Source organism: Balaenoptera borealis (assembly GCF_965194805.1).
Source record: "Balaenoptera borealis genome assembly, chromosome: 14".
Lineage (NCBI taxonomy): Eukaryota > Metazoa > Chordata > Mammalia > Artiodactyla > Balaenopteridae > Balaenoptera > Balaenoptera borealis.
The window spans coordinates 9,990,026-10,134,204 of NC_138875.1; the positions used below are offsets into that span (position 1 = coordinate 9,990,026).

At 33.2% G+C, this 144,179-nt stretch overlaps 1 protein-coding gene across 5 annotated transcripts; it reads left to right on the forward strand.

Moving 5' to 3' along the window:
• The first annotated feature begins 13,023 nt into the window (after positions 1-13,023).
• On the forward strand, positions 13,024-110,889 carry CDH19 (cadherin 19). 5 transcript variants are annotated; one of them, XM_082355194.1, is made up of 13 exons: positions 13,024-23,182; positions 31,852-31,903; positions 50,616-50,915; positions 54,131-54,425; positions 60,981-61,100; positions 63,953-64,117; positions 65,843-66,024; positions 66,778-67,031; positions 80,990-81,111; positions 85,913-86,034; positions 104,303-104,417; positions 106,457-106,708; positions 109,413-110,889. In XM_082355194.1, exons 3-13 carry the CDS (start codon positions 50,721-50,723, stop codon positions 109,901-109,903), a joined length of 2,313 nt encoding a protein of 770 aa, XP_082211320.1. In that variant the 5' UTR covers positions 13,024-23,182; positions 31,852-31,903; positions 50,616-50,720; the 3' UTR covers positions 109,904-110,889. The 5 variants fall into 5 exon arrangements, with proteins under 5 accessions (XP_082211320.1, XP_082211318.1, XP_082211321.1 ...); XM_082355192.1 differs by lacking the exon at positions 31,852-31,903; XM_082355195.1 differs by lacking the exon at positions 31,852-31,903 and having other exon boundaries at positions 109,434-110,889.
• Positions 110,890-144,179: the final 33,290 nt, after the last annotated feature.

Below are 144,179 nucleotides of genomic sequence, written 5' to 3' on the forward strand. Positions count from 1 at the left end.
TGAGACAGATTAACAGGAGAAAAAAAACAGTTTAAATACATATGTACAGCGCTCCATAGGAATATGAGCTCCCGGACAGGTTCGGCAATTGAGGCTTATGTGCCGATGGAAAGAAGGAGAAGGGGTAGGAGTTTGGGACTTCAAAGGGAAGGGAGGCAATTCACATGGAGATGGGAAAACAAATGTTTGGTAAACAAATGTTTGCTGAACCATGCAGAGACAATGGGACACCGAGTGTACACTGGTCTCCAAGCCCTTCTGAGTTCCCCCCACCCCATCCAGCCCACATTCTTTGCAGATATCTCTAGTGATAATGCCCTTCCTAAACTGGCCATTCATCTAAATTCTTTTAGGTAGTTAAAGGGAAGGTAAGAAGAAAGACTTCCTGTGTCTGCTCTTTCTTAAAAATAATCCATATAAAGTAATTCTCATGCCAAAGAGACACATTTTGGGGTGACAAATTTTGCTCCCCTACACTTGACTAGTCTCATTTTAAAGTTTTATTTTTCTAAAATTTTTATCATGCAATTTTTTTTTCACTAAATTAGTAAGAACATAAATCTCTAGTATGAGATTTTTTATTTCATTTATTTAAACAGCCTTCAGTTTGAGTAAACTTTTAGTATTTTTTTAATTTGTGAGGTATTGGAAATATAATTACATCAAGGTAAACATTTGCTAAATTTAGATATCAGGAAAGTGGTATAAAAAAAAAAGATTGGAAACAGAGAGCAGCTTTCTCCCTTCTTTGACAAAATATACACAATGTTGCCATTGTTACTGAAACATAACAAATATTTTCCATACTTATATGCAATAAGTATTTTGCTACATATTCTCTTGTAATGAATTTCTGATACAAATGCAATTTCAATGCATCTCACACGTGAAGGGGAGCAGAATTTTTCACCCTGAAATAAGCATGCTTGGCATAACGATTGTCTTAAGCTGGTTGTTTTTAAAAGACAGCAGACACAGGAGAAGCTCTGAAAACTGAGTAGAAGTTACCCTTTTGTAAGAGGTATTTACACGTGCAAGGGAAATCTCCATTTGTACAGGTGTCTCCCTTACCATAACCAGAGAGGGGTGACCAAATCTCTAGAAACTCTGATCAATGGAGGTGATAGTGACTTAAATCTTCATAACAACCATATCCTACTTACTGTGCTTTCCTGTTAACCTCCCGTAAGCGGCTCCCAGACCTCCAATATCTTTCTTTTGTCTTTAGAGGAAGATGATGTTTAAGGTGATGGTGTGGGCCCTCTCAGAGAGTTACTCAGTTTTCCTGTCTATCTCTCACGTATATAGAAGGTATACATGTTATAAAACTTTTGTTTGTTTTTCTGTTAATCTGTCTTTTTTTTACAGGGGTGTCTCAGCCAAAAACCTACAAGCTTAGAGGGTGTAGAAGAAGAAAAACTTCTCTACCCTTCTGGGTTCTTTGGCTGGTCTAATAATTAAATTGACATAAGACAGATAAATAAGAGAAAAACAAATTTAATTATGAATGCATGGGAGTCCCAAAGATTTGAGACCCAAAGGCCAAGTTGTGCAGGTGAATCTTATATTCTGAGCTAAGGATTGGGATAGGGGCCTGGGGCTTCAAACGGGTGGAGGATAATTTACAAGGCAATTAGAAGAGCAAATGTTTGATTATTAGATGTTTGCCCTGCCAGACAGATAGGTCATTCAGATAAAAAGTTATCTCTAGTAATAGCTCTCTCTCTGAGCCAGGCATCCCTTCTAAATTATTTTAGGAAGTTAAGGGGGAAATAGAAATCTCTTTCTGAGTCTTTTGGGCCTTGATTGTCTTCAGCTTAAAATAATCCACATGCCAAAGTGGCACATTCTGGGGAGGCTTGTTCTGAACCCCTTCAAAGGAAAATTTTTTTCCTCCTTCATACCCTCAGCATGCAAATTTATCATTTAATATCATACATAGATTATTTTTTTAAGTCATAGAATAATTAGATAGCATACTAAAAAATAAGCAATGTCACGAAAACATTTGAGTATAGGAAGTTAGGTAACCCCACAATTAAGAAATTAAGAAGTTTTTTTATTTATGTTGTATTGGAGTATAGTTGATTTACAATGTTATGTTAATTTCTGCTGTACAGCAAAGAGATTCAGTTATACATATAGTTATGTTCTTTTTTAATATTCTTTCCCACTATGGTTTGTCATAGGATCTTGAATATAGTTCTCTGAACTATACAGTAAGACCTTGTTGTTTAAGAAGTTGTTTTAAATTCTAACAACAACAACAAAAAGTTGTTGATAGGTTAATTCTTTGTGTCAACTTGACTGTGCCATGGAGTGCCTAGATTAAATATTATTTCTAGGTATGTTTAGTGGGGGTGTTTTTGGATGAGCTTAGCATTTGAATCTGTGGATTCAGTAAAGTAGATGGCCCTCCCCAATAAGGGTGGGCATCATCCAATTCATTGAGAGTCTGAATGGAACAAAAGGCAGAGAAAGGAGGAATTCACCATTTTTTCTTTCTACCTGCCTTTGGAGCTGGGACACCGGTCTTCTCCTGCCCTTGGACTAGAATTTATACCACTGGCTCGCCTGGTTCACAGGCCTTTGGACTCAGACTGCTGGTCTTGTGGGGCTGAACCCTTAACCTGTGGATTCTGGTGCTATTTCTAGGTAGATAGTGTCAGAATTGAGTTGAATTGTAGAACACCCAGCTGGTGTCCAAAGAATTACTTGGTGGTGTGGGGAGAACCCTCTAACACATGTTGGAATTGGGTCCAGAACCCTAACAGGGGACAAATCTTGTCAATTTACTCTGGGATTTAATTTATTCCAGCCTACTATGCAGTCTTTGTATATATAACCATACCTCTGAGTCACATTACTCCAAAGTGAGAGCCCTTTCAGAGTATCAACCGAGAATCTGGGATAATTATCAGTGTCCATCTTCCCCAGAAGGTTCTGGATTCAAATTTTATTTTTTTCAGCACTAATGAAGTTAACTATAATTCTCTGATGATTTTTCAGTGGCTTTTCTTCTTGGCTTTTTAGCTTCCCTCCCTACACAACTTAAGAATCTCAGATGCCTCAAAGATGTCAAACCTCAAGATAAATTTTCTGAACCTCTCTCCTCTCCATGTTCTTGCCCTTTCAAGACTTACTTGTCTTGGAATCCATCAACTCTAGGGTTTGTCACCATAGGTTGTGAGATTGCTGAAAGCTCTGTCAGTTTCTCTGCCCCCTTGGAAATCACCGCCTGACTGGCTTTTCGGACTCTCTCCTTTTATGCCAAGTATTAGGGAATGCCTTGAAAAAAAGAGGTGTACAAAATGCTGGTGAGCTCACCTCAGTCAGCTTACCTTTTCTCCAGAATCGTGATCCCTCAAGTCCTAGATGCCTTCCATCACGTTTGCTTCTATCTGATATGTTTATTTGGCTTCTACAGTGTTATCAGAAGAGCTACTCCCATCACAGCCCATGTTGCATTAGACTAAAGTAATCATTGCCTGCATTTTTAATAAGAGAGGTATTAGTAATATTGCTATCCTTCAATTGCATTTTGAAGCAAAATTAAATAGAAATAAAAGAATCAAATAATAGTAACTAAATATAATCTCTAGACATAACATCTGCATGTAAACACATTATCAATATCTAATATCTCCAAACTACTAAGATTAATGGAATTAAAGAACAAATACGCAGCCTGGTTTATATCATCCCCAGCAAAGTTCACAAACAAATGGTATGCAGTGAGTTGACATAATGCCAGTTTAGTTACCACCAACACAAAAATTTCTACATGTGCATCAGTAAATATAAGTTATGAAAAGTTAGTAAAACCACTTTCATTAGGTTTTCTGTAAATTTTGTCTGTTTTAGATGATCGTAAATACCAAACATCTATCAATCAGAAAGCCTCTTTGTAACGCCTTATTAAAATGAAGAAAGCCAAATATGTGTATGTGAGGGGGGCTGCAATTTTAACTTTCATTCAATGTCAATTTAATTTCAGTATCCTTCCCACAACAGTTTATGGTTTGTACAAATTACAGCAATGATGGGCTTGCTAGGGTAATCGTGATGATATGTCATTAATTCCCCAGAACATATCATATTTTCTGAACACATGGAGTAGGGAAGGTCACATTGAATTCATCCATTTTACACTACTGAAAATAAGCCATCACCACTAAGCTACCATAATAGAGGAAGAATACAGAGCAAAACTGTGAGTGTACTGTCATTTTGAGTATATTTATGTCTTCTGTAACTCATCACAATTCATTTGCACTTAGATGATAACTTCATAAAATGAAGTTTTATTAAATTTTGATAATTAAAAAAGTAGGAGAAAGAACAAGGAACATTAATTAATAAAGTTTTCTCAGTGTGTTAGAATATCTCTATACTTTCGTAAGAAAAAGACAAAGTGACCACTTGTCCCTTGGGCTTTCAATCCCAACAATAACAGGTTTCCTTGCTATTACTGTAGGACTGCTAAGATTCTCTGCTGGTCAGAGTTTAAATAGCACACACATTAGGAATCCCTAATATATTGCAACTCAGAAATTTAGTAGGTCTTTGTTAGCTTAAACATAGGTCTAGTCTAAGCTCAATAAAGAGAGTTTGTAATGGAATATTTACATTAAAATATCCCAAGGACATGAGTGAATGTATTGTAGTTCTCACGAGGGGTCATTAGTGTGTCCCTGATTCCCCTAGTGATTAAGCAGCAAAATCCTTGCTTAGATTTCCTGCTCAGGATTGAGGTGTGTGACCTTGGGATTACACTATTTCTCTCATCAGAAATTTCAGTCTTGGCCTCCAAGGTAATCCTTCCTAACTCAACTTCAGACTTCAAGGAGTTCCAAAAATGGCAATGAATAAATGGCAACAGGAGACCGATTTCAGGTATGAGTGATGTTGCTTAAAGCTGTACCTCTCAGTGACTCTGCTGTGATGAAGTTCGTGTCATTGTGGCCCCTAATGTTCCTTTTGATGTTGTAGGTTTTCGCTTGTCATTATTTATTCTGAAGTCTTAATATGAGAAAGCAGATAGTTAATTCAGCACTCCTCTGCCATTAATCCATGTAGTACCACCATGGATGACTGTTTTTGAGGATGTAAGGTTTTTGCTGGATCATGGGTGCTGTGGACATGAACAATCCTTGGGCTCCTATTTTGTGATGACCAAGTTTTAGTTTTGTGCTCAGGTTGTGCTGTCTCAGCTTCAGCATTTCTTTTGACACTTAACCAAGGGAAATCTACCATTTACAGATAGAGACTTTTGTGCTGATGTCTCTTTGAGCACCAAGGAGAGCTCCATGATGATGCAGGGGTGAAGGAAAGTGTCAGCTGAACCACATAAGCCAACCAGGCCTGGGCAGAAAAAAAGAAATGATTGAATGGAGTAGGGTGTTGTCAGAAAATAGAGTGACACAGGTAGAAATACAATGTATCTCAGAAGACCCTAGGTGGTAGACCCTAGGTCCTAGTTTTGAGTTGTTGGTCAGGTATGGAGGATCAAGCTCTGGAGGGTATGGCTAAAGCAAATCAGTGCTGGCTTTAGGTTTTTTAGATGTTACCAAAGAAGCTTTTAGTAAAGGGCTAAATAGTCATTGTGAGATAATACCTTTCTGGGTACTAAACCCATGTCCCATGAATTACAAGTTTTCCACTTTGACTGCTGGGACACAATATATTCCTGGCCCTTGTGAGTCCTGTGCTCCTTGTGGATGACTATTTCTCTGGCATCAGGTAGTTTCCACTCACATATACTCTTATTGGTCCTTAGCTAGAGATGTATGAGACCCTCCAGTCATAAAATTGGGACAAACCTATCCAAGAGCAAGACATATCATTCTTTGGATAGGAAACACAAAATATTATCCGGAAAGTAATTTATCTTTAAAACCTGCTTTTCAATGTATATTTATTTCCAATTCTTTCATGTTCATTTTAGGTTAATTCATTCTCATTTGCTTTCTGAAATATATGAATACATACATTTAAGTTTTGAATAATATTATTTCCTTCTTCGTATTGCACACAATATATGCATTTAAATTTTCAGTATATTTCATGTATCTAAATTAAATTGGTAAATAAAGCAACAAGAGATAGTCCAGAACTATACATTTCTAAACCTCTTAACTTTTTATAACATGGAATATCAATAAATGGTGTCCAGTATTTTATGTTATGTGTTGTTTATATGAATCTTAATTCCATATTCACACTCTAATATGTCTGTATCAATTTGCATATGAATGACCCCTTTGGGAGACTTATGTCTTTGTTTTAGTTGCATAAATTTAGAGTATACGTTTCTATATTATTTTTAGTATCCAGTTTTTTATTTCTTGATTATACTCCTCAATTGTTTATCTTCCATTAAACATTCCATCTTATTCTTAAAAATAGTCTATTAAAATATTGTACAGGCATGCATGTTTAAAGTTCAACCTAAGGGCAAAGAGAATAGTGCTAATTGTTCAAATATTTAACTCCTAGTCTTTTTTAAAAAAAAGTAACCATCTTATCCCTAGCATGATACACAAATGTAATTCTTTTTATAAAATCTTCATGTTCAAAGCCACTTAAATTTAGAATGTGAATCTCTTTGTAAACAGAGCATTTGAAAGATAAATTAGCTTTTATGGTAAACTTTTTTGTTTATTTAAGAAGCTGGATTAAATGGACTAATGATACAATTTCTTATCTAATTAAGAAATAATGCATAGACTTCCTCATGAGCGAGATGTTACATCTCATCCTTCAGCCTGGAGCAATGGCTCTTAACCAGCAGTGATTCTGTCCTGCAGAGGACATTTGCAGTGTTTGGAGACATTCTGGTTTTCACAACTGGGGAAGAGAGGGTGCGAAGGCGCCTGAGGTAGTGGCCCGAGGCACTGGTAGGCATTTGACAATAATGCCCAGGACAGCCCTCACAACAGAAAATAATCCAGTTCCAAATGACAATGGTGCCAAGTTTGAGAACCCTGGCTTACAGCAAATAACTCTAAGTTTCCAGTCAGTTAGATGTATGATACTAAGTGACTAAGATAACTACTGTTTGCATGGAATTTACAGTTTAATAAATGCTTTTAATATCCATTAATTTATGAATTTATTTTAGGCTTCTGAAGTAAATACTGATCTTTTTTTAAAGTATTTTACTTGAAGTATAGTTGATTTACAGTGTTATATTAGTTTCAGGTGTGCAAAATAGAGATTTGATATTTTTACAGATTATACTCCATTTAATGTTATTATAAAATAAGTTGGCTCTATTCCTTGTGTTGTACATTACATCCTTGCATCTTATTTATTTTATACCTAGTGGTTTATACCTCTCAAGACCATTCCCCTCTCTTGCCCCACTTCCTAGCCCTCTCCCCACTGGTAACCACTAGTTTGTTCTCTGTATCTATGAGTCTGTTTCTGTTTTGTTACATTCATTCGTTTTAATTTTTAGATTTCCCATATAAGTGAAAACATACAGTATTTGTCTTTCTTTGTCTGACTTATATGCACCCCAATATTCATAGAAGCATTACTTCCAATAGCCAAAATATGGAAGTAACCTAAGTGTCTATCAACAGATGAATGGATAAAGAAGATGTGATATATAGATATATATAGATATAGATATACAATGGGATACTACTCAGCTATAAAAAAAAATGAAAATTTTTCCATTTGCAAAAATATGGATGGACCCAGAGGGTATTATGTTTAGTGAATATCATATTGGTCTTTGACACTAAAGAAATATTATGAAAATGTATGGTAGTAAATACTTAGTTTGAAAAGAAAGAAATCCTTGAATAACACAAACTATAAAAATCAACTGAAGAAAAAAAATGAATAATTGGTATAGTGCTATTTCTATTACAGAAGTTTAATTCTTAGTTTACTTCCAGGAACAAAAATTCTAGTACCATATAATTTCACAGGCAAATTCTAATAGTCAATACCGAAATAAGTTATTTCTTCAAAACTTTTTTGCTGAATTTTGAAAAGGAGGGAAGACTTCTCTACTATTTCATCTGATCATTACTATACTATTGTTACAATTCAGTTGACCTTTTTTGGACATTTTTTCAACATTAAAAAAAATTCTCTTTGAACTTCTTTCTTTTTCTTTTTTAAATAGAGAGCAGTCTAAATCTTTTAAATACATTTGTGTCCTATTTAATCATTAGAAAGCATCTAGATATAGGATTTTAGTGAGTCAAATAAGTTAACTACCAAGCTTAAACTCACAACTTGGTCAAACCTAAAACAACGTAATGAAATTAAACAAATGATGAAAACATATTTAAATAAATATGTTTTTTGTGATCAATATTTTCACCATGCTTATTCTCATGTATTTGTGTTATAGCCCTTCAGCAGCTGGCTTGATTTACAATTATATTAGAGTTCTTGTGTGAAAAACATGGTAAGAAATTCTCTAACTTTCCAATTTTTATTATAATTGACAACAATAGTGTTAAAGATAAATATTGAAATCCAAAACTGTAAATCTCTGGTTTAAGATCAAATAGCTAGCTGCGGAAAATCCTGTACTAAAAAGTTATTTTATTATACAACCTGAAACAACAATGATGGCAATATTAATAAAAATACAAACAAGATGAACAATCCAGCCTTCCTGGTTAGTGAAAATTTCATCTCCTTGGCAGCATTTGGAAAAATCTAAGTAATCTTCAGACTATTGTATTGGTTTCTGGTAATAGGCAAAGTCATCTTTTTAACCGCCCGTTTGTAGAAAGTGATTTGATGTCACCCAATACAACTATTTTAATATGTGTTCAATTTTAATCATTCTCTGAAAGAACTCTTTTTAGAATTCTGCCTTTCACATACATCCATCATGGTTGGAGTTGGAATGAAAAAAATAAAGATACACAGCAAATTCAGGAAGTAAATTTAAGAAAGTACTGTGAATGTACCTATTGACATGTGGATCTAACTAGAATCAAATAAAGCAGAGGCCAGCTTGGTTTTTGAGAAAGTTGTAATGCCAAAATATCCACCACCACCACTCTCAAACCAGCATAACTTGTGACTGCTTAAGACTTAAAGGGTCCCTTTGGTCTCCAGGTGTCTAGAGTCAGGAAATGGGCTGAGAAAGCTGCTTAGCCCTGGTAAGGATATATTCTCCAATCTAATTCAGACATGGTCAGGGAGAATAAAGGATAAAAAGAAACTGCCAGAATGTGATGTCAAAATTTACAGAGCAAAATTAATTGGCTATTTCTTCCTAGGGCGCAGAGTTAAGACCTAACCCTGGAGTGTTTCCCATGCTGGGGTAAGGGCTCTTGCCGTGCTTTCCTGGGAGAGTTCAGAACTGCTACCTATCGGTCACTGCTCTGTGTGTTTTGTATTCTTTCCAAATTCAAGAGCATATTGTGGGCTCTGTACCTATTCTATCATTGCACATTGTTTGAGTTTTGAGAAAACTTGTCTTTCTAATACGTAGGTCTCTAGACCAAGAGGAATCACATTTGGACATGATAAAAAAAAAAAAAAAATAGATATCACTCAGAATTTTTGGAAGGTGGGCTGGAACATAATAACTGGATGGGACTTTTGCATTGTTCCCCAGAGGACTGAATGAGTGTGTCTGCATGTGGTAAGGAGAGGAACCCAATATTTGGACAAATAGATGCCCCGTGGTAGTCCCTCTTATACTGCTGGCTCTCCTTCTAGGAACCTATTATGATTTCACTGCCCCGCTCCATCGAAGGCCCATAAAACATGAGCAGAAGTGACATTTGTCAGGTCCAGGTGGAAATTTAAAGAACCATCAGTCTTTCATTATCAGACCCTGACAACATGCATCAATTCAATATAGTGTCTGCCCTGATAACTTGAGTTCTGGAGCAAATATACACGAAGTGGAGTCCCAGCTACCTTCTATAAAATGTAGGTTTCAGAGAAAGAATCATTTATTTTTTTAAGCCACTAAGATTTTACAGTTTTTTTAAACCACAGCCTGAGTTAGTCTATCCTGACAGATACAACCATTTACAGAAAATTATCCACTTAACACAGGAAAACAGTGCATATTTTTATCCAACATAACCATGTTAATTAATTTAGGCGTTAGTCATAGTCTAATAATGATTTTTTATCCAAAACATACCTCTTTAATTATAATCACATGTAGAATAAACTGTTAACATAGGACCCATTTTTGTAGTCCATGTTAAGGAAGATATAGTCATAGTGAGGGGAAATTTTTGTTATAAAAAGAGGCAAACCATAGTGCACCGTGGACTCAGATACAAACCAGCATTCCTGGTCCTCTGCGTGCCAGTGCAACTTTGAAAAAAATGTTGAAGTAATACATTTTGCATACTTCTTTCCCCCGGTGACAAAGTTGTTTTTACTCACAGAAACTACCTAGATAGTGCATTTCCCATTTAAGTGTGCTTCCCAGTGAGAAGCAATCAGTGAAGCAATTGTTATCTTGTTGCAAAAATACCTCCCAAGAGAGTACAGAAGAAAAAAATACAGCTTGCATCAGCTATCAATTTATCGGTGAAGAAAACAACTACTATTCATTGGTTTAGGTTAGAAATACTTTTGCTACAGATTTCCTTAACATGAGAACGTTCTTCTTGGGATTTCTAAAAGATGTATTGAAATGGAAAAAAGAAAGTGTTCGAACATAAATCAGTCTCTACAAGTAAGTTGCTTCCTCGGAACTGAATTTATTATTTATAATATATAGTGAAAGCAAAAACTTACTAAGACACATCAAAACAGTTATGAGCAATGAAGTTAAATTTAGTTTATCAGAGACTACCAGCCTTTTAATTAAAATGATTTTATATGTTTCTCCAGTAACATCCTATGCCAAATGATATTTGAATTGACCAGATATTTAACATTAAAAACTCTTCAGATGCCCTTGGATTTAGTATATTTTTATAATGGTTATGTGGGAATGAAGTTGAGATCCAGTAACATTACATAAATTCACTCATATATACGTAATTATATCTCAAATTTCAGTGTTTGTATAAACTAACCATCAGTTGTATTTGAACATGAATGAAAAATGTGCTACAGTTATTTATTTTCTTCTCCATACCTTTGAAGTAATGTTCTGGAGAATGATTTTATATTTGGTTTTGGATATTCACATTCCCTGTAATGTTAATATGGAAATACAGGAAAACAAGCCCATAATGTTAGCCTGAGAGCGCATTATGTTGGATTGTCCTATAATGTTTCCCACTGGGAATGCACACAAGGTCCGATGCCAGCCTTATAAAGAGCAGTGTCATAGCTGGTTACACAGAACTGCCTTTATCATGTCTTATAAGCTTTCATACTTTTCATTGTTTATTGGATATCCTAAATGCCACTAGAGCAATTTCATTCCAACTAAGTCAAGTGCTTCTTATTTACTTGCACAGTTCAGGTGCAAACATCTAAACTAATGATTTAAGACATTCATTCTCATATGCAGAAACTTTGGTTTGTATACCTTTCTGAAGTTCACTGTAATCATTTTAATATGAAGTGTAAGTTAAGTTGATAAAAGTACCATTGACTGTAGAGAAATGCTTTTGACAATTCTCACTATCAAACAAAATGACAATAAATAAATTGCAGCACAGGCAAAAACTTGGAAATAACGGAGCTGCATCAGAAGTGAAAGAAGCATATGATGGCCTATTTAGGAAAGTCTAAGTGTTTGTCTTTCTAAGATTCAAGGAAAATTTCAAGATTTTTAGATTCTTTATCATTTCAAAATTTTAATTCCATAGTAAAATTTTCCTTTAAGTAAAGACATATTCATAGCGTATGCATCTTTTATCTTAGTCTTAAAGCAGGCTTATGAGGAAACAGCCTTTACTGCCTATTTCTCTCATGCTTCAGCAGAAAAGGAGTGTCAATCCAGTTGACACAATAGAGTTTTGGATGGAAAGTGATGATCAGTAGCAGCAGAATAAAGACAATAATGGTGGGGGTGTCCCGCTCTCCTGGAGGAGCTTTCAGATGAAGATACATGTAAAATAGAAAATGATGGGAACGCTTCCTGGTTACCCTATTTTAGTCCATGCTATCCATATAATTAGTCAGATGGTGATCAAGTAGGTGACTTGATTTTACAAACATCTACCAAAAATAATATTTGGCATTTGATATTGAGTTTGTGAGTCTCTATACATTTGTAATAGGGGGAAAAAAAGTCTTTCTGCAAACCACTTCAGTATGGTAATTGTGATAGCCATGAACATTTCCATATGATCCTCTGCTGTGAGGAGCATGGTTGAGTGGCAGCCCCCGCTAATACCCCTCTAGACTCTGGATCCACCACCGTGTTAGTGCCACATTCGTGATTCCCTGAGGCTGCTCCCAGCCAATGATTGACCATGACAGAGCTACTAGTACAGGCCTATTTCTATGAAACTCTATTTCAAAGGATGTTTTGAGTCAAAGACTGCCCATGAGCTCAACCAAAAATTTATCAGAATAGTGCTGTAGTCTTAAATCTCTCCTATTCCATCCCCCTTCCTTTCCACTTCCTTTTCACAGGCATCAGGCTTGCATTGTGGTCTGAATGTTTTCCTTAGTTACTTCTGATTCTTCATGTTCATCATTCCCAGGCACTTCCCCCAATAAACTATTGCACATCTAATCCCATCTTGCCATCTGCCCCTTGGAAGGTGGAAACCAATACATTATGCATATCATCAGCAAACATATGATAGGTGACTCTTTTCTTGACTTCTCATTAGCTATTGTTGATTCCAAACAATGCTAGCATAGATCAAAATGGTTGCTTTATTCACCATAAAATGCTTCAGTATACACAGTGTGACCTAAATGTATGTTAGACCTAAATGTAATGTATGTTAGATAATCCTCTGGTATCTTGGATAAAAGCATCCATTATTATCCCAATAAGGATGAATCTGTGGGGCTAATCATCCTAACAGAGAAAATCCACCATCACTAAGAAAACAAAGTATTGAGAGATTAACATACATATCTGTAAGAATTTCTTTGGGGCTTTACAAGAAAACATTTAATTCATTTTTTTTTTTTCTATATTAGTCTTGCCAAATTGTATTGTGTGAATAATGCAAGAACTTTACAAATATAACTTAAGGTAAAATAAACATACATTTCCTCCATATGTCTTCATTCAATCATAAAAACAAATATAAGATAGATCATATAAATTGTTAAATGAATAAAATCAGTTTATAGGAAGCATGCTTTGGGCAGAGAAAAACATTATATATATTAATATTTGCTATTGCCATATTGAAAAGTCTTACGTTAGCATATGGTCCCCTCTTTTTACATTTTAATGCAAAATATACTTACAATATTTTTTGTTTGTTTGTTTGTCATGACATCTTTCATTTCTGTCTCAATCTGACACTCTCATTCTTTGATAGTGTCATGATAGAATGCAGATAAAAAAATATAGAACATGTATAGCTGATTCACTTTGTTATAAAGCAGAAACTAACACACCATTGTAAAGCAATTATACTCCAATAAAGATGTTTAAAAAAGTGCCTATTTATTATCATTTTGTTATTATTCCACAATTCACATATATTACTAGTATCTGTATACAGATTTATCTTCTATCTGATAATTTAGTAAAGAGGATCATTTGAAAGCAAACCACCTGTGTCGTCCACTCACTCTTGTCAACTCAAGCACATTTGTCACTCCTTAATCACCCTCTACAAAGTCCCCAAATGTAGTAGTCAAGATTACAGGGCCTGGTATTGTACTTCATGAGCTTGAATTCTTATTCTATCATTTACTCTCTGTACAATTTGAAGAAGTTACTTGACCTCTCTGGCCTATAGTCTATTCAACCCTGACATGGGAAAACCATCTACCTACTGAGGCTGTTATGAGGATTAATTAAAATAATTGTATGGGAGGAACGTGCAAGAGTAGTTGAGGTAAAATAAATATTAGTCTATATCTTCCATATCTATAGGCTTATATTATGTAGTATATAAATATAAGGAGGTTTCAAGTGTTAGGCTTCCAGTAACTTAACCCAAGAATTAATGGTTGGGCAAAGTCTCCTGCAAATAACAATTATAAATTCTAAAATTGGAATATATATAGAATATAAAGCTATAATATATGTGTGTGTCCAATTTTGTTATTGTTTGTACATAAGCTACTTAAAGCATGTGAATGTGTATGTGTTAAAGGTTTAAAATTCATTAAGACATTTGGTACAATGCAGAGCTCTTTAATAGATGCCATGATTCCTGTAGGGAAAGGCAGTAGTGGGAATTTTGATTTGTTTGTTTTTGTCTATTTCTAGCCCAGTACATCGTACATAGTAACACTCAGTAAACATTCTGTGAAAGAATGAATGCTGTATGTTCGCTTGCATTCCTAAATGTAGACAGTGTGAGAGACTGGAAACTGTGTCATTTCTGGCATCAGACGACAGAAGCTTGAGATCTGGCTGCAAAACATTCTAACTGCATGGCATTCTCTGAACTTTAGTTTCCTCACGCCTTATATGAGGATGAAAATAATAGCAACCAGCATATATCATGATGCCTGACAACTCCATATCACCCGAAAGAGTCACAGCATCCTTTATCCTACTGCTGCTGGAAGGGATGCCCTGGAGAATTACCATTTGTTGCGTCCAACACCATCTACTTCCTTTGCCGTAGAAACTGGACAGAGGTTGTGAATCCAAAAAGTAAGGGAGTATAGGATCATTGCTGACGTACATAGACTACTTTGTCCCCTTAGAAGTTTTTTTTTTTAATTTAATTTAATTTATTTATTTTTATACAGCAGGCTCTTATTAGTTATCTATTTTATACATATTAGTGTATATACGTCAATCCCAATCTCCCAATTTATCCCACCACCACCCCCCGCCACTTTCCCCCCTTGGTGTCCATACGTTTGTTCTCTACAGCTGTGTCTCTATTTCTGCCTTGCAAACCAGTTCATCTGCACCATTTTTCTAGATTCCACATATATGCGTTAATATATGGTATTTGTTTTTCTCTTTCTGACTTACTTCACTCTGTATGACAGTCTCTAGGTCCATCCACGTCTCTACAAATGACCCAGTTTCATTCCTTTTTATGGCTGAGTAATATTCCATTATATATATGTACCACATCTTCTTTATCCTTTTGTCTGTCAATGAACATTTAGGTGCTTCCATGACCTGGCTATTGTCCCCTTAGAAGTTTCAACAGGAAGAGAATAGGCATTTACTAGTAGAAGTTGAAAATCTGTCACTAAGAATTTGTGTTGACAATCAGCCATAAATAAGATAAATTATAAATAAACAGAAACTCTGAGTGAAAGAAAGCCATACACAGAGAGAGGAGATTAATAACGTAATTTGATATTAATTGGAAAAGGAACACAGAGAAAGTAGCCAAGTCATTTCTGGAGAACTAAAGTGAAAACTATGAACTCCCACCACTGCCATCACCAGATCTATTATAACCCTGCCATGGCTCGTCTCCTTTTGTTTCCGTGAAAGTCTATTTGAATATAACTACAATGAATCTCTTTTCCTTACAACCAGAGTTGCCTGATCAATTATTACCTGCTTCATAAGTTTGCTATAATCCAGAAAACAGATCTGATTTTTACAACAGCTCTTAACATGTCATACCCTTTTTTCCATCATGACCCCTGACATTGTAATCTCAACACATAAACTAGATTGGTTCTTTAAAATGTAAATAAGATGACATTGTCTTTCATTTAAAACTGTCCAATTCTTCCCAACTCACTCCTTGTAAAAGCCAAATAACGTAAAGTTGTCAGCAAGACCTTATAAAATCTGCCCCCATGTGCACAAGTCTCACACACACACACACACACACATACACACATCATCATCATCTTCTGCTTTCTACCTCTCTGCACTCCAGCCATGAAGGATGCCGTGATGTTCCTTGAGCATTTTTGCCTAATAGTTTTGTGTGACCTAAGCTGTTCTTCAGCTTGATAACTTCAGGGCTCACTCCCTCATCTTAGTCATGTATTTACCCACTATCTCCTCAGTTGGACCTTTTCTGAATCTTCTGTATAAAATTTTGTGCTTCCTACCCCGTGACAATACTAACTACCCCCCTTACCTCCTCTATTTTTCTACTTAACACTTTTGTTTATCTAATATACTATATATTTTACTAATTTACCTTGTCTACTCACTATGCCCTAAACTAGGACATGAACTTCATCTAGATAGAGACTTTTTTTCTGGAACATTCCTGAGTGTACCTCCAACACTAAGACAGGGGCCTGAGAAACAGTAGATGCTCAAAAATTTCTTGGGAAGGACAAGAAAGGAATCAATTAAGGAAGAAAGGACATAGTTTAAGTGCTTATATGCTTAGTTTTATTGCTTTACAAGTGGTGGCTACTATAATACTACTAAATTAGATTGCCCATCATGTTTTTAAGAGAAGTGTTTCTTTTAAAAATTGTATGTTTTCTTCAGTAAAGAGGGAGTGTGTTATAGTGAGTATAATATAGGCTTTGGCATAAAAAATCCTCTGACTCTTCAGGACCTTGCTTTGCTATTTGTCTCACATTTACTCAAATGTAAAGCGGGCCAACAACTACTTGGCAGAAATGCAGTGAGTATTAAATAGTTTCTATCATAGCACAGCCGTTCCATATGTACCATAAAATGAAATAACTGAAACTTTCCATTTCTTCTGCAAAACAACACTCTGAACCTGCCGTAATACTCACTGATTATGAGCACACTTTTTCTCCCAACCATGTAGATATATTCTTCCAAAAAGCCAGCTATGTTAGTTTGCAAAACTATTTATATGAGGTTTTCTAATTTTTGAAAACATAGATTTACAAAATATAACAAATGAAATATGTCTGAAAAGTAGAAGCCATTATTTTTCTATTAAATCTAAGATATATGTTCTAGAAATGCTTATTAAAAGTAAGATGTTTTAAAAGCTATTGAAGGGTATGAATAAAAGCATTTTTTTAAATAGATAGGAAAAAAATCATTGAAACCAAATAGGAAACATTTATATCCACACAAAAGCCTGTACACGGATGTTTATGACAGCTTTATTCATAATTGCTAACACTTGGAAGCAATCAAGATATCCTTCAGTAGGTGAAAGGATAAACTGTAGAATATTATTCAGGGATTAAACAAGTGAGTTATCAAGCCATGAAGAAAACATAGAGGAAACTTAAATCCCTATTGTAAGGAAAAGAAGCCAATCTGAAAAGGCTACATATTGTATGATACCAAATATATGACATTTTGTAAAACTTTAGGTAAAACTATAGAGACAATAAAAAAGATCAGTAGTTGCCAGGAGTTAACGGGGAGGGTAGAATGAATAGGCAGAATACAGAGGATTTTTAGGGCCATGAAATTACTCTGTATCTGTAACGGTGGATACATGTCCAAACATTTGTCCAGATTCATAGAATGTACAGCACCAATAGTAAATCTTAATGTAAACTATGGACTTTGGGTGATAATTATGTATCCCTGTAGGTTCATCAGTTATAACAAATGTTCCACTTTGATGGGGGATGTTGACAGTAGAAGAGGCTCTGCATGTGTGGGGCAGGGGGAATATGGGAACTATGTGTACTTTCTACCATAATTCACTGATAACCTAAAACATCCCTTAAAAATAGTTTATTAAACTGTATGCCTTCACATGTTTCTTTAAATTCCTTCTTTATTCTTAAACAAACTGGAAAACATAGACATGTGTTGAATGTGTTTTATAGAAAAATATGCAGAGACTCATTCCGAGGATAATATCTCAAAGAAAATGCCTTGGCACCCTAGGGCAAAATATATGTATAAAATTAACCTGAATGTATATATTTTAGGTAAATATAAAATATTTAAGCTATCTTTAAAAAAGCTAACATTTTATTCAACCATATTAATTCATTGACCCACCGACAGGCAAGATAATGTAGAACAAGATGATTGCTGCTGTGTAGATTTTTGTATATTTATGTGTGCTTATTTATCTATTGATCAAATGCATGTAATTTAATTTTTAAGTAAACTATGCTCTAAATATGAACTAAAAATCACTACACCACATGAATATAAATCAGAAGTTGGTAAACTTTTCCTGTAAATGGCCAGGGTAAATATTTTATTTTATTTATTTTTATATTTTTGAAATTTATTTATTTTTGGCTGCATTGGGTCTTCATTGCTGCACACGGGCTTTCTCTAGTTGCGCCGAGCGGGGTCTACTCTTCTTTGCAGTGCGCAGGCTTCTCATTGTGGTGGCCTCTCTTGTTGCGGAGCACTGGCTCTAGGTGCACAGGCTTCGGTAGTTGTGGCATGTAGGCTCAGTAGCTGTGGCCCACGAGCTTAGTTGCTCCGGCATGTGGGATCTTCCCAGACCAGGGATCGAACCCGTGTCCCCTGCATTGGCAGGCAGATTCCCAACCACTGCGCCACCAGGGAAGTCCCAGGGTAAATAGCTTAGATTTTATAGGTCAAGAGTCTCTGTTGCAACTACTCAACTCTGCCCTTAGAGCGTGAAAACAGCCACAGACAATTTAGACAATATGTAAATAAATGAGAATGATTGTGTTTCAATAAAACTTTTTTTGTTTATAAAAACAGAAAGCTGGGTGTATTTGGCAATTGGCTTCTTAGTTTGCAGATCCTGATGTGGAGAAAGATTGTCCTTTAATTAATATTAAAACACTACTAGTTTCCAGTGACTAATTTTCATTAATTTAAATATATGCCACTTAAACAGGATTTTTCTTTATATAGATATATGCAAAATCTTTCATAAAATGCAGAAATGTCTTAGAGGTACCATTATATTTCAGGGAACTTAAACAATAGTCAGGACATGTTGTACAGTACAGTTCAGTCTGCAAACAGCTGTTATGTTCTAAAATTCTCTCATGATCAGCTCTTGATTAAATAACAGGTGTTTCACATCTCATCACAAAGTCAGTGGAGGTTAACATTCCTCTCTTCCAAAGTGATTTTATTGGATTTTCTTTTTTTTTTAATTTCATTTTGTTAAGCATCTTGTTTTATGCTTAAAAATGATGTGTGGTTTACATTTTCAAGAGATGGTTGGTTAGAGTCTTATTTGTCTTTATGTAACTATAACCTTGAACACAATGTCTTGCAAAAGGAAAAATGATAGATGACTGATAGGTAGACAGATGGATAGATAGGTAGCTGAAGAGCCAGGGGTCAAGAGGGATAATTCTACCTTTCTGGGGTTGTACTTCTGAATTCCATTATTATAAATTGTTTATGTATTACCAGTTACTAAAATACATTTTTTATAGAATGGGACTTTTGTTATTTATGTATTATTCAATGTCAATTTCCTGTATCATGGGGTTTGTGTAGTTTAACCAAACAAAATTATTCCTTAGATGCAGAGCTCCAGAGTAAGTTCTGCCCACAGAAAATAAAAAAATAACAAAACAGCAAATAAAAGAAGAAAATATAGATATATGAACAGATACATTTTAATTAGAGCAAATCAATGGCTACTGCAACTAGACTTCAAAAGGTAAATCTTCTAAAACCCTACAAAATGTTGCCATATTCAATAGAATGTTTCTTTACTAGGAGCCAAGTTTTCTGAGTTTAACAAAAAAGGATTCTGCCATTGTTTGAAATATATGGATTAACTAGTGTTTTATTGTCATTTTTATTATTATTCATTTTATTTTATCTTCTATTTATCATTGTGATATATGCTCACAATTTAAAAAAAAGAAAAGAAAAGAAAATACATTAAATTGGACCATTAGAAAAGAATACCATCTAAAAGTCATTCACAGCAAAAATTATTTTTATTTTCAGCTTTTTAAAAAGCTTTTTACATACATGTCTATGGTGAATACTGTTGATTGCCAACTAGATTCAACAATCTAACCTTGATTTGGTGACATTAATCTATTTACCAGGTAGTTCTTACTCCCAGGTGCAGGAATGGCTTAATGGTTCTAAGCTTTTCTCTTTGGCATAATTTGTTCAGATATGGACAAATGATTATATTAGCCAATAAGGTGAAAGTGGAGTATTTGGACACTCTTGGGGAAAAAAATTACTTATTCTTAAGCACCAGAGGAGAGCAAACAGACCTAGAAAACTGATTGCAGTGTGAAACCACTGGATCCAACTAACCCTAAGCCTACTTCATTTTTCTATGTATGTTCCACATTTCTCCAAGGTTTAATCCATTTTTTAAACTTTAACTTGTATTGTTGTTTCTATGGCAGCCAAAAGAATCCTAATGGGTAGTGTGACATACAGTTAATACATTTTTCAATTATTTCTATCTTAATACATTATGAGTCTTTCCAAAACCATTCATGAATATAATTTTATTATAATACTAATATATTATTATAATAAATAATAAATAATAGTATGCTCCAGGACTGTGATGATCAGGTTGTAGACCTTAAATTCTACCATCCAGACCACAGTTGATTAGAGCCTTTATATCTAATTAAAGTCACCTTGATCATCTATGCCGTGACTGGAGGTAGACCTAAACTTTCTGAATGAAGTTTTATCTCAAGGGATGGGTCAGAACTTGAATAACATTTGGCTTTTGTCCTCTGCCTGCTGTTAGATCTGAACTTCATTAGCTGGTCCAGGCTGCAGCTAGTCAATGGATTTACATTCCTTAATTATCTTCTTTTAAAAAAGAAACTGATGGCTCATCAGAGCATCGATGAATTGTAACATTTTAATTTAAATCTCTATTTAGATTGACTCAATTCAATCCTGGCTTGAACGCTTCTAAAACTTCATGCTCTTTTCATCAGCCTGCTGGCAGATGACATTTGTAGAATTCCCCCAGATTGCATGCGAAAGCTGACGATTGTTTACTAGAATGTTTCTGTGTAGTTATGAAACCGCGTCTGTGTCACAGGAATTGTCCACCCTCCCTTACGTTTGTTCTATGGTATGGAGACCTCCAATAACCCGTAGTGTAATGGCTTTGGCTCTCCTGTGGATAGTGCTGTACTTAATTCTGAGACTCTCCATTCTTATACAGTCATGTTCTGTGCACTACTTCTTTTCCCTCCCACTCCTGAAAAAGGCTTTTCTCCTGATATGAAGAAAATGCACCAGAAGTAATCCCTAAGCTTATTTGATGACTAAGCTTATTTGAGCTTATTTGAGTCCCATCAATCCAGCCAAGTCTACATTCTTGGTTTTGGCATACCTGTGGAGACTTGCTGGATTCCAGCCTATCTGTCCCCCAGGGAGGACAAGCATTTTTTCGTAATTTATAGTACTTTGTGCTATATTAAAATCAAATCTAGTTGGTCACTTTACATAGGTGTTTTATGACAGATCTTCCCTTAATGAAATCAAGAATTGCTGTTAATGGTATTCTACATAAAATATATAGTTTCAAACTGTACCTTCTTTAGAAAGTTGAATACTGTCTCAGTGGATTTTCTGCAGTCCTGATTGTCCTTTTAGTGTAGAAAATGCTGATCCACACTTGTTCTCTTTGGCCTTAAGATAAGCCCTCAGGACATCTTGTGGAACCAGGCTATCAGGTTGAAAAAGTGTAATTGCAGTTCAGAGTGGATCTGGATACTGTATCAAGGCAGAAAACAATACCCCATAAAATGTTATGTTCTTACCCAAACACTAGAACATGGATGAATCTAGAGGACATTATGCAAGTGAAATGAGGCATTCACAGAAGGATATATTGCATGAGTCCACCTATATGAGGTGTCTTAATTTGTCAAACTCAGAAGCAGAGGGTAGAATGGCAGTTGATGGGGCCTGGGGGCAGGTGGGAATGGGGAGCCGTTGTTCAATGGGTATGAAGTTTCCGTTATACAAGATGAGAAAGTTCTAGAGATCTGCTGTACAATGTTGTGCTGCTAGTTTACAAGACTGTACTACGCACTTTACAATTTGTCAAGAGGGTAACTCTCATGTTAAGTGTTCTTACCACAGTTAAAATTTAAAAAATAGCTCGTGGGGAAAAACTTATTTAACTTATTCTTGTTTGGTTTTGCCGCATGGTACAGAGGTATCTAACATCTATTTATTTAGCAAATGGTAACAAATGAAATTTGGTTTTTATGAATTGAAAAATGGAGTAAGCATGAATCAGACGTCACGTAATCTATTTAGTTCTCACTAATGTTGGTTGTAATCTTTTTCCTACTTTCCTTCCACTGTTATGATAAAAAATACAATGAACATGTATATACTCCTGATATTGCAGGACTCAAGTATATTTCTGAAATTTGAAGCTGTCTCCTCACAATAATTGCATATGTAAACCATAAAATTATTAAATTTTATATACATCAATCATAGTGTTAGACACTGTTCACATTTTTTTAACCTCTCTCTGATTTGGTTAAAAGATGATTTTTAACTAAAAACAGCTTGAGTAAACAGTATGGAGTATAATATTATGTATTTCATAATAAATAATAACTATAAAAAATTCTAATTATAAATTTAATACAATAACTATATTTAGGTAATGCATAAACCAAGGAAAAGAAGAGGATTATAATTTAGACATTGCCCTCTCTTTCTGTATTTTACTTTATTCCTGAATAGAAAGACTGAATCAAGGAGCAGCCAGAAGGCATAGACTCACAGTTAAAAAGCTTTTCTCTTTGTAGTAACTTCTGTGCCCGTTTTAAATTGATCATTTGTTTCATCAGCTAATCCCCAAGTAGAGGGCATGTCCTTTCCACTTGCAGAATTCTCTTACATAAGTTGAATTCCCTCCTTATCACCTCAAGCCAATAAGTACTTTATTTTCTTTTTGGTTGTTGTTAGGAAAAAGGGCAAAAAAAATCAGCTCATGCTTCTTGCTGGAGCTGTCTGCATTTTAATCCCAGACTATGAACGGACATCAGAGTGCCCTTATGATATTTTGCACAAAGGCTCAGTGTTCATGGCTCTACTCAGAGAACCCAAAATAGCATTCAGTAAGCAGTGACATACTGAGGGTCTTGGTACTAAAAGCACAAGCGTCTGTAACTCAGAGCAATGTGGCACATATAAGGTTTGATGAGAAGCCTGTGAAACAAAATCGGGACAAACTCTCCTACTATTCCTCATGTGTTTCATGTGAATTTTGAATTTGTTTCTGCAGAGCTTATTGAACTTGAAGACACACAGGTAAGAATGTGATAATCAGGCATGTATTGATTATATAAATTAACTTAATGAAAATAGGGCCAAAAAGTACTTGAAAAACTCTGCTAATTTGCACTTCATAAGGAAAAATTTCTAAAAATTTTAAAACTTGACATGTGCATTGAACATTTTCTAAAACAAAAATCAATTTGCCATCTCTACAATTCAGATTGAGGAAAATAAAAGTTGCTTATATCTAGAAAATTTAAAACAAGTTTCTTGGGAGTAATGTAGCATTACTGCATCTTTTTCTTTCTCCAGGATTTTGTTTCTTAAGTTTTTTTGTAGTTACCTCTCTACTGTCAGATGCTATGAGCAATAAAGTTATCAACCTTAAAGATATGAGAAAAATATTTATTTATAGAGTAAATATTTTTAAAATAATGAATTATTTATTTCTTAGTAAATGATATTCAGTATGGAGCTTTTCACGTATCTGAATAAAACTATATGTTTCTCTGAGGGACAATCTATTATTAAAGTTGGCATATAATTATTTTATTTTCTTCCTCTTTGCCGGGTTTTTTTGGCTATCAAACTTTCTATTGACTTTCAAAATTTCTTAGCGTGAAAAAGCTTAAGTAATTAAGAATGTTACAAAAATACTACTAAAAAAAGTAAACTATTGAGCATATTATGAATACAAACACATATTAATTTGTAATCTCTTATATCTATTACATGTACACATATTAATTTGTAATCTATTATATCTATTATATGAAATAAGAAGGCTAATTCATCAAATATGAAATACACAAAACTATAAATTAAGCAATGCAAACTGTGAAAGGCATTTATTATTGTTTCAATTCTAATTCATTACAAATAATTTTAATAGGGTTACTAATTTTAATAGGGTTACTAATTTTAATAAAATATTTCAAGGCAAATTTGCCAAAGGGATTTAGTAAATCAGTAACTAGCATATGAAATAACACCTGAAGAGGTTAACAACAAAGATACATAAATAGAATGGCAAATTTTTCTTTAGATTATATAAATTTATAGTTTAGCTCTATAAGTTTATTTTTTAATTAATATACCTGGAGAGAAAACATTATTTATTTAAAATATTTGCAACTTTATATAATTATAATATATAACATATAAAATTTATATATTAATATATATTTATATTTTGGATGTATTTGCAATATGAAGTAATGTAATAAAATAATATACATTTATATAATATTGTTTATTTCAAATTCTAAATACTTTAAATGTCTAAATATCACTAGCATGCAAATATATATTCTTATAATTTTTAATTTGAAAATATTTAAATTTCAATATAATCTGAACATTTCTGTTTACCAAATTTTGTAACCAGTGAAAATATTTCCAAAAAGGAATAAACATTACAAAATTAGAAGTCTAGAATTTTTTAATCTTTTAAAATAGCCAGTTTGTGAAATCTAGAAATCATTTGACCTCTTATTCTTTATATGTGTTTTCTACTTTACCAAACAGTGTTTAACACTGACTGAAATGAATCAGATTATTCTGTAAATTATATCTTCCTTCTACGTTTTCAATTTTTTTTTTTTTTTTTTTTTTTTTTTTTTGGCTGCACTGCATGGCATGTGGGATCTTAGTTCCCCCACCAGGGACCGAACCCATATCCCCTGCAGTGGAAGCACAGAGTCTTAACCACCGGACCTCCAGGGAAGGACTATGGTTTCAATTTTAGTATTTTCTTTACTTGTGCCCTTTTATGCTTAAACACACACACGCTTTCACACAATTTGTAGAAGTCTTAAAGCAAATATTACCTAAGTATATATATATATATATATTTTTTTTTTTTTTTTGAGATACGAATGTGTACTTTTTTTCTCATTTTATGTCCCTATTCAAATTTTTTTTTTTTAAAGGGAAGCCCTTTAATTAATTAATTTATTTATTTTTTATTTTTAGCTGTGTTGGGTCTTCGTTTCTGTGCGAGGGCTTCGTCTAGTTGTGGCAAGTGGGGGCCACTCTTCATCGCGGTGCGCGGGCCTCTCATTATCGCGGCCTCTCTTGCTGCGGAGCACAGGCTTCAGACGCGCAGGCTCAGTAATTGTGGGTCACGGGCGTAGTTGCTCCGCGGCATGTGGGATCCTCCCAGACCAGGGCTCGAACCCGTGTCCCCTGCATTGGCAGGCAGATTCTCAACCACTGCGCTACCAGGGAAGCCCCCTAAGTATATTTTTTGTTTTATTTTGTTTCCCCCTTTGAAATATTTCTAAGGTACTTATCTCCAGGAAATTTTAAAAAATAATTCAATTAAATTATCATAAGTTGAAGATGTTTTAAAATGATGTGCACAAATTCCTCCCATGCATTCTTAAGAAACCTGACCCATCTTTCAGAAATATGTCATAATGTAGTACATATAATTTGATAAATAATAATCAGTAACTAAATATAAATTGGTAGTAAATTTTTTGCCAGTCATGCTCTTAACATGTACCCTTTAAATATTATGTTATATTTAAAGTGTTATAGTATAGTATTTAACATGTTATTGAGTACTAATGCAATAGGAATAAATGTATTACACAGTTTAAAAGAACATATTGATCTTTTCATATACCTTTATTTAGATTGGGATTTATTGCTACTGACCTAATATTTGAGAACAATGCTGATGAATATGGGAAAATGGAACTTTTATATTTTGTTGTCATGATGACTTTCTTTGATAACCACGATCTTCGAATACCTGTATCTTTGCTTTGGCATAACAGATGAAGGATGAAGCATAAACAAATAGGGAACTTAATAAAGCATATGAATCCTTTCTTTCTTGCCGTGCTGGTGACAGCTCACAAATTTGAGAAATGAATGAAGTACTTTTTCCATAGTGACCAGAAACATGTTTGACCCTTTTTTTAAAGACCTATACCACTAGAGAGTTTTGTTGCCACCACTCAATTAAAAGGATTCAGCTAAAATGCTCTAAAACCCACCTTTTCACAACTTACAGCAAATCAATTTCTTTTTGAAATGTTGCATGCCCTCTTGAATATTCTGATGTGATTCAGTAAGACAATTCTTGTCTCACATTAAAAACGCCTCTAGAATTAGTAAAGTAGAAATGTTTTTGTCAGAAATTTGTCACATTAATTAGTACTCAATAAAAGACATTCAGAATCATCAAAAAATGTCTTAAAGCAAAACATAATTTTTCAGGGACTCTGCTTTGGCATATGAAGTCAAGTTTGAAATGTTATTATAGAACAGTGACTTACCAACATACAATATCAGTACATTTACATTTTATCTGTTCCTTCCTTCTAAGAACTTACATGATAAATGAATTTTGTAAATTAGCAGGATAATATATTAAAGTGGGAGTAATTTTGGCACATTAGTTATGGCTAAAAATAACCTAGGTAATTTTCTCTAAGTGCAAAATTTAGAAATGTCGTTCCTGTGGAAATGAGAAAATTATATATAAATCATGGGAACGGAAAATGCCACCATTTTTCTGCCTTTAAATTGGATTAAAGCTAAATTGTTTTTGAGAGTTTGCCATCTTTTATTTTTAAAAATCTCAATTGGAGTATCTATGACCTCCTTTTATAAAAAAATTTATTTTATTGAAGTATAGTTGATTTACAATGTTGCATTAATTTCTACTGTACAGCCAAGTGATTCACTCTTTTTCATATTATTTTCCTTTATGGTTTATCACAGGATATTGAATATAGTTCTCTGTGCTATACAGTAGGACCTTGTTGTTTAGCCATTCTCTATATAATAGTTTGCATCTGCTAATCCCAAATTCCCAATCCATCCCTCCCCCACCAATCCTCCCCCTTGGCAACAAGTCTGCTCTCTATATCTCTGAGTCTGTTTCTGTTTTGTAGATAAGTTCATTTGTGTCATATTTTAGATGCCACATATAAGTGATATCATATGGTTTTTGTATGACCTCCTTTGATAAAGAGATAATACCACCAAATTCAGACACAGATATAAAATATAACTAGAACACTAAAAAAGATAAAAAGAAAAAGATAGGGATGAATCTTCTGTTTGAAATTTTAATGGTATTTTTTGTCATTAAGCAAATACTTCTTGACAGTTCTTGGAGTTGCTCTTGAATTAGTAAAGCAAAATATGACTCTTTCCCCAAAGTGTTAGATGAAAAATAAAAGGGCCACACTGTAATTTTTTAATTGCATGTAAATCCCCTTCTTCTAATTTGGACTTTTGTCTTGTGGCTTTTTAAAGCATCGGTTTCTCTTTGGTTATTTTCTGTCCTTAACCAGTGTCTACTGACTATGCCAATTCTATAGGCATATCAGAATTTGACTCCAAAGTTATTGGTTAATAATAAATAAGCATATGTGTTTCTATACATGCATACACATATATACATATACACACATATGTGTGTCTATATATTTATCTATGGTCAAATTTTAAATTTACATATATACTCATTTAATAATTTTAAGCCCACACAAATTATTTGTTAAAATACTGTGCCATGTTAGAGTGTAGATTTAATAAAGTCACTTATATGAAATTTAAACTGGTTTTTTAAATTAAAGTATAGTTTCTGTGCAATATTACATAAGTTACAGGTGTACAATATAGCGATTCACAACTTTTAAAGGTTATACTCCATTTATAGTTATTATAAAATATTGGCTATATTCTCCATGTTGTACAATATATCCTTAGAGCTTATTTTATGCCTAACAGTTTGTACCTTTTAATCTCCTGCCCCTATATTTTCCCTCCCCCCTTCCCTCTCCCCAGTGGTAACTACTAGTTTGTTCTCTATATCTGTGAGTCTGCTTCTTTTTTGTTAATTTCACTAGTTGTGTATATTTTTTAGGTTTCACATATAAGTGATATCATACAGTAATTGTCTTTCTCTGCCTGACTTATTTCACTTAGCATAATGTGCTCCAAGTCCATCCATGTTGCTGCAAATTTAAATTGTTTTAAAGGTATGAAACAGTGCTGTCATTGTGTGTGTATACACGTGTGCATATATGTATATTACATATATACATAGGAATTTTTTAAACCAACGTTTAAAACACACAGTTCTTAACTCATAAGAATAATCTTCATGAGGTATGTGACATTGTATTTTAATGATACCACTAAGCTTTTGTTTTGTAGGGAAAAAAGGACAAGCAATACATGTTTAAGGCTATATGTATAGAAGTTAAATATTACAATTCTTAGTAAGATATTAATTAGCTTCTTTCTACATATTACAAAACAAAATAATTATAAGGGTTGCCAGATTTTTTAAAAAATTAGGTAAGGAGTTATTTCATGTGAGAACATCATCCCTTTCCACAGAATATATGAACTCTCCCTACCCGTTGACAGGTTGGAGTGTCTCATATTCCACATAACTTAAAGTTTTAGGAAAAACAGAGACATTTATTCCCTCAATAATTCAGTCATTCAGCTTCTACATTAAGATTATACTGAATGAGGGACTTCCCTGGCAGTCCAGTGGTTAAGACTGTGCCTTCCAATGTAGGGGGTGTGGGTTCAATCCCTGGTTGGGGAGCTAAGATCCCACATGTCTTGCAGCCAAAAAACCAAAACAGAAGCAATATTGTAACAAATTCAATAAAGACTTTAAAAATAGTCCACATAAAAAAAATCTTAAAAAAATAAAGTTATACTGAATGCTTCTACATTAAGCACTAAAAGAAAGCATCTTTATCCTCCCTGGTATCAATTACAAAGGAATAAAAAATTTAAGTAAGATATCCTATCTTACTTTTTAACTCAATTTTGTGTCTCAAATGAGCTATATTCATGATGATTTTCCTTCCTTAAGTCTATATATTTTTAACCCATCCCATCTCTTGGAGGTACATTTACTGTTTTATATATTTTAAAACATCTATTACTTATCTCGAAGGCGTGTTTGTTTTAAAATATTTTGTACTAAAATAGTGATATATTCTCACTTCCTTTAAAAACATGTCCTTTGAAATGTACGTTCCATATTAGGACCCAAAATTTCTTATAATTTTAATCCAACTTTTTGTGAGTAAATACTGTAATAGTAAGCTCTTTATAAACTTTTTTTTTTTCAGTTTTGAAGTTGATTTGAGTAAGTATTAACTTAACACATGGAATATTCTGAGAGATTATTTGAAGTTCCTGAATTTATTTTTTAACTCTAAAGTCATAGCGAAGCATAGAGAAACAGTGGTAATTACATTATTATTATTTACTTATGTATTATCGTTCTTAATAATAAACAGAATTTATTGAGTGGTTACTTTGGTGCTTGGTTTATTTTTTTCTTTGCAGCATCTTTGCTTATTATTGCTCATTTAATTGTCCTACAATGGGCTCTCAAACACTGTAATTTCTATCTTAAAAAATTCTTCATTAACTCTAAGCCCCCTAGGGCAGAGACATATCTCTGCTTTCCCTCTATTTGCAACTACTCTGAGAGACACATCTACTCTTGGGACTCAATTCTTGACCTTTAGTCACTCTTCAATCCACTCTTTTCTAATTCTTGAGAATCACTTGTAAAACTTCTCTTGAGCTATTCATCAAGATGCACCAGTTTTTGTTTTTAATTAATGAATGGTATAAGAAACAAAATCTGGACACTTAGGGTGCATATTAGTGCTGGTGATAGGTAAATTTTTGCTGATATTGTTATGGTCTCTTTTAGTGACACTTTAGGAAAGATATCTATTTTTCATGCTCATTTGTTAATACTGATTTTTCTAATTAAATACAACTCACTATCAAACTCTACTTTCCTGATAGCATATAGTTTTTCCACTACAAAACTATGCACTGTCATTGTCATAATTCTGTCCAACCTCTTTAAACATTTGACTGAGCGTAGATGTCAAAAATTACTCAACTAGCTTCAACAATTAGGTTTCCAAATTTTTTACACAATAAACAAATGCATTGCACCAGAATTTTCTAAATGTCAGTTTATTCCTGTAGGATAGAGTTTCAGGCCTGAGTTTAGTAGATTAAATGGTCTGAAATCTTTAACACTCCTGAAAGATATTTTCTAATTTCAAAATATCATTCCAATTTATTTTGCTGGTATGAGAAGCAACTAATAACAAGAAATTGTGGATTAGGAATTTAGAGGTTGTAAGAGATTAGTGCATATCTCTGAAAGACTTAAGAGGTAGAATTGACCATAGATGAAGCCTGAATATATATGAGAGGTAAAGTGAAGAAAACATTTAAGGAGAATTTTTATTCACCTGAGAGTTTCTGAGTGGAACCTGGTTTCATTCAGTGAAAGAAACAACATAGTGATGATGTGGAATGGGGGATAAAAGAAAATTATTTCTGTGTGAGACATGGACATTGAAATGCCTCTTGGAAAATAGGTTTGTAGATCAGGAAAGTGATATATATGGACTATTGAGAGTGCTTTGTGATGCTTCAGTATATAAATATTAATTGAAGCTGTAAAACCAGGAGATAAACATGAATCGAATGGACAAAAAATTCCTTAAGAATGGAACTCCATAATTTAAGAAATAGGACAGTAAAATGAAATAGAGATTCCTCAGACAAAAGAGAACCAAAAACATGTATGGACTTTTGCAAACCAAAAAAGGGAGATTTTTTAAAAGGATGTGTGGTTATGGTGCAGGCAACAATGTGCCATGCCACTGTGAAGTTAATTTTAAAAAAATAAGTAAAAGTATTTATTAAATGTATAGAAAGAAATAAAGGGGATCCCTTTTGACCTCAATGGATTGGTTGCACTGTACAGTAGTATTGGCGGAAAAAGCCAGACTGCATTTTTCTGTAGACTGAATGAGAGACCGTGAAGACAGTAGATGGACATTTATCCTGTAATAGTATTTCCCCTCCATTTTCTTTGAGATTTACTTGTGGATGCTGTGCCTTTTGAATTAACCCTCTAATTTCCTGATCTTTTCTATCTAAGTTTCTAGATCTATGCATTGTTATTCTACTTCCTAAGAGATTTTCTCAAATTTATCTTTTAACCACCCTCCACCTTTTAAAAAACTAGTCATTAAATTGGACTTCACTAGATTTTTTTTGGCAATGACTCAGGTGATTGATTTAGATATCCCCAACTATCATTACAGCTTTGTACTTGAGGATATATGTTTCTTTATTAAACAAAGTTGATAGGCAAGTAGATAGATTTCAGTTTACAAGTTCATGGAATCAACTTTTCTAAATCTATATTTAGATGTGACAATGGCACTATAAGGTGATGGTTTTAGCCTTCTGATTTTATCTCTAAAGTGTCTTAGGTCTTGTCACTATTTATAGTACGTTTCTACTTCAAAACCTGACTTTTCACATAATAGAAACTGCATATATTAGCTTTGGGTATATAAACGTGATATCATTTGTATACAGTCTGCAGCAAATATTTCCTATTTTTTGTTGCCCTGTCTTGAAAGGAGTTCTTTCCTCTATGATTTAAACAACATTAATGTTGACAGTTACTCCTTTGATTTTTTTATTCCTGTGGTAATGGGGACTTACTAGTGATTCTCTTATGCACCCTAAGGATGGATTAACTAGAGGGTTACAAAGAAGTCTGTGATGTTACAAAGAGGGTTACAAAGAAATCTATTATGCCATGTTTATGGCATAATAATAACTACTTTTATTGCACATTTAATATGTTCCAGATGCAGTTCCAGTTCTTTTTAAATGACTTATCTCAACATACATAGAAGTCAGGTATGTTATCTCATTTTGCAATTGGAGAAACTCAATCTGAGAGTGTTTAAGCACCCTGATTAGTACCATGCAACTCTTGTATCTATATATGTACAAATCTTCACATTTTATACAGATTTTCCTTAATAGTTAGCATTAATTTAATATTAAATGAAGACTTAAATAAGTAATATAATTAAGAAAAAGAACCAGATGGATATTATATGGTTTATTTGATTTAATTCTTTACTTCATGTCATACCTTTATCTACTATTATGTATTCTGAACCTTTATTATTTATAATAACCATCCATTCTAGATATCATTTGGCAACCAGAAAGTTACTACTACATTATCAGGGCTTTACGGTAAAAGTCAGTCTGAGAACTAGAGCAGATTATTCTCTTGAAGAGAAGGGAAGCAGGATAAAGTGGGGGCTGTGGATTTGGAACATCCAACATGGCCATGTGGTGCTCCCCTACCTTGCAGAACAGTCTCCAAATGGGTGTTTATGTAACATAGGGCATACACAAGACCATCAACTGAGCTGTGGGAAAATATAAGAAATTCTATTTGTATTGATGTTATATCTCATTCTCTTGCATTTCAATTTTCAGTATGATTTATAAAATATCTATATAGTGGTAAAAGTTGTAGAAGTAAATGATTAGTATATAAATATACAACAAATATTGGAGTCCACCTTCAGCATTTTTTTCTGATAGGAGTATAAAATATGAAAGTTCAGAAACCACTGCTCTAAAAATAAACCTTGGCCAATATCTGCACACATATTTCATTTCCAAAATAGCATCCATATTCCAGAATCCTGCAACCACATTGGTTAAATGTACCCACTCAGAAAGAAACAAGCTCTCTGGATTTAACGCCAATCCCACCAATTATTACATGGCTAAGCAAAGCTAGTTAACCTACCTATGTTCATTGTCTGCATTTATAGAATAGCAACATTAAAAGAAAATATACCATAGAATTGTTGTAAGACAAATTAATTAAAAAATGGCATACTCTTTGTATAGTTATAATCATGGAGTAAGCCCTCAATACTTGTTAGACAAGATGATGATGATGATGATGATGGTGATGATAATGATAATGATAATGATGATGGTAGTGTCCTCAGACTATTTGCCTTAGAATCACCTATAGTGCTTGTTAAAAATACCTAACTGGTGAATCAGAAGCTATGGAGTGGAAAATCTACAATTTATCCAGAGTAGAATAAGATGTGTAAATCATTTCCCACAAATAGAGGGATGGAACTAACCAAGTTACTGTTTACTTTATACATTTAAGGATCAAGGGATTCTCTTCATACATAGTAAAAATTTTAAAGTAGAAAAAATGTAATCAGCTCCAACATAAAATAATAACAGTATTGTCACGTGTTCAGAGTTTAAACTAATAATTATTACTACTATTGTCAAAAATGTGTTTTTGCTGAAATGCTTTTAATATTTCACCCAGTTCCTCTGAATCTGATACTATATGATTCTGTGATACTATTTTATGAATTTTAAAATTTTGCATTGATTCTATACACACACATACACACACAGACATACACACAGAAGCAAAATACAGGGTATATGACTTTAAACTTTTTTTCATTCACTATGATTTGGGTCTTTAAAAAATCATTTTTATATTATGCCTTTTTCAATAACAGAATCATATTTTCCACACCATTTAGCAGTGGTGCTTACTAAGTATTGCTTTTGATAGTAGAATAAATTTATAGATATTGTAGTTGTAAAGAAGATGTACTGAAAACAATTGATAATTGGAGAAAGGAACACTTTTTGGATATATTTGACTAGGCTTTATTGAGCTACTAATACAACATCAGCAAAAATTGTCAAATAGAGTACAACTGTGTCTTTCTTTACAGTACTATAATAAGAAGTGGCTAAAAAGATTTTCAACAAGTGAAAACCAAAATAATATCTTTATAATGGAAATTGAGGACAAAATAAATAACTGTAACAAATTCTTCAGAGAGTAGAATATATTGTTCATAAGAAGAAAAATATTTTTTTTCCTTTGTCTTGTCTTTATAGTAATATATATGTTCAATTCGACAGATATTATTTATGTGATGAAAATAATTAACTGATAATGTTTTATAATCATGCAAAACAATGTTTTAGGTGAAAAATGCCTAAAACAATAACTTTGCATGATTCTAAGATTGTGGAATTTTTGGCTCAAAATATATGTTAACTGATGGTTTTGTAAAACTGCTATGATTTATTTCATGGTTCATGAAATCTTCAAAAGTGTAACTTATTCATCAATTGTTGTTTAAAATTTTTACTTTTCTAAATTTGTCTTTTAGTTTTTCTTAGCATTGAAAATCATTCTTTGTTAGTTATATACTATCTGAAAGCTGTGAATTCATTAAGATTAGATAATAAAGGAAACCTGGAATATATGTTATATTTTCTAATCAATATTTCAGTGGTTTATCTGCATGAATTACACTTTAGTTTTCACCCTGTATAAATTCCATACACACACACACACACACACACACACACACACACACACACACAGCTGGAGCCTGGAAATAAACACAATGTTCTATTTGTTTAGACACAATTTGTGTGTGTGTGTGCATAATGCAACTTTGATTAGTTCTAGTCATAAAAATGAAAAATCAATTAAAGTCAATGAATTGTAAAGAGAGTGTCTACTTGGGACCAATTAACAAGTCCACTCTCAAACAACCTAAGATAGTGATCCAAATCACGAGATTTCCTCAATTTATATAGATAAGATATTCCAATACCCAACCAGGACTGTCTAGAGAAGAAATAGTAGAATAATTTTGCATATGATATTACCTGGAAAATATCATATGCTATATATCCTATATGTTATATATATTTTAATGTATATTCCATATAAAATATTTATACTACCTACACTACAACATATTGTCATGTATAATATTTTATATAATACATATTTACATTACATATTACTTTCTATATATATTGTATATATAGACATATATATACAAAGTTGTTTGCATATATTAGTGATGCAAGAATGCCTCAATATTACTGAATCTATTTATTCTGCGAATTATCAAATCAGACTAAAAGAAAGAAACCATGTGGTAATCTCAATTCATAATCTCAATTTTAAAAAGATGCATATTCATAACAAAATTTCTTTGAAAAGTAGAAATGGAAAGTAACTTATTTAGCCTACTAAGATATATATAACAAACTCGACAATATATAGCCACTTAATGTTTAAGCACTAACAGCTTTCCCATGTGAAGATGGGGAAAAAAGTGAGAATTTTGGAATTTTGTGTCTGTGTGTACGCATGCATGTTACATACTTTTAAATTATTTGTTATTTGGCATTGTTGAAATAGATGAGCCTTTGTCTGCTGCCCATTGCATCCGGTGTGGCCCTAATTTTTTAAATTTTCCTCTCCTGCACTCAACTTAAGCATGTGGTTACAGGCTCTGGGATTGAAATTGGAAGTGGAAATCTATAGGACTGAACATACAAGTGTCCATTCATAATAATTCTACTCATTCTTCTTGAACCAAATAAGCTGAATTGAATCCATCAGTAAGGTAATCATTAGGAGGTTATGATTCAGGAGTTGGGTTAGTGCTCAGAGGAAGTGTGGTTAGAAAGGAAGAAATAGAATTATTATTACTCATACTGAACAAAAGAACAATTAAAACTAATAGGAGAGTTCAAAAACTATGCTAGATTCAAAAGAAGAAAAATATCATCAGTCAAAAAAGTTTAAATGTTAAATTGGTGTAATCTAAATGGCAAAAGAAACTCTAAAGTATTAAGGAATGACTATCATATAAATGGTCAAAGTCGTAATGGAAAAATATAAAAGAAAAACCATATTGAAATATTTTTAAAAACCTGAATAAATGATGAGATGCTTAAAAATGGAGAAAATATTCAACATGGTAAAGATAGAGACAAACTTTTCCTTAATGAATCTATAAAATCAAGGAAATTTCAACCACATATTCAGATTTTTTCATATAACTTTAGAAGCTAATTTTAAAATGTATACAAAATGCTAAAGAACCATTTGAAGAAAAAAATACTAGTACTAGTAGATCTAGATAGATATAATATAGTAATACATATAAATATAATATTTAAAACAGTGTCATTAGTCTACACAGAAAAGAGAGCCTTTAACTTAGTCCATAACAAATGTGACATTATAAATTTATTAGGAAATTATGGGTTATCCAAAATAATCTTCTGAGAATTACCATTTATATGATCAAAGGTAAAGTTGATTCCTTAACTCAAATAAAACAGAAATAAAAATTTCCATGTGAATTTATGAAAAGTACTAAGTGTGAGACACAAAATAGGAAATTTTTTCAGAAACATAGAGTAGAAAATGTTTACAATGTTTGAGTAGGAAAGGATTTCTTTAAAATACCATAGAAATGAAAACCTGATAATTTAGACTCTTTTAAAAATTCTAAAATTTTCTGCATGAGAAAAGGCACCATAAAGAAAGTGAAAAACATCCCTAAACTGGAAGAAATTTTAAATGTATGTGCCTCATCAGCAATTTAAAAATTTTTTTTAGCTTCTGTAAATAATGCCTAAAAATCAGTTAGAAAAAGACAAGCAATTAAAAATTAGCAAAAATAAATGAGGTCGGGACGTCCCTGCTGGCGCAGTGGTTAAGAATCCACCTGCCAAAGCAGGGGACACAGGCTCAAGGCCTGGTCTGGGAAGATCCCACATGCTGCGGAGCAACTAAGCCCTTGCGCCACAACTACTGAGCCTGCGCTCTAGAGCCCGCGAGCCACAACTACTGAACCCTCGTGCCACAACTACTGAAGCCCGTGTGCCTAGAGCCTGTGCTCCAGAACAAGAGAAGCCACCGCAGTGAGAAGCACGCACACCACAACAAAGAGTAACCCCAGCTCGCCGCAACTAGAGAAAGCCCACGTGCAGCAACGAAGACCCAACACAGCCGAAAATAAATTTTAAAAATAAATAAATAAACAAATAAATAAATGAGGTCATTCACAGAGGGAAAAAAAGGACTTAATGATTATTATGAAAAAAATGTTTAGTTTCACTAATTAGGGATATAGAAATTAAATTTTAAAATCATAACATTTAACTTCCTAATTCACGTGTTAACAAAATTGCATGATATTTATAATTACATATCAATAATGATATTGGCAAACTAGAACACTTAGACATTACTAGCTGAAATAGAGCTACACATAATTGGGAAATGCATTTGAAAATACCTGGTGAATAAAAATTTAAAATGACCTTATAATTCATAAATTTAACTTCTTGGTGTTTTTTTCTGGAGAAATTCACGAACATGGATGCAAGGTAACAGGTACAAAGCATTTTATTAAACACTGATGGTAAATGAATGAAGAGAAAACAACTCACAGCTCCCTCAGTATGCAATGGATATATAATTGAGATTTCTTCATATATCAATATAATCCAAATCAGTTGAAATTAATGGACTAGGTCTACATATATCAATATAGATAGGTCTAAGTCATTGATTAAATATTCAATAGCAAAACTCTACATAATATATTATTCATGCATATTTTTGAACGCTGAATATATTTTATTTGTAAACATCTATAGAGTAAGTTTTTTTTAATCTATAGAAATAAATCTCTTCATATTCAAGATAATAGTTATCATTTTGATGGAAAGGGAGGAAGATACATGTGGTTTGAAGATTCAGGTATATCTATGATTTTTTAACTATTTAAAATAACAAAATATAATAAAAGGTTAATATTTGAAAAGTTTTATAACACTCAGTGTGCTTAAGTAAAAATACTTATCAAAGTAGACTAATAAGTAATCACTGCATTTTGGATGGAATTCCAATTGTTTTTAATATGTTTCTGTGTATAAAATGTTTAATTACATATAAGCACTTTAATTACATATAAACATTATATATAACATAAACAATAAATTATATACACATTGTTTTCAACAATAAAACAAAATATATACATTGTTTCAGTGTGTGTGTGTGTATAACAGATTGTTCATATTGATTGAGTGTTGGGACTTGATATAAAATATATATTTGAGAATAGTTCATGTATTTGTGCACTTGCTTTTTGAAAATTTTAGACCTGCCACTACTATTTTATGTATGTGTGAATGTAGACTTACCTTTAGATGTATATTTCTTTTGGTATATACTACTCTCAATTACCTTTCATCTTTGTAATCATACATAAGTAAAATCAACAGTAAAGCATTTCTTTATTTACAGTAAAAATTAAACATCTACTTTTCTTTATTCCAACTATTAAGTGCTGTTGTTTTAAATGTTAAATAACACTACAGACTAAAAACAGCTAACATAAAAATATTTTATGCTTGCCACCTCAAGTCATGGGAATGCTACCAGATTGAATGTCTATCTATCTATATTCAAGCATAACTCCAAACAAAAAAATTAATACCTTAACTAATTACCTGAGAAAGAAAAGAAATAGGTTATGCCCCTCAGAGGGGGGAAAAAAAGGATTAAAATCGGTTATTTTCCAGGAAATTCATTATCCCAGCTAACCTTAATTTTAAAAGTTGTTCATTATAACTCTGATGAACTGAAGATTTCTTTCAAGTTTTTATTTTTAGTGTCGTATCCAAAACTGATTTTAGTATTTCATAGATTGTTGACATGCATGTAAAATATCCTGGTATTAAATGCTTGAGAAATGTACCCAAAATTGAATGTACCCAACAAATGGGGAAATCACAAAGAAAAATAAAATTCAAGATAAAAGATTTTAACCATTTGCTTTAAAAATACTGCAGAAATGGCAGAAGAAATAATTCAGTACCTAATATTGTGGAGAAAATATCCCAGAAAAATCAGGACTGGATTGAACTAGAGAAACCAAGACTTGACATATACACAAGAAAAAGTTAACTGAATTATACAGGCTACGGAGATTTGTAGCCTATTAACCTATGCTTCATATCTTAACTTGAGAATACTTAACTTGGGCAGCTGTTTGAAATAATGTTTTTGAAGTTAATATGCAAATGTACTTGTCCTTGGGCACATCATATTTCTCCCCAACTCTGACCCTATTCGACTTCTTGTATTCTTTCAGGTTAGGCATTTTTATCTCTTCTATTACTCTGACAAGTCTTTATTCCAGCTATTATCTATAGCTGGGCTTTGTGATCCCCTTTCTCTCATTAGTTTATATAAGCTCACTTTGATCTTTCTTCTCTTTTTAAGTGGAAGTTAATAATTAGTATCTCCTTGAATTACAAGGAAGATTAACAGGAAAATACATGGAGGACCTACCATGGTGTCAAGAATAAATTTGGTGATTTTATCAGGGTGCTAGGCTATGAACCAAGTTCTCAGCAATCTCATACCACAAACACTTAAGAGTCAGTGGGGATGCAGTCCCTCAGTGACTCAAGCTTGATTGAGACTCCACCATTTCATAACTACAGCATCTGGTTGTCTAAAAAAAGAAAGGTAAAGACAAAAGAATTATTCACAGTTCTTTTACTGCTTCTGTTCTGAAAAAATAGGCATATAACTTTTACTTATATTTCATTAACAAAATTAATCTCATAACCCTGCCCAGTTGTAGTAGGGTTATTGGTAAACCATGATATGTCTACCATAGTGGTCGAAAGATTTTAGTTGCTTTTTTACTCTCTTATTTCATATCCCAGTCACGGTCATTTCAGCTTACTAATTATCCAGAAGTTAGAGATAGTTAATGAAATCCTACAGAATTAAAGCTAGGCTTTTCTTAGAGCAGTGGGGTGGAAGGGAAGATACCATGATAACAATTACAGGTTTTGCTGAGTCTGGAATCACCAAGTGCCCACTTGGAATCTTCGCCTGTAATTTTTGCAGGTATCTCAACCTCAGTATTTCCAAACCTACCTTTGACATCCCCTACACAGGAAATCTCTCTTGAAATCCCATTAGCCATCAAGTTTTGTCAATTCCGTTTCCATATTATTCATTGCTGCTCTTACTCATATTATCCCTTTCTGGGCACCGTAATTAATCTGAGTGCTGGGATGCAGTAGAACCTTCAAGTGGGCAATAAATTGTCACAATAGATGGGAGAAACAGAACAACCATTTCAAAGTCCTGGAATTGCAGATGCTTTTTTAGCCCTGATTAGAAAATTCAAATTATTTCATTGAAAACTAACATCATATTAACTAATGTTTAAAATAAAAATAAGTACAAATGAAATATGAAGGTAGACATTGAGATGGGAAATGTAGGTGATACAGAGTCCGCAAGATATTTCAGCTAGAACAGTTTGAGAACTTAACATTTTTCTATTGCTTCTGCATTTAAGTAAGTAGAGAAGGTTTTAAATAGATTCACACAAATATAGAGTACCTCTTTTTGAAATGAATGTTGAGGCAGGGTCTACAACATAGAAAAAGTAAACTTCAAGGTGCAGTCCAAAACCTTCCCCCAACCACCTATGTTACTACTCTATAAAGAATTATAAAGATGCTTATGGAATAAGGGGGGCTGTTAAGAGGCATTCATTTTCTTTTTCTTTCACAAATAATTAGTCAAATTAAAATAGAAAAAGGAAAATAATCTCTAACTACTTCCTCTGTGATAATATTACCACTCACAGCCCCAAGAGTCTCATTTTACTATTAGTTTCACACTGAGGTTTTGTAAAATTTGCTTTCTTCAAACATTGAGATCCCAATATAAGAAGTTAGACATGCTTCTTTAAATTGATATAGAGAAACATTTTATCTTATTTTTTAAGTAGTATTTTAGAAACCATGATTTTCAGAATTTTTTTTTTTTGAGCTTTGGAACTTCCTGAGCATTGCAAAATGTGTCTTTTGATATATTATTTTGGCCAAGCCTACTCAATGGTTTTCTGAAGACAAAGACATTATATTAATTGCCATCTGCTTTTCTCTATGAGAAGCTGGCTTAGTTGAGCCTAGTTTCAGCCTTCCACAAGCCTTTCAGAATACATTACATTTTTATAAGTTTTCACAGATTGAATAATTATCTGTATGTAACCAAGAAGAGGTCATAGAAAAGACAGTTTCTAATTAGATTCAGTTACAAACTGTGTAAGTGCATAGATTATAATATTTTTCATCCCTTAAGTCATGATTAGTCTTCTTTGAAAACATAATTGTTTTGAGTCACACTGGGATCATTTTCAGCCTGTATATGTCCATGCAATATCACATATTTCTTCAAGCATGACAATGTTTATTTGTCATAGTCACTTAGCATGCTTGGAAAAAATATAATGACATTCAAATCCTTTGAAAATACATGCAGAACACATACATTAGGGACAATGTATCCTACACTATGTTTGCAATAGTCATATATAAAATTTTTATATGTGCATGAAGTTTGCAGAAATCACAGTAGCTGACTACTTCAAAGTTTAGAAATAAAGAAATCATTAGATCTTTACTACCCAGGTATAGGTAACTATTCTTATAGAGCTAGTTTAAAATACTTACATAACACATATAGCACAGGGAACTCTGCTCAATATTATGTAACAACCTAAATGGGAAAATAATTTGAAAAATATATATATATGTATAACTGAATCACTTTGCAGTACACCTGAAATTATCACAACATTGTTAATCAACTATACTCCAATATAAAATAAAAAGTTTAAAAAAAGAATAAAATTTTAATGTCATGGAAAAAATTTTTTAAAATAAAATAAATAAATAAAATACATAGCACATGCTATGTGTCAGATAATATTCTGGGTACATCAACTCATATAATCAAGATAACAACCTGAAGGGATAGGCCCTATTATCATCCTCATTTTTCATGTGACAAAACTGAGGCACCCAGAGGTTAAGCCAATTGCCCAAAGTCACACAGCTATTGGTTGGTAGGGCTGGTCTAGTAATAGTCATCCTTGCCCCACAGGTGGTGCTCTTCACTCCGTCAAGCAGCCTTTAGAACATTTCATTTCAACATATTTGGGAGAATAACCTCAGTCAGGAAATAGTAAACTCTTGATCTTCATTACGGTGCTACATAACCTTAATCTATGTAAAATAGTTATATAATTCATTATAAAACTCTGTGTATATATGTATTAATGAAATAAATATTAAAACTAAAAAATAGAAATACATATTAATTTTACTACATTTATAATTCCTCAATTCACAGATGATTTCTATCTGCATTTGAGGGCATAGTCTTCCAGGCTTTCTTCTCTGAATTTGTCTACACTTATTGTCAAATTAATGGAATCATTTTCTGTGTATTTAATTTCTTTATTTCACCTAACAAAGTGTTGCAGCATATTTCTGTTTCATTAAATGACTTTACAGCACAACATTTACAGCAACATAATGGCTGAATAACATTATGTTAACATGAATTTTGAAATTTGTTTTTATTCAATTGTTTCTTTGTCAACTCTGAGAGCAATTTTGTATATCTTCTCCAAATGGTATATAGGGTATTCAGTGATTTTCCAGTGTTTTAAAATTATATAATGATAGAAAAATATAGACAAATACATATTGGTTTACCTCCAGAAATAATATATTAGAATACCTTTTGAAGTGTTAGAATTAAAGCACTGTTTTATATGTCCATGTTATATATTTTCACAAGAACATTAAGAGAAAAAGATTTCAAAAAAAGAAAGTATTTTCACAGCAGTCACACAAGAAAATAAGTGTGAGAAATAGCCTATGGACATGCAATGGCTAAATTAAAATTAGGTTACAAAAATAGTAAAGACATAATTAAGTTCTATACATATTAATTGCATTGGCAACATGTAGTGAGGAATATAGTCCAAAAGGAGTTTAGGCAAATCTTCAGCACAGAAGCATACCAAGATTTAGCCTTGAAATTATAAGAATAAATCATAGTTTGGTAGCTTGTGGAAGGGGAATAAAAGGTAGAATATGAGACTTTTAAAAATGAGATTTTGCCAGTGTGTATTTCATCAACTGGAATCTGTCTCTTCTCATTCTAGAATATTTTGCATGGTCAGGTTCAATCTTGTCAACACATAAGCACTCCAAATATGGGGCTCGTTAATCCACAGCCCTCCCCACTACTCCAGAACAGAGTTCACAACAGCCAGACCAGGAATGGAACGACTCCATATTTTAGGACACTACACACATAGTGAATGGGGAAGGCTGTAAGTTCAAAGAGGGCTTAGGAGATTCTCATACAGGTGTTCTGACACTATATTGCTTCATGTGTGGCATACACTTTTAATTCCACAATAAATACTCAAAATGTAAGTCTAATGAGAGTTTATAAATGGGACAAAGAAAAGGTCTTTAACATTCTAGATCTATTAATAAAGAACTAGCACATGGTTAATTATAATTTTTGGTTCAAAAATTGTCTTTCTTCCTTCTCACTTATATCTGCAAGCTATATCCACTCATTTCTTGTTATATTCTTATTAGCAGTTCTGAGAAAGCCATTTAAAAGCCTTTATTTATAATGTCACTCTAAGAGACTGCCAAGTTTCCCTTGATTTTTGAGATCACAAATAGGATTAAGTTTCTATATTTATCCCATCCACATTTCCCCAGCTCCAACTTTTATCTCCCCACACACAGCCACCAAATCCATCATTCTGACTTATTCTTTCCCTTTTTTTTTTTTGTGACCCCAAGAATCTTTAGAGTAAGAGGGAAAATGATGGTCCAAAAGGAGATAATAGAAAACATTTTATTATGTCTAGTTTCAAGACTGGTCCAAATGTTAATATGCAATTTATAGATCTTTATTCAACTTCAATAATGTGAACTATCAGTGACAGATGTCATGCACAGTGTTAGATATCTATGCATTTTCTTTCTTCCATTCAGTAAAGCACAATGTATATTGTACACTCCATGCCCTTAAAATTAGATTTCCATTCCTACCTCTATTTGGTACTATGCAGGTCACTTAAAATTTCTGAATAGACATTTCTTCATATGTGAATGTAAAGTATTACATGAAATATACTTTTCTATACTAAAATCATGTGATTCTACTTGGATATAATATGTTGATGCTTACAGTAATGTTACTCAAATATTATTATAATTATTTTATTATGTAATATTGTGTTAGTATCCATGCCATTTTATTTTTATACATCATGTAGTTTGAAATATACTATAATCTACATTTTATTTAATATTTACAAATATGCCTAGATACTGGCAATGATATGATATCCAAACACACTAACATGAGACAGTGTTAGCGCATTTTTTTCATATTGAAATATTATGCAGATTCGTATCCACGTATTCACCTGACTGTAAAATATAACCAAGATTGCAGATGTAGGTCACTGGCGATTTCTCTAGGGCCCATTTCAGACATACTAACTGATAACAGTTTTCCTTATTAGCCTGAACTCAGCCCTGAATATTTCTCAGACTGGCACTGCTGACAGCTGTCAACACTCTTCAATCAGAAGTGGACTATTATTTGAAACGTTTTTCCCTTCCCCTGAAATGTATGACCATTATAGAATATTTGGAATATACAAGAGTGTAAACGAAGTCACAATAGTTCATCATTCGGGCATGCTTACTGCCACCGTTTCATTCCTCTATTTTTATATTGAGGTTCAAATGAAAGGGTATTCGTATCTGTTTTGTTATGATATAGGAATATGAAATAGTGATAGTTTAACTTTAAATATTTCAATCATACACTTAAACTGAAAAAAAATAACATATGGTAGAAAAATCACCCAGGTTTAATGAATATTATGATTTGACACCTTTAGATTGCTTTAGAGGGAGGAAAATGTGACAGACGCTTCTCAACTTCAAACTTTAAACCAGTTTCTCTTTCTCCTATCATGTTAATTACCATAATAAATTTTGTGTGTTGTTTTTCTTTTCCTAGGCTTATTTTACAAAATCAATTTATGAGAATAGTCTCACATGGCATCACCTTACAACTTTGAAACATTTTTATCTTGTATCATATGGTGCCCTAATTTGAACTTTTTTTTAATACATTTTTTCTAGTTAATCCAATTGATCTTTGCCTCTAAGTGGACAAATTTTTCTAGGTGTAAAGCAGTAAAAAAGAAGCTCTTAGTTTATAGATTAAGCTAACTTCTAAATATACTAAATTTGGACAAATTATCTCCACAATGATTGTCCAAATTTTCAACTTCATTAACATTGTGTAGGAGTTCTATTTTCTGTATATTTTCATCAATGGCTGGTACTAAAATATTTAATAATTTTGGTCCATCATAGTGATTTAAAAAATGCAAAATAAATCATTTTTATTTTTGTTGTTGTTGAATATATATATATATATACATTTTTTTAAGATTAATTGATTGATTGATTGATTGCTATGTTGGGTCTTCGTTTCTGTGCTAGGGCTTTCTGTAGTTGCGGCAAGCAGGGGCCACTCTTCATCGCGGTGTGCGGGCCTCTCATGATTGTGGCCTCTCTTGTTGCGGACAGAGCACAAGCTCCAGACGCGCAGGCTCAGTAGTTGTGGCTCACGGGCCTAGTTGCTCCGCGGCATGTGGGATCTTCCCAGACCAGGGCGCGAACCCGTGTCCCCTGCGTTAGCAGGCAGATTCTCAACCACTGCGCCACCAGGGAAGCCCCAATATATGTGTTTTAAACACAAGTGAAGAATAAAAAAATAGCTGTGCAAATACTTATTAGCCAATTTCAAGGATATTAATTACCAGTATGACCACAAAGAAACTTTTATAACTAACAAAATTAGCAATATTTTCTCTTTATCATCTAATAACCAACTTATATTAAATATTACAGATTCATAAAAATGTTAAGATAAAAATAGGCTTATACAAATCAAGATCTAGATAATGTCTCCGTTTTACACTTGTTCTTGTGTCTTAAACATCTTTTAATCTACTATAATATCTTCTTTAAAACCCTTCACTTTTTTTCTCAAACTACTGACATGAAGAAACTATATCAGTTTTTTGATAGACAAATGCTATTTAAAATTCATTGTGTATACGATCTCACACATAGTGTGATAAATGCAGACTCAGTGTCAGTATATCTGGAGTAGCTCAAGACTCAGCATTTTTAATAACATGCTGCTGTTCCACAGATCACAAGGTGGGTAGAAAATCCATAGAAAGGTTAACAATTTGGATTTGTTTGGTTATTTTGGTTTCATTTTTTGGACATATTTTTACTTCTGTAAGACCATCATCACAATCAAGATAATGAACATAGCCATCACCCCCAAATTTTCTCTTGTGACCCTTGGTAGTACCTTCTTCCTATTCCTCTCCATCTCTATTCTCTCTCAAGAACTTATCTGTTTTCTGTCCCTGTAATAGTTTTGAATTTTCTAGAATTATATATAAATGGAAACATGCAATCTGAATTATTTTTTGTCAAGCTTCTTTCACTCAGCATAACTATTGGAGATGTTACTTTGTGCATCAATAGTTCATTTCTTTTTACTACTGAGCATTATTACACCACATGGACATACCACACTTTGTTAATACATTAACTTGTTGGTGGGTATTTGATTTGTATCCAGTTTTGGCTATTATAAATAAAGTTGCTTTAAACATTCTTGTAAACATCTTTGTATGGACAAATAATTTTATTTCTCTGGGGCAAATATCTGAGAACAGAATGACTGTATCATACGGTCAGCGTATGTTTAAGTTTTAAACAAACTGCGCATCTGTTTTCTACAATGGTTGTGCCGGGTTCCATTCCCACCAGCAGTGCATGAAAAGAAACTATATTCCATTTGGTGCAGCAATCTATAGTCTTAATTATTTTATGTTGATTGATGGTACTTTTAACATTTTTTATACGTCAGTGATTTTTTTTGTCCTATTGGTGTTTCAATAGAGGAAACCAGTGTTACCTACTCCACGATTATAACTGTCTACTTCTCCTTAGCACTGTTGATATTTGTTTCATGTATTCTAAAGCTCTGGTATTAACTTCAGTCACATAGGACTGTTAGGCCTTTTTGATTAATTTACTTTTTTATCTTTATAAATGCACTTGTTATGTCAGGTAATACTTCTTGTCTTGAGGTCTTGTTTCTGAGATATTAATACAGCATTTCAGCTAACTTACAATTATTATTTTATGGTATATCTTTTCTCATCCTTGTCCTTACAACCTATCTGTGTATTTATAATTAAATTATTTCTTTAGTACATAGTTGGGTTAAGTTTTTAAATCCAAAACTGACAAACAGTGCATATTATTTGTTGTGTTTTATTAATCTCTTTTTAATGCAATGATTCATTTGGTTAAATTTGCTATACACTCTTGAGTTCACTTCTTTCCCCTTATTCTCCTGTTTATTATTGTACTAATAAAAGGTAATTTTTAGAATCTTATTTTCCCTTTCTTAGTCACTTAATATGGCCCTTTGTTTGTTTTCAGTGATTGCTCTAGTGATTTTGATGTGCATCCTTCACTTCTCACAGCAGTCTACTTGAATACTTGCTATATCACTTTATCTATAATGTAAGAAGTTGACCACCAGATAGTTTAATTTCCCACATCCCGTTATTTGCGCCATTATATTCTACATGTTATATATCCCATAATATTGTTATTAATTTATAAATAGTGAATTATTTTCAAAATATTAATAAAAACAAAAATAGCCTTTTATATTTATCTATATATTTAATATTGCCTTCTAAATTCATTACTTTATATTGGTTCATATGTCCTTCATTCTGAAGAGTTTCTACTTAATATTTTTATAGTGCAACTGTGCTGTTGATTAATTCTTCTAATTTGCTTTATATTACTCTTGTTTTGAAGGATATGTAATTACATGTTAAAAGTTTTTGTCTCAGAACTTTATGTATGTCATTCTATTGCCATCAGTCTTACATTATTTCTGATGAACATTTAATGGATATTCTTATTATTTCCCTTTTTTCTCTGGTGAGTTTTTAATATTTTCTCTTTATATTTTATTTTTAGTAATTTTACAATAACATGATTTTTGTTTGTTTTGTTTTATTCTTGCTTAGTGTTTGTTGAGTGTCTTTTTGGGTGGGATATTGTTCTGCACATTTGAAAAACCATTGGCCACTATTATTTTCTCTTCTTTCTTTTTGGGACTTCAGTTATATATATATGTTATACTATTTGAGATTGTCCCATAATTATTGAAATTCTCTCTATTTTTAAAAATTATTTTTTCTACTGTCTATGTTATCTTTCTACTTTAATTTGAATCATTTCCATAAAACAATCTTTAAACCAATGACATTTTCTTCTGTAATGTTCAATCTTTTGATAAAACCATTTTGGATTTCAGATATTATATCATTCAATTCTAGGAGTTTCATTTTTTGAGTTTTTCTTTTTCTGCTGTGTTTCATCATATGGTCACTGAAATATTTGATTTAGACAATTGTCATCAATAACTGGTAAAACTTTAAAAGAAAGGGTGACTAGGAAATTCATAATAAATGATTCAAATGACAGTACATGAATCTACTAATGAATCTTAGGAACAAGAACAACAACTTCAGGACAGGAAACAAAACATGACAAAACTAAGTATTTTGTGCCTCCAGATATCATGGAATATGAAATATACAGCATCAGCTATGAGTATTGTTGACAAATATTTTAAATTGCATCTAATCAAGACTCTACTAATTTAAAGGGAATAAAGAACTATATTAAACCACACTATGGGCATGCAGTCAGAAAAATCCATAATGTGGGAAACTCTATAGGATCAATGACCTTGTTTGTTCAAGACATAAATGGAAAGAAAAATTAAATTTAGAGTCATGAATCTTGTGGATTAACTGAGACTTAACGAATGTCTCAACAAACTGCATTGTGGACATAGCTGAATATTGACTCAAAGATGTTTAAAGAATTTTAATTTGAGCATTGGTTGGATATTTGATTATATTGAAGACTTACTCTTAATTTTTAGTATTCAATTTTGATCTTTAAAAACGTCCTATAGCATTTGTGCCCAAGTGTGTTTGTGTGCGTGTGTGTGTGTGTAATGAATGGTTAAAATGATAATGACATTTGAAATTTGTTTTAATATCAGGAAGTGGATATGTATATAGATTAAACAAGACTGACCATGTTTTGATAATTTTGAACCTAACAAGACTGACCATGTTTTGATAATTTTGAACCTAAGTAATGGTATATAGGTGTTCATTATACTATTCTCTCTCTGTTTAGATGTATGAAGATACCGTAATATAAAGTTAACATAGATGTTATTTACCCAACATTTTAAGCATAATTCATATCACTGTTAGTGATAGTTTTACAAATGTATACAAAATATCTTCTCATGAAGAAAACTGTACTTGTTTCAAATGTTTTCATTATTCACTAGCTATCAAAATATATATTTTAGCTATTTCTAAGCAACAGACATAAGAATTTCAAATATTTAACATAAGGGTGAAATTCATCTTTAATTTTCACCTCAGCTGAATTACTTCATGACTTTCATTAAGTAAACTTATAACAAAGAATACATCTGCTTGAAGGAATTACAGAGGGACTGCAGGATCCCCGTTTATGACAATGTGTTCTTTCTTAATTAGGTGTTTTTAACAACTCTTCCTAACAAGAGCCAAAGACCTAAAAAAACCTGTCAGGGACAATCAAAAATATGTGGAGAAAATTCAAAACAAGGTCATATGAAAAACTCCTAACAGAAAGAGATTCTATGACTTTTCTGCTGATTATGGCATTGTAGATTGGACAAAATTATTTTTCTTCATTAATCCCAAACAAACAAATCCAATTTGGTTATACGGAGGCGCTATATAGATGTGGAAATTGCAAAGTTATTCAGTTTCATATAAGGGTGAGAATTACCAATCATTTCATGGAGAGCTGGTATGATCAATATCAGGTAAATGGAAAATTTTAAATGGAAAAGTCAGTAGCTTGAGTTTTTTGTCTTAATATTTAAATACTAAAAGATACCTTTCATCTACATTTTATGTATTATAAACATTCAGCCATTTTACCCAAGCACTGTAATTTTTCATTTATTATTTTAAAATAGCTTTATTTCTTTGTTAAGATGAAAAACATTCTTTCATATCTTTTGCAATATAAAAATATCTTAACAGATTTCTATTCACATGATGTTTTATAACAGTATAAATCAGTGTAAATGTTTAAATCCCCCAGGTTTTAAGCTGAATTTTCATTTCGTCTATTTAATTAGCTATGTAAAATACCATAACGTGGGAAAGTGGATGACAAAGCGTATCTATTGAAAAAAGAGGAAAAATGTCAAATTTTTCCCTGGCTTGATGGTTGATTTAATTGGATAGTTTGAATTTTACTGAGATAGAAAGGAAGAAGTAAGCAGGTTAAATTTTTAAAAATATCTCAGTGTCAGTTATCAATCAAGGAGATTGCTAGAGCAACTTTTCAACCTTCAGGCAAATTTATGACTACAGTGACTGAGCAGAAATTTGTAATTGTACCATTCAAATTATTGTTGAGTTACAAAACATAATTAAGTAGCTTAACTGGAAGATGAGTGTATATTTCTGTTCCATTTTTACAGATGCAAAAGTTGTATCCTGTTTTTAACAATTACGTGAGAAAATGTTATTTTTTAAATGTCGAGAATTTTGTTTTGTTTTTTGTTCTCTAGGAATATGAAAGATACCTAAGAGTTAAAAATATTACAAGGGAACATAAGATTTTTGTTTGCAACATACTGTTCCTCTGAAGAGTACCAGTTGGAATCAAGATCAGAATGAATTTCTGCTTATTGCTGCCTTTTACGTTGGGAATTCCTCTCCTATTGCCTTGCCTTATAGCAACAGAAAACTCTAAAACAGAGGAAGTTAAGCACCCAGCGGGATCTCATTTGAGAGTGAGGCGGGGCTGGATGTGGAACCAGTTTTTTGTACCAGAAGAAATGAATAAGACTAGACATCACATTGGCCAGGTACTGATTTTCTGAAAGTGCTACAGGAAATAACCTTGTAAATCTGATCGAAAGAGTGAAGGAGGCTTTGGTATTTGATGAATTCTCCGTTTTTCTTAGTGGAACCATTAGAAAGCTTCAAACACCAGCATAATTGATTGTTATATTTGCAAGCACCTAAGATAGTCGCAAAAACTTGAAGAAGAGGGAAAGCTCTGGTTTTTAAATTTCACTTTAACCTCATACAAAATTGCAGCATTTATCAACATCTGGAAATGTGATGGTGTTATTTTTGGTAATGGATCAAAGCCACCACACGGAGAACAGTAATGTTTACCAACGGTATTTAGCCTGATTTTCCATTATGCTAAGTAGGTGTTGATTTACCCCTCATTAATTTTTAATGAAGCAGATTAATACCAAATCCTTTTACAGTTATGTAGCTTCAAGAGCCTACACACTTCATTTGATTAGTGAAGTTGAAGTAAAACAAATAATTATTTCATTTTCTTATAAGAATACATTTTAAGAAAATTTCCTTAATGAGACAAAACATTTCCTATTTATGTTTTTGGGTTTTATTATTATTTGATTTTCTTCAAACAGAGGTAGTTATAATATCATGTCCTTCTCTGTAAAGCTCTTTCTCTGGATGAATGAACTGAAATAAGTTTAACCACTAATTAACTGACACTAAAATTTAATTGGACCCAAAGGGTGAAGCACTCAAAATTTATTAACTCTCTTTTTCTAGCCCTTTTAGGAGAGCTGCAGTGTTAGTGTGTTATCTGGATTCCATGAGTTCATCTGTCCCATCAGCCAAATAAATGAGTACATTCAACCAAAGGCTTAGATTAGGGTTTTAGGCAAACAGATTTCAATCGTGTGTGTGTGTGTGTGTGTATGCATGCGCGCGTGCCTGCCTGCTATAAGTAATATTTCTCATCCCTTTTTATTTTCTAAGATGACTCCAGGTAAAGCACAGGCAGAACGGTGTGAGGTCCGTTGTTAAGTGTCTGCTAGTTACCTGAGTCTCTAGCCATATTTACAGTGGACTCCACAGACCCCCATAGGCTCTCCCACCACTGAATAAGGAGAATGCTACTATTGGCAGGCAAATGTTAGTGGTAAGGCTCTACAGGGAAGTGCATCAATGCAGTCAGAACAGGGACCAGTCACTGAATAACTCACATTTTCTGCTCCCTACACATATCTCCCATTTCCTCCTTTCATATAGCGGTTTGTTTTGCTTCTTTTTCATTCTGTAAAAATATTTATGAAAATATTCTAACAGATATTTTTTCCTCTAAACAACCTCATTAAGCTTAAACCACATACAGGTAACTGGTTTAAAAGAGAGTAATAATGAATACTTACATGCTTGTAATAACAGAGCTGGTAAAAATAAAATGTAGTTGATGTGTCCAAAATAACTTTCTTTTTGATCTGTTTGTTAAAAGAGATTAAATTTGGAAAGCACAATTAGGTAAAAATTTAGTCATATTGATTTGCCAAATTGATAGTAACTTTGTAATTGAAAAAAATTTTTGAATGGAAGTACAGAAAATTTTATAACACTAGAATCCACAAAATTGAAATGTGTTGAACTTATGCATTTTGTGACAACAAGAGGAAGATGTTCAACTTTTTTTAAATTAAATATGGGTCCTTAAAAAGATCAAGCTCACTGATCGATGAAAATTAACATGAATATACTTGAAATACATTTATTCATGACTGAATTTGACTAGTCTTCATTCTAACATTCAAATTTTCAAACTACATTGGAATAATATTTGGAAACCAGGGGCTACGCATTGCTTTCATTTGGTATACTTATTGGAGAATACATTTGTTTTCCACAATTTCTTATCACTGGGGCATGGGGATTTCACTTTTACGAGTAATGAAGGACTTTCAAATTTTAAAAGCTGTAACTCTTTTATTATCTTTTTATTATCTCCAATTTGGTTCTTTCATTGTAGAGCAGTGATGTTCAACACATTATTAAAATTATTAAAATTCGTTGTATTAGATATCTTTAGATATTCTCGACAATCATATAGAAAAATTATTAATTAGTCCAGAATAATATATTGTACTTTGAGCTATCAGAAAAATTATGGAATTAAGGTTGTATATTTTGGCTAACTTTGTAAATTTTCAGAGAAGCTCTTACTTTGAAGAAGGGAATATTCATAAATGGTGAATCAAGAAAACCATGGATTCACAATGATTAAGAGATTATTCTCTAATGCTTCCTTTCTTTATGTAAAAATAAGTTAGATATGAAAAATCATACAATGTTACCTATATCATAACATCTTTTTTATATATAAAATTCAAAATTCCATTCACACTATGAATAATGAACAAATTTACTTTGCTCTTAAATAAATAAAATAGTGAGGACAAAAGAAGTACATTTGAGAACTGAGTGACCTATGTTGGAAAGGAAGAGTTAGAGCTAATTTGGCTAAAACTCAAGGACTAAAAGACCATGTTACGTACTGGTTTGCAAGGGAGGATCTGAGATCAAACAGGCCTTTTGGTGTAAATCATAATTCTACCCCAAAACCATGTGACTCTGTGAAAGTTTTTAAAATTTTCAGTCTCACTTTCCTTCTCTATTGAAAGAATTTATTATATAAATAATGTGTATTTTACAATGAATGCTTGAGGATTAATTGAGAAGACTAATATAAAGCAATTTGTAGATTTTATGGATGATTGAGATTATTATCATCTTCTCAACATGCTCCCTAATTTTCTTACTAATATTTCCATGTTTTCTATGTGTTTTTAGCCTAGAGATAGAACATCACTTTTTAAATTTATTTTAGATCATTAGCTCTCTGTCTCTAGGCCCTGATCTAATATAAATATTTGAGAGTATGGTTTTAGTGACTAAAAGTGTAATCATATAGAGTAAACACGAACCAACTTTTCTGTGCATAATGTATAAAAGGGGCTTTGTTTTTCAATCATTATAGTTTCTAATTAGAATCATCTGTTTAGAGTAATGAAATTTGATAGCGCTTTACGTTGAAAATTCAAAGACTTCTCTGCCTGGTGATAGATTTTAATCTTAAACTTAACATTTTACCTCACTTAATATAATATGGGAATTATATGGAATTCTTAACTTAGGGAATAATTAACAGACATGAAGATGCAATGATTAAAATTTGTCTTAACATGTTTGGAAAGTAAATTATCTCTCTTTGCACTTGCAGCTAAGATCTGATTTAGACAATGGGAACAACTCTTTCCAGTACAAGCTTTTGGGAGCTGGAGCTGGAAGTATTTTTGTCATTGATGAAAGAACAGGTGACATATATGCTGTACAGAAGCTTGATAGAGAGGAACGGTCCCTCTACACTCTAAGAGCCCAGGTAATAGACATCACTACTGGAAGGGCTATGGAACCTGAGTCTGAGTTTGTCATCAGAGTGTCGGATATCAATGACAATGAACCAAAATTCCTAGATGAACCTTATGAGGCCATTGTACCAGAGATGTCTCCAGAAGGTATTGCATATTAATTTATGTCAAAGATGTACCTATTAACAATGAAAACAGATTTAAAATTTCGAGCATATGTTTTGGAAGTGAATTATTTACCGTTCTACATGGGTACTTCCTTCTGCAAATGTGTTAAGTAAAATATTTGAAAAATTAGACTAATGATTAAAATCTTGTAAATAATCATACTATATATTAAGTAATTTGTCTTGTTAAAGTATAATTTCAGTCTTCAATAGAAAGAAAAGTTTATTTGAGTATACATAAAATTCTTTAGCTTGTTCACTTATTGGTTTCTTCAATAAAAGAATTTACTTTCCAAAACAAACTATTCTTTTGTATCTCAAAAAATACATAAGATCATCCTGAAAGAGTCACACATAAAAATAGGAGAAACAATTTATAAGACTAGAATCCTAGATGCATCCAAACAACAGAACATGAAAACTAAAAACAAAACAAGATGGTTGAAGACCTCTGTTTAGCCATATCCATTTTTAAGTTCTTTTCAAACCCAATGTCACTTTAATAAATATTTTAAATATAATACTTGTAGAAAAGAATGCTTTCCATGAGATGTAATAATTGACTGCCTTGGAAATCAGACATATCTTTCCAATAGGGGGAAAATTATGGTATGGTTATACAAAATTTGTCCACTCATTCTTTGTCAGAAAAGTTTAATAATACAACAGATAGTAAAATTTAATTAACAAAATTTACTTAAGTATGATAAACTTCAATGTGATTTAATAATTGTCATTTTTAAATTATGCTAATGTGCTTTAAAACTGCCTTACCTAAACATTTGATTCATTAGCCAGGAAGTCTAAAAATGTATATTCCATTATATATTTTCCTGATTCTTCATTTTTTTTAACATTCCAGGTAACAATTTAAAGACCTATTTCTACATGTATTCAGAACATAGGTTTTTAACAACAGCCTAAGCAAATTTAGCTGTGTAGCATGTATCAAGACCAACTGTCCTTAGATATAATTGACACATTAATATTGTCCTATTTGATAGTTAGGCAGTGATATATTTCTTCTTTTTTAAAATAAATTTATTTATTTATTTATTTTTGGCTGCACTGAGTCTTCTTTGCTGTGCACAGGCTTTCTCTAGCTGTGACAAGCGGGGACCATTCTTCACTGGGGTGTGCAGGTTTCTCATTGCGGTGGCTTTTCTTGTTGCGGAGCATGGGCTCTAGGCGCACGGGCTTCCGTAGTTGTGGCACACAGCCTCAGTAGTTGTGGCTTGTAGGCTCTAGAGCACAGGCTCAGTAGTTGTGGCACACGGGCTTAGTTGCTCCGTGGCATGTGGGATCTTCCCGGACCAGGGCTTGAACCCGTGTCCCCTGCACTGGCAGGCGATTCTTAACCACTGCGCCACAGGGAAGCCCGGCAGTGATATTTCTTTTTCCCCTTTCCATTCTTCTCCTCCTCCTCCTCCTTTCTCTCCTCCTCTTCCTCCTTCTTCTTCAACTAGCATATGTTATGGTCCTCACATGTTCTAGGAACTTTTTGTAAGACTGGGGATTCAGTTGTAAAGGAAATATATGAAGTAATGGCTAGTATGGAACTTATATTTTAGTTATAGCACACGAACAGTAAATAACTATTTTAAATAAGCCAGGTAATATTTGACATTGTATGTTATTAAAAAGTGTTAAGTATGGGTAAAGTATGATGATGATTAATTGACTGGAGGAAGCGGGGACATTTAGGAAGTGACATTTGAAGGAAATGATACAAAGAGGCCAGCCATGCCATGTTCTGGGAAAAAAAATTTCCATTGCAGGGTAAGGAGAATTGCATATATCAATATTGGAGTTATTGGCATATTGCTGGCATGGAGGACATGACAAAGGATGAGATCCCCTTGGTAGAGAATTTAGGTAGAGAAAAGGCAAACATACAGGGTGACCGAACTGTTAGAACTTAGTTGACTGCTGAATTAGAATCAATGAGATTGGTCAGTCATGTAAGAAAAGAAAGACACGAGGAGAGACGTTGCACAAGAAGAGATCCTGCAACTGTGTGGAAGCTGCTTTGAGATTGAATAAAATCAATGTGATTTTTTTTTCTCAAGCATTTGGTACAAGTTTACATGCTGCATCACCTATATAAAATAAGTTTTTGCAATATGATATGTCTGATAAAGTGGGCATAGTCAAATATCGTCTTAAATTTATTTTTATAAAGTCCTTTGCAAAAACTAACTTTAAGATTCTAGAAAGCTATCTAGAAAGACACAACTGATTTAAATTTTGCATGTTTGAAGAAAATCTCTCAAGGGTAATATAGGCAAACAATATCAACTATCAATGTAATGGATAGAATGCAGAATTGATATATTACAACATATTATGTTGTAAGTTTATTATCGGGACAAGTAAACTAAGAAATTACTTTTATTAAAATCTGATTCTGAGATAATAATTTTTTAGAATTAAACTTTTGTTCACTTAACAGGGTAGATACCAACTGATTTAAGAGATCTTCAGACTGCAAGAGTCCAATCATTGGCTCTTTGCATTTCCAAATAGTTTGTCCATCTGTGATCAAGCTATGCTGACTCAACTCAGAGACTCACAATGACCTTTGGATCCTTCAGTCACCAAGAGAAGGCTTTTCCCACTCTCTGGTCTACATTCCTTGCTAATTCAATTTCATGAATCCAGTCAATTTAAATTTTTAAGAGTTGCCATCAGTTACTCAATTCTAATTACAGGATGGTGTCTTAAGGTGGAATAATAGGAGTTAAGGGTGAGAGGATTCAGTATACACATATTCGTTCTGGGTTATTGGCCCTTCCCTTTACACATAATCATTGTGATCATTTTGCATTGTCACCGGTGTTCTAAAGTAGGGCAATCAGATTTCCAGTTCTACCTATGACAGCCCTACTAAACCCTATTTTTTTTTTTTTCTGGCATCTTGTCCTAGAAGTATTTGTCCCTGATTTTTAATTTTTTTTAAATTTTATTAGTACCTGCATTACAACAAGCCAGATATAATTTGGTAGACATCTACTTTTTTTACTTGCAGCTTCTTTCATGGTGTGTGAGAAAAAGTGTGTGAGACATGTGGGCAGTGAATAAAGTTGTTTTAAGACATGGTTAAATCTGAAAGAGGGCTAGTTATAACCCAGTACACTATATGATAAAACACAGTTAAGCTAAGAAACCTATTAAATAATGTAAATACATATGAAGAATATCCTTCTGATGATATATTTCAGTTTAAAATAGTCTGCATAAGATATCTTTCATTAATGTACATATAGACCATTTATCCTTTAGAAATACATTTATTTCTAATCTAATTTAGAGAGAATTTAATTTTTATCCATTAATGTAATAAACCCAACTTTGTCAGTGTTAGTGAGAGCACAGTAAAATGAATAAAGAGAGACTAGACCGGTTAGATTATATATGTGACATGTACCATGCTTCATACATTGATCGAGTCAGTAATGCACATTAAAGATGATACTCAACAACTAAGTGTCTGTTGCCTGTATTTAACTGGTAACACAAGGAAGGGGGGACTATGAAACAATTATTGATTATTTCCATGAAAGACACATTATTGGCCTCATAGTGATTTTGTCAACTTTGTATGCACTATAGTATAGCATACCTAACTGCGAGTGAATGAACAATTCCTCTTACACAAGTCCTCATGGAAAACATAAATATACAAAATATTATCAAATATTTTTGTATTTCTTAATTGCTTTGATGTTTATTTATTATTACTATTTATTTACGTTTGACTATATTTTGAAGATTTCTACAGTATTTAAATTACAGATTAGGAAAGTATATCTCTCTATTGACTTTTTTAGAAAAACCATTTAGAAAATATTTAGAGGGTTTAAAGTTGCTTAATCTGTATTTAATGAATTGTCAATAAAACTGAAACAGGAAAAAAGGAAAGACTGAAACAACTGAAGAAAATAAAATCAGATAATCAGAGTGATGTAAGAATTGAACATTACTAAAATCCTTCTGAATTTTATAGACGACATTTACAAATTATGAGTAAGAATAAAGCAAGACTTTATGCAATGAATTTTTTGGAAATTCTGCTGCATATTTGTATCATCTTAATTTATTTTACATTTCTTTTTTCCGTGGTTAGTTTACAGTAAGATTCACAGACACATGATTTCACACACACACACGCATGCACACACACACTCACTCACTCACAAACATAAAAAGTGAATCACTGTTTAGTCATCAATGGTTCATCATCAAGCAGTGTTTGAAACATTGTAGAATTATGCCAGTTCCATACGATTGCTACTTTTATTTTGAAAGTGCAGTGAGTCTTATAAGGGAGAACAATAATTATTTTCCTAGAAATTGAGCTCCCTAACAAATTCACATGAGAGAGTTATTCTGAATATTTATAATATCATATTTTTATCCACTAAATTTTCTGAGTTTGACTTTTTTGGATTTACCCCACACACAAAGAAATTATTTTTTGTGACATTAATATATTACATTAAGTTTTCCATTTAGTAGAGAAAAAGGTCATGACATATTAGGACATTGAAGAGGTATGTTTGGGTTAGAAGTAAATGAACCATCGATTAAAATGTGCTTTAAAATAAACTGAACTGGGAAAAATAACCTAACTCCATAGCTCGTCTCTAGAAATGAAGTATGGGGTGGTCTATGAGTCAGTGCATTTTCTTGGTCTTCCTGATTCTCATTTGTACAGTACTAAGTTAAGAAATCTAAAGTTTTAATACTAAGAATTTCTCTTGGTCAACAACTAACAGTACAATGATTTTGACTATTGTTCCTGAAGCCAAATACAGGTGGTCTAGTTCTGCAAACTAGAGACAGGAAACCCTTATAGAAATAAATGGAATGGAGACATCATGAGGAAATGTAGGGGAAGGAAATGGATGAGTGCATAGAAGCGTAGTTAAAAGAACAAGACTTGCCTATTACAAACTGATAGAAATGGTCTCTAAGAAGCCTTTTGTTGGAATAATTCTTTACGATTCCTACAGGGATGTATCTATTCATTTATTTATTATTTGTATTATTGTGATATAATTGACATATAATATTGTGTAAGTTTAAGGTGTACAATGTGCTGATTTCATACATCTATATATTGCAATGTGGTTACCACTATAGCCTTAGCTATCATTTCCATCATGTCACATGATTATCATTTCCATGGTGAAAACATTTCAGATCTAGTCTCTTAGCAACTTTGAAGTATATAATACAGTATTGCTGACTATAATCACTATAAGGTACATAAACTCCCCAAAACTTATTCATATTCTAACTGTAAGTTTGTACCCTTTGACAAACAGCCCAATTCCCCTACAACCCAGACCCTGGTAACCAGCAATCCACTGTCTCTGTAAGTTCTGCTTTTTTTTTTTTTTTCGATTCCTCATATAATTCATTGCATACTCTGCCTTTGACCTAGCATAATGCCCTCAAGGTCCATCCATGTTGTCTCTAATGGCAGGAATGTATTTAAAACACATGAAACTAATGAGTGTCTACATGTTGAGTGGAGAACAGTATAAAACAAGTGTTAAATAACTAACATAACAATTCTAAAACAAAACAGCAAATACTATCAATACATGCAATTGAGGACCACAGTAAAAGTTTCAACATTTTTATTAATGAAGCATAGAATGGCTTCATATTAGAATGTGTCAGTTTATAAAATTAGGTTGTAATGAAAAACTTCATAATGCTAATTTCACATAAAATCACAAGCCTATTTGATTTAGTGCCATTTGTGTTGCCATTCTTATTGACATAGAACATAGTGTTTCAAAAGATGTGGATTTCCAACAAGACCCATAATGCTAGATTACATGTTTACATAAAAATAATTTAAAAGCTCATTAAAGAAATATTTTTAATTTTACCATTAATTTTAAACATACAAATACTTATCTCCCATGAGTTTTATTGATTGTTACTGAATTTTAATGAGAATACTTACCTTATCAATCTGGTAGATTTTGTTCTGCACTTAAAAAAAATTCTTTAAAGAAAGTAGGCATTTTACAGAAGGGGATGAAGCCAGCCAAATAATTATGCTCATCTTCAGCTTGACACTATGTCGAGATCATTTCAATAATCTTTATGAATATTTTACTAATATTCTGTAATTTTTTGAGGTACAGGTCACAACATAGTTTTTTGAAGGAAACGGTTTCTAATTTCCCTTTGATTCCTCTGCTAATAACGCATCTTTAAATGATCCTTAGTTACGTATTGTAATGGGTTGTTTAATAGTTATATTTCATTAGATCATGGATTCACATATTTAAAACTCTATACGGTATATGGAAATTAGGGTTGTTTTGTATAAGGTTATATTTTCTTGTCTATACAGAAAGATACTTGTTTTATAATTCAGAACAGGGAGGACTAGTCTTTTATTGCTTATCATCATCTTGCTTGCTAAAGAAAGAATACCTTACAGAACTGGAATCCATTTTTCAAAAAGACCATCGGCTTAATTTCTTGTAACTATGTATTTTCTCTTCAGGAACATTTGTCATCCAGGTGACAGCAAGTGATGCTGATGATCCTTCAAGTGGCAATAATGCTCGTCTCCTGTACAGCTTACGACAAGGCCAACCGTATTTCTCCATTGAACCAACAACAGGTATTCCTGGAAGAAACAAAGTGCAATTCAACATGATTCTAAGGCAAACGTCAGAGCAAAAGTTCTCTGCCTGCAAACATGTTGTAAAGTAGACCTGATGTTTCAATAAATAAATGGGTTGTAATGTTTTTTCATTAAATTTTAAAAATTTAATTATTTTTAATCTTTTAGCTGGTTTTTCTAAGGTTGGGAGATTGGATTTTTCACATCCATACCACAAATGATTTGTGTATGGGATATAAAACATACTTAAGGATTATTACAAATTAATTACAGAACTACAGACAACCCAATCTAAATATATGGGGAAAAGACATTTACAAGCAATTGACAAAAAATTGACAAACAAAAAGCCTGCAAGCATATTAAAATTGCTCAACCTCATTAGTCACCATGGAAATGCAAATTAAAATCACAGAGTTCTACCTGTACACCCAGCCAGAATGAGATTAAGCTGAGTTTATGGCTGGGTGTAGGAACTTAAAAAAAAATAGTTCTGTATTTTATGTCTTTTTGATTCACATGAATACAACATTTGCTTTTTCTGTCCTTACTTCTCCAATTTCTGTTAATCAATTGAATACTTTATAAAATAAATTTTAAAATTGCTCTTATTTATTTACATCTATTAAACAGTTAAGAATTATGTGACATTGATTCATTTAACAAATATTGATTGCTTTGGTCACTACAAAGATTAAACCCATATAAATGAGCTTACAGTCTCTAAAGATGAGAAAAAAAAATACCTGACTAACCAACCAAGAATGTGGCAAGTTCCAAAAGCAATAAAATTCTGTGATTGTTAATGAGACAAATATTATTTCCATCTTGATGACATGAAAAGCTTTAAAAAATTAAAGCATGTGTTGGGTCTTTAAGCATTTGTTATTGATTCATTCATTTAGCAAGTATTAAATAGGTCAGCCTTTATCAATCAAGTTTCTTTTGAGAATCAGATTCTGAAAAGTATGATTTGAGTGACTATATTCTTAATTCTCCCCAGGATAATACCTAGTTTCTATTATTCTGAATGTACAGGTTTAAGTTATTTTAATACATGCAGTGGATGCCTTAAGACATTAGGTTTTAATTCCCTTACACAATTTTGGTTGAGAAGGGTTGAATATGCAACAGGCATTATACAGTATACTAGGTTTACAGCAGGACACCATTGCAACATTAAAAAAATAATAATAAAAGGAAAGCAACAGGGACTCTTTTCTCTTGGAACTTACAAATAAATATTAAACATTTGCATATTAATAAATACATTAAGTTTGTGAATATTATGAAGTGAAATAAACAAGGTTCAATAGAAGAAAGTAAGAACTCCTTCATAGTGTGTGGCCAAGGCGGAATACACTGAAACCAGAAGGCTGAGCTGAGCACGTGACCAAGGTGAGGAGAGCATGGAAGGCGTTCTAGGTTATGGGAAGAATGTATAGGAAATTCCTGAGAAAGGAGAGCGTTTAAGCTCTGAGACTAACTAGACACCAGTGTGAAAGAGCACAGAGGAGGAGAATAGAAAATGGGCTATCGGTGTAGTAGATGTGTGCTAGGTGACACTGGATCTTCACGACCATTTTGAGCACTGTCTTTTCCTCCAGCGCTCACTGACTTCTTAAACATATTGAGCAAATTAGCTAAAGCAATTAATTGCATTAATGGAGGAGCAGTAGAGCCGGCAGCAAGACAGTTGGAAGCCAAAGCACAGAAGTGGTAAGTTTTCGAGGGTGTAAGAGGATCTAGGAATATACATCCTTTATCCATTCTGAAGGTAAGAAGACGTGTTGAAAATAAAGTCAGCAAAGTTAATTGAAGCCTCCATACATGGGAAGTGAAGGCCTCTGTGTTCATCTCTCTCGCTGACTAATCTCTACACCTTTGGATATATAATTCCAAAACTCTAATACTATTCTCCTTTGCTAATAGGAAACACAATTCTCTGTTGAGTCACACACAGGGAGATATTAGGAGCGTCTGTTTCATATATTCCATGGTTTCCATACTGATTCATATAATAGAGTATAATTGTGAAACACTTCAGTCCACAATTAAAATCTCATCATAATGTGGTCCAATTTGTCCTTTTTAAAATTTTTTTACAGGTATCACAATTTTTTAATTAATACTTTTTCCCCAGACATATTTGAAGATTAGCCATTCTCCTTCTTATATTTGTATTATGTGTTCCCCAGATCTTTAGGATTACAGCTCTTCTATTTACCACCTTAAATTTTTCCTAGGTTTTTTTCAGTGATGATTAACTTCTTACTAAATAATTTTATAGAAAGTGGACACTTATTACAACATTTCCATGGTCCAATATGGATATGAATATCTCTGTTGGTGGATTATGAATAACTGTGAGTCAAAAATCAGCTCTTCTTCATATATTATGACTCAAAATAGATTTAACATCACAGGTGCACAATATTTTTGCATACATTTGGTATTATAGTTTTACATATATCCATAATAAACTAACTTCTTCTAAGTTTAGGGGAAAAGTTAATTGTAGAGCCCTAATATTATGTTAGGGAAGAAAGCGGAAAATAAGTTGAGGTAAAAATAAGACATTCTTCTTCTCTCCCTGTGGTTTATCTTAACATAGTATTTTATTAAGATTCCACTACTATTAGTATTGTGATGACCACTCTAAACTTTAGGCAGAGGTGGTGATTGACTTATTATTGTTGTATTTTTTTCTCCAGGGCAGCATCTAGCACATTGTAGTGGTTCAAAATGTGTCAAAAGAATGATTTTATGTTTGAATTCTTAAGAAATTAACTAGGAAGATGCCATGGTTAATAATGAAATAATAATTATAGTTTATTATGTCTTTAAAGGAGTCATAAGAATATCTTCTAAAATGGATAGAGAACTGCAAGATGAGTATTGGGTGATTATTCAAGCCAAAGACATGATTGGTCTGCCTGGAGCACTGTCTGCAACAACAAGTGTATTAATCAAACTTTCTGATGTTAATGACAATAAGCCTATATTTAAAGGCAGTAAGTAAAAAGGATTCTAATAAATAATTTTTGAAAGTATGGGAAATAGCACAAACTAAGTCTTGATTTAGCAAAGTGTTTAAAGCATCTGCTTTCAGATTTAGGGTAGTGTCACTCTTTCCTCCGGATTAACTTGTTGGCAATTTTTAATTTGTACAATCAAATAAACGGTTCTTTTAATTTTCCCACAACGAAAGAGACACGGTAGCACAGTTAAACTGTTACTTCCTGAAAACAGCAAAATATTACCAACTTTAAAGTAACATTTCTCCCACTTAAAAAAAGGAAAATCTCACAAAGCAGTCTGTGGAATGACTTGCTCTATGCTCCTAAGGAAGTCAAGAATCCCTTTAAAGAAAAATTATACTGAACATGCTCCTTTTTTTAATTCTAAAAAGATTTATTCTTTAGGATATTAACACATGTGATTATTTTGTACATTTTAGCATAAATTACAAATCACATATGAATGACTAGTTCTTTGTAAGTTTTATGCAAGTTACTTCTGAAAAGTAAAGAGAAAAAAACTTAGTTATTTATATTTATATCTATGTATTTCTAATATAACTACCATTATTTTCTTGTGACCAAAACAATGGGGTCATCTGACTTCATCTTTATCTCTCTTTTTCTTTTTTTTAAAATTTATTTTATTGAGATATAGTCGATTTACAGTGTTGTGTTAATTTCTACTGTACAGCAAAGTGATTGAGTTATACATATATATAATTATTTTTGATATTCTTTTCCTTTATGGTTTATCAGAGGATATTGAATATAGTTCCCTGTACTATTCAGTAGGACATTGTTGTTTATCCATTCTATATATAATAGTTTGCATCAGCTAGCCTCAAACTCCCAATCCATCCCTCCCCCACCCCCATCCTCCTGACAACAGACTTGTGTTCTCTATGTCTCTGAGTCTGTTTCTGTTTCATAGATAAGTTCATTTGTGTCACATTTTAAATTCCACATGTAAGTGATATCATATGGTATTTGTCTTTCTCTTTCTGAGTTACTTCAGTTAGCATGATAATCTCTAGGTTCATCCATGTTGCTGCAAATGGCATTATTTCATTCTTTTTTATGGTTGCATAATATTCCATATCTTTCTTTTCCATTTCCACTAATGGAATGGAATTAATGCAATCCAGGCTCAGATTCTCAAAGTCAAACTGTTACCCTTAGAACTCAACTATTTGTTTTTGGACTCTACCGTCTTTAATTCATACTTATATTGGGTTGGCCAAAAAGTTCGTTCAGGTTTTTTTGTAACATCTTACGGAAAAACCCAAACGAACCTTTTGGCCAACTCAATATTTATTGGTTATTTTAGGTATCAGAGAATGCTTGAGTGAAATTGAAAAACTCTTTTTATTAAATTTAATTTGGCACAGTGGAAGGATACAATAAAAATAAACCTATGAATATTAAGAAGGTATGCATATGAATAGAAATTTGGAAATTATATGTACTGGTGAAAGGACTTCCCTAAGATATATTTAAGAGAAAATAATAGGTACTCAAAAAGATATGAGGGAAATGTTCAGATTGCAAAAAAATAAAGGGAGAGAGAGAGCAAGAGAGAGAGGTATTTAGAATAAGTAATTGGTGAAAAGGGTGGGTATGGTTTTTCCGACAGCCCATAATAAAGGGAGGGTGCTATATTTGGGAGTTTTTTATGTTAATTATCTGTGCAAAATATCCTGAATTTTGTTTTTAAAGGTTTATACCGCTTGACTGTCTCTGAATCTGCATCTGTTGGGATGTCGATTGGAAAAATCATGGCATATGATAATGACATTGGAGAGAATGCAGAAATGGATTACAGCATAGAAGATGATTCAAAAACGTTCGATGTCATTACTAATAATGAGACCCAAGAAGGAATAATTATATTAAAAAAGGTAGATGCATTAATATTATTTGTTTTGCATAATAATGCAAAATCAAATCAGAAATACATATATATTTTGTGTAACCAGTTAGTTTTTGCTTTGTTAAGTAAGTAAAATAAGACCCTGTGATTTAGTTTAGGGAGCAAAAGAAAAGATATATGTGCTTTTATAAAAAATTCTGAGATATTTCATTTTTTAGAATATTAACATATATGATTATTACCTACATTTTAGTATTAATTACAAATAATAATATACAAATAGCTAATTATCAGTTTTATGCAAGATACTTCTGAAAAAATAAAGAAAAAAGCTCAGTTATTTATATTTTATATCCATATATTTCAAATATAATTGATGAGAGAGTTAATTATTACCGAGATCTTTTGAATTATATTGTAGAGTAGTTTTTTAAAAAGATTTTAATATACAGGAGAAACTTTTTGAAATTATCTTAAATAACAGGAAACTAATTCTCAACTCCATAAGATATTTATACTCAGAAAAGTACACTTTTAATCCTAAATAAAAAATATAATTATTAACCCAAAACATTTTATAATAGACGTAAATAACAAAATACACATAGGGATTTGCTACGCAACTACTTAATGATAATATCAGAGGGATCCAAGAACATAAATAGTAAAACCTAACTGGAAAGCAACTGAGACTTAAATTAACAACAAAAACTTTTTTTTTCCTAAGTAATTCCTCGGGTCACTGATACCAGTTTTCTGTGTACACTGCATTTCTTTGTAGAAAGTAGACTTTGAGCACCAGAACCACTATCGTATTAGAGCAAAAGTTAAAAACCGCCGAGTTGATGAGCAGCTCAGGAAATACCATACTGAAGCTTCCACCACTTTCATCAAGATCCAGGTGGAAGATGTTGATGAACCTCCTGTTTTCCTCCTCCCGTATTACATATTTGAAATCTTTGAAGGAAGCCCGTACGGATCATTTGTAGGCACAGTCTCTGCCACAGATCCAGATCAGAGGAAATCTCCTATCAGGTATGTCTGGAAGGCCAGCTTTGCATTAGTAAATGAGGGAACACAGATTAGCTTGAAAATAAAATTTCATATAAATGTAACAGGGATATATCTAGATCTGTATTTCTCTCTAAGGTACTTATAAAATTTGCAACAGTTGAAACAAGTTGAAACAGGAAGCCTCACTATTGGTTAAGATGCAGTGAAATAAGCACTTGAAAACATGTGCAAGAAAGAGGCAATCACCAACTAAAATTAGATGCAGTCAACTCTATTAATTGGGGTAAGAAGGTGAGGGAAAAGAAACCCCTGGTTATGCCAAATCAGAACAGAAACAAAGCTGATCACAATGTGGTTCATCTAAACACTGTTTAATTAAAATGATATTCAAAAATTAACTAAGCTTTTATAGGGTACCGCTAAAAGAGTAAAAATGAACTAAGTCCAATCAATTAGAAATAAATTTCTGTGTTGCAATTAAACAATATTTACCATCTATTAAATTAGTCTGTTATATTCAGGAAGTATATTTTCTTTCTGTTTTTTTGTATTCGCATCATAGTTATGGTTAAAAATAAAAGCAAAACCTGTTACATGTTTCCTTCCACCACCTTCCCTTCATCCATTTTCTGTACTTTACAGTCCAGGGGCTTACACAAACTTCCATATATTTATTAAGGTGCTGAGTACTGCTTTGCTCTTTGGAAGGGCTACTGACACAAAGAAGAGCTTCTTTAAATTAATGAGACAGACGATGCTCCCACTTTTCCACTGTAATTCCTAACCATAAAATGCTGCCTTCTAATATGTAGATATAGTTCCTATTTATTAGCAGTAAATTTAATAATGAATATAAGTATATATGTAGTATATATATGTGTGTGTATATACAAGTCAGTAAATTAATTGTTTAGATTTTAAAGAGTATATTAACCTGTTTGTTTTTCTGACAATACTAAAGAATACATAATTTTTAAAAATGCTTTCATGATTAAAGCTTTCATTATATTATGCTTTATAATAATAAAATTGTAGAAACAATTTAAATATCTAATCTCAGTGGTGTAAATAAGGCAATGAATGATGAATGCTTTCTAATGATGCTTATGAACATAAAGACATGGCATGATTCTTTAAAAATAATACAAAATCATTAGAGTCATATGTTTACTACAAGTAAAATATTATGTAAAATAAATGAGAAAAATAAGTGAGCACACCCAAATATTAACAGAGGTTGTGTTTTTTTAAAAATTTTATTTTATTTATTTTTTTATACAGCAGGTCCCTATTAGTCATCAATTTTATACACATCAGTGTATACATGTCAATCCCAATCACCCAGTTCAGCACACCACCAACCCCAACCCCCGTGGCTTTCCCCCCTTGGTGTCCATACGTTTGTTCTTTACGTCTGTGTCTCAATTTCTGCCCTGCAAACCGGTTCATCTGTACCGTTTTTCTAGGTTCCACATACATGCATTAATATACGATATTTGTTTTTCTCTTTCTGACTTACTTCACTCTTTATGACAGTCTCTACATCCATCCACGTCTCTACAAATGACCCAGTTTCGTTCCTTTTTATGGTCGAGTAATATTCCATTGTATATATGTACCACAACTTCTTTATCCATTCGTCTGTCGAAGGGCATTTAGGTTGCTTCCATGACCTGGCTATTGGAAATAGTGCTGCAATGAACATTAGGGTGCATGTGTCTTTTTGAATTATGGTTTTCTCTGGGTATATGCCCAGTAGTGGGATTGCTGGGTCATATGGTAATTCTATTTTTATTTTTTAAGGAACCTCCTTACTGTTCTCCATAGTGGCTGTATCAATTTACATTCCCACCAACAGTGCAAGAGGGTTCCCTTTTCTCCACACCCTCTCCAGCATTTGTTGTTTGTAGGTTTTCTGATGATGCCCATTCTAACTGGTGTGAGGTGATACCTCATTGTAGTTTTGATTTGCATTTCTCTAATAATTAGTGATGTTGAGCAGATTTTCATGTGCTTCTTGGCCATCTGTATGTCTTCTTTGGAGAAATGTCTATTTAGGTCTTCTGCCCATTTTTGGAATGGGTTGTTTGTTTTTTTAATATTGAGCTGCATGAGCTGTTTATATATTTTAGAGATTAATCCTTTGTCTGTTGATTCATTTGCAAATATTTTCTCCCATTCTGAGGGTTGTCTTTTCCTCTTGTTTATGGTTTCCTTTGCTGTGCAAAAGCTTTGAAGTTTCATTAGGTCCCATTTGTTTATTTTTGTTTTTATTTCCATTACTCTAGGAGGTGGATCAAAAAAGACCTTGCTGTGATTTATGTCAAAGAGTGTTCTTCCTATGTTTTCCTCTAAGAGTTTTATAGTGCCTGGTCTTACATTTAGATCTCTAATCCATTTTGAGTTTATTTTTGTGTATGGTGTTAGGGAGTGTTCTAATTTCATTCTTTTACATGTAGCTGTCCAGTTTTCCCAGCAACACTTATTGAAGAGACTGTCTTTTCTCCAGTGTATTTCCTTCCCTCCTTTGTCATAGATTAGTTGACCATAGGTGCGTGGGTATGTCTCTGGGCTTTCTATCTTGTTCCACTGATCTATGTTTCTGTTTTTGTGCCAGTACCATATTGTCTTGATTACTGTAGCTTTGTAGTATAGTCTGAAGTTAGGGAGTCTGATTCCTCCAGTTCCATTTTCTTCCCTCAAGACTGCTTTGGCTATTCGGGGTCTTTTGTGTCTCCATACAAATTTTAAGATTTTTTGTTCTAGTTCCATAAAAATGCCATTGATAGGGATAACATTGAATCTGTAGATTGCTTTGGGTAGTATAGTCATTTTCACAATATTGATTCTTCCAATCCAAGAACATGATATATCTCTCCATCTGTTGGTATCATCTTTAATTTCTTTCATCAGTGTCTTATAGTTTTCTGCATACAGGTCTTTTGTCTCCCTAGGTAGGTTTATTCCTAGGTATTTGATTCTTTTTGTTGCAATGGTAAATGGGAGTGTTTCCTTATTTTCTCTTTCAGATTTTTCATCATTAGTGTGTAGGAATGCAAGAAATTTCTGTACATTAATTTTGTATCCTGCAACTTTACCAAATTCATTGATTAGCTTTAGTAGTTTTCTGGTGGCATCTTTAGGATTCTCTATGTATAGTATCATGTCATCTGCAAACAGTGACAGTTTTACTTCTTCTTTTCCAATTTGTATTCTTTTTATTTCTTTTTCTTGTCTGATTGCCATGGCTAGAACTTCCAAAACTATGTTGAGTAATAGTGGTGAGAGTGGACATCCTTGTCTTGTTCCTGATCTTAGAGGAAATGGTTTAAGTTTTTCACCATTGAGAATGACGTTTGCTGTGGGTTTGTCATATATGGCCTTTATTATGTTGAGGTAGGTTCCCTCTATGCCCACTTTCTGGAGAGTTTTTATCATAAATGGGTGTTGAATTTTGTCAAAAGCTTTTTCTGCATCTATTGAGATGATCATATGGTTTTTATTCTTCAGTTTGTTACTATGGTTTATCACATTGATTGATTTGCATATATTGAAGAATCCTTGCATCCCTGGGATAAATCCCACTTGACCATGGTGTATGATCCTTTCAATGTGTTGTTGGATTCTGTTTGCTAGTATTTTGTTGAGGATTTTTGCATCTATATTCATCAGTGATATTGGTCTGTAATTTTCATTTTTTGTAGTATCTTTGTCTTGTTTTGGTATCAGGGTGATGGTGGCCTCATAGAATGAGTTTGGGAGTGTTCTTTCGTCCGCAATTGTTTGGAAGAGTTTGAGAAGGATGGGTGTTAGCTCATCTCTAAATGTTTGATAGAATTCACCTGTGAAGCCATCTGGTCCTGGACTTTTGTTTGTTGGAAGATTTTTAATCACAGTTTCAATTTCATTACTTGTGATTGGTCTGTTCATATTTTCTGTTTCTTCCTGGTTCACTCTTGGAAGGTTATACCTTTCTAAGAATTTGTCCATTTCTTCCAGGTTGTCCATTTTATTGGCATAGAGTTGCTTGTAGTAGTCTCTTAAGATGCTTTGTATTTCTGTGGTGCCTGTTGTAACTTCTCCTTTTTCATGTCTAATTTTATTGATTTGAGTCCTCTCCCTCTTTTTCTTGATGAGTCTGGCTAATGGTTTATCAATTTTGTTTATCTTCTCAAAGAACCAGCTTTTAGTTTTATTGATCTTTGCTATTGTTTTCTTTGTTTCTATTTCATTTATTTCTGCTCTGATCTTTATGATTTCTGTCCTTCTGCTAACTTTGGGTTTTGTTTGTTCTTCTTTCTCTAGTTCCTTTAGGTGTAAGGTTAGATTGTTTACTTGAGACTTTTCTCATTTCTTGAGGTAGGCTTGTAAAGCTATAAACTTCCCTCTTAGAACTGCTTTTGCTGCAACCCATAGATTTTGGATCGTTGTGTTTTCATTGTCATTTGTCTCTAGGTATTTTTTGATTTCCTCTTTGATTTCTTCAGTGATCTCTTGGTTATTTAGTAGCATATTGTTTAGCCTCCATGTGTTTGTGTTTTTCACGTTTTTTTCTCTGTAATTCATTTCTAATCTCATAGCGTTGTGGTCAGAAAAGATGCTTGATATGATTTCAGTTTTCTTAAATTTACTGTGGCTTGATTTGTGACCCAAGATGTGATCTATCCTGGAGAATGTTCCATGTGCACTTGAGAAGAAAGTGTAATCTGCTGTTCTTGGATGGAATGTCCTATAATTATCAATTAAATCTATCTGGTCTATTGTGTCATTTAAAGCTTCTGTTTCCTTATTTATTTTCATTTTGGATGATCTGTCCATTGGTGTAAGTGAGGTGTTAAAGTCCCCCACTAGTATTGTGTTACTCTCGATTTCCTCTTTTATAGCTGTTAGCAGCTGCCTTATGTATTGAGTTGCTCCTATGTTGGGTTCATAAATATTTACAATTGTTATATCTTCTTCTTGGATTGATCCCTTGATCATTATGTAGTGTCCTTCCTTGTCTCTTGTAACATTCTTTATTTTAAAGTCTATTTTATCTGATATGAGCATTGCTACTCCAGCTTTCTTTTGTTTTTTGGGTTTTTTTCTATGTAACCAATTTTATTTATTTATTTATTTATTTATTTATTTATTTATTTATTTATTTATTTATTTATTTTAACATCTTTATTGGAGTAAAATTTCTTTACAGTAGGGTGTCAGCCTCTGCTGTATAATAAAGTGAATCAGTCACACATATACATATGTCCCCATATCTCTTCTCTCTTGCATCTCCCTCCCTCCCACACTCCCTATCCCACTGCTCTAGATGGTCACAAAGCACCGAGCTGATCTCCCTGTGCTATGCAGCTGCCTCCCACTAGCTATCTATTTTACGTCTGGTAGTGTATACATGTCCATGCCACTCTCTCACTTTGTCCCAGCTTACTCTTCCCCCACCCCGTATCCTCAAGTCCATTGTCTAGTAGGTCTGCATCTTTATTCCCGTCTTGACCCTAGGTTCTTCTAGCCATTTTTTTTTCTCTTTACTTTGTTTTTTTAGATTCCATATATATGTGTTAGCATACGGTATTTGGTCTTCTTTTTCTGACTTACTTCACTCTGTATGACAGTCTCTAGGTCCATCCACCTCACTAGAAATAACTCAGTTTTGTTCCTTTTTATGGCTGAGTAATATTCCATTGTATATATGTGCCACATCTTCTTTATCCATTCATCTGTTGATGGAAACTTAGGTTGCTTCCATGTCCTGGCTATTGTAAATAGAGCTGCAATGGACATTTCGGTACATGACTCTTTTTGAATTATGGTTTTCTCAGGGTATATGCCCAGTAGTGGGATTTCTGGGTCATATGATAGTTCTATTTTTAGTTTTCTAAGCAACCTCCATATTGTTCTCCATAGTGGCTCTATCAATTTACATTTCCACCAGCAGTGCAAGAGTGTTCCCTTTTCTCCACACCCTCTCCAGCATTTAACATTTGTAGATATTTTGATGATGGCCATTCCGACCGGTATGAGAGGATATCTCATTGTAGGTTTGATTTGCATTTCTCTAATGATTAATGATGTTGAGCATCCTTTCACGTGTTTGTTGGCAATCTGTATGTCTTCTTTGGAGAAATGTCTATTTAGGTCTTCTGCCTGTTTTTGGATTGGGTCTTTTGTTTTTTTGATATTGAGCTGTATGAGTTGCCTGTGTGTTTTGGAGATTAATCCTTTGTCAGCTGCTTCATTTGCAAATATTTTCTCCCATTCTGAGTGTTTTCTTTTTGTCTTGTTTATGGTTTCTTTTGCTGTGCAAAAGCTTTTAAATTTCTTTAGGTCCCATTTGTTTATTTTTGTTTTTATTTCCATTTCTCTAGGAGCTGGGTCAAAAAGGATCTTACTGTGATTTATGTCATAGAGTGTTCTTCCTATGTTTTCCTCTAAGAGTTTGATGGTGTCTGCCTTACATTTAGGTGTTTAATCCATTTTGAGTTTATTTTTGTGTATAGTGTTAGGGAGTGTTCTAATTTCATTCTTTTACATGTAACTGTCCAGTTTTCCCAGCACCACTTATTGAAGAGGCTGTCTTTTCTCCACTGTATATGCTTGCCTCCTTTATCAAAGATAAGGTGACCATATTTGCATGCGTTTATCTGTGGGCTTTCTATCCTGTTCCATTGATCTATATCTCTGTTTTTGTGCCAGTTCCATACTGTCTTGATTACTCTAGCTTCATAGTATAGTCTGAAGCCAGGGAGGCTGATTCCTCCAGCTCTGTTTTTCTTCCTCAAGATTGCTTTGGCTATTCGGGATCTTTTGTGTTTCCATACAAATTGTGAAATTTTTTGTTCTAGTTCTGTGAAAAATGCCAGTGGTAGTTTGATAGGGATTGCATTGAATCTGTAGATTGCTTTGGGTAGTAGAGTCATTTTCACAATGTTGATTCTTCCAATCCAAGAACATGGTATATCTCTCCATCTATTTGTATCATCTTTAATTTCTTTCATCCGTGTCTTATAATTTTCTGCATACAGGTCTTTTGTCTCCTTAGGTAGGTAGGTTCATTCCTAGATATTTTATTCTTTTTGTTGCAATGGTAAATGGGAGTGTTTTCTTAATTTCACTTTCAGATTTTTCATCATTAGTGTATAGGAATGCAAGTGATTTCTGTGCATTAATTTTGTATCCTGCTACTTTACCAAATTCATTGATTAGCTCTAGTATTTTACTGGAGCTCTAGTAGTATCTTTAGGATTGTCTATTTATTGTATCATGTCATCTGCAAACAGTGACAGCTTTACTTCTTCTTTTCCACTTTGGATTCCTTTTATTTCTTTTTCTTCTCTGATTGCTGTGGCTAAAACTTCCAAAACTATGCTGAGTAATAGTGGTGAGAGTGGGCAGCCTTGTCTTGTTCCTGATCTTAGTGGAAATGGTTTCAGTTTTTCACTATTGAGGACGTTGTTGGCTGTGGGTTTGTCATGTATGGCCTTTATTATGTTGAGGAAAGTTCCCTCTATGCCTACTTTCTGGAGGGTTTTTGTCACACATCGGTGCTGAATTTTGTCAAAAGCTTTTTCTGCATCTATTCAGATGTTCATATCGTTTTTCTCCTTCAGTTTGTTAATATGGTGAATCATGTTGATTGATTTGAGTATATTGAAGAATCCTTGCATTCCTGGGGTAAACCCCACTTGATCATAGTGTATGATCCTTTTAATGTGCTGTTGGATTCTGTTTGCTAGTATTTTGTTGACGATTTTTGCATCTATGTTCATCAGTGATATTGGCCTGTAGTTTTCTTTCTTTGTGACATCTTTGGTTTTGTTATCAGAGTGATGGTGGCCTCATAGAATGAGTTTGGGAGTGTTCCTCCCTCTGCTATATTTTGGAAGAGTTTGAGAAGGATAGGCATTAGCTCTTCTCTAAATGTTTGATAGAATTTGCCTGTGAAGCCATCTGGTCCTGGGCTTTTGTTTGTTGGAAGATTTTTAATCACAGTTTCAATTTCATTACTTGTGATTGGTCTGTTCATATTTTCTATTTCTTCCTGGTTCAGTCTTGGAAGGTTGTGCATTTCTAAGAATTTGTCCATTTCTTCCAGGTTGTCCATTTTATTGGCATATAGTTGCTTGTAGTAATCTCTCATGATCCTTTGTACTTTTGCAGTGTCAGTTGTTTCTTCTCCCTTTTCATTTCTAATTCTATTGATTTGAGTCTTCTCCCTTTTTTTCTTGATGAGTCTGGCTAATGGTTTATCAATTTTTTTTATCTTCTCAAAGTACCAGCTTTTAGTTTTATTGATCTTTACTATTGTTTCCTTCATTTCTTTTTCATTTGTTTCTGATCTGATCTTTATGATTTCTTTCCTTCTACTAACTTTGGGGTTTTTTGTTCTTCTTTCTCTAATTGCTTTAGGTGTAAGGTTAGGTTGTTTATTTGAGATGTTTCTTGTTTCTTAAGGTAGAATTGTACTGCTATAAACTTCCCTCTTAGAACTGCTTTTGCTGCATTCCATAGGTTTTGTGTCGTTGTGTTTTCATTGTTATTTGTTTCTAGGTATTTTTTGATTTCCTCTTTGATTTCTTCAGTGATCTCTTGCTTATTAAGTAGTGTGTTGTTTAGCCTCCATGTGTTTGTATTTCTCACAGATTTTTTCCTGTAATTGATGTCTTGTCTCATAGCGTTGTGGTTGGAAAAGATACTTGATACGATTTCAATTTTCTTAAATTTAACAAGACTTGATTTGTGACCCAAGATATGATCTATCCTGGAGAATCTTCCATGAGCACTTGAGAAGAATGTGTATTCTGTTGTTTTTGGATGGAATGTCCTATAATTATCCATTAAGTCCATGTTGTTTAATGTATCATTTAAAGCTTGTGTTTCCTTATTTATTTTCATTTTGGATGATCTGTCCATTGCTGAAAGTGGGGTGTTAAAGTCCCCTACTATGATTGTGTTACTGACGATTTCCCCTTTTATGGATGTTAGTATTTGCCTTATGTATTGAGGTGCTCCTATGTTGGGTGCATAAATATTTACAGTTGTTGTATCTTCTTCTTGGATTGATCCCTTGATCATTATGTAGTGTCCTTCTTTGTCTCTTGTAATAGTCTTTAATTTAAAGTCTATTTTGTCTGATATGAGAATTGCTACTCCAGCTTTCTTTTGATTTCCATTTGCATGGAATATCTTTTTCCATCTCCTCACTTTCAGTCTGTATGTGTGCCTAGGTCTGAAGTGGGTCTCTTGTAGACAGTATATATACAGCTCTTGTTTTTGTATCCATTCAGCCAGTCTGTGTCCTTTGTTTGGAGCATTTAATCCATTTACATTTAAAATAATTATGGATGTATGTTCCTATTACCATTTTCTTAATTGTTTTGGGTTTGTTATTGTAGATCTTTTCCTTCTCTTGTGTTTCCTAACTAGAGAAGTTCCTTTAATCATTGTTGTAAAGCTGGTTTGGTGGTGCTGAATTCTCTTAGCTTTTGCTTGTCTGTAAAGCTTTTGATTTCTCCATCGAATCTGAATGAGATCCTTGCTGGGTAGAGTAATCTTGGTTGTACGTTCTTCCCTTTCATCACTTTAAGTATATCATGCCACTCCCTTCTGGCTTGTAGAGTTTCTGCTGAGAAATCAGCTGTTAACCTTATGGGAGTTCCCTTATATGTTATTTGTCATTTTTCCCTTGCTGCTTTCAATAATTTTTCTTTGTCTTTAATTTTTTCCAATTTGATTACTATGTGTCTTGGTGTGTTTCTCTTTGGGTTTATCCTGTGTGGGACTCTCTGCGCTTCCTGGACTTGGGTGGCGATTTCCTTTCCCATGTTAGGGAAGTTTTTGACTATAATCTCTTCAAATATTTTCTCTGGTCCTTTCTCTCTCTCTTCTCCTTCTGGGACCCCTATAATGCGAATGTTGTTGCATTTAATGTTGTCCCAGAGGTCTCTTAGGCTGTCTTCATTTCTTTTCATTATTTTTTTCTTTATTCTGATCTGCAGCAGTGAATTCTACCTTTCTGTCTTCCAGGTCACTTATCCATTTTTCTGCCTCAGTTATTCTGCTCTTGATTCCTTCTAGTGTAGTTTTCTTTTCAGTTATTGTATTGTTCATCTCTGTTTGTTTGTTCTTTAATTCTTCTAGGTCTTTGTTAAACATTTCTTGCATTTTCTCGATCTTTGCCTCCATTCTTTTTCCGAGGTCCTGGATCATCTTCACTATCATTATTCTGAATTCTTTTTCTGGAAGTTTGCCTATCTCCACTTCATTTAGTTGTTTTTCTGGGCTTTTATCTTGTTCTTTCATCTGGTACATAGCCCTCTGCCTTTTCATCTTGTCTATCTTTCTCTGAATGTGGTTTTTTTCCACAGGCTGCAGGACTGTAGTTCTTCTTGCTTCTGCTGTCTGCCCTCTGGTGGATGAGGCTATCTAAGAGGCTTGTGCAAGTTTCCTGATGGGGGGGACTGGTGGTGCGTAGAGCTGACTGTTGCTCTCCAGAGGTTGTGTTTTATAGTATCACTACTGGTGGTTACTTATTTTTTTCTACCAAAAATATTTTAGCTAATAATTTCATCTTTATACTGAAATTAATTACTTTTATTTTTTTAAATGTCAACTATGTCAACTTTACTTATTTATTTAAATTAAAAAAATTTTTTTCTGCCACACCACTTGGCTTGTGGGATCTTAGTTCCCAATTAGGGATTGAACCCAGGCCCTCCACAGTGAGAGTATGGAGTCCTAACCACTGGACCACCAGGGAATACCCACAAAATTAATTACTCTTAAAAACAGTTTGTGAGAGCCTACAAAAAGAATATCTTTCAAAGTCTTTTATGGACGTTCATTTAGAGTGCCTTTTAAATAATATTATGTTTAAATAATAGGTTCACAGATTTCTTTCCATGTGGTATAGTTTGATGTAGCAAATGTTCAAAATATATCATGGAAACAAAATCAAATGTATATTAAAAAACCACAAGAACACATTTCAGGAGGTTTCCCCCTTTTTTTGGAAGCAAAAGATCCAGAAAATACTAAATAATTTCAATTTGAGTTTTAATTTGATAATATCTCTTCCTTAATATTCACCCCATGGCAAGATATATAGAAAAGAAAGGGAATGATAATGCAGTATATTTTCCCCTCAGGGATGTTCCATTGCTTGGGAAAAAGAGATTAACACATAGTAAGCAGGGTAAAGTATACCTACTTCCAATAACTTATATTACTCAGCTTTTCCTCGTGAATATCACCTGGTGTTTCTGTGAAGCATAGACATTCCCAGGCTCATTTCCAGCAAGTCTTGGGTGGGATAAATCAACTGGTTTAACAAAATATTCTTGTCATTGTCAAGAGCAGAAAAACTTGAGAAGTAAGTTTGCCTTGGTATAAATTGCTATAATAAGCTATATGGTAACTGCTTAAGAAAACTGGGGGCAGGTATGAAGGAAGAATGCAGTATGTAGACCTGAAAGTGAGATGATACAGTTGCTTTAAGGAGCCTAATGTACTGGGAATTAGAGCTTAGAAATGGTCTGTAATAAAAACTCCATCATACAATTATGAGAAACTTCACAAGAAATTTTCCTTATGATTTTCATTTTATCCCCATTCTCTGTATTACCATATTGTTTAGATTCCAGATATAGGGCATATATTCTTTTGCCACTACTGTGGATGATTCATTCTTTGGACATTATTAAATTTTCCTTTCTAACTAAACCTGTAGTCAAATTTTATAAGATTTTATAAATATGAGAAAGAATATAGTCTTTTCTGTTAGAAAAAGAAGAGCAAGTTAAATTCAAGCAAGCAAAAAAAAAAAAAAAAAGAAAAAAAGAAGAAAGTAAAAAACATTAGAGCAGGAGCAGTGAAATTGAAAATAGAGAAATACAGTGAAATGAAAAGCTGATTCTTCCAAAACACTGGTACAAGTGATCAATCTAACCAGACAACCAAGAGGGAAAGAACAGAATAGACAAAAATTACCATTATCAGAAATGAAAGAGGGCACATAACTATTGAACCCATAGATATTAAACAATATTATAAGGAAATACTATGAACAACTCTACACCTATGAATTCAGACCAATTCCTTGAAATTCCTTGAAAGAAACTACCAATATTCACATAAAAGGACAAATAATCTGAGTAATCAGGTTTGCGAGAAACAGCCCAGCTCAGGAGCCAGAAGCAGGTTTGTATTTAGTTCAAGAATGACAGAGATATCTTTCACCAGTGGAAGAGGCTGTCTTTAAACATCTTTCACCTGTGCATTAAAAAAGTACTTTAAAATTCTTGAAAGATCTGGTGGAGTTGCACCTACTCGGGAATCTCTAGGCTTTGTATATGGGCTTGGCTATTAAGTGCCTCCGTTTTTCTTCTGGGAAGTGGGAATAGTAGAGGCGTACGAAGATTAAGAACCCGATATAAAGGCATCCTTATATGTACGGAAGAATCATTTGTTTCTATCATTCTGTCAAGAGCTCTTAGCAGTGAGAAAACATTACATAGCCACATTCTATTCACTCAGCATTTTAAGAGGAATGAAGAGTCTTTAAAAAAGGAACTGTGAAGCAAACCACAGATTAAAACTATATTTTAAGCTTTTTAGTTCAAGCTCTTTCTAATATGTATGACACACTTCTTTCCTCTCTTAAATGGTGTGTATTCACTATTATTTAAAATGTTACTGATGACTCAGGGTCATAATTTTTTAAAACTTTTATAAGGAAATAATCTCAAACTTTTGGTTGGTTTTATTTGGAATGGTGTATTATAGAAACAGGATATTCTGTACCCTTACTATAAAATATTAAACTACTGTTTCGTTTTGTCAACAAATCTAAGTAGGAAATGTGACCACTTGTGGATATGTAAGCAAATTGCTTATAAAGGTTTAAAAATGAGTAGAGCTAAAACTGAATTCTTTTAAAGCTTAATTCTTTGTAGTTTCTGTTTTAATTTCCCCCTCAACACCAACGTACAAATTAGTGTGATATTTTTAGAGAACTGTCAATTCAAGATTAAAATATTCTCATCTTTTGCCACATAATTATGGCAAACCTCATTGATGTCTTATCAAAATCTTTAGGAATATATATGCAATGAGAAGGCATCACTGAACCCTAGTTATTACTCTTCTTTAATTTTTATTATTAATCATTTGCAAGCAGATAAGACATGCTGAGTACTTCAAAGTCTTCTTTCATTGTGGAATTTGAGATTATTTTCTGGGCTTTTGCCTGAGAGAATTTTATTATCTGGCTTCTTTCCATTCATGATCTAATAATAGCACATTACACCTACTATCCTTACTTCCTCACTTTTAGGAGATATGTGTATATACTTATATATGTATACACACACATATATACATATATAAATATATGTAATAAATATATACTTTATTTTTATTAGATATTATCTAATTATTTCCTTTAAACAAACAAAAACAAACATTTCTCATATGTCAGCAATCAAGTAATTATAATATGATGCACAGATTTAGAAAGTAACTATGTGGTGTAGCAAGGAGACTCGGCAGCCTAAACTGAGAATTTGTTTTACATTGCTTCAAAGGAAAAAAAAGGTTCACAAGTTTTAATTTTTACCCCCATTTATTTGTACTTCTCTTCATTTTGCAAAAGACATTTTGCCATTCCTTTTTAACCAAGTCATTCACTTATGAAAATTCTCTTCTCGGAATGAGAATGAGTGACATGTGTCTAGATTTCACACGTGTCAATTGAAATCTAGAACTGTTTTAGGTTTTTGGTGTGTTTTTTTTTTTTTTTCTGTCTCCATTGAGCTGAATCTTAAATGTAGAATTTACCTTTCTGAAAATTGTTCAGCATTGTATTAGCTGTGTAGAGTGTGGATCTGATAATATCTTATTGCTTAAAAAGAGTGTTATACACTCTTTAAAGAGTATTATATGGGGAAAATAATAAAATTAAGGAATTATTTGTGTGTGTGCAGGTATTCTATTACCAGAAGCAAAGTGTTCAGTATTGATGACAATGGTACAGTCTTCACAACTAACCCTCTTGATCGAGAGATTAGTGCTTGGTATAACCTAAGTGTTACAGCCACAGAAAAATGTAAGTACTCATTTGGGAACCATATATTGGTTCCCCATATTTTTTAAACCATTCAGTAATCTCTAAACATAGAGACAAAAGCTAAAGTGTTGCTGAAATTAGAATTAAATGGTATTTTATATGTCAGTTCATACATGTGTATTTAATTTATCATTTTAAATTCAAAATGTCTGTGCATTCCTACTACAGCTTATTTATATACTTACCACTAAATATCTTCATTTTTATTATGGCAATAAATAATGTTTAATGCAAGAAATAAATCATGGAAAATTCAGAAAAACACAAGAAATAAACAAAAAAAAGTTGAAATTCTAAGAACTTTTAATTATATAATTATATGTTCTTACCATATTTTTCATGAATGCATTTTTAAATCAATTTTTAAAAATTGAATATAAATTTTGTAAGTTTTTTCAAACTGGGCATATAAAATGTTGCCCAGCAAAATGTGTTCAAATTAAACTCATTGTGTCAGCAGTGCTGATAGTCACATCTTTAATAATCAGTAGTGACCAGTTTTTTTTTCACAGATAGGCAGATGATTCCATTTTCAGGTTGCAAAACATAGATAAAATCATCCCAGTTTACCACTTAGAGTGTGTCTTCAGAATTCTCAGTCAGAATTAGGTCAACCATATCCATTCAGGCTCAAAAGAATAGATAGAACACAATGGAAAGGATTATCAAAATCCTCCCTATTACTTAGTCAATGGTTTAAATATAATACAGTAAAGGATTCAATTTGTGAGTTTTCAATGTTTTAGATTGCATCCTTTCAAAACTGATTTTGCATAGAATTTTATTAATCATGTTTACTTTCTTGGCTTGTTCTTTGAAAGTCTTTGAACATATATCTCACTCCTCACCTTATTGAACAGTAGGCTGATGAGACGGTGGAGTAGAAAGCATCTCTTGCATATTTTTTGTCATACATTGAATAGCTCTTTGGAAACTGCAGAAGGACTGGGTCTGGGTTTTGAATTTTCTGTTTAACTAAACGATAAATGATGGGGAGCAAATGTTGCAGGGGAGTAAATGCCTGCTGCACAGAAGAAACGCCAAGGCCTTTGGTGTCAGAAAACACAAAGATGTTTGTCTAAAAGCAAGAAACTTTTATTCATTGGATATTTCTGAGAACAAATTATTTATATCATTACTTACAAGACTGCTGAGAAAAGAATTCAAATCAGTTCAAAGGAAGACTGGACATCTTTGAAAAATGTGTTTCTACGTAAAGTAGCCTTCAACTATTAAAAGAGCATGTTTTAATGAATTTATGTAAACAATTAGCCACTGGAATCTTATTTTATATATAAGGGGAATTTTTTGTAAGACTATATCATAAACTTCTGTTAAATTAGAAGTACTACAATTTAAGTTATTAAAAAGCAGAGTCTTTAAAATGTGTTATTTGTATTGTTAGACACAAATATTGTATTAAAACAAAATTATAAATAAAAGAAGATTAAAAATATGGCTAAGGAAAAAATGCCTGTGAAAGGCAAAATGAATATAAACTGAATATATTTATATTACATGGAATTTATTACTGAGAAGTTAAAAACTGTTCTAGAAATAAGTGATTAGAAATGTTATCGAGTATAGCAATTACACAATTCATGCTGATATGCTTCTGGTGCTGTAAAATCAGTTTCCTCAAAATAAAAAAATTCTTTTAGATAAAGAGAGATTTGATATTCCCATTGTTATTTTTATCATTAAGTTGAAAAGTTACAGGATGGGGAATAAAATTCCAAAATAAAATATAATCAGATAAATATTCTCAAAAACCCACAAAGTTAATTATCATTTAACTCATCTTTGAAGATATATTTTTGAAAATGTTTGTTTCATTTTAAGGGAAACTGCTTAGAAAAAACTTATGTAACACTGAGTAACCAATTTTCATGTATTTTTTCCTCTGTCTCTTGATTCATTTTTAATCCACATTATTAAACTCATTTTAGAACAATTTTGGAGAAAATAATTGTAAGTGCCAATTTCTCATTACCATAATATTGATATCAAAACTAATTGACCATTTAAGTCACTTAAGACATAGTAATATAAACAAACCACCTAAACAGTGGAAAGCAAGGCTTCACATAAAATTGTTACAAAAAGTACTTGCTGCATGTGTTAACTACCTGGAAGCTTGTGACATAACAATTATGCTGATTACAGGAAAGAGATGTTCCATTTTCACATATGTTTTCCCAGCAAATGAAGTTCACTGTGCTTAGTCTTTTTCCTGGAAAGCAGCCCACATTAAGCACCAAGCTATTTATCAGCATGCCAACAAAGTGAATAAAATGACTAACTACTTTAAAATGAAGCTCTGAAGATATGTGTATGCTTTTTATAGTCATGCCAAAGGTTTAATTTGAACTTAATTTTAAATAGATTTTTCAGAAAAACAGATAAAATTTTTAAATGAATTTTTTACTAATTTTCCTTAAATTTATTTGTAACTGATATACTTTTTCCATTTTACTACTTAAGCAGAATGTTGTTCTATAGTGATATATATTTAAACCATAAAAAATGTTAGACTTAAGTTTTGAATAATTTCATCTTGAAATATCTAGAAATATCTTTTCATATTTAATGTTTCTTAATCAATTTTATCCTGAATGTAACACACTAGAGAAGAGTCTCAAAATGATAATTCTTAACGGTTTATGTATTTTCTAAAGGCCATGGGTTTCTTTTGTATGCCATAAAACTTGCAAATTTTAATTTTAATTAATTGAAAGCTGCAATTTCTATCATAATTGCCACTGTTATTTATTAGTTAAAAACAATTACAACCAAAAATTTTATCCCAACCTGGAAAACCTCTTCACGAGGTGAAATAGAGAGAAACAGTTTTATAATTAAAAATCATTAAACCAGAATTTGATGTGCATCACAGTAAATTGATAAGAAATTGTCAAATCAGAAAGAAATCTCAGCCTTTTACATAGCCGAGCAGATATAACCCACTGCAGACGTGTTCTCAAGATAAACCATTACTGGCCTTAAAGTAGGAGAACTTCACATCACCCTGTGCCACACAGTTTATCCTAAAATCACTAGGTAGTTGGAGTGACCATCTGTGTTTGTTTGCTAACTGAAACCTAAACTTTTATACGTTTATGACAAGAGGTAGTTTTACATCTTAGGGTCAAGGCCTTTGCTGAAGTTAGGCTCCTACCCTCCCACAGAAACTGGGATAAAAAAGTGCTATCTTCGTTGGTGGTTTTATTTCAAGGAACTGGCTCCCAGGACTGGAGAAAGACAGGCCTGGGTTGTAAAGTTGGCAAGAGGTTTATCTCAATTTTAAAAGGTTTACATACATTTAAAAGAGATAGAAAAATAGTTTACAGGCTTTTCTAAAGTAAATGCTCTAAGAAGAGGAAGGAAGGAAAGACTTTTCCCTAGTTTTCAACAGGGAGAGTTAAGCCTCTTTTTTTAAAAAATTTGTATTTGCCCTTACAAATTACAATTGCAAATATAATGCTTTGTGATTTTAGAAAAAAGAGCATGTAAGATTATAAATAAAAACACTGAGACAAACAAAAGAAACTCCCTCTCCCCACTCTTCAATGTATGTACCTTCCCACGGCTTTTTAAAATAAACAAGAAAGATTTAAAATAATGATATACAAATATACAATACCTTATGCTGCAAATTGTTTTTTAGCACTTCACAAAACATCATGTATATCACTTCTGGTTAGTAGATAAATAAAATAATAGTATTTAATGTTTATTGCTTATTTATATGTTAAGTGATCTTCTAAATGTCTCATATGTATTAATTCATTTAATCTTTATAACAGCTCTGTAAGCTAGTTACTAGTATCATTTCCATTTTACAGAAAACCAACTGAGACAAACAGTGGTAAGCATTTTTGTCAAATTGAGAACCAAGATTAAAATACATTTTTAAAACTCATGATATTACTACATGTGTTACATTGATGCATTCATTTTTAATAAGCATGCACAATTTCATAGTTTGGTGGTAATTTATTTCCCCAATCCCTTTTGGGTTATTTCCAGTTGTTTGGTTGGGATGCAAACAATTCTGGAATAAATAAATTGGATCACATACTCTTATATATTGGTGCCTTGGACTGTAGCATGGGTTTCCCAAACTAATAACTGGGTCAAAGATAGGTGTAGTTTAGCCTTTACCATCCATTGCCAGATTAGGTTCTAAAAGAGGCTAACATCCCACTATTTTTCACCCTTCCACCATCACTGGCTCTGTGTGTCATATTTAACACATGGACTAAATCATCATTCTCCTCATTTCTGGTGAGCGAGCGCCTTTGTGAAAGTTATGATAGAGCAACACATCTCAACTGCAGGCATTTTTGCCTTCTAGTACATTTGACCATGTCTGAAGACAATTTAGATCATCACAACTAGAGTGGAGGGTGCTACTGGCATTCAGTTAGTAGAGGCCAGGGATAATACAAATATGTTCAATAGTTCCTGGATTTAAAAACAAAAGTGTTCATGTACTTGACTATCTCCTTTACTTTTACTACTTTTCCTTATCAGCTCCTACAATCCATGGCAGATACAAGGCACTGGATTAATATTGGTTGAGCTGAGTGTGTTGAGAACATTTTTTCTAGGCTGTATTGTTGATAAATAGATGAATTATATAGCTATCCTGTCCTCAGCTTTTATTCAAGTAAAATAAAAATGTACCACGTAGCCTCTAATGCAATTTTCATGACCATTTTTCCCCTAAAGACAGCATTAGCATTCTTTATTTTCATTCTGTTTATTCAATTTGCAGACAGTATAGAACAGATTTCTGCAGTCCCTGTGTATGTGCAAGTTCTCAATATCAATGATCATGCTCCTGAGTTCTCCGAATACTATGAGACTTACGTTTGTGAAAATGCAGTCTCTGGTCAGGTAAGAATCCATAATAAATTGCCGATGTCGAAACATTGCCTTGTATTATATAGAATAACTTTTGCTATGTATTCCTCCCACTTTAAAATGATAAAAACAAGCGTTATTTAGCTATATTAATTCCATGCTTTAATGCTGTAAATTCTGTATAATTTAAATTTCTTTATTTTATTTTATTTTAAACATTTTATTTTTATTTTTATATATTTATTTATTTATGGCTGTGTTGGGTCTTCGCTTCTGTGTGAGGGCTTTCTCTAGTTGTGGCAAGCGGGGGCTACTCTTCATCGCGGTGCGCGGGCCTCTCACTATTGCGGCCTCTCTTGTTGCGGACGGAGCACAGGCTCCAGACGCGCAGGCTCAGTAATTGTGGCTCACGGGCCCAGCTGCTCCGCGGCATGTGGGATCGTCCCAGACCAGGGCTCGAACCCGTGTCCCCTGCATTGGCAGGCAGATTCTCAACCACTGCGCCACCAGGGAAGCCCTCTTTCTTTTAAAAAAATATGTAAACTTCACATTTTCTACTTCCAAATTCCTCAAATGTTTGAAAAATCTGCTAACACTCAGGATTCAAGAGTAAATCCTTTGTACTTTGTCAGTTCAATAAAGAAAAATTTTTTGTGAGTCCATAGAATAAATAATTTTAATTAATTTTTATTTTTCCATTCATCATGAAGATAAAGATAAAATGATATATAAAATATATCAGACATCAACACAAATGAAACTCAATTTCAAATTGAGTTACTAAGTATGTAAAGACTTATGAGAGCATACTCATTTTGAAATAAATTATCATTACTTCACAATTTTTTTCACACATTTTCTCACGTGGAGCTTACCTTTTTTCATTTGTAAAATGTAGAGTTTAAATTAGATTCTTCTTTGAGTGTCTCAGTTCCGGTACACAATAACTTTACATTTTTTTAAGTATCCTATTAAATGTCATAAAACATTTTAAAAACTTATAAACTAGTTTTCAAAATACCAAATAAGTATATATACTATAAAAGCAATTATTCTAAGTAGGCTTGAATTTATCAATAAAGCTAGTTGGAGACAATTTGGATTTTACAAAAGTGAAAATTATAATTTTTTACCAATAAACAGTAGTAGGCAACATTATACTTTATTTTCAATTTCCTAATATGGTAAAAATTTAGGCATATCTTAAGAAATAAATATACCTTAATTGTTATGAATTATTCAGCTGTAAAATATTGGAAATCATCAATGGGTCTTAAAATGTCTTGTGAAATTTATTCAGCTAAGTTTATGCTAGAATACATTTTATTCTGGAAAGAATTCTCAAATCTTGCCTATAAGTATTTCCTAAATATTTTTGAAAATGATAAAAAATGATTAGAAATATACAAATGAATTTAAACTTAAAATATCTATTTTAAATGGATTTGTACCCAGGGTTTTTGATAAAGTGAAAGGTGAACATAAAACTGTCAGAGACTCTCCACAATGCAGCACACTGTCCTCTAGATCCAAAAGCAAACTGATTTAGAAACTTGTGAACATACAATATAGGATAGAAAGATTCAAAAACAGAATGCAAGTGAACTGGGACCCATCGCTTCTATAAACACTGGGCTTAAACATCTCTTTAAACTTGGTGTTACAAATAGATCTATGCCTAAAAATTTGATATATCTAAGTTTCTCAAGCATTTCAAACATACCTGGTTACCTGGACACATCAACAAATAGGCAACTTTTAAAAAAATCACTTAAATAGTTAATGTAAATCTAATAAATGATACTTTAAATGTAGTAAATCAGTTTCCTTAAAAGTCACATAATTTGGGGAATAATCAATTTATCTTACAATTTTCTAAACTATACATATTTACATATATCAGGTAAATTATATTTTTACAATTATTATAAGTAGTACTATATTTTATAGTTATATATGTCAAATTTAAAGTATAAAACTAGTGTGGTATGTTGTTTTACATACTTTATGTAAATATGAATGTATTCAGAGTACCCCATTGATGGGACAATGTAGACTCAAACTTAAAAAAAATAGGCTTAATTTACTTCATACACTATACATTTCTTTCTGTAAATGTTCTGGGTGGTAAGTCCACTTACCCAACAAAATTGCATGTTCAGTGGTCTTGACCAGGCTGAGTCGGGCAGAAGATTTGGAAATGCAACATGATTTACACAATAAAAGACTTAGCCCAGAGCTCTAGCCCATGGTGATAAGTGCTTCTAGAATAATGCTACCTATGTCCAATGACTACACTGGACCTTTTATCCTAACTCCTCAATTGTTGTTTATAATAACAATCATAATTTAAAATGTTTATAATAACCTTTTGCAACTTTTGTGTCGTGTGGCAAGATGGAGATATACATTCCTAGTAGGAGCTAGCTCCCTTCACTATTGCATTAGAATCCATTCATGTCTTTACTGACTCAGTGGACCTTTCATTCTTTTCACAGACCCTAACTCTTAAGCAAGAACTCAGAAGTCAGTACATTTATAATATAGCGGAATAATCACCTTTTTTGAGAAATGAGTGTTTGTTTTTTCTACTCACTGCTCACTGACAGTGAAAGCATGATCATAAGAGTCTTTGGACATTAAGTACAGAGGAAATAATAGCAGAGGGCAGAGCAGATGAAATTTCCTACAGCACAGTTTTCTGACTTCAATGTTAAAAAAAACTTCAATGGTTTTTCCAAAACCAGCACATAAAAGTGCAAAACTCCCTGGACTCATATTTAACACTGTCTTTGATTTGGTCACAATTTTATCTACCTTGATTTGAAAAAAAAAAAATCTTGTTCATACTCTGAACTGCTTGTTTTTTAAAACATAGATAACACTTTCTACTTTGTAGTTTTGTTCATACCAACTCTCCTTTCTGAAATGTCTTTATCTAATTCTGTTTAAATTTTAACTATATTGCAAAACTGAACTCAAATTTACCATAAGTAATCTAACCAATTTTAAACAAATAAATAATGTTTACAATGTCCCACACATGATTCTAGCAAACACTATAGCATTAACCCATTTAATTCTCAAGAAATATATGAGGAAAATATATTACATGCCTCATTTTCCAGGTGAAGAAACTGAGGCCCAGAGAAGTTACTTCCTAAGAAAAAACAGAGATATTTTATCCCAAGTGCTGGCATCAGAATCCATGCATTTTACCATCATATTTTGCTCCCTATCTATACCTAGTTTGAATAGATCTTATACATTTGTCAAACAAGTTGTCTCTAGTTTTACATGTTTTCTAGATTATATTTGTGATAAATGAGCAAGTTTATTTTGATATTCTTGATAATAATAATTAGTTGAATAAATGAACAGAGCATGAAGACTATGTTTCTCGAAACAATGATAGGGTATTTTTCTCTACAATTCTCTGTAGATATACATTTGAATTTATTAGCCGATATGTGATATTTAAAACCTTGAGAGTGATAAGATCCCTTGAGGAGAGAGAGTAGACAGAGAAAAGACTAAATCTAAAGACTGAGACCCAGATACTCCATAGTAAGTATTGGGAGTTGCAAGGAGCAAACCAGGAGAGTGTGGGACCCTAGAAACCAAATAAAGAAAGTGCTCCAAGGAGGAGGGAGTTATTACCTTTTTAATTTACTGCTTACAGGTCAGGTAAAAGCAGAAAAGAAAAGGTCCATTCGAATTCAACAATTTGGGACTTACTAGAATATTTGTAGGTAAGAAAGTATATGATGTCACCCAGGAAGAAAATATAAAGTGAGAATATGAAATATAGGGCATATGAGAATGCCCTATAAAGTGAGAATATGAAACATAGGGCATATGAGAATATGAAACACAGGGCAGAGCCTTTGGGAACAGCAATATTTAAGGATTTGGTAAAGGAAGAGAAGCCTGAGAAAGATACTAAGTAGGTGTGACCAGTGAGGTAAAAAGGAAACAAAAAGATTTTTGACGTGGACATGCATAGAGGTGATAGTTTTTGAAGGAAGAAGTGTCAATAGCCTCCATTCCCACTATTTCAGGGGAAAAAACAGCTCTCACAGTTCACCATTTGATCATTTACTTTAAAAAAAATGTATTTTATAAACAATTCACAGCTATATAAAGAGACAGTGCAAAACAACTTTATTAAAATGTGGCAAACCAAAATTGCACCGGACGCTTGTTAAGGATGCCAAGGAAGATGTTATTCAAGATTATTACAAAAGGTCAAGACTATTGCAATAGGGGAGAGAGAACTTAAATCCATTGAAACCAAAAGCAGGAGAGTTTTTAAGCACTGGTGTGAGCTAGTGAAAACGTCCTGGAGGGCACATCAGCGGAGAGGTTGGTCAATGAGATTAGACCATCTACGTTTGCTGATTGACTCTTGTAGAAGTTAGGCTCCCGATCTCCCATAGTGACTGGGAGATAGGGGCCCTGTCTTTCTTGATGATTACATTTCAGAGGAATGGTTTCCAGGTCCTTGAGAAAGACCATCCGGCATTATAAAATGGGAAAAGGCTAGGAGAAGATTTATCTCTATTCCAAAGGGACAGAGAAAGAATCTGTGATTAGAAATTTTCTAGTGTAATTGTTCTAAGAAAATGTACATCAGAAGTCTCTAGTCAGGAAGAAATTTGTCTGAAACTGAGTCAAGCTGAGGGGAATGTTATGGCCCTCCTGATCAAATGTTAATAAAATGCAAACATGGCAAATACATATTTGTCAATATATAATACTTTGAGAAGTTTTAAAAAATCTTTTACAGCTCATATTTTTGTTGGAGAATAGCTATCTTCTTTGTTCCATGATTGCAGAGCATTTAATCTTTAGATTTATAAAAAGCAAATAGCATAATCAATCTACTTAAAAAGAAATATTCTACTGCATCCTTTTCCTTCCAGTTACATTTGGATACATTCTGTCTTCACCAATTTTCAGGATAAACCAAATAGATTTTGCTGCCAACATTTTATAATAGATGAAAAAACATTGTCACATTTATTTTTAGCAAAACAGAACAGCCCAGATTCTCATTAAAAAATATTCTGTAAGGAAGTCCTTCCTATTGAATGACTAAAAGGATGATTACTATATTTTCTTTTTATCCTTAGAATCATATTGTTCGCTCATTGATTCTTGATTTTGAGAATATTCATGTGTTCTATCTTCATCTGAGGACTCACAGTCTAAAGCTTTGCTTACATGATCAATTTCACCATCTTCTTGAGTCTATAGTGCTGGTTTCTGCTTTTGGTATTCATCTTCTAATTCACCTAAGAACTGTGAAATATCTTCCTCTGTCCATTTTATTTTCTTTGTCATTATGGATGTAAAATTTTAAATTTGAATTTTCTACTGTTTTTGATGAAAAACAATATCAGACTAAAAAGGTAGTGTATCATTGCTTTTATATCTTTTTTGAAAGATGATGCAATACTTTGAGCAATACATTTAAAAAGAAGAGAATGATGCAATGGGAAAATTTATTTTATTGCTGCATCAACCTTCTAGACCATTCATCATACAAGTTTTATATAAGTTTTAAAAAGCACATTGAGAAAACTTTATGAGTAATGATGAAATTTGTAGGATGATGAAATAGGCATAAAAAGAATTATATCACTAAGTTCTTATAATGTATCCTAGATTTATAAAAGTATCCAGTGTGACCATTCAGTAATTGAAGATAGGGTTAATTTATTTATTTAAAGATAAATTGATACTTCTTTATTATTTGGACACTTCTAAGAATTAAAAAAAATGAAATACCAATGTTTAGAAATAAGTATAACTGCTCAAAAAGTAACTCAAATACTAATTTTTGGTGCAATGAACTCTAAAACTATACTGAGAGTTAAACTCTGCTGTGGAAGAAAAATGGCCATTGGATGCAGTGGCATAGAGTTCTCTTGTGACTTGCTAAGAGTTTAAATGTAAACCAACATTGAAAATCTATGAAATTCTATATTTTTATAATTTTACAGATGTGTATATTATGCTTCAAAAAGTTTAGGTAACTTTTTCAACGTCATATAGCTTATAAGTGATTAAGCAGGAATTATCATTTGTATCTATCTCCAAGTATGATGCTAATTTTAACTATGCCCTGCTAATCATAAAGACTAGCTATCCTTAGATTACTTGCTCAATCCAAAGAAAAATAGGAAAAAGGTTTTTCTCTTTCTGTACTCATAAGTAATTACATTTATAATTTTAAGGACAAAAATTAAAATAAGGTCAATACAACTGATCCTCATCTCCTTCCCGGAATGTGTACTGCTCAAATTCAGAATAAGTCACATTGATCAGCCCTATATTACAATCAGTTTCCTTTAAGGAGGAAGGCCAGAAATCATCAAATAGTTCTTAGAGGGCTCATAGATGTCACTATCAAACCTAGGAGTTTTCCCCAGGTCTATATGTACCTGAAAGAATGGTACATAGCATGGCTACCTATAATCTTCTTCCACTCAAATTCAAATGGATTCCAAAAATTCCCAGTGGCACTGCTGCATACACTATGATTTATGAATTGAAATCAGTTCAATGGACGGACAATTTGAGTTCTGCCAACATATGCAACGTTACCGTACGTACTTTCTTTCTAGCACATGGCAATGACCTTATTTTAATAACATGGAAAAAGAAAAAAATAATATGGGCATTAGGGCTATCATGACTCCTGGATTGTCACGGTTTCTCCCATGTTTCCTCAGATGTTACATGTGGAATCAGACTAACTTAGACTCAGATTTCTGGTCTGAAATTTACTGGGTAGGCTTCCTTCAAGTACAATTAAAACAAAGCACCAAATATTAATACATACCTCCCAGAGTACCAATACAAATTTTCAGAAGTGCTGTTAATTTCTTACTCATTCCTAAAAGTTTGATAGTAATGTGTGAACGTTAAAACTTAATGGATTAAGCTCTCAAAAAATATTTGCTTTAAAAGATAATAAAGCATATCTTTTGTAACTGAATGGTTTTCATGTAGAAACCATAATTATTTTAAGTTTTATATCTATATAAATAAGTTTCATAAAAATATTACAAAGGGTAGTAAAAGTTACTTGTTTATCATAATCTTGACAACAAAACCAAATGGTGCTGATAAGTGAAATATTGTTAAGAGCATTCTGTTTAAAATTTTTCAGAGGAAATTTTTTTTTTATTAAAAATAAAGAATAAATGATCAATAAAATAAGGAAGTGGCTACACCATCAAAACACAAAATGAGAACTATACATGTCACATAGTGTAAATTCTGGCTTAAGCCAAGAGAAGATGAAGAAACAGCATATACTTCCCCAGATGGCAAACAGGAAATTTGGGTGGTGAAAGCAGAGAGGAAAGAATCTCACCTTTCGATTGCAGATGAGAAAGGGAATGTAATGAGAAAGAGGAACCTTTTGCGATACACCTCTCAGCCTGAGGTTTCCCAAAGTTAATTGCTAAAAGAATGAAGAATAAAATATAGAGAATATGTAATTTAGAAAATATTGGAGTAAGAAACATAAAACTTCTTAATAGTAAAATCTGAGGGGAGACTTTGTGCCAAGGACAATAGACTTGGTGTGAATTTGTTTATACTAAGAATCCCAAAGTGAAGTTCACTTTTTTCTCCCACACATTCTCCTTCCCCACACCACACACACAAAGAGAAGTCCTCTTTGATGTTCAAAAAACCTAGAGCCATGCTAGTTTAAAAAATAAATATATGTGCGCTTGCGTGGGTACACATACATACACTCAAGTAAAAACAAAAGAAAAGAATGTAAGCAATCTACATCACAGATTTATAAATGGGCGATGTTAAGAAAAATAGATCTTCAGAATTTGTATCCATTTCTGTGTACTTTAGACACAACCTATTAGTCTTTGATTGCTTTCATCGTTTTTGGTACAGCAATATGTTCTAGGCTCTGCCACTTACCAATTTATTGCTTCCTAGCTGCACATTCATCCTTCACTACCTGCTTAAAAAGAACTGGCACTGTGAAACTATGATAATGGATTGGCCCATTAGAGCATCTTTTATCGAGAGTGCAAGCTTGAGTCTTGTCAATAAAGGGCACTGAATGCACATTGCAGGAGGAAAGGGCTCCTCTTCCTGGTTCTATGTGTGTAGCATTTTTGCTTTTCCCTTTCTCATGCTGCATGGTTGACCAGCTAACTGGATGTGTGGAAATATATGTATTGCTTTGCCTAGCCACAAGCACAGTTCCCAAAGTCCTAAATGTACACTCCCTTGGTGACTGTAGGACTCCAGCCCAGGCCAGAGGAGGTCTTACATCCCTGCCAGTGTCGTCACTGTGTGCTCCAGGCCTTGCACCTGCAGTGGTCTCCCAACTCCCTCTGCATTTCCAACCACCAGCCCACTTGTACCCTGGAGGATTATCCATGTTTGCCTGGAGAATGTGGACTGGTTCTAGCCCAGTGAATTCCTTTGCCCTGCGTGCAAGATGCTGCAACCACACCTCCTCCAAGGACAACTGAAGCTTGTCTCCCTTCCACATTTGTCTGTCCTTAGATGATTTCACTGAGCCTCAGAGTACCCTTTGGAGTTCTCATTACATCTTTATAGTTACTCCCCTATTATAGCTTAATAACTCTTTATATTAAACTTCCTTCATTTTAATTATTGTCTCTCTCAATTGGAACCAGACTGATACATAGGCTCATTTTATATTTCCTGTTCAAGATCTCAAATCCGTTATTTTTCCAAGATTCTGTGATATTTTTAGTGGAGAATTATAGAAAATGTAGATGCAATATCAGTAAATAAAATTGGGATATCTATCCATGTAAATCAAGGAAAACCCTGCTCTCTCTTTCTCTTACCCTACTATCTTAGCTTTCTTCTCTCTCTCTCTTATTTTTAATAATATTGAAGACCACTGTAAGAAAAACTCCATCTCATTTTGTTATTTCTTTGCAAGTTTCTTTTTTTTCTTCAGTTATGTACAATTAATATATTTTAGAGAAAGATAGGTATGATAATTTTCAGAGGTCCTCTTTAATTAGAACATTTATAAATATTTAGAGGTAAAAATTTTTTTTTCAAATTGCAAAAGATAATCCCACTTATATTTCAGCACTAGTTGGGATAGTTCTGCCATAAATGTGTGTACATATATACGTATACAGCTATGGCAAATAATGTGGGCTTTTTGACCAAAATACTTCATCTAAATGTCTAATAGAGACTTGAATCCTAGGACTAGTTACAAGACTCTCTATTCTTAAATGTAATAGAATTAATATGAAAACTATTATAAGGTGATGATACCCAAAAGATAAAAAATCAATTTTACATATCACACACTCTCAGAAACTTAAAAGACAAAGGATGAAGAAGCAAATTCTATTTAAAAAATAAAATGGTTGAAAACAGTGTCAAATTTAGTAAATGTTTTCCATTACAAGTAAATATATTCACAAATCCTATACATTTTTGGTATATCAATAAATTTTAATTAAAAATAAAGGCAAAAGATAGAGGGAAAATAATTATTTGCAAAAACTGAAAAAAAAAGTGCTTCTGTTATTAACATATAAGAGGGCATGCTGATTGATAAGAAATCATCTTATTAAAAGCTGGTTCCTTGATACTGATGTAGTAACTGTCTTTTGGAAATACTATGAATAAATTTGTCAATAAATAAATATCCAGGTACTTTGTATCCATTACAGATGACATGTTAATGATTGTCAATGTGAATGTTTTCCCTAGAATATAGTGGTCCTATTGAAGTTTATCCAAATCATTTTCTATAATATGTATTACTATAAATTAATCTATTTTTATCAAAACCACATTCTACTGTATAGTCTTTTATAATAGAATCTACTACTAATATTCATAGGAAGTGAACATTTTTAATAAATTGATTTATAGAAAACATGTTTGTAAATTACTTATGACTATAGAAATACCAAGTGAGTATATAAAAATGAGTATAAAATATAATTTAATCATATAGATAATTTTACTTAATTTAGGAAAAACAAACAAAATGAAAGATGTTTTGGAATACCAATTACCTAATAAATCAGCTTAAAACCAATAAAAGAAAAGCAGTCTTTCTAATTAGCTCCTAGATTATTAGAACAACCAGACTAATGAGTCTTGAAGTAGCACAATTTGAAACAATTAGATTCCAGAACAATCAGTGTCACCCTACAAAAGCAACATTTTCCCTTACCTTTATTTTGACATCAAGATTATCAAATTTTTAAAACTTGGGTTCAAAAACAATTAGGGGAAAATGCTTTGAATTGTGAAACTTGTTTTTTAAAGCTTATAATGTGACTATGTGTATAAGAATTCATGAGATTTTCCATGAGCTTTGCTGGTTCATTTTTTACAGTGCAGATCTATGAATAAGTAGGAAGGGCAAAAGTATCGCATTTTAAAATTATTAAAAATTTTCCAAACAAATTTCAACAAATATATCTATATCTTAAAACCATGTTCTATTATATATACAATATTTTCTTGATTATTTCAAATCGGGATTTGATTGTTTTACAAACATTGGTAATTTGTTAATGATGAATTTATTTTGAGATACTGAAGATTGCTTAACTGTGCTAGAACATCAGAAAACTAAACAACAAGCCATTTTCTTTCCAGCTAATTATCATTCTTGGCATCAAAGTGACCACAGAGTCAAAAAAACAAAAAAAAAGTATTTATTAACTCAGGCTTCTCTAGTTTTTTTTTTTTTCTTTTGAGTGGCATTGTCTACTACACTTTTAATTTAGTCTTAAGCAATACATGTACACAGCTTTCCAATGATAACTGTGTGTATTTGTGTAAATTTGATGGATTTGCTTCTCTTAGCATTTGAGAAAAAATGGAAAGGATAGCAAAAAAATTTTTCTTCCCTTTATTCTCTACCTGTTGTCCTTTGTTTTTTATTTGTTCTATCTTGTTTTGTTTCATGTTTTTGAGAGACAAAGTGGTCCTTTAGAGAGGATTGCAATGAACGTTTGTTTTCTAGTGTTAATTTGGGGCATGGTATGGGCTGATTGGTATTTTTTATTGTCTAAAAATCAGTTATGTAATTCAAATATGTTTCCCCTCCTGTGGGAATGAAACATCAAAAACGACAGTTAAGCAGCAATAATAGAAAGATTGCCTGGCGTAATAGCAAGAGAACTTGACTAAACTCATCCACACTAACTGAATTAAACGATAATGTAACCATGCTGAATACCAGTCTCCTCATATGAAAAAGAATGATACAAGTTTTGCTCTACAAAAGGGTTTAGTAAAGATAAAATACTTTAAAAATACTATTAAATGAGAAAATTGGTAAAATTGAACTTTATTCAAAGTAATTTTGTAAATACTAACAGCAACAAACAGTTAAGAGTAGTGTCATACATTACAAGTTCTTAACATGGGGCCCATACCTTCTAAAGAGATTCTGATGAGCTATGAGTCGTCTGTGTGCACTGGATAGTGCATAGAAACAACACTGTCACTGTGTTTGCAGATGAGGGTGGAAGCAGGTTAATGTCTCTCATTCAATGCTTAAAAGAAACCATTACTGGGCTTCCCTGGTGGCGCAGTGGTTGAGAGTCTGCCTGCCAATGCAGGGGACACGGGTTCGAGCCCTGGTTTGGGAAGATCCCACATGCCGCGGAGCAACTAGGCCCGTGAGCCACAACTACTGAGCCTGCGCGTCTGGAGCCTGTGCTCCGCAACAAGAGAGGCCGCGATAGTGAGAGGCCCGCGCCCCGCGATGAAGAGTGGCCCCCGCTTGCCACAACTAGAGAAAGCCCTTGCACAGAAACGAAGACCCAACACAGCCAAAATAAATTAATTAATTAATTAATTAATTTTAAAAAAGAACTATAAAAAAAAAAGAAACCATTACTTATAAAATAAAAATTGAAAGTTACAAAAACCAATATAAACATATTATTGATGTTGTTTTTTTTTTTCTTTTTAATAAATTTATTTGTTTCTTTTTGGCTGCGTTGGGTCTTCGTTGCTGTGTGCAGGCTTTCTCTAGCTGCGGCAAGCGAGGGCTACTCTTCCTTGAGCGGGCTTCTCATTGTGGTGGCTTCTCTTGCTGCGGAGCATGGGCTCTAGGCGTGCAGGCTTCAGTAGTTGTGGCACATGGGCTCAGTAGTTGTGCCTCGCAGGCTCAGTAGTTGTGGTGCACGGGCTTAGTTGCTCCACGGCATGTGGGATCTTCCCGGACCAGGGCTCAAACCTGTGTCCCCTGCAGGCGGATTCTTAACCACTGTGCCACCAGGGAAGCCCTGGTTTTTTCTTTATTGGAGTTTTTGTGGTCAGATTCTTGATTTATTTTGATTGGTTTGAAACAGATTAAGTTTTTTAAAATCTCTGGAACAATAATTCGATAAATTGCATTTGTCATTTTTCTTTCTGTAAGTTAATATTTGTTTATTTGTTTACCAAATTATTTTATTTCAAAACTATTGTTTGAAAGACAATGAAATGATACCTTTGAGTATGCAAATCAAGAAAAAGAAAGGATAATTAGATAAACAGGAGTAAAAATTAAATCCCTATTTTATAATATGATATTTGTGTGTTCTAATAATTTGAAAATCTGGATGATATGAGCAGTATTGGGGAGAAGATACACAAATACATTTAAATTCTCAAGTCTTTTCAGCAAATTTTGCTGTTGCAAATGGGTATTCATAGGGAGGAAATGGAAAACTCCACCTTAACCTCACACCTTATACAAAGATTATTTCAAAATGTATCATATATTTAAATGTCAACCTAAAGCAACAAAACTTTTAGAGGCAGAGGAGAAAAAATTCTCTTTTATGGCTAGGCAAAGAGTTCTTAAATATGTCACCAAAAGCCCAATCCATAAGAGAAAACATATTCAGTATTTTTAGGAGAATAACAAAACAATATTTTAAAACCTATTAATATTTTCCTTAGATATAGTGATATAATATACACATAGTGTAAAAATATGTGTAAACTTTTCATTTGATGCTAAGAAGTCCTTTGACAAAAACTTAAATTTTGGATTACAAATAAAATGAGTCAAAATGCACACATAAATAGTAAGAATGAAATAACGTACTCAAATCAATAGTCAAAATCTCACTTAATACTGAAACACACATGGTAGCATAATTTAAAACAGTAATGAGAAAGGAATTCCTGCTTTCCACACTATCAATGCATAGTGTTCTGAAGCTTAGGTCCACACAATAATATATAAAATACATACAAAACAGAGTTACTGAAAAGAAGAAAATTTATTTGAGAAGATAAGATTATCGAGTAAAATACTGACAGATAAATATGATAGAATTTTAAATTTTCTTAAATCCACATTTAAAAATATTTTAAAAAGAGGAGAGGTTGCTATCCAACAGGCATAAGGTTTCCGTTAAGCTGGGTGAATAAGCTCTAGAAATCTGCGTGAGACATTGTCTCTATAGTTAACGATACTTAAAAATGTGTTAAGAGGGTCGATCTCATGTTAAGTGCTCTTATCACAATTAAAGATTTTAGTATGTCAAAAAGAAACTGATGAAATTAATTTTAATGTTTATTTGACACAATATATACAGAATATTGTGATTTTCACATGTAATGAATTAAAAATCAAAAGGGAAATATTTTATATGTTTTCTCATACTATGAAAATCACTCCCATCCCATTTCCCACAGGCTCAAACAGCTGGACAAAATGACAAGTGAAAAGGTCTCCTATATCTATCTGCTTTGGGTAGATAATAATATTCATTATAGAAAATCAAAATACCAGAATAGCTGCACTGTATTCTGGAGAAAATCAGACATTTCCTTAATGACCTATGTGGGTAAACAGAAGTTTTATTTCTGTTCTTAATGTGTAAATGGCCAGGATGGGGAGGAGAGGAAGGAGAAAATTTTTCATTGGTTTGCAAAATATGAATATAATAAATGAGCTGACATTAGGGCAATTTGTCTTTTCTGTTTGGCGTAAATAGTTATTTTTCAAATTAATGATTCCCATTATCTTGACTTATACCAAATCTCTTTTCCAGAAGTAAAGTGTAATAGCAGTGATTTTTAGATTCTTTCATACCAATACACTGTCTAATGTAAAGACATTTACATTGTCCCCATGTAAAAGTATTCTTTTGCCTAAATTTCTGTGATCCCACAGTGTGCTCCCTGGTTTCTCCTCATCTTCCTTCCTCTCTCGTGTCCTGTACTTTTCATTTTTTTCAGACTCACTCTTCCTGCTATCCTCCACAAATATGTCGTAAATACAGTTCATATTCAAGTGACTTCTAGATCTTTATGCCAGTACTTTCTCTTGTATTTTAAGCTCTATGTCCAACTAATTAGAGAAAATGCCTACTCAAGTGTCCTATGGTTACACCAGATTTGTTCCCAAGCCCGCCTTTTTTTTACAGTGTCCCCAGCAAAATTACTACAATTCACCAAGTCGTGCAAGAAAGACAAATGGATATTATCGTTAATTCTTTCTAGGCTTTTATTCTTTATATCCAATCAGTCATTAAGTTCAGTTGATTCCATCTCCTAAATTTCTACAAGTTAATGGCAAAACATTGCAGTATCTATGCCTTTTAAATACATCTAATAAAATTTTGTGAAAACTTATTTTTTTAAAACAGAGTAGCTCTGCCTCTGTCTAGGACCAAAATATTAGAATATCGTGAGCATCTCAACATTTTTCCCCTAAAAACATTCTAAACAAAGAGAAAAAACAGACTACAGCATCAATTTTCTTGTGGCTCTATTATTTTATTAATTAGCACTTTGACCTTTTGAACAGGTGTTCAACAACCTTTTTGAATTCTATAGATTTATTTTGTCAAACAGATCTGATTTGGAATCTGATTTGGAAGTACTATAAGAAGTGACAGTCTTGTTCATATTTGTTGACAACAATTTCTTGACAGGAGAAAGAATTTGCATTTATAGCTTGATATAAGGAACAAATAACTAGAGTAACTAGATAAGCAAGCAATTTCAATAAGATTTTTAAAAATCCTTCCACATATTCATTTACTGCAACTCCTACTTTTTGTTTAATATAGCTTGCATTGAGAGAAATTATTTATTAAGCACATTTCAAGGAATTAATAATTTACATCAATTGATGCTCAGTACCTGTGTATTGATTTATAGTTTATAATTCAATTTATAGTTCATAATAATTCAAAAATGTGTTCCTCAACTAACCTTGGAAGTAGGTTTCACTGATATCTGCCATTAGAGGTAAGGAAACAGACTCAATTGAGTTGTTTGCTCCAAATCACAGTATATAACACTTGCTTATTGACTAGCTTTCAAAAAATTGCATGTTTAACAAAGGCCATACCTATAGTTTGTGGAGAAATGAGTATTGGACTGATTTTTAAAATCAGGCTGTTTAATCTGGGAATGACATTTTAGTAAGCTGGTCCATGGGTGCTTCTTTAAAAAAAAAAGCCATAATGAAAGGTAATTAATAGAAGGAAAATGATTATATATCTTCCTTGATTATCTTTAAATATCTTACAATTTTATTTGTCAATTATATCCAAATGAAGTTGAAAAAAGGCTCTGGGGGGCACATATATTACTCATATTTCACACCAGCTGTTGCATCAGCTTACATTCAAATTCTGACCCAGCAATTTTCCCTACCTAAGATATATAACTGACTTGAAGCTTAATATAAGAAAATATAAAGTTGAGACAATGATAAGGTTTATTCCACAAGATTGTTGCAAAGATCAGCTATGGTAATATATAAAACAAACCCCGACCAATAGGTAAGTTCTCAGTGAAAGGTGGTTATTGTTAGGTTCTCTATGCTTACAAAGTATATTCCCATTGTAGACTTCAAAGTAGTATAGACAGGAAATCACATGTATTGTGTCAGAGGGAAATTGGACAAAATTCTGCCCAGAGAGCAAAGAGAAATGAAAAAGCTACAGTTTCAGAATTTGTCATAACACAGCTGTTCTTTGTATGAGCTTTGCATTTTGATTTCTTTGCTTCTCTCATAAATGTATAAGGCCAGAGATAGGCTCCAGGTAAGTAGATATAAGTATATAGTTTAGAAATCTAACCAATGCAACAAATAGGGATTTTTCTTAGAATTTTATTTTAAAATTAAAATGAAAAACTTTCCATTGTTATATTAAAATGAAAAATCAATATCCTCACTCAAGATTTGAGGGTATATTAATGTTGACCCCTTTTTAGAGATTTGCATTTTCAAGAAAAATATACGTGTTCAAGGTTGGTTCAATAGAATTAATGATACCCGCTATGTGACTGATTCTATTATGTCTGTGGGTTCCTAGTTTTGTAAAGTGGTGGAACCCAATAAAACATATGGAAACCCAGTTTACAAAGCAATTTATAAGTGGAGGTATGTTCATTGAAAAGGGCCAGAGAAACCTGTACATATTACATTTACCTATACATATGTATAGGGTAGTTTGGTTTTAAAAGTATTTAAAAATATATACAAAGTCAAAATCTCTCTAGTGTTCTTGAGTCTTCATACAGGAAAGGAAAACATTTTCAACATTTAGTCAGAGGCATGTGTCTAAAACAGAAAGTCAGGTAGTAAGATAAATTATTTCTTGTCTAAAAATCAAGGCTGCATATGCCAACAAGATAAATGTGATTTTTTTTACAATTTGCTATCAATCTTAATTGAGCAAATATATATATAACGAGATTACTCACAGTATTCAGGACACCATCCTATGCAAATCCCAACAAGACAATGTTTTCCCGAAGAAAACACATAAAAATGTGTACTGCTTATATGACAAGCACTTTGACAAGCTAAGACATTGAATCCTAAAAATGAATCCTAAAAGTTAAGTATTAGTATCTCCATTTTTTTAAAAAAAATGTTATTGGAGTATAGTTGATTTACAATGTTGTGTTAGTTTCAGGTGTACAGCAAAGTGAATCGTCTGGCGGTCCACTGGTTAAGAATCCGTGCTTCCAGTGCAGGGGGCACGGGTTCGATCCCTGGTTAGGGAACTAAGATCCCACATGCAAGCCGTGTGATGCGGCCAAAAAAATTAAAAAGTTAAAAAAAAAAAAGGTATCTCCAGTTTTTAAGCTTAGAAAATTAAGTGGTAAAGACAGAATTCAGAGTATCAGACTTCCAAGCCCTTGCCCTTCGCCCTGGCTATACAGAATCTTATAATAACCCAAAATAAAATCATTATCCTCATACGATGCACATTTATTATTGTAGGCATGGATTGAATAAAAATGTTTTCTTTTATTAGATTATTTAATTAACACTACATGATTATGATTTAATTAGGAATGTGTTATGAGGGAAAAGATAAATCAATGTAGAGAAATAATGTACAAATTGCATTAGTTTCACAAGGTTCTTCATGCATGTGGGGAGATACCCTTTGAAGTGTAACATTATAAATTATGGGTCTGTCATCTTGTAACTAAGGATATTTTTGTTTGACACATTGGTAAAAGCACTTTAATTCTAGAAAATTCAAAACAATAACTTCTATAGTCAATTTACTTTAATTTCCAGAATTAATCACAATCTCATTATTTGATCTTGACAGCACATCTCTTTTTTGACAATAATTAACTACTTGACTGACACTTTCATGTCTTGAAAGCAAAGAACTAATTGTGATTTGTTCATAGTTGCATTATTTCACTTTTTTATGATCTGAGATAGAGGGATTTATTTGACGTGGAACACTTTTCCTATAATCTTTGTGGGTCAAGGAAATCATGTACATTGCCCCTAAGCTTTAAATGCATTACTTCCTCAAATCAATTTAAAAACTCATTACTTTAGCAAATACTCTAGTAAGACAATAAGCTTACCACAGTTATGCTGTCAATATAAGCAGGAAATATATAACTTCAGCAAATCATAATGGTTGGTATTCAGATAAGAAAGGGAGAAGGAAAAAAGGAAGGAAGGGAGAAATCCAGGCAGGAAGGATGGGAGGATGTTTTCTAACGAACTTAGCTTATGGAAATCTTCTCATCTGTTAACAAGAGTTTATTTATTATGTAATATTAAAATGTTCTTTTGAAAGGAGCAAGTAAACATATTTTTAACCTGAAAAAATATTTTCGTATTCTCCACCAGTTTGAGATATCCTCTGCAATATCCATAAAGATTTTGGTAAAGCAATTTTAGTAAAAGCTAATAATAATTTAAAATAATAATAAGAATATAATAATGATAATGATCATTTTTTTGAATAATAATATAAAGAAACTTATCCCTATTTTTTTCTAGGTGATTCAGACCATCAGTGCAGTAGATAGAGATGAATCCATAGAAGATCACCACTTTTACTTTAATGTATCTGTGGTAGAAAATAACTCAAGTTTTACAATCATAGATAATCAAGGTAATGCTATTCACTCATAATAACTTTCTATCCATTCTTCTTCGAGAATCTTGTTTAATTTTAAGGAAATGTGTAGCATTACTTTTTATACTATACCTGCAATATGATAATGTTGAGAAATAAAGCAAGGAGTGGCAATGGAAATGGGAAACAAAATTCAAAGTAGTGTCCTGGAAATATCAGCCCCATTTCCCACTGGATTTCTTTAAATTAGAAGCACTTTTTCAAGTCATCATTGGCTATAGGCCCCTGTAAAGTCTGAATGACCTTGCAAATATAATTGCAGTTCTGACACCATGGTTCCTTTCATGTCTTCACATAACTCAAACTTCAACCTATGTCTGGGGAAGAAAATGATATATAATCATGTTAGCTTGATTGATTGAAAGATATTTGGAGTCATTAATTAGGAGCTATAAGTATTTGGAATTGGTTTAAGACTATTCTTTTTCCTTCAAAACGAAATGATTATATCAGCCTGAGAACAAAATGTTCTAAAGGATTTTGTACGGACGGACAGAATTCCTTTTCCTTCCACATAGAAGGGGAATAACTTTTTACAAAGCCACTCTGTTCTTTTTTCCTTCACTTCAGTAAAATATTTTTTTTGTCATTACATGGATTTCTATTCTAATTTTGCTTCATATCTCAAAGATATGAAACACCGTAGGATTCATTACTCAAGCATCTATAACCAAACACCTGCAGCTGTCCTTCCTTACAACTAAGTTTAAGCTCCATATAAGGGAGGATCTGTTATGGGAGAATAAATGCAGACACATTTTCTCTTTTGCCTTTGTCAAATTCCCCAGTGAAAGAAACTCAAATAGGTTCAGGATTTTTAAAAAATGCAAATATCAATATAAAAAATAAGCTGTAGGTTAGATTTGTTTATGTAAATATAAAATAAGTTAGTGGGACAAAATAAATATATTGAAACATAAAGAGAATAATTGATTTGGTTTAATGTTTGCGGTTACAAGTAATTTAATGAAATACATACCAAAAATATATAAACTCTCTCACCTCTTCAACCTGCCTAGTGAATAAAATCACAGGAGTTTTATAGACTTCAAGAGCATGATGGAGAATTAGTTTTTAAAAGGTGATTTGGGAAAAGTCATAAGTAGGCATACATTTCAAAAGACTTCCATTTATTTGCATTTGCCTATTTCAAAGGCTTCCATTTATATGTTTCCATTTATTTGTTTGTGTCTTCTAAAATTTGTTTGATTGCCACAGAAAGTATTTCAGGGAATGCCAATACCAAAAAACAAAGTCAAGTCGGGGGGAAATACTAGTACTGAGACACAATAAGCTGCACTGGAAAAGACTATTTAGAATATTTTGGGATTGAGGGAAAAGCAATTTCAAATGTGTTGAAGTATATATTGTTTATTTTTGTTAATTTTTTGAATGTTCTGTCTAGGTGAATTAATCAGTACTACCAAGGTTTAATGATTCTCTGAAATTTAAGTAGAAAATGGGCTAATAATGTCAAAGTGAAATGAAACATTCTAATAGAATCTTTTACACCAAGTAAAATTAATTCTTTTGTCTTATTAGCAAATACATTATTTGAGATCACTTGCTGTGATAGGGAGATGACTTGAAAATCTTGTGTATTTATAGTATCTGTGAAAATAATGAGCTTCTATTAGAAAAAGCACTGTCATGAGTATTTAACCCAAATGAAACTGATACTGTCATTATAAATATAATGCTAGTACCCCCTATTTACTATTGATATCTAATTAAAATGCTGTTTTCTTTTCTGTGTTCCACATGTACATTCCGTATAATTATCAAAAAACATTTTGGAACTGATTCATATACTTTATCTAATTTTTAAATTGGGATTTAGGCAATGTCAAAATCAATAATGACTTTTTGAGTTGATCTCTTGTCTTTTTCATAAGAAATTTGCTCTTCCCTATTTGAACTTATTTGATCTCTACACTGCTGCCTCTAGTACATTTAACTGGTATGAATTTCCTTTGTATTATTGAAAAAATCATGCACATGGATTTTTGTTTTAGATAACACAGCTGTAATTTTGACGAATAGAACTGGTTTCAGCCTTCAAGAAGAGCCTGTCTTCTACGTATCCATCCTAATTGCTGACAATGGAATCCCATCACTTACAAGCACAAACACCCTTACCATACATGTCTGTGCCTGTGGTGACAGTGGTAGCACACAGGCCTGCAGTAATAAGGATCTTATGCTTTCCATGGGATTCAAGACAGAAGTCATAATTGCTATTCTGATATGCATTATGATAATATGTGGTAAGTTGTGTGAACTGAGCATATCTTCATTTATTGACAGTAACCTGATAAATATAGAAAAGAGTTAATTCCATTATAATGGTATGTGTGGGCTTGTGTGTGTGTCTGCATTTAATTGCCCTTCTTAATGTGTTGCAATTCTAAAATCAAGTGGAGTGAATGAAAAATAGAGTAAACATGCACTTCAGGTTGAAAATCGATGATCCTTGAATTCTGACTATATGAGTACACCTGTGCACATCCTTTTAAGAGTGTTTTGAACACACACACATTGCAACATATGTAGTAATATAAAAATTAGTAATAATAATGGTGAGATTCCATTGAGTGCTTATTATACTCCAGGAGGCTGTCCTAAGTACTTTACAGAAATTATGCAGTTTGATCCTCAGGATAACCTTAAGAAGTGGCAACTATTATCACCTTCATTGTATAGATGAAGAAAGTGAAATTCCAAGAGTTATATGGCTTACAAAGGGTCATGCAGCTAGTAAATGAAGCGCTAAGATTACATAACCACAACACACCTCTATCCAACCTGATACTGCAGCTCACTGGAGCCTAGGAGCACTGAGGAAGTAAATGTTAAGATGAAAAAATGTAAAAGAGAGGGTCTTACTTAAAGTGCTAAACACAGAAGAAATAGTAAAATAGCTCCACCTGTTTTTGTTTGTTTTTGTTGCTGCTGTTGTTTTCACGAGGAGATGAGTTATACTCATTTTACAGATGAGGCAAATGAGGCCCCAGATGTTTTAGCCAGGCTTTCAACTACAAATCATGCATCTAGCATAACTTTTTCCCTTTCTTTAACATACCAGTATATATAATCTAAACCCTTCTCTTGCTTTCCCTCATAACTTCATATCAGAGCCAACACAACTTTACTGAGTGTTGACAGCAATGGTATCAGCCATGGACTCTGGAATCCCAAACTCACTGCTCAAAGGGACATACAAAATGTTTCAGGATTTGCTTTGCCTTCACTCTTCTCGTCTTTCTCAAAGCTTTCCTCTTTTACCATTCAAAGTTACCCTTCATTTCTACCTAGCTTCAGTTTTTCAAAATTATTTTTAATGATCTTTGATCATAAAACTGAATTTAGAGCTACGTAGCTAGATATCAGAAGCAAGAAGTAGTAAAAACAGTACAATCTTTGCCGGATGCAAGTAGTAAATTATTCACTGGTACAGAAGTAAACCTAGTCCCGAAACCCTGCAAGTAAAAACCAAGGGCAGCCTCACAGTCAAGGGCACAAGTAATACTGAGAAGGTGGGAAATCAGGGTAAACCAGCAGTCAGCAGTTTCCTGTGAAAGTTTCATGAATACGCTCTTCAATTTTCATAGATTGAAAAATTATTTATTAGATCCCTTTCTATTTCAACCATATATCTCTGCTGTATTAAAGTACAGTGCCTGGATTCAAACACGATGGCCTTATTTCAAGAACACTATTTCAATTTATTTAAATGTGAGACTTATATAAAATATTGCCTAATGTATTTCTCTTTGTGATAATATTAATCACATTACTTCCTGTTTGTTTCAATTCTTATAGATGAAATGCTGAACAGCTACATAAGATCCAAGATTGTGTAAGGATTGGCTATCCATGAAACACACACAAACACACACATATACACACGCACTTTTCTTGAAAATTTAAAAATCTAAAAAAGCATTCTGAAATTGTTCTATTTCTACACAATGCTAAAATTATCTTATATAATTGATCGATGTGGACATACCAGTGTTATGATTCAAAAACCTGATAGGTTTGGAATTTCTGAAATTAATATGGTATAACAAAGCACAGATTCTGAACCAACTTTCTGGTTTTGAATGCCAGCTTTTTGTTTCCTAGCTGTGTGACTCTGGGTATGTGATTTAATCTCTCTGCACTTCAGTTTCCTTATCTTTAATAGAGAATCATGTAAAATATGGGTATCATAACAAATCAATGAATAAATGTAAAGCTTTCAGAAAAATGACTGGTACATACTTTGTAGTCAATAAATATTAACTTAGAAAATAATTATGCCACAGAATTTGTCTCAATGGTGAAAATCAAATCAGTTCTGTGTGCTTAACTTCCACTAACATGGATCATTGGTTACTGAGATTGGCAGATGCATATAGATTGGAAAATGTTCCTTCATTCTGCTTTGTTCTATTTTCAATATATAAGAAAAATATAAAAGTTTTAATCTTAAATTGATCATCATAAACAATTCACTATATTTTTATGATGTATTTCTACTTTAAACCATCAGCCAGAAAGATTGTTATACTTCCTTGTCATTCTCCAAGTCCCTTCAGTAAATTTTCAATAGCAAATATATCTTTTTGTCTTATAATCAGAAAATCGAAGCTTATGTCTTGAGCTTGTAACAGAAACAAGAATTATATAGTTTATTATAAATAACAATATTTCACAATATCTTATATATTATGGCATATAATATTTATTAAATAGTACATTATATATTTATGTATAATATATAATATAAAATATTGTAACATACAATATTTAATAATGTGTTTAGTATAAATATATGATAACATACTAATGTATGCTATTTATTATATATTATATATTTATAGTATAATAGTGATATTATGGGTAATATAAAGCATATGTATTTATAATATATAATATTGTATTGTATTTGTGTTAATTAATGTTCTTGTGTGCTCTCTTTGACAGGGTTTATTTTTTTGAACCTAGGTCTGAAACAAAGAAGGAAACAGACTCTATTTCCTGAGAAAGGTGAAGACTTCAGAGAGAATATATTCAGATATGATGATGAAGGTGGCGGAGAGGAAGATACAGAGGCATTTGACATAGTGGAGCTGCAGGGCGGCACGGTCATGCGGGAACGCAAGACTCGGAGAACCACCAGGGTAGAGATTCGGAGCCTGTACAGGCAGTCTTTGCAGGTTGGCCCAGATAGTGCCGTATTCAAGAAGTTCATTCTAGAAAAGCTCGAAGAGGCTAACACTGACCCCTGTGCCCCTCCTTTTGACTCCCTCCAGACCTATGCTTTTGAGGGGACGGGCTCCTTAGCTGGATCCCTGAGCTCCTTAGGGTCAGCAGTCTTTGATCAGGATGAGAACTATGATTACCTTAATGAATTGGGACCTCGCTTTAAAAGATTAGCATGCATGTTTGGTTCTGCTATGCAGTCAAATAATTAGGGCTTTTTTATGAATACAGTTTTAAAAATGCTAATGTGTAGTTGGGCAAACTGGTAGTCTCTTGGTAAAGAGTTGTATACTCCGGTTCTCTGGAAAAAGGAAAAGACCCAATTTCTAATGTTTTCTGATATTCTTGGGGTAAGTATCCCATGGTTATTTCAAGCTACCCGTACATGGTCACCGACTGCAGGTATGGGAAGTGAAGCTTGCAGTCAGCTCTCGGGTGCCAATGCAGGCCAGCTCTAGCGTGCCCCTGAAATACTCCTCTGACATGTTTTCAATACCACCCAATACAAATTCTCAAAATTTTTGAAAGTTTAATGTGAAAAGGGCCCTGAACTAGAATGTCTTAATATTATTTCATTTATCCATTTTTTAAATCTTACAAAGTTAGAGTGAAGAGTTTATGTGTGTTAAGCTCCTGATGCTCTACAGAGATGAACACCTAGGAGACTCTCGGTGGTTATATCCATCTTTTAAAAACGATTTCTTTTCTATGAATAAGCAAGCTTCCGACTGAGAGTCTATGATTCATTCTAGTTTGATATTTTAAAAATGTCATCAAGACCACATTTTAAAACTGATTTCAAATTTAGACAGATGCTTGGTATCTGTTAATTACTCAAAGATATAGTGTAAATTTGTATTCTCTTTGATATTACAGCTTTATATAAAAAAAGGGGCATAGACTTTGTTTAGGAGATTTCCATATGTTATTTTCTTATGTATCCAAAATACATCTTTATCATGTCACAATACTATGATGGAACACATATCAACATTAAATTTGAACTTTAAGAAAATGGTAGAAAGTGTGAAAATTTTTTAATTTTAGTTTTAGTTTTTGATTTTTAATTTTATTGCTACTAAAAATAATAGAAATACATGAAAGGAGTACTGGATTCAAACTGGAGTTAATATTCATCCTAAATGTTATGATCAGCTGCCCTGCTCTTAACATGCATAAAATAAAACATGATAAAATTCTCAGCATTTCCTTTTTTATTAAGAGATTAGACTATAACTGATTCTTCTGTGTCATTTTTTTTATTATGGAATATAAAATTAGGTGCAATAGTTACTTTTATTGTAACATTATGAAGGAAGTATGCTAAGCTGCTGGACATAAAGCTTTAAGGTAACATTAGATAGTAAGATAATAAAACACTTTAATTTTAATCAACCTTATAAGAATGATTCTTATTATTCTATCCAAATCAAAGTGGAATTCAAAATTCACAGGTTGAACAGAAAGAAAGTAATGAATACTGTGTCCTCAAAATAGCTTTATGTGTTCATTTTTTATTAATAGCATGTGAAACTGAGCTGAACCAAATTGACCATATATGTTCTAATCAAGTATTTCAAATAATTTTGAGCTAAAGTTGGAGTAGTTGAATGGCTACAATATTTTTTTTCTCTGTACTTTAAGACAATACCATCCATACCATGTAATAGAAGAGAATTTTTTCATCAGTATCAATCAGGTACCATTATGTCAGCAACAGAGATATCACCATTTTACAAAAGCCTGAGAAAATCAGACTTGAAATACAACAATTTAGGAAGATATTAAATGTAGTTGAGAGGACATAAGCTGTAGTAAATCCTTGTATATTCATATCATTATTTACTTAGGGAAAAGTAAGAACAGTAAACAAAAGAAAATTCAAAAAGTGTAAAAACTTGCAAGTAAAAAAATGTATGGGTTGAGAGAACATTTATATTGCTATCATATTGACATAAAAATTGAAAGAGTATAGTTAGGGAAATTTTCCTGAATTATTCTATGAATGGCTGTGCCCTGTATTTAGAAAATAGTGCTACATAATCTTGGTTGAAGAACTGGAATGTATGATAAACAGCAGATGAAGCAATCCATGGAAAATAGATTAGAAAAAAAGAAATAGGGTCTTCTGAGGCTTGCAGTTAGTTCAGTCATGAATGAAAGCCTTATAAACAACTTATCAACTTGGATGAACACCTTATAAAAATGCAGTATCTGCATCACTAAGTTTAGTGTTTGAGTCTAGTGGCACTAAGCAGATGTGTTAAAATAAATTCTGGTTTAGTTAATGATAGGATTGTCAATCATAGGGTACATAGGAAAGGAGATTCAGGGCTGGATACCTATTTGCTAGTCTAGAAAGTGTCCTTTTAAACTATATCAAGAAAATACTATCTGATTCTAGTAGAGAAGTTGCAATTTTCTAGAAATTATACTTGGTAATATTTCAATAACTATTTTAACCTTTTTTTCTAGTCACACAGCTGTTGCAAGAACACAGCTGTATCCTAAGCTAAAGACATGACATTAAGGTCTCATTTTCCTAAATTTTAATAAAGGTAAATCAGTGCGAGGATATTTATGAAATAGCACAGCTTCGCATTAATACCTGCACTACTTAAATAGCATCCTTCATTAACTTACAGGTTTATGTGTAAGTCTTAAATTACTAGTGGTTGAAACAGGAAAATATTGAAATCCTTTATAGGGATCAGAAAATGTTAGCAATAATAGTTGTTCACTAAGCACATAGCTTGAGCCTATCAGATCTGAGTTTGAATTAGTTCACTTTTATTTAAATAACTGTGTGAACTTTATCGAACTAATCTTTCCGTATCTGAGGTTGTGATCGGTAAAACGAGGTCCAGTCTACCTATTTCACACGATTGTTGTGAAGAATAAGTAAAACAGGAAGCACACGTAGTACTAGACAAAACGCAAGAGTTCAATAAATAACAGCCCAACATCGTAACAGCTGACATTATTCTGCTGGAATGCACAGATCACTTTCTTTTCTAGCACTGAGTGATCCCAAGGGCTTCACAGCACATTTGAAATATAAATCAGTTTTCTGACCTGACATACAAGGTCATATATTATGCTGTGTCTGCTTATCTCTGTGTGCTCTGACCTCTTCTAATGCCATGCTCTAGGCCTGAAGCAATCTTCCTCCAAACATTTCTATTTTTCATTCCCTCACTTCATTCAAGTCAGTGATCAATTGCAACTTCCTCAGAAAGGCCTAAAGGACCACTCTCTGCCACTGTGTCCCTTGCTCTGCCTTTCTTTGCATCAAATCACTCAGCTACCTTGTAACAAGTACATTATATATATGTTACTTGTTATTGCCTTTATCCTTTATTAGAATGTAATCCCTAATTGGGCAAGGGGTTGTCTGACTTTTTCATTTGTTCTTGTCTAAAATTGTTTCTAGCGCATGGTATGTGACCAATAAATATTTCTTAAATGAATGTAATAATGAATCCCAATCTATTTTACTTGGTCCTGTATGAAAGCCATATTGACATTGTTGAATATTAATGTGAAATTAATGTATTCTTCAAAGCAGGTTAGCACTGGGTAGTTCTGGGTTACAATAAGATTTTTCAAAACCTTTCTAGAAATTATATGAATTTGGTATTTTAAATTGTTTGTACTTATTGATATCATTTCCTGTTGTGGGGAAAGGTAATAATGTTATACTGTTTAGTCTAAACACGTCCTTTGATGATTGCTGAAGAAGTCTCATATGAATAAGTTCCCATGAAGTGTGATGAATAGGAAAACATTTGCGATGCATGAGGATTCTATGCTTCACATTTTAGAATACAATTTGGTAACAAATGCATTGTTAAGCTCACAGGGCTACACAAAACCTACAAGGTAGCTTCATGTTCTTTTATATGATATAAATAGGCATTAGATATCAAGTACATTAAAAGCTAGAAATAAATGTAGAAGAGGATTATGTGGCTTTTACGTATCCAATTACGTCTATCTTATATATCTATGTACCCCTCCAAGCATCCTTCCATCCACATATCCATCTATCAACTATCTCCTTTCTCCTATCTATCCCCTCTTCCAGGAAACTGTAATTTCACGATTACATTAGAGACTAGCATCTCAATCACAAATTAGATCCTTGAGACATGTTAGTATTTCTTGCTGTCTTTTTTTCCTAGAGAGCTCTAAGGATGGGAAGCTGCCTGATATGAAATGGCAGGGAAACAGAGAGGGCTAAAACTGGGCAAAATGCAGTTCCTAGCCTTTGGCAAGGCAAAACTGCATGAATTTCCCATAGGTTAAGTGGTTCCAGGTGTAGAAATTTTGCACAGAATGTAGAAGCTGAAAGGGAGCTTAAATCAGTCATCCAAAGACTGTGTCACACAGGCTAAGGAAAAACAGGGACCTCTGGTCCGTAAAATGTCTCCAAATACCCAATGCATGAGCTCCAGAATAGAGTGCCAGCAGTCAGATGCCTGCCATCACACAGGACTTTGGCTGTGAAATTATGATAGAGCCAGCCTTGATTATATGCCCTTTATCTCTCATCTTTCCATCCCCACCCAGAAACCAGAGGTCCAGATGTAGCAGAGTAAGTGAACAGGGAGAGAGACAACCACCTTGGCCAAAGTGGGCATAAGAAAGATCAAAGCAAATGTTTCTTAAAAACTGAATAAAATGAAACATTTTCATGATGTTTCTTTCAAGTTACAAACTAATTGATAAAGTGGATACATTAACATATCAAATCAATTTGGCATTTCATATAGTTTGAATAATTTAAAATTCACCTTACTAGTAGAAAACATTAGCAAAATACAAAAAAAGTAAATATAATTTATAGTTTTCTTAGGACATTTGAAAGCCTGTTAAAATAGTTTACACAACTTTATTTCATGCTATTTCTTTGTGCTTATTCATTTTAATATTTAAAATGTGATATGTTCTTTTGGCTTCTGCAGTGCTAAGTGGTTTATCTCAGCTGGAAATAAGGCTGGACATGGAAACGACCATATATTCGTGATTACATAGAGGTACAAATCTATAGAATATTTTGTCCTAGGAAAGGGAATAGAGATGATATATGGGATTCATCTGTACAATAGGGATATTAAGGATATGTAACTCACCATACTATTGGAGGAATTAACTGAAATAATACATATAAATAATTAACTGGGCTTAATGTATAGGAAACATGACATTTTTACCTGTTGTGCTTCTTAAAATAATAATTATTATAATTATATTAAGTTTAACTTTAGGAATGCTCATAGACTCATCTCCTTACTCTCGAAATATTATGGCCAAAAAGAAAATGAAGTGGAAATGGGCAAAGATGGCTAAAAGGTACAAACTTCCAGTTATAAAATAAATAAATCCTGGGGATGTAATGTACAGTATGCTGACTATGGTTAATAATACAAAAAAAAAAAGGAGAGAAGAAAATGAATTAATTCAGGACAATAATTAGCTTGCTGTTACTTCCTGCCTGCCCACCTTCACCCTTCCAGGGTAATGTGCCGTTATTACCAAAGGAAAAAATTAATTGCTCAAGTTATACATTATGTATGAGGTGTTCTGATTGAAAGTCACTCCTCTGTGACATTTATTTGGAAAAAGACCTGCTAAGTTAAGTAGTAACAACATTTGCCGGCAACTTTTTCTAGGTATATATATTTTAGAAACAAAAACTATCAAAAAAGAAAGGGTTGGTTTTGCTCACTTTTGTAACTAATGGAGAAATGAAGTTATTTCTATGCTTTATTAGAACTACATGGAAAACGTGAAGTAAACATGCTAATGGTTCCAAGAGAAAGCTTTCATACCAGTTGTAATATCTAAGGTCTGATACCCACAGTTCTAATTTTATGTTAAGAATTTAAAATTAAATTACAAAGCAGACTGTTCTCATCAACTCTGAAGGTACAAAATGAAAAGCTGCACTTTGGCTTCTATCTACATTCCCCTGTCCTTTCTCATTTTAAAAACAAAAAATTAAGGACCCATTGCCATATGTTCTCTGATGAGTACATTTTTATCATCTCCTTTTCTTCTATCCAATCTTAGGGCTCAGGCAACTTCTAGGCAATTATCCAGCTCATACTGCCACCTCAGTTTTCAGAAACTCCTTTCTTATCCCAGATGACCTCTGCATTATTCCTCTGCAGAGCTAATTAACTAATTTTAACTCTCTTTAAAACTTAAAACATACCTGCACATGACAAATTCAACTTACATGGAATTTCATCTGATCAATTGAAAATGTTTTAAGTTTTAGCGATTATATAAATAAAATTAGAAGTTGATAAATCATATGGTATATTTATTCATACTACCTTACCATTATCACACATTGTTAAAATAATTTGTCCCAATAACATAGTATTTAAGAGCAAAAATTTCTCCCGCTTTATAAAATAGTCTACAGTCATGTTACTTTATTTTTTTATATAAATGCTTGAAAATGAAATCTGTACCAAAGGACATACTAGCAAAAAGTGTGAACTGTGAAAATCCTACATATTTCTCACACTTGTGTTCACTCATCCTCCATAAGTAAATAACAAACATCAAAGATTTTATCCACTAGAATCATCTACTGAGCATCTCCAAGTTGAGTACTGCATAATGAACCCTGACTGGAATCCTAACAAATGCTCTATCTGCATCCTGGCTTGAAAAATTATGGTGAGGAACAAGTGGAGGTGGAGTGAGAGACTGTGACCAGGGTGACAGCTGGCGCTAAGGTGAGATTCGGTGTTGAGTTCAGCTCCCCTCTGTGCTTTGCAAAGGAGTCACTGCCTCTTACTGGTCTTCATTGAGTTACGCTACTGGCCCCAAACAGGAAAGTATTAATGATGAGATTTGTATTATTTCAAATGTTTCTGAATACGTCAAACAAAGCTGTTCCTTTACGCAGACATAGAGAATGGACTTGAGGACACGGGGAGGGGGAAGGGTAAGCTGGGACGAAGTGAGAGAGTGGCATGGACATATATACACTACCAAATGTAAAATAGATAGCTAGTGGGAAGCAGCTGCATAGCACAGGGAGATCAGTTTGGTGCTTTGTGACCACCTAGAGGGGTGGGATAGGGAGGGTGGGAGGGAGACGCAAGAGGGAGGAGATATGGGGTTATATGTATATACATAGCTGGTTCACTTTGTTATACAGCAGAAACTGACACACCATTGTAAAGCAATTATACTCCAATAAAGATGTTAAAAAAGAAAATAAATAAAGCTGTTCCTTTAAATCTCTCTCACTCTTTTTTTTTCTTTTTTTTTTTTTTAATGCAATTGCATTTCCAGGTGTTATTCTAAGTGTTGTTTTAAGTGTTATTTAAATCTCTATTATAAGAGAAAGGTACTGATGTTACTTCTAGCATACTAATAAGGAAACTGGGACAAAGAAAGACTGAGCAATTTGCCTGAAGTAATATATATAATAAGTGGTGATAATGTAAACCCAGGCAAGTTAGTCCTAGATTCCAGGCTTTCACCCATCATACCATATCGGCTCCTAATTTGCATCACCTCCTTAGGTTATTAAGGTAGGGGCTTTATTCATTTGGTTACCAATGATTTTTTTTGGTTACTTTAGATGTTATGGTAACATATAAATTATATGTACATATAGATAGGATAAAGAGTTGATTAGTATTCTTTTTTCAAAACATACTGAGCCATTTTTATATTATTACTGAAACTGTTTCTATCAAAATTAAATGTTGAACATTTTACTTTTCCCATTATTATTACATACCTTTCCTTATTGCTACTAATCAACCATAGAAATGACACCCTCAAAACATATTTGAGAACAGAAAGAAGATTGATTATTTAAGGATACTCTTAAATTATTGTTATATTAGATAATGGCATAAAAATCCAGTATATTAATTTACTTAATATGACATAATTTTCCCTCTCCTTAGTAATAATACCCCCATAAAGGGAATAAAATAAATACTTGTGTATATGTTGTCATGAATAGCAAATAAATAATGAGCAAAAGAAAGAAAGAAGATTCGGCAAGAATATGAAAAAACCACTAAATTCACATTGGGAATTCAGAGCAACTACCATTCATTTACATTGCTTTTGTCACATCCCCCTGCTTCTTTCTTTGCTGTTTTTTTTTCTATTTGAGCATTTTCTGTATCTTAGAATGTGCTTGATTTATTTTTCATAATTTAATCCTCAATCAGAGACAAGGATTAGCTATTTTTAAGCAATGACTTTTGAGGTTCATAGAAACAGAGAACTGAACACCAAGACTCACAGGATTGTTGAATTATTCTGATGTGGTTGGGTAGCACAAAGTAAGCTTTCGTAAATAAACACACATGATTCCCTGATGTATTTTTCAGCAATGATCTGTGCCTTAGGAACAAAAGCATGAAAATAAGTCTGACATGTTCCTTTAGCTTTCCTCTACTGACATCAGAGTTCATGGTCTGAATCATATTAAAGAATGTAGTACTCCTTGAATAAAGGAGACAGCAACTGACCAAGAGACCACCTGAAATACCAAGATAATAGCCACCATCACTACTGAGCACCAGGTCATCTATTGATTTCACCAGCACACATCCTCTTCACTCAGGATAAAAACAAAATAGAAGTTTCTATTTCGTCCACAGCAATGTGTGATTGTATATTGGGCTATATGGTCATCATATAAAATTAACACACTGGGAAGCATATCAATCAACTGATTTTTTGCACATCTGAATTGTAATTGTTTTTATTTTTGATCTTTCTACATACATACTCAAATATGGTCTTTATCTATTTATCTATTTATTTATTTATTTTTGGCTGCACTGGGTCTTTGTTGCTGCGCGCAGGCTTTCTCTAGTCGTGGCAAGTGGGGTCTACTCTTTGTTGAGGTGCACGGGCTTCTCATTGGGATGGCTTCTGTTGTTGTGGAGCATGGACTCTAGGTGTGCTGGCTTCAGTAGTTGTGGCACGTGGACTCAGTAGTTGTGGCTAGTGGGCTTAGTTGCTCCACGACATGTGGGATCTTCCCAGACCAGGGCTCAAACCCGTGTTCCCTGCATTAGCAGGCGGATTCTTAACCACTGTGTTACCAGGGAAGCCCTCTGGTCTTAATTTTTAAGGTGGTCAACATAGAATGATACAAGTCAATTTAATTTGACTTTAAAAATGTCAAGTTTTTAACTTGAAATTCTTTGTTTAAAATTGTCTTCTGATCAACTTTAGGGCCCAAAACCATGCAAATCTTTAATATAATAAACCTGGAAAGGATGAAAACAAGAAAGAGAGAGAATAACTCAGGAGCCACATACCTAGAGCCCTTTGCAAAGGAAATGTATTCAAGTGACTATTCTCCATGCTCTCTTTCTACTCTCCATGTGGGAAGAATGTAACCTAAAATCCTTCCTCTTAATATTTTTAGAGCAAATATTAAAACATGGTGGGCAGTTATTAGCATTGAATCATTACTGTGTTCCTAACCAAGTAATTAAAATGCCTTGTTTCTGTTGATGAAATGAAGCTTGACTGTGATCTGGGAAAGGCAAGGTAGACAAGACACGCATATATTCTGCCCCGGCAGGGGGTGCATTCTACCCATTTTTACTTAGATAGAAGACTATGGGCCCTTCTGTATTTTGTGTCAAAGCAAACATTACCATTGACAGCTCAGAGTAAGAGAATATAACTGAATATGTATGAGGAAGTAGCACCAACCCACACAGAATTTTATAGTACATTAAAATCCTGAATTTCTTATGGTTTTCAGCCTTTAAAAAAATTTTGGTTTGCAACATTAATAAAAACTACTAGATTTATTAAAATGTATAGATAACTAGAACTGAAAGTCATAGCTGAAGCTTTTAGGAGTGAGTCATCTTAGCGTATTTAACATTCCAGATTGCAGAAGGGTTTCGGCCCTTGTAAATCATTTGCTACTTTATAATGTATTCTTTTTTCTAATTAAATTGGTTGCACAAAGCTTGTGGAACCTTGCGATTTGAACTCAAATGCCTTGTGGGGGCAGAGCTATTCATTTCCAATCTGACTCGTGTTTTGCCACACGCCTTACACTTCCAAAAGCCAAATGCTACTTTTTTGTGGCATGTATGCTAATCTCTGCGCAAGGTTTCAGCCCATATTTGCCTTTCCCTAATCACTTCCATTGGTTTTCATACTGTATATAACATTAAGTTAATGTTAATTCCATTATGACCTCTAATTGCTTTTCTGAAAGGTAGGATACTTAAATGTATTAAATATGTTAAACACGGCAACTTTCCCACTGAGAGACTGGGAATCTCAACAACATCACACCTTTATAAAGCAATTCAAGATGCCCCTCTTCTTCCAGACAGTTCCCTTATTCAAGCAGAAATTATCTGAGATGTGGCTTTTACAATTAGCTTTTGACTTAAGACATTGCCCCAGATGAGAGAGGATCAGAATAACAGTGGATTTTTAAATATCATACCTATACTGCTTTGCATTAGTAATAAAAGAGTCAAGCAATTTGGTTTGGAATACTCAAGTATTTAGTAGATATTCTTTGGGGAAATATAATGTGTAGTTAACACTGTTAATCTTTTCAAAAGTTAAATTTCATACAGTTAAACCACTGTTAAACTATTTGTAAGACACAATGTCCTTAAAGTGTCCTTCAACTACTAAAAGTAGCAAGAAAAGTTGAAAATGCAAATTTTAGAAGATATTTTGTTACTTAAGCAATTATTTTCTTCAAAAGATCCATTTGAATAATACTATTAAATATCTTTAAAATGTGATAGCTACGTGATCCTATATTGTTGCATTTTTTAAGATGATTTGGTTCTAGTTTACTAAGTACCTATAGAGTTGTGCAATGAAAAATACCATTATGTATATATAACAACTCATAGTAACATATATCATAAGAGGCAGAAGTCACACCATAAGATAGTGAGAATCCATTCTGCTATGTTCTCATCCCTGGTTCTTTCTAAGGACATGTAGCATATTTATTATTTATTCAATTTTCCCTTTTAAACCCCAATCAATAAATACTTATTGAGCACCGATTACATGGCAAGCACTTTAGTAGATGCTGAGAAAATCAAAGAGAATACTACAAGGTCTCTTAATACCAAAAATATACTCTAAATGAGAGATAGGTGTGCAACAATACATTTCTCATAATCCCAAGGCTAGCAGTGCCCAGTAGGGGATAGGGCAGAGAGGTGTGGTGAGAAAACACTCCATAAGCTGGTGATATTTGAGCTGGGTTTGAAGAAGATTGATAAGGAGATGGTTGTTCACGTGATTTTTGTGGATACAATACTGTACCTCATACACATTTACCTACCACACAGTGGAATTTCTTTAGATGTTAGACAGAACCTCCTGGTGACACCCTGTTTAGCTTGCAGGGACATAAGATTTACCTCAAAGCTAGGCTTGCCCCAAATATACAAGTAGTGAATGCCAGTTGTGGTGCAAATGCAGACAGCTAGGTAGAGGGCATAACCATGCATAGAGAAACTCTTAGGGGTGCCATTCGTTTGCAATCAATGTTGCAATAGGATTTGACTCATGAGGCAACTCTGGCCACAGATGTCTCTCTCCCAAGGAAATTGTGAATATACTTTATTTTTCAGACAATTCTAGATTTATGTTTGTTATGTTGCATTTTGGATTTACATTTGTGTTGATAGTACAGACTTCCCATATACCACATACCCAGTCTCCCCAGTATCAACATTCTACATTAGTATAGTACACTTATTACAATTAATGAACCAATAATGATATATTATTATTAAATAAAGTCCACAATTTATTAAAATTTCCATAGATATTAACTAATGTCTCTTTTGTTCCAGGGTCCTTCTCAGGATACAACACACTTTGTTTTCACTGCTCCTTAGGTTCCTCTTGGCTGTGACAGTTTCTCAGGCTTTCACTGTTTCTGATGAACCTGACTGTTTTGAATATCTCTGGTCAGGAATTTTGTTGAACATCCCTCTAATTTAATTTGACTCATGTCTTCCTAGTGTTTCGACTGGGGTTGTGTGTTTTGGGGGGAAGATCACTGAGGTGCCATGTTAATCATACCAAATCAAGGGTACATACTTTCCATATGATTTGCTGCTGCTGTTGTTGACTTTGCCTGGTTGGGGTAGTGTCTGTCACTTTTCTCCATAGTTAAGTTACTCTTTTTTCTCCCTTTTCATACTATATTTTTTGGGAGGAAGTGCCCATGTACAGCCCACATCTAGGACATGGGGAATTATGCTTCCCCTCATTGAGGGCAGAGTAAGTGCATACTTTTAGAGATTCTTATGCATGGGAGAGAGGTCTCCTGATTATTTATTCACTCAGTTATTTATATCAGTATATACTCATGGATATTTACTTTATATTTTGGGTTATAATCCAATATTACTTTATTTTGTTGCTCAAATTGTTCCAGCTTTGGCCATTTGGAGTTCTTATATTTGGATTTTGTGTCATTTTGACACAACCCCCCCATGACTCTGTGTATGTGTATATGTCTGTGTGTAGCACTTTCTGGCACAATAAGATGTTCTAGGTTTATTTTGTATATTTCTTGCTTCACTCCCAGAAGCAGCCATTTCTCCAGTGAGCTCTGGAAACTTCTACTTGTGAATGATGTTAGAAACCAAGATTTGGGCAATAAGAGTGTTTATTGCTACTGGGGTATTGGTTTTTCTTTTTTTTTTTTTTCCTCCTTTTAGGCTCTCAGCTGTAAAAGCAGGAAAATATGCATGTGTTTACTGTCATGTGTAGATACACATATCTTAATCATATCATAAATATTTCCATATGCAACCATCTGCATCTGTATTAAGCAAAATATGAGCTTATACGTATGTTTCCAACACTAATCCATTAGCTAATGGGTCATTCTAGCCTTCTATACTTGCTTATATCTAGACTATGCTCCAACAGTGAGAAACCTGGTTTCTAATATCTGCCATCCATTTACTTAATTATTCAATTCTAATATACATCTATAGCAGTATCAGAATTGTTAACAAGTACCCCTTTAGGACGAAACTTTGTATGTATCTATTAGCTGTGTTTAGATGGAGTATTCTATAAATGTCAATTCGATTGAATGACAATGTTGGTCAGGTAATTATATTATTACTGATTTTCTGCCTGCTTGAACTGTCAGTTACTGAAAGAGGGTGTTGAAGTGTCAAACTAAGAATGGATTTGTTTATTTATCCTTTAGTTCTTTAAGTTTTTGCTTCATATGTTGGTGCTCTTTTGTTAGATGCATACACATTAAGGACTGTTATCTGTTATATTTTCATGGAGAATTGACTATATCTATTCCTATCTCTATGCCTACGTCTATAATCTATATAATATCCCTCTTTATACCTGACACTTTTCTCTGTACTGAAGTCCACTTTTTCTGAAATTTATATACAGATTCAAGTTTTTTTTTTTAATTAATATTTACATGGTACATTTTTCTCATCCCTTTACTTTTAACTTTTTTGAATCTTTACATTTAAAGTGCATTTCATATACCCAAGACATAGTGGGTTATTTTTATATCCACTCTTACAATCTCTTTTTTTAATGATTATACCATTCATTTTTAAAGTGATTACATGTATATATCTTCAAATTCACCTCGTGTCCTTCTGTTTGTCTCCTTACATGGAGTCCTTGGGTTGCGGTTATTTCATTTATAATCCACTCTTATTTACTGGAGCTCTGATGAGGCGGTAATAATGTGGGGGGGAGGGAAAGCATTCTATAACATTATGATTAAATCTCAGCTTATGATTAATGTCTCTCAGTGGCCCTCTGTCCCAGTGCTGTGACCTTCACAAGTATTTCTTTCTTCCCCCAACAGCTTAAGTGAGGCAGAAAGGTAGTGGGAGCTGGACTTAGATAAATGCCCTCGTCTCTAGGTGGGTATGTCTCTGGAAAGGTCTTTTTCCCTGGAGGGTAGGCCATGGCGATAACCCTCTTCTGCAGGTCTACCAAGAATATTCTGGGTGTATTTTCACAAAGATTATTTTTCTTTCCCCACTGCCAGAAACACAAGGAACCTTTCTTTATTACCTTCTCTTTCCTTCCTTCTTTCTTTTCTTCTTCCCTCCTTTCTCCCTTCTCCATTTTCTTTCCTGTTTGTTTTGGGGGACCTGGGGGCTCTTTTTCATAAAAACTGCTGGAATTCCAGAGGGGAAATCCACCAAAGACCGCAGCTTTTAGGAGTTTCTCACTCATGCTAGTCCACACTCAGTCCCCAGCAATTTGTTCAAACTACCAGTTAACGGGCCCAGGAGCTGAGACTGACTGGATTCACCTGTCTTTCCAAAGTTCAGCGCGGCAGTTTGCCTTCCAATAATAAGCTGCAATATCAGTTACCTGACGGGTTTAAGAAAAGTCAGTGAATTTCAGTTCAGTTTTTGCTGTAAGAAGTTGGGGGGGGGGGTGGTGACATCTTCCAAGCTCTTTATCCGTCGTGGCTTGTGCCAGAAATCTCTCTTCAAAATTTAAGCAAAGCAGAAGGAAAGCCTGAAGCTGGAGCCCACCAGCTGCAGCAAGGCAGAGGGGAGCACAAAGGGGGCACTACCTGGAAAGAAGAAAAAAGAAAAAGACTACGCCCGCCAGTCTCTGTCCCTGGAGTTTATCTCAGCAGCCGCTGACCCTCAGACCAACGCCTTAAGGTTAGCGAATTGGCTTCCTTCATATAAAGTTTGGGTGCTTTTCAAAGGGCTGCTTCTGTGCTGGGCCCTGGGGTAAGCCTTTTAGGAGCGGTTTCTCAGTTCGCCGCCGGGTATTGTGGTCGCGAGCCTCGAGCCATGTTGGTTTTCAAAGTTGGATGTTTTGGGGGTTCATCTTTCAGGTGTCTCAGTGGGTACCCAGCCAGCTGAACAAGTCGGGGTGCTCAGTGTGGAGTTAGAACCATTCGCTTCGCGGGCAGAAGCTACGGTTTTGAATTCCCTCTTTGTTGTGGGTTGCGTTCTCCCTACTGTTTTGTTGTAATTTGAAATTGTTCGTGGCCCTTGTGAATTCCAGGCAGTGGTCAGCAAATCTTTCGTTAAAGGCTCAGATAGTAAATAATTTAGCCTTGCCGTGCATATAGTCTTTATTGCAACTTTTCAGTGTTTGATTTTATAGTATAAAGCAGCCACAGACGATACATAAATTAATGGCACGGCTACGTTCCAATAAAACATTATTTGTAAAATCAGGCAGCAGGCTCGCAGGCCAATAGTTTTCTAACCCTTGTTTTAAGGTATTCTTTGGAAATCCAATACACTTACAGCTATATGTTAGTACTTTAGTGCTTTAAATAATGATTGTTTTTTCAATGTCCTAAGAGTTAAGCAACCTGATGTGGAATTTGCCTGGATTATGAAGAGCAGGCTTTACGTAGATTCTGTCAGATATCAGCAAGTAATTAAAATTTCCTACTTCAGTTTATTCATGTGAAAAATCAAATACAGTAATATCTCTATGAGAGAGGAGGCTAGAGTTGAGGAAAACAAATTAAATGGTCATAACTTCCCTATGCCTATTACAGTTCTTTGTAGGAATTCACTAAACACACCTGCTTTATTTACTTGGCCTGTTTTTGAAGGTCAAATTAGAAAATGTATCTGAAAATATGTAGTAAATGATATGATACTTGATACTTAAGGGTTATTGTAATTACGAATAGTAAACATACTCTGTTCTTTATAGCCAGGTAAATATTATCTAAGCTTCTAATTGGACATATTCCAGTGATTGATACACTATCCAATCAATTAACCAATTGAACAGCAATTACTTTTTTATCCCTGGTTCTTTGATACTTTAAAGGAGATGCTTCTGTAGCACAGGTTTTGTCATTGGGTTCTGCTTTAACCTGCAAAGAAGATTGTATGACTTAGAAATAACCTAGATTTTCAGCATATGACTCTACAATTCATTCATAACTTCTCCCAGTGCAGCCATTTCTTTGAATGGACACTTTTCCCAAAGTGATTATCATATACAGTACTTCTTATAAGATACAGATCTTGTTTAAGTAGTGGCCATCCCTGTCATTTCTTTAAAGCAAAAGCCTGTAGATTATTTTTTTCTCATATAATTTAACAGAGAAGTGGGTTTAATGCTTTACTTAAGAATTATGGAAACGTCTCTAAAACATGAATTTATCAGAATGGAACTACAGTATCTTTATGGGCATTTTATTCTGAAACATAGTCCAATGTGGATCAGCCTTCTTGATTTCAAAATTAATACAAGTGGAGCATATTCTGAAATAGTTTTAAAGCACTCCCTCCATCCACATTCACTTCTTGAGAAACTTGTAAATGCATAGAGAAGTACGTTTAGAAAAGGAATATTAAATGCAAGTCACTTCATTTGCAAAGTCCCAGAGTGACACTTTACAGGACATAGGAAGATGGAGTGGTCACTTATCTTTTTATCTCTAGTTAGCTTAGATTTACAAATTCTTATCTGATACTTCTTTCTGAATTGATCCTAATTTATCATGCCAAAAGGTTATCTCTTTAATAATCACAGGGCATAGTACAGAGCTGACGGCTTAATAGGTCATCAATGAAATAATAAATTAGGCTCTTAAGATAGATATAAATTATCCTTCCTTACAAAATTTACTTATCCAAAAAGGCAAATAGTTGAAGCTGGGCTGGGAGAGACGGTTGCTCTTTTGGGGTCATAGATGCTTCCTATTTCAAGTTAGTAAGAATTAAATGAAAAGCCGCAGCCTGCATGCTGCTCTGCGTCTATATTGCATGAATTTACACCAACTGCATTTTTATATATTCTTATATCAAACATGGGAAAAAGTACCAAGCAGGTGAAAGATCTCCTGTGACTTCTTATAAGTCAAAGATTTGGATTTGATAAATGTCAAAATAAACTTAGGTAGTAGACTGGCTAAAATCACAAAGCAAGGAGAATTTTCAACAGTATACAATTTATTCTTTCAATCTCTCAGCTTTATTGAATCTGATAATGTGATAAAATATCTTCTAGTTTTTAATTGAAGTCTTGGACAAACATTTTGAAAGCTTAAATTTCAACGTTGATCTACAAAAGATTATTAGTATTGTACCTTAAGGTATCAATTCTGGTGAGATACTCTCATTAACATGTATACGTCTTCTAAAAACACTATTACAGATTTTGCATTATTCAGAGGTATCAGTAAAATATCATGAGAAACACTTTCAAGCTTGTTGTTAAAATACAGATGCATTATTTTCTGACTCTATATCCTAATCTTGTAATTGCAAAGCATAATTTATAGGACTGAGTATGTGCCTATTGAAGCTTGATTATTATCACTCTAGGTAAGTCAAAAAGTAATTGAAGGAATTAAATGCATAAGAATTATTGGAAGATTTGATTTACAAAAGTCTAGGAGAACCTTTCCTAGGAAAGGTTTTAGGAAATCAAAGAGTAATCAAACTAGCAGGAAAATGCCAATGATCACAGATGCCTATAGCACAGGGCAGGAAATTTGCAGGAAAAAAATATTAAAGCCTGAGGAGTTGCAATATATTACTCCCTCAGAAGCCCATGTGTCCTGCCCACCATGACTGGAATAATTGCCTTTAGTTTTCTCTTTCACTTTCCAGATCTCACAAACTACATCTTATCAGTAGAGTTAAAACCGAAATAAAGCAGACTGGGAGGGAGGTTCAGCCCATTTCTCACATCAGGCACAGTTTGGCCAGAATCAGACAGAAAAATAGAAACCTCCCTTTCCCACAGATAGGTATTTAATACAATAAATGATATCCTTAAAATTCTGTTAGAATGCTGGAGAAGTCAAGGCCTAGAAAGTTATTACTAACTCTTAATTTCAGTCTTAGATTTTAGAAAATCAGTTTTGCAGAAATACAAGGAAACTTTAGGCAATAATAGGAACTGCCTATAACAGCAGACAGGGAAATTTTCAGGGGAGCACCAGGAGAGCCACATAACTTCATGTCTGCCAAAGCACAGGCTTATGCCTGAAACCATTGCAGGAGAAACAATGGTTTCTGCTTCTTTTCTGCCTTCCAAACTGGCTTTGATTTTTTTCTTTTCAAAGTTTCTCATTGGTAAACCTCAACCAGAAATTTGCTCTCAATGTTTCCTGTCCATAATTCAGCAAGGACCAGAAGATGATGGGGTTGATTGTTAGTTGAAATATGTTGATTTCCCCATTTCACACTCACCCATATCCAAACCCTCATCAAGTTCTGTTGATTCTATTGAATACTTGTTATACAGATCTCAAATGTATTCACTTATCTCCACGTTGACTCTTATCCTCCTGTTACATGCCATCATTCTTTCTCACCGGGACTATTGTAACAATTCTTAACTGGTCTGTAAATACTTCTAATAAGAATTCATCTACATCAAATTTGCTCAGCTGGCGGAGTCATTGTTCTAAAATGTTTATTGCATTATGTCACACCACTACTTAAACCAGTTCATGTCTTACTTTGCATTTAAAATAAAATCAAACTCCTTAAAATAGTGCCAGTAATAATAACCAATATTTATTATATATTTACCACGTGCCATATTTGCTATGTGATAGTGACAAGACAGATGTATTTTTTTTAAGTAATTTTTAAAAATAAATTTATTTTATTTTTGGCTGCATTAGGTCTTCCTTACTGTGCGCGGGCTTTCTCTAGTTGGGGAGAGCAGGGGTTACTCTTCATTGTGGTGCACGGGCTTCTCATTGCGGTGGCTTCTCTTATTGAGGAGCACAGGCTCTAGGCGCGCCAGCTTCTGTAGTTGTGGTGCGTGGGCTCAGTAGTTGTGGTGCGCAGGCTCTAGGGCACAGCCTCAGTAGTTGTGGTGCACGGGCTTAGTTGCTCCGCGGCATATGGGATCTTCCCGGACCAGGGCTCGAACCCATGTCCCCTGAATTGGCAGGTGGATTCTTAACCACTGCGCCACCAGGGAAGCCCCAGATGTATTGTTGAGCATGAGAAATGAGGCTAGTTTGGACTGAGATGTCATATAAGTGTAAAATACACATAGCTTTTCAAAGGCAATGTGAAAACAAAGAATATATAATATCATTAATAATATTATATTGATTTCATGTCGAAATACTATAGTGAATGTGTTGGGTTAAGTGAAATATGGTATTAAAATCAACATAACAATCTGTTTATTTTTACTTTTTAAAATGTAGCTACTAGAAAATTAAGTTTGCATGTTTATCCTTCATTTCTTACTTGCAATGCACTTCTATCAGCAAGTGCTGGACCAACATGTCCCCAGAAATGTTAGCTCAGTTAGGTTCTTTCTTTGCATTCAATTCTCCTAAGTTCAGACATTTGCTGGAGGCAGTTTCCCCAGTGGTCCACAACCCAGTCTAACCTGTGACTCTAAAGAGTCTGCATACAGCCTCAAAAACTACTTTTTCTTTTCTTTTTTTAAATTTAATTTTTCTAGAGAGTGTCATTCATATGTTTTCACATCAAAGGTTAACTACCTCCAATCAACTGAAGTCTCATGGTCAAAAATAACTTGATGTCAAAGTGTATTATATTCATTCCATGTCAATAAGGGATATAAATATATGTTCTCCACTCAGAACATATATTTTAATTATAATTATTCTTTTAAACCAGATTTTGTAACTACTACCTTTCTATTTCTTGGTAATTTTTAGATAAATAATTTTTTCTAAATTTTTAAAATAAAAGTTTATTTACTCATTTGCACTAGAAGCTGGAGTTTTATCTGAAAGAGGTAAATGTACAGTATAAAAAGATATGAACGTATATAAAGGATATATGTTGAGATTATTTCCAGATTTTATGCATTGCTATATTCTCCATTCTACCTATGTGGGATGACACTGTACCACTGAGTAACTTGTCATTATTTGTTCCACTGCACACATTCATCACAGTCAATACATACTCATTAAAATATGCACAGTATGGATGTACAATTTTTTATTCAACGTATCTTTTGTTTTTCCTTGCTGTCCCTGATGATTAATTTTGTGTATCACCTTGACTAGGCTATGTTGATCAATAGTTTTTTCAAAGACTAGACTAAGATGTTGCTGTAAAGATATTTTTCAGATGTGATTAACATTTAAATCAGTAGAGTCTGAGTAAAGCAGATTACCTTCAGTGACATGGGTCAAACTTATCCAATCAGTTGAAGGTCTTAAGGGCAAAGATTGAGGTTACCCAGAGAAGGGATTTGGACTCAAGTTTGCAACATCAACTGTGACCTGAATTTCTAGCCTGCCAGACTGTCCTACAGATTTTGGTCTTGTCAAAGCCCAAGTTCCTTAAAATATCTATTTGTCTATCTATCTATCTATCTATCTATCTACCTATCTATCGATCGATCGATCTATCTATCTATCATCTATCTATATATCTAAACTATCATCTCCTATTGGTTCTATTTCTCTGGTGAACCTTGACTAATACAATGTTCTCTGTAATTTCAAATGTACTTCTTAGTTCCTTGAGGTGGGGCATGATGAAAAATTATGGAATAAAAGCAGAGCTGGCTCATGAAAGATTTATGTTGTATTGAAAACTTTGGGGCAGTTTCTCTAGAGTTGCAGTAAGGTACGATGAAAGAATTTTCATAATCATATTTAGCTTTTAGAACTATCATTTCAACTGTAATATAGGAAATGTGCTGCCTTTTTATAGGTAGATATCTGGAAATGAGTTAGTTTGAGAATCTCTTAGGAAAGAGTTGATGGTGTTCATCACAGGAAGGCTATATGGTGGTTTCAGAAAACAAGATGTCTAAATACCCTTTTTTAAACTTAGGAAACAAGTATTTATGGTGACAGGATTCAAGGTATGATCCTGAGAGTGGGTGGGTAAAGGGGAGAGGATGAATCATCTGTATTAAGATTTTAGATATCAATAATGAAGGTAAGATCTGGGTAGAGAGAAAGATGGATAAATGGGGGATAATGACCAGAAAATTGGTATACAACACTGACAGAAAGAGTGAGAGGTACATAAAGCAAATTTCTACTCTGCAAATGAACCTGGTATAAGGGTAGCGTAAGAGATAATAAGCAGCCTACTTTATAGGGGGCACTCAGGCAGAAGTCAGATATCAATGATAGTCAGGAAGGGAGGGGAAAGCATTTCTTAACACTTTGATAACAGAGTTGATTCTTCTATGAAACAGAGATTAAAAGGAGACTGTGGACTCTATTGATGTTTCAAATATTCCACATCTTGGGTCATCATAATGGATAACATGGATGTGAATTTCGAAATTGGTGCTGAATAAATGTTGGGTAAATGAATAAATACATGAACTTACTTCCACACATTTATCTCTTTTAATCTAATAATTTAGATTTATTCCTTTTAATCTAAAATTTCATGAAGTGGTCTCACTGATACTTGAAAATTCCTTCTATATTTTATTAAACATTACTGTTGTACACATAACTGAAAGCATTTGTGACTCTGGAAACCCTCTAAAAGTGGTACCCAGTTCGTACAGCAGCAATATTGGATATTCATATTTAAATTGGGATTTCAATTTGAAGTTCAAATTTTATCACAAGCATGAAAGGAAGATTAATGAAAATTTCCTGAATTATTTAGCAAGGTTCAAGGATTCTTCATACCCTGATATAGTATGGATACTCAAATGATTTACAATAGTAAATAGTTGCTCATGTTTGCAGCGAAATGGAAAAATGCCTCAGTTAAAACATGGAGTTGATCTTTATAATTTCTCACATTCAAACCCTTTGTGCATGAGAATCACAATTTTAATTATATAAAATGAATTCCATAAAATACAAAGTGAACAAACATATTTCTTAATTTCAATAAGAAGCATTATAACATGATGGAAATTAAAATTACTTTCTAGGGAACACTCTCGCGCCTCATAGGCTGAGTATGAAACCGGCTGAGCTATTTCCAGCTGGAACAAGTCTGAGCCTCTCTGTGGCTTGTTTTCTCATAGGTAGGATGGAACTAATAATAAACCTACAACCATTTAGTGACTTAATGTACGTTAAGCAATTCAAACAGTTCCTGGGAAAAATAGTGTTTTATGAGCATTAGGTATTCGATGTAGTTTTGAAAATGAATTATGCTTAAATTCACCTATATTATTACCTTATCTGTATATGTTATTTGATTGCTGTACGTAAGAAACTGTACACCACAGATTTATTCAATGATGGTGTTTATTTCATAAACCTGATCAGATTAATTTAATCTAAATAAAAATGGAGAGTAAGAACTTGAAAGCACACTGGTTTTCCCTTTTAATTTTTAATTTTTTTATTTGAAATATAGTTGATTTACTATATCATATTAGTTTCAGTTGTATAGCATAGTAATTCAGTATTTTTACAGATTATACTCCATTCAAAGTTATTACAAGATAATGGTTATAATTCCCTGTGCTAACAATTTATCCTTGTTGCTTACCTATTTTATACATAGTAGTTTGTATCTCTTAATCCCATACCCCTAACTTGCCCCTTCCTGCTTCCCTCTCCCCACTGTTAGCCACTAGTTTGTTTTCTCTCTCTGTGAGTGTGTTTCCATTTTGCTATACATATTCGTTTGTTTTATTTTTTAGATTCCACAAAGAAGTGATATCATACAGTGTCTGTCTTTCTCCGATTTATCTTACTAAGCATAGTATTCTTTAGGAATATGCACATTGCTGCGAATGGCAGAATTTCATTGAAAGAGTACTCAGTTTTAATCATCTGTAATACTTACCAAAATATGTAAACCCCCCACTAAAACTAATGAGTCACTTTTCTACTGAAAATAATATTGAGTGAGAGATGTGCAAATAAACAGGAGATAAAATATTAGTATTTCATTTTTTAGATCCTAAAGCTATTTCTTTCAGTTATATAAAATATGCAATGTACAACTTTCTTAAGAACTTAGGCTTATAGAAAAGTCATCAAATAAAGACAACAAAGATCAATTTTTTAAAAAAAGTTGTATTTACCATCTTTTTTTTTTCCATCTATTTTATATAAAAATTTAATTGAGCTCTGCTCTGAAAATAATGTCTAGATAAGCACAAATCCCATTCCTCTGTGATAAATTTTGGTAGTGTTATTCAAGTATTTCTAATAAAAACTAGTAAATAATTCATGGTACAAACACTGCCAACTTGTAATAATTGTTCTTTTTCTCAAATTTATTTACCAAGATGCTGAAATTTTGAAAAGTTTTAACTGTACCAAAAATAAATTCAAGAAACAACAATATTAATAATCATCTCTCTTCTAATTGTGAAAAACAGAGCCAAAACATTGTCACCAGGACCAATGTGTGAAGTTTGAATTTAGAATTTTTCAGTAGTGGGGTAGTAATTGGCCAAATACCATCATGTTAAAACTTTGAAGGCAAGTGAATTAATAAAACCCAATACCACGTGATTTGCTGAAAGGAACATAAAGCCAAGTAGGTGGGATGGAAGTACAATTTTTTCATGCGTAGGCCCTTCAGATATTAAGAGCCATTATCAGCTAGCATGTGTAAGTTTTCTCATATCAAGCTTTCTCTTCTGCAAAATAAGCAATTCTCACTCTCCAATCATTTTTCACATACTGGTGTTAGATAGCCCTCTCTGACTCTCCATAAATGAACTACAGTCCTCTTTTTCTAAGGTGTATTGTACAAAGCTAAACATATAACACATGTGTAATCTCACATGTGTGGGAAGAAAATTAGCAACAGCTTCATTCCAGTACAAAGATGTGAATGAAGACAAAGATTATTTTAGTTTTTGTGAGTGAGATCTTATTATCAATTTCCTTTGAGTGTACTAAGGAAGTACACCATATACTGATAACCAAGGAGTAGGTGGTGGCATCCTCCAAATAGAACATTTTTTTCCTCTGAAATGTTACAAATAGAGATCATCATGTGAGAAATGGGATTAGCCATCTGCAGAATTTAGCATTTGGAGGGACAGTTATCAATATTCCAATTATGTTTAAGGCTAAAACTGATTATAAATGAGCATTTAAATTAACATAATAATTCCTTTAAATCATAACCTTTCAGAAATAATGATGTTTTTAAAAAGGTTGGTGTCAAAAAAAAAAAAATAAAATAAAAAAAAAAAAAATAAAAAAAAAAAAAAAAAAAAAAGGTTGGTGTCATTTTGGGTAGAGTCCAGAAATTATTAGGAAATAATAAAAGGAAATAGTTTCTTCATGTTCGTTGTTGTTGTTGCTTGTATTCTAAATGCATAATTAAGCCTTAGTTTAGAAAGACAATCCATAATATCACTGTTACATGAAAATATCCTTTGGGGGTCTCATTTTTTTTGTTCTAAGTTTTTTTCTCATTAAGCATAATTCTTGTCTATACTTTCATCTCCATGATGGATTTGCTTCCAGGAGATAGTACAATGAGTTTAAACCGGAAAAATCTCTCATTCTAAATTAATAAATTAATCTTCTTGTATCAATTTATCAAATAAATTGATATCTTGGGATTTTGGTTCAATAAGTCGGTCCCTCGGGTTCCTTAACACCATCTAACTTGGTAAAATAGAATAAATGAAACTGTACGTGTGGATCACACTTGATTTGGGCTTGCCACAGTAAATGCAGTTCCAATTTTTAAAACCTGCATAAGGACCACATTTTTCTCCATGTTTTGATATCCCTTTAGTTTCAATGATATGCAGTGTACACTGAGGAAATTTGAGCGTTTTCCTTTTCTCTCTCTGTTTCATTTTTCTTCATTCTTCATCTTCCTGACTTTGTACTTGAACTTTTTATCTTCCTCAGAATTAAGCTGATTCTGTGTTTTGTTTTTGTGTGTGTGTGTGTTGCTATTTTCTGATAATCTATATAAGGGAAAACATTTATGAAGTTTTACTTTTCTTCTCAAGCAGGGTGATTGCATTCCAACAGCTTAAACAAAGTCTATGTTTGCCTTTGGTAGTGACAAAAAGGCTTCCCGATTTCTGCAGGTCATGAAACAGACATTTCAGTTTATTAGCTCATGGTATACAAAGGTGAAATAACAGTACTTTATGTACACTTGGTTAATTTCTTTCACCCAAAATTCTAATGCCAGTTTCCCTGATTCTTAGTTCAATATTTATATCCCTCTGTTTTCTCTCATATTATCTTCTCTCCTCCAAATTAACAAAAATCTTTGGCTAATTGCAAGAAAATTACCAATTACTAATACAAGTTCCTCAGTACACCTACTTGATTGCATCCCACACACTGAATAAATGGAAAGCTGAAGAAATGTTTATATATTAATAAAAAATTGTATAATTTTTAGTCACGGAGTTTACTGTTTGGAAGCAAAGTTTAACATTATTCAGCAGAATTAATACTTCAAATGATATGATCTACATTGACTTACGCAGTTTTACATTCCCTCAAATTATAATATTAATTACAGAAAGAGCATATTTTGCCTCTTGAAGATTCAGCTTTCACACCTCTTCTCATAAAATGACTGGAAAAAAAAACTTTAAAATATTATCTTAAAACAAGGCAAGCCATTTTCAATGTATTTGAGAACTGCCAGGCAATTACATTAAGTTTATTTAGTTAGTATATGTCCAGAACACCATACCAATGTTTCTTTGAACAGTCTACATATGGTACAGGGAAAATTGACAATATTGGGAGTAGCAGGTGATCAGTGTAACATAAATATTTTAGGCTTTGTTTTGCTCTGCTATTTTTTTTGCTTTGATAATGTGTTTGGATTGAGCTAAATTTTACATTATGATATTTGTATGTGTGAGTAATAGAATATGACTGGAGAAACAAATAGTTTTGAAAGAAACCTCTTCTTCAGGCAGGTAATATCATCCAGGTTGTATTTGAAATGTCACCCTATATTTTCTAGCAGTTTTCTGCTTTTCTATCCACATTCATGATTTCCCTTTTATGTTTTTCTCTTTTAGTGTTGAACACCTCAAGGATGTAGGCAAAAAGATAGATAATACTATAAACATGTTCTTTTCAAAAGCCTGTGATCACTTCATATAGAATCACTGAACTAAGTATATGGATTTACCTCCCTTGCCTCAGAGAATCCCCCTAAAATGACAGTACTGGGATTTTTAAGAGGTGATTCCACAAAAAAAGGAGAATATAAATGAAGAAAACAACAAAGTACAAAAGCTGGAGAGCAAATGTAAAGGTGATAACTGACTTAACAGATGCAAGAAAGAAGAATCATAAACTAATGGTGGAGAACTCAAGATGCTCCCTGATTTCCCTGACAAAATTCTCAAAATGCTTAGGAATTAGTGGCTTCAGGTTTCCCTAAATGCGAGCTGAAAGTGTGGCATAAATCAGGGATAAGGTGAATATCTATAAGAGAAGTGTCCATTCTGCACCCTGAAGCCACTTCTCTGTACCCTATCTGAAGATTAGCAGGGTTTTTCTTGCAGAATGAACAAACAGTATCTCTGGGTTGGAGGCTGCCAGGACTGAATGAGAGCAATGTTACCATACTGCACAGAAGGCAGTGAGTGGGTATCTGTCAGGGCACAGCCTACATGTGTGAAGTCTGTGTACCCTGCAGAAGAGAAAAGGAATGGCTGAGATCAGGGGATTTGCTATGGTCCGAATGTTTGTGTTCTCCCAAAAGTCTTGTGTTGAAATCCTGAGCCCTGAGGTGATGTTATTTGAAGGTGGAGCTTTTGGGAGATGATTAGGTCCTGAGGGTAGCGCCCTCATGAATAGGATTAGTGCCCTTTATAAAGGAGACCAGAGAGCTTGCTTGCCCTTCCACCACACGGCACTGTCTACAAACCAAGAATCGGTCCTCACACGACACCACGCTGAATCTGCTGGCATCATGATCTTGGACTTCCCAGTCTCTAGAACTATAAGAAATAAATGTTGTGTATAAACCACCTAGTTTGTGGTAGCTTTTTATATCAGTTTTTTATGGCATTTTTCCAAAGCAGACTAAGACAAGATGCTACACCCTACCCCTTCACCCGTAGGGCTCTGTCTGCATAGACATGGTGTCCTATTTTCAATTCATACAATATGCAGTATAATGTTGTTATATTACTGAAAACTACATACTAAATGTTGGGACCTGATATTCTCATTCCCCACTTTCCCTCCAAAACAAATGCTGAGACCTAGATTTATAAATCCTGGTAAAAGAGTGAAAGGTTTTTCTCAAGGCATGCTTTCTATTCAAAAAAAAGAAAAAAAAAAAAAAACAGAAAAAAAGCATTGTTTCCTTAAAAATACACACTTCTATCATCTGGGTAAAAATAAGACATAAATAATCAACAATTGTTTAAACACAGTCTCACAATGTTAATACTGTTCATACTGGACCTTTACATGGACCCGAATTAACAGTGTACCACAGTGTTTGGTTTATTAACTGCTCTAGTTTCATTCTATGGATTTTGTAGAATTTTCCTGCTCTCACAACACTTATGCATGCATGGTATTGTGGAGACTAACAAAAAAAAGTCTGATGGAAATCAGAGATGTAGCATTAATAATTTTTATTATAATGTTATCTTAGCTCGTTTGAGCTGCTATAGCAAAGTACCACAGACTGAGTAGCTTATAAACAACAGAAATTTATTTCTCACAGTTCTGGAGCCTGAAAGTCCCAGGTCAGGATGCCAGCATGGTTGGCTGAGGGGCCTCTCCCAGGTGACAAACTTCTCATTGTGTCCTCACATGGTAGAAAGGGCTCCAGAGCTTGGTGGGATTTCTCTCTTTTTAATAATTTTATTTCTATTTATATACAATTTTTCAAGCTTTATTGAGATATAATTGACATATAACATTGTGCAAGTTTAATGTGTACAATGTGTTGATTTGATACACTTATATATTGCAATATGATTACCTCTGTAGTGTTACCTAACACCGCCATCATGTCACATAATGCCATTTCTTTTTTGTGGTGAGAACCTTTAAGATCTACTCTCTTAGCAGCTTTCAAGAATATAAAACTGTATAGTCAACTATATTCACAATGTTGCGAGTTAAATCCTCAGAACTTTATCATCTTATAGCTGCAAGTTTGTACCCATTGACCAATAAGATTCTGACTCTTGAGTTTATAATATAAAGAGGTAATAACCATATGTCACATCATACTATTTTATTGCTTCTTTTTACAATTAATAGAAGTTTGATTTTTTTTTTAACCCTTCTGGGCTTGTTTCCATTTTTGTTGAACAGGGAGAATTATATTACCTATCTCATGTGACTGTTGGGAGGATTAAATAGGATGATGGAAATAAAGCATGTAGAACAGTGCCTGGCACAGAGCAACTGCCCAGCATGTGAATGAAAGCCTTGCCCACTGATGAGAGCTGGGTTACAGTGACATTTAGAATCAGGAAAGTGAAGGCTGGAATCCCACACCCACTACTTGCTAGCTTGTCATCTGTGACAAAATCCTTTAAACCATCTGAACCTCAATTTTTTCATTTGTAAAACTGATATTATCTCAGGTATTTGTTGAAGAAGTTCAGTTTTTTAAAATATACTTTTGTATGCATGGAAATGACTATTATTTTTAAGTTCTATAAATAGAATGTATCATATTAAAGGATTTCTTAATCTATATAATCATTGAATTTCAAAAATGTAGTCATAATGTATTATCTTTAATATTCTGTGGGATTGCTTGATAATAATTTTTATTGATATTCTTAAGTGATATTGACCTAGAGTATTGTTTTATCATTTACATTAATTACATTTCAGTATGCCCCCATACAAATTGGAAAATGTCCTTTCTTTTCTATTCTCTGAAACAGCTTAGGTATGATTTTATTCTCTGATCTTTAAAGATTTGGTAAAATTCCCCTCAGAAAAAAAGTACAATTCTTGGGCATTTTACTGGGAATTTCTTTTAAATTGTTTACACTCTCTGTATCTTCTGGTTGCAGTTTTTCTATACCATATTTTCTCCAAAGCATACATTTCATCTGGGTTTCCAGATTTATATAGAGAGATATATTTTGTTTCTCCTTTTTTAAATATCTTTGTTCTGTGAGTTTCTCTTGCCCTTTCTTAATTTGATATTTGTATACTTTTGATATTAGCTAATCTAATACCCTTGTTGAGTATTAGATCAGCTGGGATGTATCCAGTTTGTTCATCTGTATTTTAATTTTTAAAATAATTATTTTCAGCATAAAGGTAATTATTCCATATTGTAATTGTTATTTCATTTTTTCCAAATCATTTCATTCACTTTTTATGGTGCTTTATATTTTTGTGAATTAATGACATATGCAAATATTTTACATTTTTAAATTTCTAAATACTTATCCTTAATATTTGCCAACTTCTCCAGTTCAAAAAATTCAGAAATTATAAAAATTGTCCAAGATAAATTATTATAGATAGTTCAATATATTTCTAAGCAATTATTAGAAGTTATGAAAAATAGTGATAAAAATAAGTAATTTTGTCAATAAACATATCAAAGAACATGTTTATTATAAAATTTGTGATCTCTCCTTATTCATTCATATAGTCAGCCATTCAAAAATGTTTACTGAGGACTTACCCATTACCTTATATTGTTTTTATAATTTTAAAAAGCCTGGCAAAATGACAATATTCATTAAAAAATCAGTTTTACAGCACTCTCTGAGGCATCACTCAGTATGCAGCCAAACTCATCTTCTCTAATATGTTTTTACACAAAAATTGATTTGTGGTTAAATTTCCATTATCATTTTGAAGTAAATTTTGCTAGGCACAAGAAATCTGAGACCTGGACCTCAGGTTGCTTTGAAAGAGTATTCATACTCTTAATCTTGAATTAAAAAAAAAAAAAATTACATTATTCCACAAAAGAATGTAAGAATGTTGTTCAACTTTTTTAAAAAGATTTTATTTATTTATTTTTGGCTGCGTTGGGTCTTCATTGTTGTCCGCGGGCTTTCTCTAGTTGCAGTGAGCGGGGGCTATTCGTTGCCGTGCACGGATTTTTCATTGCAGTGGCTTCTCTTGTTGCGCAGCATGGGTCCTAGGTGCGTGGGCTCAGTAGTTGTGGCACGCGAGCTCAGTAGTTGTGGCTCACAGGCTCAGTAGTTGTGGCACACGGGCTTAGTTGTTCTGCGTCATGTGGGATCTTCCCGGACCAGAGCTTGAACCCGTGTCCCCTGCATTGGCAGGTGGATTCTCAACCACTGTGCCAGTAGGGAAGTCCTTTGACTTTTTATCGAGTATTTCTTTGAAACAGTCTCAACATATTTCAACAAAGTGAGTTATTTTCTTGAGAATGAACATTTTTTTTCTTTCTTCTTTTCCTTTTTTATTTCCTTTGGTGAGATAGAAACAAATAATAAAATGGCAGACTTAATCTTTACATATCATGGAACTCACTACACCGTAAGTAAAGTGCATCAGTGGAACCATGCACATGCAATTCACTGGTCCACCTGGCCTGACAAGAGGGATAGAATAGCCTTTTGAAGATTCTCAGTGTCAGCTAAGTGGTAATACCTTGTGGGGCTAAAGATATACTCATCAAAATTCTGTATATGATCTTAACCAGTGTCCAAATATGTTACTGTTTTCCCCACAGCCAGGATTTATAAGTTCAGGAATCAAGAGTGGAAATGGGAGTGGCTGACTCACACTGATGCCTAGTGATCCATTAGCAAAACGTTTGCTTCTTATCCCCATGACCTTAGGCTGTCCTGGTTTAGAGACTTCCAAAGGCAGCCTTGCTTCCTTCAAGAGACAAAATGTTTCCACTCGTGAGAAGTTACTACTGCCACTGTCCACTCTGACCTCCTCATGCCTCTAAATTCAGCAAAGAAGGGGGTTAATGTACTGGGTGGGATACTGATCTTGATTATCAAGGAGAAATTGGGCTGCCTAGAAACTTTAATCACTATTACACCTAGCAAAGCCAAGTTTCACAAAAACAGAACAAAATGAATAATGATGGTTTAGTTTATTTAAGTTACATTTACATTGATTAATAGCAGTAGAAAAGTAAACCTACAATAAATAAAAGATAAAATGAAATATCTTAGCCATGACTTTCTGCAGTACTGAATGTGAGAAAGCACCAATATTTCATACGTAATTTTATAAATGAATCCATACCTCTAGGCTGTTTTGAATTTGTCAGTAATTATTTATATTTTCCTAAACCAAAGTGTTATATGTATTATGGTACAAATCTTTATAACAAATAAATGCATATTATGCATATTAATGTCTATTAATACTCATGTATATTAATCATGTTCCTGGATAGTCCATTAAATATAATCATGAATTAATTATAACTTATCATGGGGCTAGGATCTCATAATCAAAATTAATTTCTTAGCATGTTGTCCTGACCCCTGTGAGGCACATAAATTTGTTCAAAATATTGTGCAAATGCACATCCCACTCTGCTTAAACACATCCACAGAGGTGAGAATAAGCCCATTTCAGAGAAATTTTAGTCCATTTTTTTTCTGTAGTTGTTTATAGAACACTATCATCTTGATACAGAGTCTTCCTCACCATAATTTCTATCCATTACTTTTACTTCTCTCATCTGTGGTTTTATTCTATACATCTAATTCCTCTTATGAGAGTGCCCTTTTGATAATTTAAAGAAAATCTTCATGCCTCCTTCTCCCCCCCCCCACCATTTTTCTCTTCAACAGGCAAAGTTCATTTCACATACATAAACATTTGTTTTCCTCACAATCCTGTTCATACTCTTTGGGACACATTCTATGTTAGATTGTCATTTATTTCAAGTCTAATGTTCAGATTGCAACCTAAAATTCCAAGAATGAACTAATTCTTATCTCTCTCTCATATATATTATATATATAAAATGTATATTTTATATTTTATGTATATATATATATATATACATATATGTATTATATACACATTTCATACTGAGAATCTGAGACCTGGAGAGGTTCATAACATGATCAAAATTCACATGCCTGCTAAGTGGTAGAACTGGGACTCAGGGAGAATTGTGGATTGACATATTACAGTATTGATTCCTATCCAAGTTTTCCTCACTGGACATATCATTTCTACCCTGAAATTGTGAGACAGATGAGTTGTAAGACAATACTTACCTCTCCTGGCCATGAGTCCAGTCGTGAGGTCAAATCTCTGCTGATATGACTAGCAAGCTGTGTACAAAACAGCATGTGCACCGAAGCAACCTTGGTAAATCAAAGTAACATGCAGTAATTAATCATTAGAGACTTTGAGAGCATGTTTGTGGGTAGCCCATGAGTTTATGGAATAGCAGGAAATAAGAAATTAAGTCTGGATAAACGAAAATGTGTTATGGATAGAGAGACTCTTCTTTGGTTTAGAATTTAAGTGCTTTTCTATAACACCAGAAACCAATGATCCTGGAAACTTGCAAATGTGATGGCTCACCTGAAATAAAAATGTAAAAAGAAAAAATCCCTTTGCAGGGTGTGGAGAAAATGATCAAATAACTCAAAATGTGTAAGAGAACCCACAGGATGACTTTGTTTCTTGAGAAAGCCAAAGAGATCTCTGTTCACTGGGCTCATAAGAATTTTTCTGGTGAAATGCACACTGCTTTTGTTGTTTAGGTCAGCGTGACTCATTTTCTGTAAACCACAGCTGATAGCAGAGATAATGTTGTGAAACTAGGCTCCCTATTTTCAACAGGCATGATAAAATTCTAAAATAGATGTCAAGTTGTATCACTTAACCTTTAGAGACAAGGTGGATATAATTACTATAAAGATGGAATGGTAATCAGAAGTTAATAAATTTGGTGTTCTAAGGCGTAGAATAGATGAAAATGTTTCAAGGAATTAAAGATATTTCCTTGAGAACCACTATATAAATATTTTACTTGCTTGAAAAGCTTATATCTGTTTTGATTGCCTACTGCAGTATAACAGAGTTACTGCCATTCCAATATTAAAATTAAATCTACAATGAAGACAGAAGAGCAAATCTGATAGAGAAAATAAACACATTTGATGGAATTGCTCAGTATTATTATAACAGTGTAGATCACTACTTGCAGAGATAAGGTGTGAATATCATTATACAGTTTATGAAAAATTGTCTGAAGGAATTTAGTGATGCATGCATGGGGTGTGTAAGCTTAACTGCTGAGGAAAAATGTATCAAGGAGATAAAGAAAGTAAAGCCTACAGATAAAGAACTGCATCAACATAACAATTTTTCCAGAGTGAAAGGGCAACCCATAAAATGGGAGAAAATATCTGCAAATCATAAATCTGTAAAGGAATTAATATCAGAAACATATAAAGACCTCCTACATCTTAATAACATATGCAAAAGAACAAACTCAATTTAAAAAAGAGAGAAAGGACTTGAATAGACATTTCTTCAAAGAAAATATATATATGGCTAATAAACATAGGAAAAGATGCTCAACATCACTAATAATTAGGGAAATGCAAATCAAAACCACAATGAGATACCACCTCACATTCATAAGTATGACTACTACCAAAAAATAGGAAATAAGAAGTGTTGGCAAGGATGTGGAGAAATGGGAAATTTTGTACACTGTTGATGGGAATGTAATTGGTGCAGCTGCTAGGAAAAACAGTATGGCAGTTCCTCAAAAAATTAAATATAGAATAACCATATGATATAGCAATTTCACTTCTGGGTATATACCCAAAAGAATTGAAAACAGCATCTTAAAGAGATATTTGGTACACCCATGTTATTGCAGCATTATTTACAGTAGCCAAAAGGTGGAAGTAACCCAAGTATCTATTGATGGATGAATGGATAAACAAAATGTGCAATATGCATACAATTGAATATTGTTCAACCTTAAAAAAGGAGTAAATTCTGACATGTGCTATAGGATGGATTAACCCTAAGGACATTATGCTAAGTGAAATATGCCAGTCACAAAAGAACAAATACTGTATGATTCCACTTACATGAAGTACCTAGAGTAATCAAATTCATAGAAACAGAAAGTAGAATAATGGTTGGCAAGGGCTGAAAGTAGGAGGGAATTAGGAGTATTTTAGAATAGGTACAGAGTTTCAGTTCTGCAAGATAACAAGACTTCTATAGATAGATGATGGTAATGGTAGCACAGCAATGTGAATGTACTTAGTGCTGTTGAACTCTACACTTAAAAAAAAATGGTTAATGGTCATTTTTATGTATTTTACTACAATTTTTTAAAAAGATGATAAGTAAAAAGTGATTTATTATTAGACCTAACTTATGTTTGGCTCCTATTTTAAAGATTAGATTTAAATATCTATATTATATTAAGAATAAATATGGGTTTTTAGGTTACTTCATGAACTAATAGAGACATTCTTATGCATAGTGAGTCATCCAGTCAATATACAATTATATACACACATACATGCATAGACGCAAGCATATATACATATATAAATACGCATGTGTATTTATGTATGTAAATACAATCATATACATGTTGTGTATACAATAAATAG

Bases quoted from the DNA above. Each gene is read 5' to 3' on its own strand.
- CDH19 (XM_082355194.1), top strand. From the start codon at position 50,721: ATGAATTTCTGCTTATTGCTGCCTTTTACGTTGGGAATTCCTCTCCTA. The intron at 50,916-54,130 runs GTACTGATTTTC...TTGCACTTGCAG, and splicing joins CTAGACATCACATTGGCCAG to CTAAGATCTGATTTAGACAA. The intron at 81,112-85,912 runs GTAAGTACTCAT...TTCAATTTGCAG, and splicing joins TGTTACAGCCACAGAAAAAT to ACAGTATAGAACAGATTTCT.